This window comes from Indicator indicator, chromosome 23, assembly GCF_027791375.1.
Source record: "Indicator indicator isolate 239-I01 chromosome 23, UM_Iind_1.1, whole genome shotgun sequence".
Taxonomy (NCBI): Eukaryota; Metazoa; Chordata; class Aves; order Piciformes; family Indicatoridae; genus Indicator; species Indicator indicator.
The window spans coordinates 7,465,783-7,597,420 of record NC_072032.1 but is presented as its reverse complement, the minus strand read 5'-3'; the positions used below and the strand labels follow the sequence as shown (position 1 = coordinate 7,597,420).

Genomic DNA, 131,638 nt, shown 5'->3' with positions numbered 1-131,638 from the left:
AGAAAGAAAGAAAGAAAGAAAGAAAGAAAGAAAGAAAGAAAGAAAGAAAGAAGAAAGAAAGAAAGAAAGAAAGAAAGAAAGAAAGAAAGAAAGAAAGAAAGAAAGAAAGAAAGAAAGAAAGAAAGAAAGAAAGAAAGAAAGAAAGAAAGAAAGAAAGAAAGAAAGAAAAAAAACTACTTTAATTAAACTGATCTGGATTGTTTGCTGCTCCCCTCCCTCCCCCCTCCCTCCTCCCTCCCTCCCCTCCCCCCTCCCCCCTCCCCCCTCCCTCCCCTCCCTCCCTCCCCCCTCCCTCCCCCCTCCCTCCCCTCCCCTCCCCTCCCTCTCCCCTCCCCCTCCCTCCCTCCCCCTCCCTCCCTCCCCTCCCTCCTCCTCCCCTCCCCTCCCCTCCCTCCCCTCCCCCTCCCCTCCTCCCCTCCCCCTCCCTCCCCTCCCTCCCCTCCCCTCCCCCCTCCCTCCCCCTCCCTCCTCCCTCCCTCCCTCCCCTCCCTCCCTCCTCCCCTCCCTCCCTCCCCCCTCCCTCCCTCCCCTCCCCCTCCCCTCCCTCCCTCCCTCCCTCCCTCCCTCCCCCCTCCCCTCCCCCTCCCTCCCCTCCCCTCCCCCCTCCCTCCCTCCCCCTCCCTCCCCTCCCCCCCTCCCCTCCCTCCCCCTCCCTCCCCTCCCCTCCCTCCCTCCCCTCCCCTCCCTCCCGTCCCTCCCTCCCTCCCTCAAGCCTCTCTGGCCACATTCTTTAATGCACTTGAAATTGCTCATTTGCATCACTGGGTGTTAGCTGAATTTATTCCCATTCAAATGGATTCCCTTGATGTTGCTACAGAAGGTGGTAGGGTTGGAAATACATGTATGGCAAGTTTGGGCTCCTAGGGTGCCCCCATTCAAACCCATCCTCAAGATCCTGCACTTTAAAGGGACCCCTTAGCTAAAGGAAAACACTCCCTGCTTTGGGGTGGGTGGGTTTGGGTTTTGTTTTCATTGCATTGACATCTCCAAGGCAGCATCCCCAGTAACTTTACTTGGGAAGAAGCTGTCTGCTTGCAAGCTCTGGGCAGTTATTTCCCATGGTGTCATTTCAATTAATTTTGATTTATTTGTTTACTGTCTTCCAGTCCCTGTCAGTGCACAATGGGCCACGTCTCACCCCTCCAAGGGCACACAGGAGGGGTGCCTGAGGGGTTTGTGGGATGCTGCAGAGCTCTGTAGGAGCCACCAACATCTGCCTGGCCCTCTCACACTTGAGGGGCTTGGGCAGACAGAACAGGCAAGGGGAGAGGGCAGGTCGGGGGTGAGACATTCTCCCTGCTCAGGGACACCAGTGTTGACCTTCACACAGAGACATGAAAGAGCTGCAGAGGCTCCTGCTCCTGGCTGGAGGAGCAGCTGTGGAGCTGCTCTCCTGAGGCTTTGCAGCAAAGGAGATTTTTTTTCCCCGGCTGGTCTCAGAGGAGAAACCTGTCACTCAGCCCACTTGGCTCAGGCAAGTCCCCTGGAGAGCAGTGCCTCAAGAGGCTCCCAGTGCCATCAGGCTGCCTTCACAGCCCCAGCTCCTTGGAGAAAAACCAGTTCTGCCCTTCCCATGCTCTGGCAGAGTCTGCCCATGGTTCCTCAGGCTACAAAACCAGCCAAGGGCCCTTTCTTCACACCCTGGGGAGATGCTGTGCCCTGTGTCTGCCTGTGTCTGCCTGTAGGGACTCCCCAGAAGCCAACAAGTTGATTCACAAAGCATAGGGTGGAGGAACCAAAACGCCAGAAACTCTACTGCAAAAAGAACCCCAAACAAAAACAGCTGGGAAAAAACCCTAAACAAGAGCAAATGCATTCAAAACTCCAATGACCAGAAGCAGGGAGGGAGATGTTCATACCCAAAAAATTCAGCTCCTAGTCTTGAGTCCTGTAGAAGGAACACATATCTCTATCCAAGTGGATCACATTCCTCCCTTCCTTCTGCCCCTTCTTTTCCTCTTTCTTTCTTTTTCTTTATCTCTTACTTCTTGCATCTTCTCCCCTCCTCCCCCCCCCCCCCTCATGTTTTTTACCTCTACTGAGCTGGTCAGAGAAGGGCAGCAAGCTCAAGTGTATCATGAAATGCAGGAGTTTCTGCTTGGCTTGCTCTGGAAAGCCAAGTTCTTTCTCTTCTCTCCTCCCTTCCTTTTCTTCCTTTCTTTTCCACTTATTTTTTGCCCTGCAGCACACACCTCCAGCCACATGGCAACTCCCTGTTGGGTCAAATCACTGCCAGAGCTGCTGAATCCCTCTAAGAGAGACATCTAAACACTGTCACCAGTATGGCCTTTGGAGGATGATCATGGGCTGTCCTGGCAGCATGTTCAGCCCCTGGCAGAGTGAATCCCACACCCCACACCCCCCCATCTCCAGCCATCTTACATGCTTCATGGGTCCTGGACAACCTTTCACTGGTCCCAACACCTTTCACTGGCATCAGCACAAACCCTACGAGGAGAGGCTGAGGGAGCTGGGGTTGTTTAGCCTGGAGAAGAGGAGGCTCAGGGGTGACCTCATTGCTGTCTACAACTACCTGAAGGGAGGTTGCAGCCAGCAGGGGGTTGGTCTCTTCTCCCAGGCAACCAGCACCAGAACAAGAGGACACAGTCTCAAGCTGTGCCAGGGGAGGTTTAGGCTTGAGGTAAGGAGAAAGTTCTTCACAGAGAGAGTGGTTGGCCATTGGAATGGGCTGCCCAGGGAGGTGGTGGAGTCACCATCCCTGGAGGTGTTCAAGAGGGGATTGGATGTGGCACTTGGTGACATGGTTTAGCAGTCATGAGGTGCTGGGTGACAGGTTGGACTTGATGATCCTTGAGGTCTTTTCCAACCTTATTGATTCTGTGATTCTGTGATTCTGTGATCACTCTCAGGGGTTGTGTGTGTAGATGTGTCTTCTGCCTTTTCAAGACAAAGCCCTCCATCATCTATATTTATAGAGGATCAGCAGATGGCCAGCAAGCTGTGAAAAAAGAAATAAAAATTCTATTTGCCAGGCTTATAATTCTGTGAGGGGACTTTAAGCACCATTTGATGAAATTAATTTCTGCAATGGGCTCTGCAAGTTTATCCCAGATTGTCACTACAGAGGGGGAAAGGAAGGACATGGGGACCTTAACAGCAGCATCCAAGTGCTCCTGTGGTCAGCTCTCAGTCCCCATGGGAGGCATGGCACTGCTGTCCTTCTGGAGCAGAGGGGGAAGAACTCCTGCTCAAGGATCCCACAGCAAAGAGGGGAACAGAACATGGGCCAGAGTTTAGGTTCATCAAAAGATGATCACAGGGCTGGAGCAGCTCTGCTATGAGGACAGGCTGAGAGAGTTGGGGTTGTTCAACCTGGAGAAGAGAAGGCTCCAGGAGACCTTGGAGCATTTGAAGGGGCTTCCAGCATTTGAAGAGGCTACAGAAGAGCTGGAGAAGGACTTTGTACAAAGGCATGGAGTGACAGGACAAGTGGTGATGGATTCAGACTGGAAGAAGCTGGATTTAGATGAGACTTGAGGAAGAAATTCTTGCCCATGAGGGTGGTGAGGCACCAGAAGTTGCCCAGAGAAGTTGTGGAGGCTCCAAGCCTGGCAGTGTTCAAGGCCAGATTGGATGGGGCCTTGAGCAAGCTGCTCTAGCAGGAGGTGTCCCTTCCCGTGGCAGGGGGTTGGAACTAGATGATCTTGAAGGTCTCTTCCAACCCAAACCACTCCAGGATTCTATGATTTGAACACAGCAGGTGCAAAAATAGAACTTGTCCTCTCCAGGGGAGCCTTCAGGATGCATTAGCTGCAATGTTTTTAAAATACATTTTTCTTCTGATTTAAAGCAGCTTGCTGCAGCAAATTGCTTTGGAGTCAAAGTTTTTACAGGCAGAGGGTCCAAGATGCTGTTTCAAGAAGGGATTTAATTCACCAAGAGAGCATAGGACCAGGGATCTTTGACTGTTGGAGGTGGGAGAGCACCACTGTGCCAGGGGGGTGCACCCATTGCTCCTTCCCTGCAATAACTCTCTTTCCACTGAGGAAGAAGAGTGAGTGCATGGCCAAACCCCTCTAGTCATTGCAGGTCGTTACTCTTAATTAGACTATGCCTTGATTCAAGGCTACCACAAAGTGATGCTGGTTTGTCACTGCCTTCCACTGACTTTCAAGACCCATGAGGATGTGTTCCTGTGTGACCTGCCCTGGGTGATGCTGCTTTGGCAGGGGGGTTGTACTCGATAGTCTCCAGAGATCCCTTCCAATCCCCACCATGCTGGGAGATTCTGTGATTCCCTTGACGTTTCTACCAGCACAAATTGAATATTAAGTGGGTTGTTAAATCAGCACCAGGCCCTTGAGCAGCTTTCTGGTGTGGCAGCATTTTACCTTCACCTTTTGTAGCTGTACAGGGTTCTATGTACCAAAGTGGAAACCATCTTCTCCTTCTTTTTACCTGCAAGACCTCTAAGATGGGGGGCAGCCCCCACTTGCCAGACCATTCCCAACAGTGAGCCTCATATCCCCACATCCAGTTTTCCATGGAGATCCTTGCTACTCCACTTCTTTTTCATCCTCAGCCCTCACATTTCCACCAGTGACAGCTCTGCATCTCCCAGGTCGTTTGGCTCCCACAAGCATTGGCAAGCCTCCCTGCCTCATTGAAGAGCCTTCTTGCAACAGCCAGAGTTTTGCTCTGCATAAATAAATACAGCTCCTGCCCCCAGCCCTTGGAGAAAACCCCTCCCCAAACCCAGGGAGAATCAAAGACAAACTGCCCAAGAAAGCTTCGCCCTTAAAAAAAGAGCAGTGAAGTTATTTTGGAAGACAACTGCCAGAGGTACTGTGAGAACACTGATATCCAAAGCTGTCATAATATTTGACCCTCAGAAAATAGGAATGTCCATCCCTTGGGTAAAGTGGGATAACATTAAGGGAGGCAGAGGGGAAGAAAACACTTGTTGACTTTCGGAAGAGGGCTGCAGGGCTGCAGCAGAGCTCCTTGGCCAAGCATGCAGCCAACACGGAGATCAAAAGCTGAGCTTCAAGTGCTTCCAGTCAGGAGCCTTTCATCTGCAGCTCTGCAAGCCTTTAGAGATGAAAGCCCTAGAGTTTCACTGGGAGTGACAGAAAACATTCCTTAGGACCTCACTTGAAAACATGGCAGTCTGCAGAAGGGATTTTACCTCTGGGCTTTCTGCTCTTTTGCTTTTTCATTCCCCATCCCCAGAACTCAAATAATTTTATGCACATTGGGCCAAATGAAAGAATCACAGAAAACAAGAATCACAGAATCATGGAGTCATGGAATCACAGAATTACTGAATTGTGGAATCATTTGTCTGGAAAAGACGTTTAAGGTCACCCCAACCAACCATGGTCTATCTCTACCAAGGTTGGTGCTAAACCACATCCCTCAGCACCCTATGTCTGCTTCTTTTCAACACCTCAAGGGATGGGGATTCAGCCACCTGCCTGGGCAGCCTGTTCCAGCGTTTGAGAACCCTCTCAGTGAAGAATTTCCTCCTAATGTCCAACCTAAACCACCCCTGCTGCAACTTGAGGCCATTTCCTGTCCTAAAGAGGCAAACCAGCTGCAGACAAGGGAGATGGTGGTGGGATGCCAGGCAACCTCAGCTCCTTCAGCCAGACATGTGCAGGTAGAGTGTTCTGATTTCCCTCAGGAAGATGGTCTTGGATTTAATCTTCTCCTTTCACTGCTGCTCTACACAGACACGTGGCTGTCTCCAGGAAAACAGCTGGGGAAGAAGGTGACCAAACCACAGAAAGCATCAGGTATGCAACTATTCAGTGAATTCTGGCAAACCAGGGCTGTGTTCTCAGAACTCAGGATCCCTCAGCATATGCTTCACAAACAGGGGGGGGAGGAGGCTGGAAAAAAGGCAGGAGGGGGATAAATTCATGGGATAATTTATTCACGATGAATAATTCAACCCACAGAAGTGACTACTCCAAAGATGGGGTCAAAAGTTGAGCACTTGAATAAATGAATTGCCCTTTCACAAATATATATTAAATAAAGGGGAAGAAAAAAAGGAAAAAAAAAAGGAAAAAAAGAAGCAGGAATCTCAATATTTATCATTTGCAGACACACAAGTATTCCAGAACAACATTTTCTAATGAAGAGGGGAAAGGGTGCTAATAATAAATTCTATTGATAAGGGGAGTTAGAAAAGCAAATTATAACTGCCTGGGAGATGTTTATGTATGAAAAGTCACTTTTCAAACAAACTGTCAACAGTGGGCTGCATTATAAGGCCATTAGGAAATAGGAGCCCTGTGAAGAACTTGCTTACCCCAGCAACTACTGAACCTACTGCCAGTAAATAAGCCTTACCTTGGAGCACCAAGCAAGCTGTTGCAAGCTCAGAGCCATATGGTGAAAGGCACAAGCAAAGAGGCTGGAGATCTACAGCTCAGCCCAGACACACAGTCAGCCAAGGAGAAAAAGGGAAACCTTGCCTGTTCTTGCAGCCCTGAAGGAGTCAAGTCCTCCCCATGGTGTTGCAACAGGCTGCCCAGGGAGGTGGTGGAGTCACCATCCCTGGAAGTGTTGGAAGAAAGTGTAGACATGGCAGTTTGGGACACAGATTAATGGGCATGGTGGTGTTGGGTTGGTGGTTGGACTTGATGCTGTTAAAGCACTTTTGCAACCAAGAGGATTCTATGATTCTCTGAGTATGAAGCTTTGCCTGCTATGATGAGTCATGGGCCAGGCAGCATCTTGCTGATCACAGCAGGATTCTCATCCTACTGCTTTGGAGTCCCCATCTTCTCACTGCAACCCATGTTCACTCTCTCCATCCATCCCAGAATCACAAACCTGTTGAGGTTGGAAGAGACCTTTGAGCTCATCGAGTCCAACTGCCTTTCTGGAGCTCACAATCCTACCACTACCACAAGCCACTACCACTAAACCCCATCCCTCAGCACCACATCCATGCTTCTCTTAAACACCTCCATGGATGGTGACTCCACTACCTCCCTGGGCAGCCTGTTCCAAAGCCTGAGAACCCTTTCTGTGAAGAAATTTTCCTTAATATCCCACCTGAACCTCCCATGGTATATTTCCCCTGGCCTTTTCCTCTTGTCCTGTCACTTAACTTTGGCTTGATTGGATTTTTCTTTTTTTTTTCAATTTTAATTTTCTTTCTGGAGGGAAGAAGAATAAAAAGGGGGGGGGGGGAGGGAAGCAGGCAAGCAAAAGCTGCTTTCAGCTTGGCAAGAGGAACAGCAATCTCACGAGCACGAGAGCTGACAGCCTCAATTTGTGGCTACATTTCCACAGCTTCATCTCAACAAAGATTCTAGATGCAGGGGAGGTCAATCATGCTCCTACCCTATAAAAGAGGGTACAGGGGAGAGGAATGTGGTGGAGTAATTACAGCACTGGTCTGCAGTCAGAGGGACTCCACTACCAGCCATTAAAAGGCAAATTAAACATAAGAAAAGTTTTCTTTGGGTTTTATAGCTAAAGCCACAAAGAGAAGAAACACTGCTCAGCTGAACTGGCCCCAAACAAGCAGGCCTGCTTTAATGAGCCAAGGGAAGGGCTTGCTTTATGGCATATGAAATAGAATAGTCCTATGGGAAGGGAGCCCATTTCTCCACTGCTCTGGACCTCAGGCAGCCATGCCAAATGCTGCAAAGTGGGTGTAAAATGCTACTGAAACTGGATTTCTTCCTTGTGTCCTCCCCTCAAGTCTACAACTCTCTACAGCTCCCTAAAAGGAGGTTGGACTGAGGTGAGGGTTGGGCTCTTCTCCCTAGTAGCAAGTGATAGGATGAGATGAAATGGTCCAAGTTGCACCAGGGGAGATTTAGGTTGGATATTAGAAGGAACTTCTTCCCTGAAAGGGTTCTCAAAGACTGCCCAGGGACGTGGTGGGGTCACCATCTCTGGAGGTAATCAATAGACATGTGGCTATGTCACTCTGGGACATGGTGGTGTGAGGCTGACAGGTGGACTCGATGACCTTAGAGGGCTTTTCCAAGCAAAACAAGTCTATGATTCTGGGACTGCACACCACCCTTTCATTAAAGGAGTTTTTCCTAATCTCAAACCTAAACCTCCCCTGGCACAATTGCAGGTCATTTTCTTTCATTCTATCACCTGCTAGTAGGGAGCAGAGACCAACCCCCACCTCACTCCAACCTTATTTCAGGAAGTTGTAGAGGGCCAGAAGGTCTCTCCTCAGCCTCCTTTTCTCCAGACTAAACAGCCCCAGGTCCTTCAGCTGCTCCTCACCAGACCTGTTTCCCAGAACCTTCCCCAGCTTTGTTGCCCATCCTGCTCCAGCACCTCAATGTCTTCCTTGGAGTGAGTGGCCCAAAACTGAACCCAGTACTCAAGGTGTGGCCTCACCAGTGCTGAGTACAGGAGGACAATCCCTTCCCTGGTCCTGCTGGCCCCACTATTGCTGATCCAAGCCAGGATGCTGGTGGCCTTCCTGGTCACCTGGGCACTCTGCTGGCTTCTGTTCAGCTGCTGTCAACCAACACCCCCAGAGAATGTTCTGCTGGGCAACTTTCCAGCCACTCTTCCCCAAGCCAGGAGCATTCATGGGGTTGTTGTGACCCACCAGCAAGTCCATCTCAGTGCCATCCAGCTGTTGTTCCCTCCTTCATCCACACCACAGCAGCATCCAGAACTGGTTCTCACAGTACCACAGGGCACTTTTTGTTTGGGGTTTTATTTACTAACAGCAACCACTGCAGAAAGCAAAGATTTTGGAAGTTGAAAATTCAGGGTGATCTCAGCTGATAATTGCAGCCAGAGGGAAGGAAGGGGGAGGGGAGGGGGAGAGGAGCAGGGAATCAAAAAGGCAAGAAAGAGCAAAGAGTGGGAGGGCAATTCTGAATAAAATGTTGAAACACATTGTTTCAACATCATCTAAACAAAATGGGTCGGGTTTGGGGGTTTGGATTGTTTGGTTTGGGTTTTTTTTTAAGCACCAAAATGTTTCATTTCAACATTTTCACATTCGTGCCTCCAAACAGCCTCTTTGTGTGTGTGTGTAACAAACAAATGTAAATTAAAAGAAAACAAAGCCAAACAAAAAGGTTAATAAATTAAAGAAGTTGGTTTGGGTTTGGACTGAAAAAAAAAAAAAGTATTTGGGGTTGATCCTAGAGGAATATTTTCCCTTTATTTATCTTCCCCCCTCCCCAGTTTGCCAAGAAAATGCAAATAATTTGTTTTGGTTTGACCTGAAACAATTTATTTATGGTTCTTAGAGCTGGGAATGTCATTGTTTACCTTGAGCAACTCATCAGCTCCCTGGCGTCCCTTTTCTGGGGGAAATTAGGAAGATCAAGGGGATTAAGAGAGACCACATTGAGATGGCTTCCAGGAGGGTTGCTGTGGGGTCCAGGCTTTTTGATCCCAGGCAGGGTGCTGAGGTACCCACCAGCACCCTCAGAATATCAATCAAATGGGGGTGAGATCTTTATTAGACCAAAATGAAAGCTCTAATAAAATCATAGAACCCTGGAATGGTTTGGGTTGGAAGGGACCTTAAAGATCATCTACTTCCAACCTCTGTCCCCACAAAACTCACCTTGCCTGGAGAGTGAGGCATGGTCAGTGCTTTTGTGCTGGGTACAGCACAGCTCTGTCCCAAAAGCCACTATGGCATCTGGACTGATAGGGTTTAAGGGATTGGGGAAGAAAACCAGGAGGGTTAGGTGTCATGGTTTGGCCTCTCTCTGGGACAAGAAGCAGCAAATGCCACTTTTGTCCATACCCATGAGAGATCCAGTGGGGGCTGGAACTAGAGGATCTTTAAGGTCCTTTCCCATCAAGCCATTCTGTGATGCTGTGATTCATGCTGTGATTCTGTGATTCTATGATTCCATGATGTGAAGGCCCCCAGCACTGGGACTGGCCTCAGGTTGTCCTCCTCACTGTGCCATGCCTGGGGCTGCTGCACACAAGCAGTTGGTGTCAGTTGCGTAATGCTGGGCTGCAAGACCTCCTCAGCTGCTACTCATTACACAGGCACAGCCCTTCTTGAATAGAAACCATGGTAGAAAATAGATCTGGGGATGTAAAACCTGACATCTTGAATTCATAACTCCAGCGACAGCATTCTTGTGCAGAGTCTGAGGGTGGCCTGTTCTGAACTCGCCTTCTCTCATGCCAGATGGGTCTAACCTCAGAGCCAGGATGACTCCACCAAGTATGATTACCCCAAAGCTAAGCACAGAACATGACTCAAGTCTAGCAGTGCTAGAGTCACTACAAAGCACCCAAGCAAGGGACACCAAGTCTGTTCCTACCATCTCTCCAGACCCATTCATTCTGAAGATCTCCTCAGTCCTAACAGCAGCAGCAACAAAGGTGCTGCTCTGGGCTGCAGCCAGACTCCTTTTTAACTGGTGATTGCCTAAGTGGGAAAATGTCTCAGGAAATCCCCACCACCAGAAAGAGACAGAAGGTAAACCAAGAAACCACCCTCCTTCAAACACCCTGCTATAGAACCACTTCTGAAAGCAGGAACGAACTCGTCCCATGGGATGTTCTCCCCTCTGTTAACATCAGGCTAAAGCAAGGCATGGTCTAAAGTGGTTTTCACCCAAAGGGCCAACCTAAAGATGCAAAAGCTCTTGAAGCACCAGCATCTCAGTGAGGCTGTGACAAAACACCAGCTGCACAACAGGAGACCTCACCTGGAGTTCGGTGTCCAGCTCTGGATGCCCCCAATACAATAAAGACATGGAATGGTCAGAGCAGGTCCAGAGGAAGCCACAAAGATGATCAGAGAGCTGGAGCAGCTTTGCTGTGAAGACAGGCTGAGAGAGTTGGGGTTGTTGGAAAAGAGAAGGCTCCAGGGACACCTTAGAGTATCCTTTCGGGATTTGAAGGAGGCTACAGGAGAGCTGGAGGGGGACTTTGTACAAAGGCATAGAGTGACAGGCTGAGGGGTGATGGCTTCAAACTGGAAGAAGATGGATTTAAATGAGACTTGAGGAAGAAAGTCTTCCTCATGAGGGTGGTGAGGCACTGGAACAGGTTGCCCAGAGAAGCTGTGGAGGCTGCAAGCCTGGCAGTGTTCAAAGGCAGGTTGGTTTGGTCCTTGTTGCCATGGCAGGCAGCCATGGCTGCAAGCATGGTGCTGACACCAGGCCCTTCTTGGCTGCAGCTCCAGGGCTTTTCACCGGATATCTGCCTCTGTTTAAATTAAGTAAATCAGGATGTTTCCTAAACACCAGAAGGACAGAAGTTTAGATTTCTGCAGAAGCAACTTTTTGACTTAAAGCCAGCAATGTTTCACTCAAGGACATTCCCTGAATGTATCCAAGGAATCTGAAAATCCCCTCCTCCAGATCCCAGCAGCTTCTGCGACTCACCCCATGGGGACACCGCTCCGGCTCCCTTTGCACCCCTATAAAGTGACTGCTAGAAGTTACTCAAAAATGAGAGAGAGAGGTTCCACCAAATGTTAGAAGCCGTGGATGAGATGCTCAGAGACACAGAGCCATAAACTGAGAGACTTGCACATCCTAGCCTGGAGAAGAGCAGGTTGAGCAGGGACCTCATCAATGCTCACCAGCACCCGAGGGATGAGTGTCAGAAGGGTGGAGCCAGACTCTTCTCAGTGGTGTCCAGTGGCAGGACAACAGGCACTGGGCACAAACTGGAACACAGGAGGTTCCACATAAACATAAAGAAAAATTTCTTCACGTTGAGGGTGCCAGCACTGGAGAGGTTGTGAAGTCTTCTTCTCTGGAGGCATTCCAAACCCAGCTGGACAAGTTCCTGGGTGATTTATTCCAGGTGATCTTGAACTAGCAGGAGGGTTGGGCTATGATCTCCAGAGGTCCCTTCCAACCTCCAGCATTCTGTGACTCTGTGAACAGGTTCCCATTTGAGGCTTTGAGGTGCTCAATTCAGGTGCTTCCATGGGAGAGGCATTCACAGAGTCATAGAATCCTGGAATGGTTTGGATTGGAAGGGACCTGAAAGATCATCTTGTTCCAACCTGCTGCCATGGGTAGGAACACCTTGCATTAGCCCAGCTTGATCAAGGCATCATCCAACCTGGTCTTGAACACCTCCAGGGAGGAGACATCCACGACCTCCCTTGGCAACCTGTTCCAGTGTCTCACCACCCTCACTGGAAAGAATTTCTTCCTAATCTCCAGTCTAGATCTCCCCCCTTGCAGCTTACAGCCTTCAAACCATCACCTGGGCTTTACTCTTTCCCTAATTTAAGGTCTATTTAAGGAAAGAGAGACTTCTCTGTGTGTATGATGCCAGTAAAACATGACCTGTCAGAGGACTGTGGCACCTCTACAGAGGTCACTGGCACTGAGGGCCTCGTTAAATGCTCTTTATTCGTCTCATCTCATGTCACAGTGGTGATTCACCCTGCTTCTCCATGCCAGCACAATGAATGAGCACCACTAATGTTTTACAGCAAGGTGCAGAGCTTCTAGTTAAATGCCTTCACACAGGCACTGATGTCACACGAGGATGTTTTCTTTCACCTCTCCTCCTGGCATTGCCCAGGACTTCAGCAGGAGAAAAAGCAGATGGAGAGACAAGCCAGACCTGATGTGGCTCAACAGCAGTACACTTAGCTTTTATTAGCAGTGCAGTTTTCTAGATGAAAACTGCCCTGACATAGAAGCAGAGCTCAAAATGTTACCCAGATCAGGAAGAGGGAACAAAAAAAAAGGTTAAATAATTAGGAAAAAAACAAAAAGGAAAAAAAAACCCAAACAACCAAGAAAAGCAAACTCAAGAAGAAGCCAGGTAACATCTGACCTGATGTGATACTAGAAAGCAAAGGAATCTAAGTGAGGCAATTTACATATCTTGGCAGCAAAGTGCAGCTCAGTAGGAATGTCTGGAAGGAAATCACATCCACAGTCAGCACAGCAGTGTTAACCAACAGCTGAGCCCCAGAAATCCACAGCTTCAAGTCCCACCACTCTGGCTCCAGCTCATTTATTATTCCATGTTAACAAATGGGTAGAAAACCAGAAAAACCCTCTGAAGGTCCAGTGAGCCAGCCAAGCAGCTTTGGATGCAAACTCTTTGGGAAGAATAATGCATCAAATTAAATAAACTTGCTGCAGACAGTGCAGAACTTGATCCAAGGCTTCTCTGCGGTGGAGGTAACCTGCTGACATATCTTGAACTGTTGGAGCAGGTCCAGAGAAGGTCACAAAGATGATCAGAGGGCTGGAGCACCTCTCCTACGGGGACAGGCTGAAAGAGAGTTGGGGCTGTTCAGCCTGGAGAAGAGAAGGCTCCCAGGAGACCTTAGAGCAGCCTCCCAGTGTTTGAAGGAAGCCTACAAGAAAACTGGGGAGAAACTTTGTAAAAGGGCTTGTAGTGATGGGATAAGGGGTAATGGCTTTGAGCTTGACAAGGGAGGATTTAGAATGGAGATTAGGAAGAAATTCTTTCCAGTGAGGGTGGTGAGACACTTGGAACAGGTTGCCCAGGGATGTGGTGGATGCCTCCTCCATGGAGGTGTTCAAGACCAGGTTGGATGGGACTTTGAGCAACCTGCTCTAGTGGGAAGTGTCCCTACCCATGGCAGGGGTTTTGGAACTAGATGATCTGGAAGGTCCCATCCAACCCAAACCATTTTAGGAGCCTATGATTCTATGAAGCAGCTTTCAATGTTGCACCAGCAGCAGTTCAACCCAGCAGCACCCTGGAGTAACTACTCCCTACGTACCCTCTTCTTTGGGTGGGTTTTGTCACTGTGTTGAGCTTGTACCTGCTTCTAAAAATACAGGATTTGGATCCATCTGCTCTGTAATGGAAGAGGGGACTCTGAGAGTTCATCAGGTCTGAGTCTCCAGCACCAAGGGAGAGGCACACAGCAGATACGTGCTAAAAATGAAAGCAGAGCATCTGCAGAGGCTGTTCTGCCACCAGACAGCTGGAAGAAAACACAGAAAAGGGATGGCTACAAGCCACTCATCAAAGAAAGTTGGGAGGGGACATTCATGGGCTTTAAGGAACTCAGAGGACATGCGAAGAGCAGCTCAAGCTAGACAGGGAAGACCAAGCAAGTTGCTTTAAGCTCCTGCTGGGGAGGGAAAGATCCAAATTCAGATTCTTCAAAATCTTGTAAGTGGGTGAGCAGAAGTGCTGAAGACAAAAGGAAATAATTCATTTTTCAGTTTGTTTCCTTCAGTGCTTTCAGAGCTTCAGCTAAGTGACTTCAGCTTGGCTGGGCAAACACAAACCAAACCAAACCAAACCCCAGCCTGCTCTCTGGAAATGCCACCACCAGCTGCTCAGCTACAACTAGTTTGATGCCTGAGCCAACTTTGCAAGAGTTTAAAACCCACTGGACTGCCCAAGGACATGTCTGCATGGATGCAGCCATGCTCCCAGCTGCTCCACCAACCTGCCTGGTCATGCTCACCACAACCCTTGAGGTAGACACAACAGCCCAGGCACAGAATTGGGAGCAAAGGGCTTCCCCAGCACCATGTGGCTTGAGCAAACTGCTTTCAAGGGCAAATGCCCTATCTTTTCTTTCACCTCTTTAATCTTATCAGTGCTGCCTAAACCTGGCCTAACAGGCCATCCAAGGGACAACGATTGCCTCAGGAGTGGACATGCAATTGGAGAGACACTGCCAAGTATGCAGATGGTTGTTATCTGCAACAGCATTGCTGTGCAACAGGCTGAGCCAGGACTCTCCAGCCATCTCCTAAAGAAGAGCAGAGCATGGCCCAAGAGCGTGGTGCTTCCATCCTTCAGCACTTTGAATCTGGCTTCCTCAGAGGCTGCCTTGGATCAGAGCATCACCAAAGCCTCGCCAGATTAAATTCCAGCAAGCAGATCCTCAGCTGTGGTAAATCAGCCCAGCTCCCCCGGGGTGGATGGAGCTGTGGCGCAACCCTCCTGCAGAGCATCCAGCCCTGTCCTTCATCCAGCTCCAGCCCCAGTGATAAATGCAGCTGGTTTCCAATGCCTTTGTCTGTCTTTGCTGGAAGAATGCTGATTGTGAAATGTGAATTTGCAATGCTAACAAAATCCTGAGGAAAGGCTGCACAGAAAAATAACTGTGAAGAAGGAGGATCAAACCTTCTCCTCGTTTAGAAGACTCACAGCATCCCAAGGAAGTCATAGCAGGGGATGGAGAACCACAGGTTTTGAGCCTCCCCTCCATTGGAGCATCTCTTATGAGGAAAGGCTGAGAGACCTGGGTCTCTGGCCTGGAAAACAGCAGATTGAGATGGGATCTTCTCAGTGCTGACCAATAGCTGAGGGGTATGATGATGTACCTCATGAGGATGTATTTCATATCTTTACAGCAGTTGCTCACACAGAGCAGGGTGGCCTCAGGCCAGCAGCCAACTTCCAGATGCATCCACCTGCAGGGACAACCCTCCACAGATGGAGATGGGGCTCCAGGATTTCAGTGTCCCTGGATCAAACACTACTCTCTGTGGGTATAGCCTGTGTGATCAGTTGCAGGGAGGCTTTTCTTCTGCTCTCAGCTGAGCAGTTCATTGTGATAAGCCCCACCACTTTTGTTTAAATTGTCTTCATTACCAATTTGACACATTGACACTGATATTTATTTTCCAAACCATTCCATAAAACACTTTACTGATACAATTCAAGCTGATATTAACTTAGTATTTGGCCTTATCAGGACAAATATTCACCAGGTTTCTATAACCTGTCCAAGAGTTGCTTACAAAAGGAATATTTTTTCAAAGCTGCAGGGTGAAGAACTAAAGATATTTCATACACTGGGAGAGACTGACAGAACACAAATTTGGAGTTAGCATGAGTCCATGTCATTGAATCATAGAATGTTAGGGGTTGGAAGGGACCTCTGAAGATCATCCAGTCCAACCTTCCTGCTAAAGCAGGGTCACCTAGAGCAGGTCACACAGAAATGCATCCAGATGGGTCTTGAAAGTCTGCAGAGAAGGAGACACCACAACCTCTCTGGGGAGCCTGCTTCAGGGCTCCTTCACCCTTACGGTAAAGAACACATTTCCTAACACCAAACCCACAGATGCTCTGTCTTTTCTCCACACACAATATTCCTCCTGCAAAATGTTCCATAACCAACCATTTGTCTGACTTCAGACCATCCAGTCATGCTCACCAGTTCCTGAAAAGTCAACACTGATTTGCAAGTGGCTGAGTCAAGCCACAGGTAATTTATTGGCTGCAATCAAACTACCAAGTGAGGCATTTTGGAAGCTAAGTGGATAACAAGGCTTATGAGAACAACCAAGGGAACTGAAGTTGTTTAGCCTTCAGTAAGAGGAGGTTGAAAGGAGACCTCATCCTCTGCAATTCCCTGAAAGGAGGTTGGAGCCAGGTGGGGGTTGGTCTCTTGTCACATGGAACAAGTGACAGGACAAGAGGAAAAAGCCTCAAGTTGTGCCAGGAGAGGTTCAGGTTGGATATTAGGAAAACTTTATTCACAGAAAGGATTCTCAGGCACTGGAACAGGCTGCCCAAGGAGGTGGTGGAGTCACCATACCTATAGGTGTCTCAAAGATGTGTGGATGTGGTGCTGAGGGACGTAGTTTAGTGGCAGTGGCTTAGCAGCAGCGGGACAGTGAGCTCTGAGACTTTATTATCTCCAAGGTCTCTTCCAAACTCAACAGTTCTATGATTCTAGGATTCTGTTCTAATGCTGCATGAAATCCACACTGCCATGATGTGGTTTAGATAGCAGCAATATTGAGGACCACTGACTGTCATTGCTTGTGTCTGTGCCACAATAACAGTTACATGACACAGTCCTCTGTTTTAATTTTGGAAACATCTCACTGCATGCCACCAAAAAAAAAGATGTATGAAATAGAAGTAGCATACCTGAGTCATTCAGCATGTCTCTCCATCAGCCTTATCTTCCTTATCTTTAAAGAAAACTATAATTGGATAATCTTTACTTAATGTAAACTTCTAAAAGCTGGAAGCCATTTGAAGATTACACAGATTAACTGGGGCTACCTGTGAGAACATGCTCCAACATTTCAGTGAATTCAGCTGGATAAAATCAAGTGTCTCCAGTATTTATGCAACTATTTTGGCAAAAGAAGTGATTGGAAATTTGTCACACAGCCTTCAAGGAAAAAAAAATAAAGAAAAGATAAACTTCTGTAGCCTCCTTTTCTTTCCCCTCGCCCTCTGAGCCAGTCAGAGCTGGGAGCACACAGTGGGTTTGACTTTCAGCTGGGTTGCAGGCTCCCAGGTTAACTGCAGCACTATCAGCTACAGAAAGGAGCAGCTTTTCAGGCTGAAATCCTTTGATTTGGGGCTATTTTTCACACCTACAGCTGCTCCTTGCTGCCTAGCTGCGCAGCTGCCTGCAGAGCACCCAGCCTGACAGTGGATTATCCCCCTTCCACCCTGTAGTAAGATACAAACTATTGCAAATATTTTCATATTTCTATGGTTTGAGGCATCAACAGCCACAGAGAAAATATGCCCTTTTCAACCAAGTTCCTACTTGTGTTCTCAATTGAAAGAGGAGCTAATAGATTCCTGGCAACGGGCGAGCCTTTTGTCTCCCCACGGCGTACGATGAATACTACGCCTCGAGTCTGGAGAAGGACACAAATCTGCTGTCACAATCAAGTGAGCCAGAGTGGATCCTGCAGCTGCCTCCTTCTTCTTGTCTCTGAAACACCCAGCTTTTCACCATCAGAAGCATGGTCTGGAGGCATCTGCCTCTCTCTCCTTTGACCACAGGGACGTCCCAGGTCCATCAGGTTCCTAACTCAGGTGCTTCCCTCACTTCACTTGAAGTTATGTAGGCTTTTCAACCTGAACAGACATGGGTGAGGAGACAGGCACCATCAGAAGCAATTTAAGGTCAAAAAGTCCTATTTTGGAGGCATCTAGCTTTCTCTCTGTTGATCACAGGTACAGCCCAGGTTCCTAATTCAGGTACTTTTCTAACATCACTTGAAGTTCTGCAGGCTTTCAACCTAAACAGACACGGGTGACAAAGCATTGCAGAGGCAGGAGATGCTCAAAGAGGGTGGGAAGTTTCTGGACTCACACAGTTAATGACAAATCTGGGGGTAAACCTTGGGTCTTCTCCATAAATAAAAACCTTTGACCAGTAGGTGAATCTTTTACAAGGTGCTCCAAACCAGCAGTACCTGGCATCCAAAGTTTCCAAATGCTTATTAATGATTCATCTGATCTATTGACCTAGAGCAAAATTAGCTGTGAAAAGAATGGCAAAGCCATGCAGGAACTGCAGAGCTGACCCTCAACAATGCATCCATCCCCCAGCACGTTTCTGGTCACGTTTTGGATGACTCAGGGATTCTTTTCAGAACAGATAAAGCTGACCTGGGTTAAAAGTATATCCAAAAAAACTCTGTGGTGAAATGCAACAGAGGAGAGGGCAGACAACACTAAGTTCTGGAAAAGTGCTTTGTGAGCAATTTCTTCACATAAAAGGATAATGAAGAAGAGAATTTCTGTCCCAGGAAGAGCTTCCAGCATTGAACTGACTTCTCTTCTAAGAAGCCTGTGGGAGAATTCTCTAAGGAGAACTTAAAGCAGCCTTCCAGGATTTGAAGGGGGCTACAGGTGAGCTGAAGAGGGACTTTGGACAAAGGCATGGAGTGACAAGACTGAGAGCTTCAAACTAGAAGCTTGACTTAGGTGAGACATGAGGAAGAAATTCTTCCCCATGAGGGCAGGGAGGCACTGAAACAGATTGCCCAGAGAAGCTGTGGAGGCTCCAAGCCTGGCAGTGTTCAAAGGCAGGTTGGATGGGGCCTGAAGCAAGCTGCTCTGGTAGGAGGTGTCCCTGCCCATGGCAGGACAGTTGGAACTAGATGATCTTGAAGGTCCCTTCCAAGCAAAACCATTCTAGGTTTCTGTGTTACCCAGTTTAGGAAGAAAGCACTCTTGTTTACCCAAGATACTCATTTGCCCATCACCACCACTGCTGCCAGGACCACCTCCCACCGCTGCCTACCACAGCATCCCGGTTTGCCAGGCACTGGCAAGGCTGTTGGGACATTACAAACTGTGCTGTAACTGGAATGATCAATCCCCTTCCTGGGAAGGAGGCTGCTGGAGCATTGCAGTGTTCCTGGAATGTTTGGAAGTGCTTGTCAAAACATGACTCTGGTTTCATCGTTAGCTCCATTAACATTCAAACATTTCCCTTGTTGATTAAAGGCTTTGGCTCCACGCAATGTCTCACAGTCAGTATCTACCTGCCTCTCATCCAGTCCCTTATGCAACTCTTGCTCTCCATACCACAAAGCTTTTTCTCTTAATGACGGGTGAAATGATTTACACCACAATGACTATGCTGGCAACTTTCGAGGATGATGGAGGCCAAACCTCCCTGACCACAGGTTACATTCTTCACGATGTTTGATCTGGACACCCAGCACGCTCCATGGGGGAATCACATTTCTGCAAAAGCACAAGATCCCTCAGGTGGTTATCACTTTAGCATGACAGAGCTGGTCCCACAAGCCAAGCTGTAGACCAGGACTTCGCATTTGGGAAGGCTTCTTGGGCTTTGGGCTGACTGATTGTATCGTGGGGATAGCAACCCTTAACGATCCCCATGGTGAACATCCTGCGTGGTGGATGTCCTATGTGGGAACTCTTCTAGGTGGTGAATATCCCACATGGTGAATGTCCTACGTGGCAAATGTCCTGCTTGGCAAACGTGCTCTGTGGTGGATGTCCTACTTGGCAAATGTCCTACATGAAGAATGTCCTACGTGGTGAACGTCCTACATGGAGAATGTCCTGCCCGGTGAATGTCCTATGTGGTGAATGTCCTACACAGTGAATGTGCTACATGCTGACAGCATGTGTAAGTCTGGCAGTCAGAAGTGACCTCTGTCTCCTCCCCAGGCGCCAGAGCATTGTCTTGGTTTACTCCAAGCCTGGGGAATCCCTGGCCTGCACTGACGGTCAATGACACCTCCGAGAGCCAGACGTGACCCTGCTGCAGTCCCCTGGCTGTGCACACAGCTGCTGAGCTGAGCCAGCTTTATTTCAAGGTCTGATGTTAAACCCCTGCTTCTCACACCCTCCTCAGACTCTCTCCATTTTTTTTCCCTCTCTTTGCTTTCTCCAGTCATTTGCTTTCCTCTCCAGCCTGCCAGATTATTTCACCCCTGCCAGTATCTCCCCATACGCAGCTCTAGCAGAAGACACTTAGTGTGTCCCTCCAGCTCACTTATTTCTCCTTATTTCACCTCAAATCAAACAACTCATCCTGCAGAGCCTTCTGCTCCTCATCTCACTGGGAAACAAATCCTTTGGGATGAGGTTGTGTCACAACCAGCTCGAACAGGCTGCAGGCACTGGGAGACCCTTCACAGGGTCGTTTAATCTCTTGTGGTGTTTGCTCTGACAAGTATTTGGAGCCTTCATCTTAGCAGGAGGGCTTTTGGGTCAAATACAATAAAGCTACCCAGAATTATCATCCTTTGGGCTGGCTAGCCCAAAAAAATGTGTTAGCCATCCCAGTGATAGATATAAATGGATAGTGGCATGGAAGGGCTCTGAGGAGACCTTAGAGCAGCCTTCCAGGACTCAAAGGGGGCTAAGGGAGAGCTGCAGAGGGACTTTTTACAAGGGCTTGTACTGATAGGATAAGAGTGAATGGATTGAAGCTGGAAGAGGGGAGCTTCAGACTGGAGATGAGGAAGAAATCCTTTACAGCAAGGGTGGTGAGACACTGGAACAGGTTGCCCAGGGAGGTCATGGATGCCCCCTCCCTGGAGGTGTTCAAGGCCAGGTGGGATGAGGCTTTGAGCAACCTGGTCTAGTGGGGGGGGGTGTCACTGCCTGTGGCAGGGGGACTAGAACTAGATGATCTTAAAGGTCCTTTTCAACCCAAACCATTCTGTGATTCTATGATTTTGTTGCTGTTGAACCTCTGGAAGCTCAGGGTGGGCTTCCTCCTCACACACCCTGACACTGATCTCTGAATCAATACCTCCCTCTCAGATGAGCTCATAGTGGTCGGTTGGGTTGCAGAAGCACTCAGAATTTGGCCCTGCTGTTGCAAGAAGTCATCTTCAAACTGATGACGCCAACAATTCACATGGTGCTATAATTGTGCTGCCTGTGCTGCTGTTGTTTTTGTTTTAATTGATTTTCTGGCACCTCCAGCACAGCAGCTGTGGGAGCAAACGCCACGCAAGTCATCTTGGCGATGGTGACACAACCACATTTTATTTCTCTGCCTGCTTGTCCCACTCATTGTTGCCACCAGCACCGGTGGTGTCACAGGCGAGGGGCTCGGCTGACATGCAGGATTTCCTGCCTGCAGCCCTGTCTCAATGCTTCCTCACACAATGCCACGCTATTGAGATGTCAGAGGCTCTGTGCCTGATGAAGGTGTCAAGGCAGATTCTGGTCACAGCCACAACAGCGTCGGCTCCGAGCCCTCTGCACCAGCCATGAGCGATCCCCACCATACAGCCTCGCTGGGAGCCAGACCCCCCTGCTGGCTTCTTCCACGTTTCTCCTCATTTTAGAGAATCACAGAATTGTTTTGATTTGATCAAAATGATCTAAGATCATTAGGTCCAAATAGCAGCACAATGCCACCATGGCCATTAAATGATGTCCCTGAGTGCCATGTCCACAGGTTTCTTGACAACCTGCAGGGATGGTGGCTCCAGCACCTCCCTGGGCAGCCTCTTCCAATGCCTCACCACTCTTACAGCAAATAAATTTTTCTTAGTATCCAACCTAAACCTCGTCTACAACTCCCCAAGAGGAAGCTGGAGCCAGGGAGGGGTTGGTGTCCTCTTAGTGAGAAAGGATAGCACCAGAGGAAGCTGTGTGGAGTTGCACCAGGGGAGGTTCACGTCGGGCGTTAGAAGAAACTTCTTCCCTGAAAGGGTTCTCAAAGGCTGGAGCAGGCTGCCCAGGGTGGTGGTTGAATCCCCATCCCTGGAGGTGTTGAAAAGAGACAGAGATGTGGTGCTGAGGGCCATGGGTTAAGCATCATCCTCGGCTGAATTAAAGCATGGTTGGACTCGCTGATCTTGGACGTCTCTTCCAGCCGAAGCCGTTCCACGCTTCTCTGAGTCTCTCCGAGAGGACGGTGCCCGCCTCCCCCCGGGACACTCCGGCAGCGCCCAACCGCAGCCCCCCTTCTCCTCCTCCCAAGCTCTCCTCCCCCCTACCTCCCAGCCTAGCCCTTAAGCCCCAACTCCCACCCTTCCCCATCCCCCGCACCCCGGGGGCCGGGCGCGGAGCAGCCGCGGGGGCGGTGGCAGCAGAGGCAGCGGGGAGGGGACAGCGCGGCGGGGCGGGGTTAGCGCGGCCGCCCCGTTCCGCTCCCGAGGCTGTGCCGAGCAGACGCAGGAGAAGCGGCGGAGGCGGCGGCTGGAAGAACGAACGGCGGCGGCTCCGCGGGCGCTCTCGCTGCCTCCCTCCATGCGCGGTGCGCGCCCGGCCGCGGGGCTTGCGCAGGTACGGGCACTGCCGCTGCGCTGCCTACCCCCCGGCTGCTTTCTGACTCTCCGCAGCACTTTTTTCCCCCCATTTTTTGCTACTTTCCTCCTCCTTTTCAGTATTGTTATTGCTTAATTTTTTATTTTTAGGATTTTAGTATTTTAATACTTTTGGTTTAGCATTTTCATGATTTAACTTATTTTAGGTTTTATTTTTGTTCCTTTTTTAATTGTTTTTTCTTCTTTTTATTCTCATTTTTAGTCTTATTTTTACTTTTTTATTCTTTTAATCTTATTTTTATTCTTGTTTTCATTCTTATTTTTACTCTTGTTTTCATTCTTATTTTTGCTCTTCTTGTTTTCATTCTTATTTTTACTTTTGTTTTTACCCTTATTTTTATTACTGTTTTTTCTTCCTCTGCCCCATCTCGGCACCCAGGGCTGAGGGGAGGAAGAGTTCCACCTCCATACACACACACATACACACACACACACACACATCCCCCCCCCCTCCCCCAGACTCTGAGCTCCTCTCTCCCTCTCCCGGCAGCAGCGCGGCGGAGCGGAGCCGGAGCGGTGAGCGGAGAGCGGCGGCAGGATGCGGCTGAGGGATGTCTGAGGCGGGCGGTGCGGCGGCGGCAGCCGGGCTGCCCCGGTGCCGTGCTGGAGGAGTTATGCGGGCGGCCTGGGGCTCCGTTTGGTGGTGCCTATGGCTGGCGGCGGCCGTCGGCGGGTTGCCGTCGGGGCGACGGGGCGGCGGGACGGCGGAGAGGAGCGGCGGACAGCCGGCAGGTAAGGGCTGAGCGGCCGTGCACATGGTGCTCCGCGGGTCGGGACGGCGGTTCGGATAGAGGGATTGGTGGGGAACGGTACGAACCCTCACGCCCATCCCTCTCAGAGGGTTGAAAGGGGTAGGATGGAGGCTGTTGGAAGCGTCCGCGGGGCGGGAGATACAAATGCGGCACCGAGAAGGTTGCTTCAGGACCGGGGGGATGCGGCGTCCCTGCGGCTGGGGCGAGGCGCTGAGGCACCCAGCAGGGGCGGGGGGGGAAGGGAGTTTAAAGTGATCCCTATCTCCCAGAAGACAAAAAGGATTTTTAAGGATCCCGGTCTCCTAGGAGGAAAAGAGAGGTTTTAAGGTGGTTTCGGTCTCGCAGGAGTGAAAAAGAGGTTTTAAGGAGTTGCCGGTTTCCCAAGACAGAAAAGAAAAAAAGGAGGGGGGAGGGGAATTTAAGGTGATCTTGCCCTCCCAGAAGGCAAAAAAAGGAGTTTAAGGTGATCTCGGTTTCCCAAGAAGGGAAAGAAGGGGGGAAAAAAAAAAAAAAAAGAAAAAAAAAAAGGTGTTTTAAGGGGATCCCGGTTTCCGCGGAGAAAAAGAGGGTTTTAAGGAGATCCCAGTCTTACAGGAGACAGAAAGGGGTTTAAGGGCTCCCGGGCTCCTGTAGCTCTCTCCCCGCGGCGCCGAACGGGCAGCTCCCGGGGTTGAGCCGCGGCTGCCTCTCGGTCTGCGGCTGGGAGCAGGAACGGTGCCTCTCCAACGCCTGCAGCCGCCTTTGGAGATGCCTGGGGCAGTAGCCGCATCTTCGGCGCAGGGCTGAGGGCTCCGGGCGTGTGTCTTGGGCTGGGAAAAGTCAGAAAGGGTTGACAGCCGCACTTTGGGAGCAAAACTGGACTTGCGACAGCTCAGGATAGGCACAAGCTGGATCGGGGCTCAGGAACCGCAGCTGGGCTGGAGCATCAGCGTTTGGTCTGGTCATACGGTGGGTTTGGGTTGGAAAAAACCTTTCAGATCAAGTCTAACGAGCCTGGTGCTAAACATTTTCCTCAGCACCATATCTCTGTCTCTTTGAAACCCCTCCAGGGATGGGGATTCAACCACCTCCCTGAGCAGCCTGTGCCAGTCTTTGAGGACTCTTTTATAGAATGATGAAATTGTTTTGGGTGGAAGAGGCCTCTAAGATCATCAAGTCCAACCATCAACCTAAGACCACCATGGCCATTAAACCATGTCCCCAGGTACCATGACCACAGGTTTCTTGAACACCTCCAGGGATGGGGACTCCACCACCTCCCTGGGCAGCCTCTTCCAATGCCTGACCACTCTTGCAGCAAATTTTTTTTTTCTTAATATGCAACCTAAACCTTCCCTGGTGCACTCTTGGGTCATTCCTCCTAACTTCAGCCCACTGATCCAGCCTGTCCAGATCTCTCTGCAGAGCCTTCCTACCTTCCAGCAGGTCAACATTCTCACCCAGTTTAGTGTCATCTACAAATTTACTGACAGTGCCCTCAATCCCCTCACCCAGATAATTGAGAAAGATATTAAAGACAACTGACCCCAGTGCTGAGCCCTGGGGAACACCACCTCAGGGGGCAAGTTTTCTAATGACCTAACCCTAACCCTTCCTATGTGCAACTTTTGGGGTGAGGCAGTGAAGATCTCCCCCCGAGTGGCAGCACTCCAGTTACAAGTGGAAAAAAGAAGTTAATAGGTCAGACGAAAGCTGCTGGCTTTGGAGTTTTCTTGTTATTTTTTAAATCACACCCAGCGGGTTTGGAACTTGGTGTCCCCCCGTCCCCCTGACACGCCTCAGCTGCTACCTGAGTCCCTGTTTATTTTGCAAAGCTCTTTAATGGAAGGAACTTCCCCCCCCCCCAACACACACAGAACTCTGAGTCTTTTAGGTTTGCATGTACGCAGCAGAAAGTTTCCATTGTTCAGGAAAGGGTTTGAAGCCTGTTTGCCAAAAAAAAGTGACAGGGGAATAAATGGGCTTGGTGGAGGCTGGAGGTGAGGCGGGGGGTGGGGGGGGGCATTACTTTCATACCCCTTTTGGTTAAAGCTATAAATCACTCCGGGGCTTGGGTTTGTTTTCAAGAAAGTCCTAATAAAACACCAGATTCTTAGTGTAGCTCGTTTGGCTCATTTTTCACAGCCAAAAGAATTGATTTATGGGGCCAACATCTCGGCGACTTGGTCGGAGCAGATGAGGTCGGTGTGCAGGAGGAAGCGAGCAGCCCGTGCTGGGCTCAGGGGTGGGAAGTGGCAGAAGCAAAGTGTCCCCAGATCTCCCAGTTGTAGTCTGGATTATGTTTTGGTGCTGTCACTCGGTGGTGGGGAGCAACCTCGCTGGCTGCCTCAGTGGTCCTCTGAGTTTCCACCCACCCCTTAGGGTTGGTGGTTTGGGTGCTCCAAGACACCTTTGCAAGTGCAGGCTTAAGGATACTGTTTGTGCTGTGAGAAGTGGCATCCTTAGAGGTCACACTGAGGGAGGTGTCCCTCTGGTGATGTCCCTGAGCTGAGCGTCGGGATTTCCAGGGGCTCCAGTGGAGATCCTCAAGACAGATTCTCCTGCTGCTCTGTCAGCTCACTCCAAAGCAAATCTGTGAGCTGAGCGCTGGGCTTGAATTTCAAGGGGCTCTGGTGGAAATCATAGAATCGCAGAGTCATAGGATCACCCGGTTGGAAAAGACCTTAAGATCAAGTCCAACCATAACATCTTCCTGTACACAACTGTTAGACCATGTCCCTGAGCTCCTCATCCAAGCTGCTTTTAAACACCTCCAGGTTTTAAGTGTGCCTGTCCATCTCATGAGCAGCCAGTTTGTCCAAGGGAATCCTCAGGACAGGCTCTCCTGCTGCTTGGTCATCCTGTTCCAAAGCAAACCTGTCACTGTCAAACCTCCTTGGTACTCCCTGGGAGCACAATTCGGCCCCAAGTGGAGAGCTGCTCTTAAATCCGGCGCCCAGGGATGTCTCCTGGGGTTGCCTCATCACCATGAGCTGCTGGAGGCTCCTATGGGCGGGGGGCTGTGAGAACAGGGGGCTTTGTGATGCCGGAGGCTCTTCCACCACCAACCACGTGTGTGGGGAAGCATGAAGCCAGTGCTGCTCACCGAGCTCCACACCAGAGCCAGGAGTCCCACCAGCACAAGGATACCCATCCAACCTGGGAGAAGTGGGAGGGGAAAAAAGGTTGTGCAAAAGAAACAGTAAAGAATCTAAACCTTTGGAGCCGAGTTAAAGACATTTTTACTTTTTCAGTCTTTTTTGGAATGGAAGGGTCAAAAGCAAATTCTTTCTCCTCATCAAATGGACCATGGGGTATTGGCTCATTACTGAGGGTTGTTGTTCACTGGGCTTTGCGTTTACAGTCCAAGGTCTTATTTTCCATAAAGGGGCTTGGAAGGATTTTTCCCCAGTGATCTAATTCTCCACACGGGGCTGTGAAGGCTGTAACAGCTACTGCTTTGTGCCTGTGCTCAGCTACATAAAACACACATTGAGGGCAGGCGTGCTGGAGGTATGTGTGTGTTTGCTAATATCAATACTCGCTATTAGCAGAGGTGTGGGGGGGGTGGGGGGATGTAGGTTTTAACATCTCCGCAGGGAGGTGTTGGGCTGTTGGCAGGAAGGAGGCAGATGGTGGGGCTGGTGCTGAATAGAAGCTAAAACTCAAAACACCAGGGGCCTCATCTGGGCTGAGTTTCGCTCCTCTCCCTTTCTCAGGGCTGCTGCAGGAAGAACAATGTCAAATTTCTTTCCTTCCTCTCCCTCTACCCTTCTCTTTTTTTTCTTCCCCCCCCCCCTTTTTTTTTTTCTTTCTTTTTTTTTTTATGAATGAAAGTAGAGAGGGGAGGCAGGATTGAATGTGTTTGTCATTCAGGGGCTATGACAGAGATGATTAGGGAGGTCAGTGAACTCCTTTGCAGCCCTGAGCATGCGGTCACTCTATTCAGCAGGCACAGAATAGACAGCGATATAAAAAAGCCCGTCCAATTTGCATTAGTATGCAGATAAAGATATTACTTGGTACGATTGGTGAATGTCAAGTAACACTGCCTGGTTTCTTAGAGAGCAGACTGACTGAAACACCAGCATTTTGCTTTTCAAAACTCCTGATAACCAGCCTGACTCCTGTGGCTGCTCTCCGTGTGTCTGGCCGCTCCTGGTATACGTGAGAAAGGGGAATTTCGCAGCTTCCTAGGATTTCTTTTGGCACTGGTTGGCTGCTGAAGCTGTCTCTGTGTGTTGAAGGAGTTGTATAGAAATCATAGAACTGTTGAGGTTGGAAGAGACTTTTGACATCATCAAGTCTAACTGTTCACCTTGAACTCACAATCCCACCACTGCTGCTAAAAACCACATCCTTCAGCACCATATCCACACATCTTTTAAATACCTCCAGGGATGGTGACTCCACCACCTCCCTGGGCAGCCTGAGAATCCTTTCTGCAGAGAAACTTTTCCTAATATCCAGCCTGAACCTTTCTTTGCACAACTTGAGGCCATTTGGTCTTGTCCTATCAAGATGGGTCAGATGGAACCTCCTGAGTTCCAGCTGGTGCCCCAAGACAGCTGTTAAGGTTTGAGCAGGTTTGCGTGGGAAGGGGAGAGCTCCCCCAGTCTGTCAGAAGCAGGCAACCAAATTTGGCTGGTATGACACTGTAGTCCAATTGTCACCCAGAGTTGCTGCACAAGCAGTTTTCCAGCCAAAACAATGGAAAAGGGCCATTTCAGGAATTTTCATAAGTTATATGAGAGGGCATATCCCAATTGCTGTTACTTTTTGGCTTGGAGGGAACTGGTGATGAGCTGGTTCAGACATTTTTCTTCATACCTGAAAGGAGGTTGGAGTGAGGTGGGGGTTGATCTCTTCTCCTTAGGAGTGATAGAGTGAGAGGAAATGGCCTGAAGTTGTGCCAGGGAGGTTTAGGTTGGAGACTGGGGAAAATTCCTCTGCTGCAAGAGTGGTCAGGGATTGGAAGAGGCTGCCCAGGGAGGTGGTGGAGTCCCCATCCCTGGAGGTGTTCAAGAAACCTGTGGACCTGGCGCTTGGGGATATGGTTTAGTGGCCATGGTGGTGTTGGGTTAATGGTTGGACTTGAAGATCTTGGAGGTATTTTCCAGCTGAAACAATTCTATGATTCTATGTAGCTGGTGGCAGCTGGGCTCTGAGAATCTTTCAGCATGCCCCAGTGAGGGGTCCAAGGTGCAGGGCAGGGCGGTCTGCGTCGCTGTGCTTTGTGTGTCTGAGTGTTTCAAAGTTCACCCTGAAATTCTATGATTCTATGATAAATTAGAAGGGTATTGAAGTGAGTGTCAAATTACACCAACCATCCCTGGAGCTGACCTCAAGGTTTATCCCTTAAAACCCTCTCAAAAGATTCCCTTAGATATTGATGGTTGCTTCCTACTTTGTGCTTGAGACCAGAAATGCTTTAGATTCAGTTTGGAAGTTTTGAGCTTAGAAGCTGATCCATTTGTTCTCATTAACAGCAAGCAGCTAAAAAAAAAAAAAAATAGCTAATTAAGACTTTAATATTGAGAATAGCATCTCTTACTGAGCAATAAAAGAAGAGGACACACATGAAGGATGATGAAATGTGGGTTCTTTTCCTTTTTTTTAAATCTTATTTCTTAGTTAGTTAGCTGGCAAATAGCAAACTCCAAAGTCTGTTGCAGTGCAGAGATGGACTCATTAATGAATTTGATGCTAGCTGTGTGGCATCATGTCTTCTAGGCATATTGACAAGGGTCACTCCAATTAAATCTGAGGGGGTTTTGTAGGATTTTTTTTTTCCTTTTCCTTTAATTAAGACTTTATTAACAGCCACTGAGTAGGGAACGTGATGAAAGTAAATCTCAAAACTGTGCGGCCAAGTGTTGATCTGCTAATTAAATCAGGCAGTTAAATTAAGCCACTCTGACCAGCATGGTAACTTTTATGACTCCTTCCAACAAATCTGGGAAAAGTCTACCTGTCCCAGGACCGGCCTAAGCCCGGCTTTTGAAGTCAGTTACTAAAGAAGCCTTGATTGCTGCATCCCTGCTGCATCAGGACCATTTCCATCCAGTGGAACCCAGTCTGCTGCCTGGACAAAGCTGAATTTTTTTCAAAGGTGGAACTTTATCCCCATGAGAAGAGTCAGACATTGGAATCATCTCCCAAGGGAAGCAGTGGATTCCTCTGCATGGGACAGCTTTAAGACTCAGCTTGACAGGGTGCTGGGCCAGCTCATTTCAACTGCACCATCACCTAGAAGGGTTGGACCAGGTGATCCTTGAGTTCCCTTCCAACTCTGTGATTCTGTGGAATTTCAGATGAAGCTGGAACAGGACTTTTTTTCCTTCTTCTTTATAAGGCTGGGGAGCAAAATTATTATTCTTAAAATATGGTTAGTAAAAGCAAACTTGAATATCCAACTAAATGCTTAGAAAGCTGCCTTTCCTGAAAACTTGGTGCATGCATCTGCTGCATCACTTGGAGACCCTAAAAGATGGGAAATCAGCCCAGTTTCTGAGCACTTAATAAAATCTCCAGTGCACAGAAGTGGTTGACCAAGATGTTCTTGCCCTGTCAGCTGGCACACAGAGCATTAGCTGAACCTCTATTTCAGCTGAGATTAGGGCATGCAGGGTATTTTTGGCTGGTCATTGAGGTGTGTGGGGTCCTAGGCAGGAGCCCTCAGGCTTCTCAATAGTTGGAGAAGTGCCTGTGTTCCTTTCACAGTTTAGGTTTTTTTTTTTTTGCACTTCTCAGTGGATGTGGAGTAAAACTTAACAGGAATGTTACAAATTTAGGTATTTCTACTAAAAATGCAGGTGGAATTCCCTCCCCAGCTGGGTGACTTTTACCCAGCGAGGCTGTGCCTGATGGACACAATCAGTCAAACCACCTTTAATTTTAGTCTGTTTTCCTTGTTTGAATAGACTCATCTCTTTCTCCTAGTGTGCTACATTCAGTGGTTTGGGTTGGAAGGGACTGTTAAGATCATCTAGTTCTCACCCCACTGCCATGGGCAGGGATACCTCCTGCTAGACCATGTTGCTCAAGGCATCCCACCTGTCTTTGAACACCTCCAGGGAGGGAGCATCCATAACCTCCCCAGGCAACCTGTTCCAGTGTCTCACCACCCTCACTGTAATGCTTGTCATTTCTGTGTCTTGGGAGTTTGCCTGGCTCTGCATGCCCATTTTTTTTTTTCTTTCTTTCTTTCTTTCTTTCTCTTTCTTTCTTTCTTTCTTTCTTTCTTTCTTTCTTTCTTTCTTTCTTTCTTTCTTTCTTTCTTTCTTTCTTTCTTTCTTTCTTTCTTTCTTTCTGTCTGTCTTTCTGTCTGTCTTTCTGTCTGTCTTTCTGTCTGTCTTTCTGTCTGTCTTTCTGTCTGTCTTTCTGTCTGTCTTTCTGTCTGTCTTCTTTTCCTGACCCTTAAAAAAAAAAATAAATACCCAAACCAGCTCAAAATTACCTGCTGACTCAGCCCCCTCCAAGCCATCCAACAGTGTGGTTTGATGGAGCTGTTTCAGTGGGTGCCATTTCATCTCTTTTCACCCTGGTTAGTTAATAAACTTTATATTCTCCTGCAAGTATCAGGCTGGATGCCAGGAAGGATGATGACTTGGTAAAGATTTGCTTTACATCTTCTGGGTTGGGTTTTTTTTGTTGGGGTTTTTTGTTTGTTTGCTTGTTTTTGCAGCAGATGGGACTGTGGTTGAGCAAAGCCATCCATGGTATGAAAGTAGGCAGTTCTGGCTGGGAGGAATAAATCTGATAGCAGCACCTGTGCAAACTTGGGGTTAAATCCACGTCTAAAGACCTCTACAATGCTGGAAGTGCCTTAAAATACCTTCTTGTACCCTGACACTTTTTTTTTTTTTCCCCCTTTGGCTTCCTACATTTACCAGCTTACTCTTTTGCCACTTTTTTGGCCATTTTAGTGGTCACCTGACAGTGCTAGCTTGACATTTGGACCCAGTGATCTTAAAAGATCTCCTTTAATGAAAGCACTTCTGTGATTTCTAAATATTCTCAGCAACTGTTTTCAGCTGCTAACCCCTGTTTTCCAGTAGTTATGACTCCAGTCTACTAAATCAAGCATTGGAACAGGCTGCCCAGGGAGGTGGTGGAGTCACCATCCCTGGAGGCGTCCAACAAATGTGTGGACATGGCACCTGGGGACATGGTTTAGTGGCCACAGTGGTGTTAGTGACAGTTCCACTTGATCTTAGAGATCTTTTCTAACCTTAATGATTCTATGATTCTGTCTGAAAACATCTACTTTGTTGTACCCTGCCTTTATTTTCCTTGGCTTCCTACACTTACCAATTTACTGGTTTGCCCCATTTCATAGAATCATAGAATCAACCAGGTTGGAAAAGACCCCAAGGATCATCAAGTCCAAACTTATCACCCAGCACCTCATGACTAACTAAACCATGGCTTTAAGTGCCATGTCCAATCCTTTTTTGAACACCTCCAGGGATGGTGACTCCACCACCTCCCTGGGCAGCACATTCCGATGGCAGATCACTCTTTCTGTGAAGAACTTTCTCCTCACCTCCAGCCTGAACTTCCCCTGGTGCAGCTTGAGACTGTGTCCTCCTGGTGCTGGTTACCTGGGAGAAGAGACCAACCCCCACCTGTCTACCACCTCCTTTCAAGTAGTTGTAGAGGTCTCCCCTGAGCCTCCTCTTCTCCAGGCTAAACACCCCCAGCTCCTTCAGCCTCTCCTCATAGGGTTTGTGCTCAAGACCTCTCCCCAGCCTCGTTGCCCTTCTCTGGATGTGTTCAAGTCTCTCAATATCCTTCTTAAATTGAGAAGCCCAGAACTGGACACAGTTCTGGCCATTTAGCTGGTGATCTTAATAAGAACAAAACAAAAACCAAAAAAAAAAAAAAAAAAAAAAGACCAAAAAAAACAAACCCAAAAAGAACCTTTTGTCTGAAAAAAAGAGCCTTTTCTCCTAAGTGGAGCTGGCTGCCCACTGCCCCCTTTCCACAGCTCCCAATCTGGGCTGCCAAGTGCCATGGGGAATAATGTAAAGCCCTGGATATGTGAGGAAGAGCTTTCTTCCTGCAGTGAAGGCAGTATTCCTGGTGTGCTTACTCCTAAAGCGTCTTGCTCCTTGGCTTGAATGACCAGGAAGTTTCTGTAATATCAAAAGCAAACAAAAGCTGTGAGATATGAGCTGAGTAAAACCTTTGGTAAACTTAGTAGTTAAAATGTGAAAGGTAATCAGATGTAAACCTGCCCTATTATTCTGATAGGATATCTGGGAGGGAGGGAGGAAGGGGGGTTGTCTCCTTCAGGTCAGCAGGGACTAGCCAGGTTGCTAAATGAGTTGTGGGTTTGCTTTTTGCTCTGGCAGTCGAGTTACACAACAGAGCAAAGCTTTTTCTCGGAAGAATAGCAGCACAATCCAGTGAGAAAACATTTCTCCAGAAACTGCTTGGGTTTCAGATGGATTCATCTAAAAAAGGTGTGGTATTTCTGGTGGAGTCGGGGTAGGGCTGGTGTGCTGGCCTGGCTCTCTCGTATCCAGAAAGCTGGGGAGGAGAAAGAGTTGGTTAAACAAAGAAAAAGGTTAGATTAGAACTTGGAAGGAGGCTTCCTTATCACAGGGAACTGTGTGCAAAACAATCACCATGTGCTCACACGTTCAGCATCTGTGAGAGTCTGGGGCTGTGCCATCTCTGTGGGTTGCGAGGGGTTAAACGTCTTGGGTGACTCAGAAGGGAGAGAGGCTTCCAAGTTCTCGGGTGAGGAAAGGACGCAGCTTAGAGTTGCTCTCTGCCAGCAAGTGAAGCTGGCACCCAGGGACTGCACTGTGAGCAGGGCAGCTACCTGCAGATGTGCAGCTGGCTCCAGATGTGGAATTACCTGCAGATGTCAACCTTGGCAGCCTGTTGGTTTGGGTTGTTTTCTTCCCTCCCTCTTTTCACCCAAGGAACCAAGCCATCACTGTGTCTCTTAGTTTGAGTATAAAGTTGGTAGGGAAAGGAAGCAACAGGTGATCATGGAATTGTTTTGTTGGGAACTACCTCTAAGATCATCAACTCCATTGACCCAACCAACACCACCATGGCTATTAAACCATGTCCCCAAGAGCCATGACCACAGGTTTCTTGAACACCTCCAGGGATGGGGACTCCACCACCTCCCTGGGCAGCCTCTTCCAATCCTTGACCACTCTGTCAGGAAAGAAATTTTTCCTAACCTCCAACCTAAACCTCCCTGACACAATTTCAGGCCATTTCCTCTCATTCTATTGCTTGATACTAGGGAGAAGAGACCCACCTGTCTCCAACCTCCTTTCAGGGAGTTATAGAGAGCAATGAGGTCTCCCCTCAGCCTCCTTTCTTCCAGGTTGAACAACCCCAAGTCCCTCAGCTGCTCCACATAAGACCTCCACTGCAGACCCTTCACCCATCATGGTGCACCAAGGAATGGCAGAGACCTGCCAAAGTGACAGCCCTGGTCAGCTTACCTTGGTTTAAGGCTTTTGCCTTTGTAGTTCTGCTTTTATTGCTCTGAACTACCTGGTCCTGCTGCTCAGAAGGAATCTTCTGGTGTATTTCAGCTGGTGGAGTTAAATCAATAAGGTTTTGGAGACCAAATCACTTCTAGATTCTAAGGACTGGGCTAGTACCCAGAAGTAATAGAGTGGGAGGATTTTGCAGTTGACCTAGGGAGTCAGCAAAGTATCTGTGGAATGCTTAGGGGGCAAATGGTGGTGGTTCTGTGGTGAGTGGGTGAATTCTCACTGATGCCAGGAGAGAGGAGCAATGCAAAATAATAGGCAAGAAGCTGAGAACCTGACATAGAAAGGTGCTAAGGATGAGAGCATCCCAGAGGTCCCTGCCATAAAAAGCAGGTGGCCCCTGGCCTCAGTGGAAGTGGATGCAGACATGGTCCCTGTAGCAGGACCCAAGTCCCAGGAGCTGTCTGGCCTCCTGTGCTGCTCGTGGTGACTGAGGGACTTTGTTTGAGGGGGTTCATCATGGTGTGGGGCAGAGAAGATTATGTGAAGCCTTGAAGCTGTGGGCACCCCTGGGCTGACAACTCCTCCTCCCTTATTCACTCCCCCTGGAGAAGGCAAAATACTCATCTATGAAGGTTTTGATTTTGAGGACAAGGAAGCTGTGGGAGATGTTCCTGGATGCAAATGACAAGACCAGCCTTTATCAGCTTCACACTTTTCCTGTCAAAAAGCTGAAAAGCTCCTAAGAATTGGATTTTTAATTTTACTTGGATGCTTGGCAGAGCTTGTAAAGATCCTTCATGGTGAGTTTGGCTCCCGGTTCGGAGGGTTGTTGCTCTTTGTTTGGGGGGTTTTGCTGTTCTCTGCTGCTTGTGGTCCTGTAAAAATAATAATGAGGTCCTGATCTTGTGCCTATTGAATCCCAAGCTAAAAAGCCCCCATTGATTTCCAAGAGAGCAGGCTGAAGCCCTTCACAGATCGTGGTGGGAGCAGCTATTTAGCATAAGCAGGGATTGTTTGGGAAGTCCTCTAATGACCCAAACATTTTAACAAGCAGAGAAAACTTCAGCTAGTAAAAGGGGCTCCCTGGTTTGGGGGGTGGGGAGATGCCCAGTGCTGCTTCATGGGGGAGATCCCTGGAGCTGGCTCTCTGTGGCCTCCTGTTCCTTTCAACCTGCTCTAACACAGAGACCTTCACTTCCCATCTTGGTTTTTATACTCTGCGCTCTCCTGGTCCTCTCACCCTGCTGTAACATGGACCTTTTGCTTCCCACCTGGGTTTTTATACCCTCTGTGGACTCCTGTTCTTCTCAATCTGCTGTTACACTAACCTTCACCTTCATGGAATCCCAGCATTGTGGAGGTTGGACAGGGTCTCTGGAGATCGTCTGGTCCAACCCCCCTGCTAGAGTAAGTTCTCCTGGATCTGGATGAGATTGCACAGGAATGCATCCAGGATTTGAAAGTCTCCAGAGGAGGAGACTCCACAACTTCTCTTTGCTTCCCAGCTTGGCTTTTATATCTCCAGCTTTGATACAAGCAGGCAGCAGCATCACAGCCCAAACACAAGCACCAGAAGTGCCAGTGATGGCCACCCCCAGGCTTCCTGGGACTCTGCTGCCAGTCCTGTGTGGAGCCTGTGGGAGAAATTCCCTCCCAGCAAAATATTGCAGTGGCCAGTTCAGAGGCCCTAGGTGTGGAACTAACTGGTGATTTGGTTTGGGCTCAGAATTTTTTAGCTTCTCTTTATAGAGGGTCTACAGGCAGGCTGGGGGCACCAAGTTCCAAGATCTGGAGCCAAGATCCCACAGAAGAGCTTTCCCAGCACTGCTTGGGCAGGCAGAGCAGGAGAAGAGTTTGCTTAGAGGATTTGGATTTTTTTTTTCTCCATATCTATCTCTTTCATGTGCAAGACTCTAACAAATTCCCTCCCAGCCAAATATTTCAGCAGGCACAAAAAATTCCCTCCCAGCAAAGTATTTCAGTGGCCTGTCTAAAGACCCTAGGTCTTGAGCTAATTGGTTATTTCATTTTGTTTTAAAATATTTTAACTTCTCTAGATAGTTCCTCCCAGGCAAGTGGTGGTTGTGGGGCGTTTTTTTTTATGGTTTGGGGTTTTTTGTGTGTGTTTCTACCTGGTGGCAGGATCTGTGCTAGATGACCATGCTGGTGGTCGTGGCCAGATGACCATACTGATTGCCCAAGCTGTGCTTTGGGAGATGAGGGTATCAGAGCTGCAAGTGAAGAGGAAGAAGCAGTTGCAATGGGAAGATTAGGGGGTTAGGTGTGTGCCCTGACAACAGCATGTGCAACCAGAGATAAATCCTCTGTGAGGCTGTCTTTAATTGAAAGAATGATTGGAATTAGGCATAGTAGCATTTCTCCTGATCTGTATCATCTGCATCTCTACAAGTAAAGCATTTTTGGGGGTGGGAGAAGAGAAACCCCCCAGATTTTAATCTTCTTTCAGTAGCCACTGTGTCTACTTTTTGAAAGGGCATATTCCTCCTTGTCTCAGAGGACCCAGCCTTGTTGACAGTAAACAACTGTCACTTGGCAGCTTATGAAAGTAGAAAAATGTTTAAGAAAACATGGTCAGTTTAAGTAGTTCTGTTAATAGGCTGGGGATTGATGGAGAAGGTAGTGGGGAGGGGGTGCTGGTAAAGGGAGGTGCATAAATTAGGTGGGATTTGGTGCACTGAGAGGTGGAACTGTGAGGGAATGCAGCTGGAGAAGAGGCAAAAAAAAAAGCTGGAGTGGTTTGCAGAGCTGGTGTGCTATGCATGATTGCACAGCTTGCTGTGAAGGCACTGTTATTATTTGCTCAGGCATTGGAACAGGCTGGCCAGGGTGGTGGTGGAGTCCCCATCCCTGGAGGTGTTCAAGAAATGTGTGGCCATGGCACTTCAGGACGTGGTTTAGTGTTGTGCTGATGGTTGGACTTTCCACCCTTCATGATTCTATGATTTTGTTGTTCTAGAGAAAGCTCAGAAAGCCCTCCCTCTTGCATTGTGAGGTGGGTTGAGTCCCAAGGGTGGGATAAGCCTCAGGACTGGGAGCCCACTGCTCCCACTGACCAGCCCTTATGGTGCTTCATGCTCTGTAGGCAGCACTTAGACTTCACAGCCACCCTGCTGCATCCTCCATCCTTCACAGGGGTGATGGGAAGAGATGGCTGCAAGTTGGACTCAATGATCTTGGAGATCTTCTCCAACCAAAACAATTCTGTGATTCTATGATTCAAGGTAATTCCAGGAGTACTGGGTCCAGTTCTGGACACCTCAGCTCAAGAAGGACAAAATACTGGAGAGGGTCCAGCACAGGGCCATGAAGATGCTGAGGGGACTGAAACATCTCTCATGTGGGGAAAGGCTGAGTGAGCTGGGGCTGTTTAGCCTGGAGAGGAGGAGGCTGAGGGGGTTGCTTGCAAATATCTAAGGGTGGCAGAGCCTTGGAGCAGGCTTGCCAGAGAGGTTTTGGAGTCTTCATCTCTGGAGACTTCAAGGCCCACCTGGACATGTTCCTCTGTCATCTGCTCTAGCAGGGGGCTGGACTTAATGATCTTCTGTGGTCCCTTCCAACCCCCTACCATTCTATGGTCTATGATTCAAGGAAACTCTGCCTCCCAGTTTGAGAGTTGATTAACTACAGAAAGGGGGGGAAAACAACAACAAAAAAGTTTGAAACAGCAGATGGTGGCCTCTCTGCATCCCTGCCCAAAGTTGCTACAAATCCATCATCCAGCTCCTTCTGAGCTAAAGACTCATGAGCCTAGTGAGTGATGAGCAAGAGCAAAGCATTTATTCCAGCTTGGGCCAAAGACAGCAGTGTTGAGAGCAGAATGAGGGAGGTCCTGGTGTCAGGCACTTCAAATCTCTAATTAAGCAGAAAAATGTGTTTCAGGCTTTCCAGGCTGCTGGGCTCCTGGCTTAGGGACAAGAGGGTATGGTGCTGGTGTGGGGTGCTGGTGTAAGCCTTGGAGCTCCAGGGTCAAGCCACCTTCCTGCACCCCTAGCTCCCATCCAAGCTGGGATACAATGCCAGTACAGTAAACACTCTAGAGCTGTAGTAAATACAGTGTAGGTACTCTGGTACAGATCCTCACCCTTCAGACTGGGTTGTCTCAGAGGGGGCACCTTGACAGCAGCACCTTTACAATGATAGAATTGTCTGGTTGGAAAAGACCTTAAGAGCATCAAGCTCAACCATAACCTAACATTAAGCTCAGTGCCTGACTTTCAGGCAAATCCAGTCCATGGGTGGATGCTGGGCTGAATTTGTATCATGAACATTTTCCATCTGCTGAAGAGAAGAGGCTGTTTGCTTTCTCCCTTGGCTTGCCTGTCACCATGACCATCCCTCCTGTCACCACCATCTCCACCTCACTTGGATGCTTGGGTGCTCATTCACAGAGAGAAGGAGGTTTTAGAAGTGTTTGTGGTGGGGGAAGGAAGGGAAAAGCTGGGAAAATCAGATTTTAGAGGATGAGGCAGGTGTCCAAAAGTGCTGTTGGAAGTTCCTTGGCTTGTAGGTAGGACCAGCCATGTCCTGCTGCTGGTCACTGGAAGCAACCCTCTGTAGAGGGCCTGCATTTCTTTATGGTAGCATCAAAATACCTGCTTGGAGAGGTGTCCAACCTGCTTCTGCTGGAGCCTAACAGCGTTGCTAGAAGATGATGATTCTGGGAGCATTAAAACTGCTTGAAGGGAGTGGGACACGCATGACTTCCCTGAACTCTCCCTTAATTTGTGACATGCAGTCCCAAACCTGCTGTAATAGATATGGTTGAGGAGACCATTAAAAGGTCTGCTGTGGTGAACCTGATGCCCTGCTGTTGCTGCTGGAAATGATAACCCACCCTGTTTGGATCAGGTGGTGTGATGCCCTCAGTGTGTGTGTGTGCATGGAAGCCAGTAAGTCCTGCTCATTTCGGGCTTGTTTTCCAAGTCTGTTTCCTATCACTCTGTAGACTTAATCCAAATAAAGAATGGCCCAAGTTTCCTGTGAGGAGCACAGGACCCAGCACTGAGCGTGGGAGCTGAATGCAGCAAGGTGAAAACACAAACCTAGGGAGAAACAGCAAGTCAAACAAGCTGAAAAAATATTGTGAGGTTGATTTAACCAGAGCAGTGAACTCAAAGCTGTCTAATCCCTTTAGCAGCCTTCTTGAAAGAGGGGAAATAAAAGAATTTTTGACATCTCCTTTTCTTTTGCCATCTCTCCCAACTCTATAATCATGCTGAAGGATAAGAGGTGAGCTTAGCACGAGGGCAGGGTGTTACAGCTTTAGTTGGATCTGCTTTCTGCAGAACAAGATCTCCATTTGTCATTCCCAACATGAGATTAAAGTGGATCAGACTTCCCAAAGGAGATTACTGTTAAACTTCTCTTACTTGGGTACCTGGCACATAAATCTGGCTGGAGGCACTGAAATTGCAGCCTGGCTTTTGAAAGATGTGGAGCCAGCTTGGGCTGTGCATTGGAATCACTTAAGCGCTCTCAGAATCTGGCTCTGTGCATTTTGATGCCCAGATGTGGATTTCTGGCCTTAATCATAGAATTGTTTGGGTTGGAAAAGCCCTCTAAGATCATTGGCCAGCCATCAACCTAACACCACCATGGCCATTAAAACATGTCCCCAAGTGCCATGGCCACACATTTCTTGAACACCTCCAGGGATGGGGACTCCACCACCTCCCTGGGCAGCCTCTTCCAATCCTTGCAGCAAAGAAATTTTTCCTAATCTCCAACCTAAATCTTCCTTGGCACTGACCTTTGCATTTCAAGGTTGTACCTCAAATACTGGGTTCAGTTTTGGGCCCCTCATTCCAAAAAAGGACATTGAGGTACTGGAGTGGGTACAGAGAAGGACAATGAAGCTGGTGAAGAGTCTGGAGAACAGGACTGGTGAGGAGCAGCTGAAGGACCTGGGGGTGTTCAGCCTGGAGAAAAAGAGACTGAGGAGAGACCTCATTGCTCTCTACAACTCCCTGAAAGGAGGTTGGAGTGAGGTGAGGATTGGTCTCCTCCCCATAGCATCCAGGTGATAGAATGAGAGGAAATGGCCTGAAATTGTGCCGGGGAGGTTTGGGTTGGAGATAAGAAAAAAATTATTTGCTGCCAGAGTGGTCAGGGATTGGCACAGGCTGCCCAGGGAGGTGGTGGAGTCCCCATCCCTGCAGGTGTTCAAGAAATGTGTGGCCATGGCACTTGGGGAGAGGGTTTAATGGCCATGGTGGTGTTGAGCAGATGGTTGGACCTGATGAACTTAGAGGTCGCTTCCAACCAAAACAATTCTGTGATTCACTGATTCGATTTCAAATGCTTGACCTTTGTTTTCTCTCCTAAGCATGCAGACAGAGGGGCCCCTCAATCACTGTTTGATCTTATTTTTTTGCTCCTTTTACCCATTTGAGAACAGCTGGCAGGGAAGAGCTGAAGTTCTGTGAGAAAGAGGGATCTTTGAAAAATGCCATTTTCTGTAACTCCAGGGCACCTTTCAAGCAGGAGACTATTTACTTGTTTGCCTCAACATGAACATGATCCCTCAGCTCTCCAGCCCCCACAATCAGATTGAAGAAAACCCCCACCCAAACTACCCTAAACCTTTGCCCTTCCTTAATCCATGTACAAGAAGGTTGTTTTTGTTTGTTTTTTTTTTTTACCTTTTTAGATGTGTTTCCCCCCCTTCCTAAAATAGAAGCAATTGATAGGCTCATAAACAAATACCAAACATTAAGTCCTAATCTCCATCTAGAGGAGCCCTGACCCTTTTTATGGGGGAGAGAGGGTGGAGGGAGGAAACACAGAGCCAGGAGTTGGAGGTTTAATGCTTATTAAAGTTTTAGTGGGTGGGAAAATGCAATCAATAAATTTTGTTTTAATGCCTGGAAACTGGTGTTGGTTTTCACTGGCTGCACTGGAGAGAGGAGTTTTCATTTGGAAACTAGGACACTCGTAGTTGGAATGACAATTAATGTGGACTGAATATGGTCCCAGTTGGAAGCTGGGTTGGTTTGGGTTGGTTTGGGGTTTTGTTTTTTTTTGAATAGAATGAAAACTCCCTCCCCTCCCCAACCTCCCCACCCTGGCTCCAGACTGGGGGAGCTTCCGTTTTTAATTAGCAAACGAGGCAAAATTTAGCTCCTTGTGTCTTTCTGCTCCTTTGGCCCACTGGATGGCTTGGATTGCTCCAGCTCCCTGTCATGAGGGCTGTGCTTTTTATTTGTTTTCTTCTTCTTCTTTTTTTTTTTTTTTTTGATGTGGGGAGGGAGGTGGGGGGTGGAATTCAGGATACTTAGGATTAAAGTCATTGTTCAGGGGTATTTGCTGCCAGCTGCCTGCATTAAGTGAAGATTAGAGGAGCACACACCAGAAGTGCAAGGGAAATACAGAGGAGCTGGGATTTGGGAGCTGCATAGCTGTGAACCCAAGGGGAAAGGCTGGGGCTCCATGGCAAATTTTTTTCTGGTGCCATGTGATCTCAAAGCCCACAGGACGAGGGCTGATGGCTTCAAACTGCCAGAAGCTCCATCTAGATGAGATGTTGGGAAGCAATTCTTCCCCACAAGGGTGGTGAGGCACTTTGGACTTCCTCAGGCCTGAAGAGCAGAGATGTAAACCCTCAGCTGTTTTGTGGTGGGATCTGTCTGTTGAGATGAAGCTGGGATGCCCTTGCTGTGCTAAGCACAAGCTGGGGCCAAGTTGGCCACCTCTCTTCAGAGGCACCAAGAGGCAGACACCAACAGGATGACACATCAGAAGTGCCTTGGGTCTCACCTCAGGTCAGCCCCATGGGTGTCTCATCACTCTGCCTCGAGTAGGGAGCAGTTTGGGTTGACCACATTTGGCCACCACACTTAGGTGAGGTGCGCACAGCAGCTTCAGAGCTGCGCTCACCCACGTGCCAGGCTGGCACTGGTGTCATCCCCAGCTTGCGTGTAGGCTGCTGAGATCTGATACAGCTTATGTAAAGTAAAGGCTTCTGTGTCTGAGAGAGCAGGAACCATTGGCATGGGCATCCTTGAGGTGCTTCAGCAGGAGGCAGGAGCTCTCAGAGGAGATGGAGAATCATAGAATCTGCCTTAAGATCATCAAGTCCAACCATAACCTAGTATCTCCTGGTCCACAGCTGCTAGACCATGTCCCTAAACTCCTCATCTAAACATTTTCTGAACGTGGAACAGCACAGCTTGGGGACCTCAGCATCCACTGCTCCCTGTCTTTAGGGACCATTGATGAAGTGGAAGACCTTTCATGTCAGTCTTGTGTTTCTGCTGAAAACAGAGTGCAGAAGTGTGAGATGGTCAGATATGGGTGGTGGTTGCTTCCCTCTTTGGTGTTTTGAGTTGGGGGGAGCCAGGGAAAGTGTTTGAAGGCATGATCTGGCCAGATTTTAAGGACCCCACATCACTGCCTGTTCCTTTGAGCCAGCAAAGCCCCAGCTGAATGATGTCCTTGGAACAAATTCTGGGCTCTCAGCAGCACCCAGAGCTTTGTGTCTCTTGGGGTTTACATTCCCAAGGTTTTTTAGGTATAGCCAGGACACCCCTTGGATTTGTTCTCTTTTTTTTTTTTTTAATTCTTCTCCTAGTCAGAGCTTTCCAAGTGCTACAGGGAAATCCTCCTGGCCAAAGTGTGGGGTTTTTTCGTAGCTATTTGAGCTTTGTGACAATTTATTTCTCTTAACTCTCAGCAGCTGAATTGGGTGATCTGAGAAAAGAGTCCATTAAAAGAAGGATACTGTAGAGTCCTGATGAATCCTGTTTTCTACTTGGCCAGTGGAACAGAAAGCTAATTGCCAGTAGTAAATCCATTCAAAGGAGGGCTGGAGGGAGGGAGAAAAGCTAATATTCCTCCTTGAATGCCATTTAATCTCTGAAACCTTTCATGCAGATGTAAATTAGGATTTGCACAACAGAGTCAACAGTTGCTCCCTAGATAAGGCAGATTTGCAACATCTGCTTTTCCATTCCAGAAGCTCTTCCAAAGTCACGCTGCTGGGGAGAGCCAAGCTAAACATTGGAGATTTATTTTTTTTTCTCTTTCCATAATCTCTTGTTTATGATGAAAGCTGTATCTGACAGAACTGAACCTGGTGATTGTTCTGATAATTCTCTAGGAAAAAAGTTTGCTCCTCCTAAACCACCCCCCACTGAATGTATGAGGTTCAACAAAGCCAAGGGCTGGGTGCTGCACTTGGGCCACAACAACCCCATGAATGCTCCAGGTTTGGGGCAGAGTGGCTGGAAACTGCCCAACAGAGAAGGACCTGGGGGTGTTGGTTGACAGCCAGCTGAAGATGAGCCACTGTGTACCCAGGTGGCCAAGAAGGCCACCAGCATCCTGGCCTGGATCAGCAATGGTGTGGCCAGCAGGAGCAGGGAAGGGATTGTCTCCCTGTACTGGGCACTGATGAGGCTACACCTTGAGTACTGGCTTCAGTTTTGGGCTCCTCACTACAAAAAAAGACACTGAGGTGCTGGAGTGGGTCCAGAGAAGGGCAATGATTCCATAACTGCATGTCCTCCTGCAGTTCTTGAGGGCTGCCTGCATCAAACCCAAAATAAAACATTTCCAGGCTCAGCCAGAAAGCAGAGTTGATGTGTAAGAGGAGCAGACATCTGATGGAAATAGTGACACAGTTCAGCTCTTGGAGCTGTGAACCACCCAGAAAGTGAATTATTGCTGGGATGAGCCAAGCAGCTCTGGAGATGAAGTATCTTATCCTTATAAGTGAATGCATACAAAAGCATTTTGGCATTGCTGGGCCAGCTGCTCCTCGTTGTGGAAGGTGCTTCCCAGCTAGTTGCTGCCTTTTTTGCTCCTCTGAACAGCTCAAAAATTGTCTCTTTATCTCTAGAGTGTTTGCTAAGCAGCAGTGATGGTGCTGCAAGTGTTGATCTCCATCAGAAGTGTCTCTTGGTGATTCTTGGCTCTTTATGACAGCAGTGATGGTGCTGCAAGTGTTGATCTCCATCAGAAGTGTCTCTTGGTGATTCTTGGCTCTTTATGACAGCAGTGATGGTGCTGCAAGTGTTGATCTCCATCAGAAGTGTTCTCTTGGTGATTCTTGGCTCTTTATGACAGCAGTGATAGTGCTGCAGGTGTTGATCTCCATCAGAATGGGGATGCTTGGCTCATTACTGCTTTGGCTCAACTAACGAATGGTTGAGTTTTGGTCCTACCTTGGGAGCCCACCACCTAGATTACTTCCTCTCTTCAGAACCCATCAAAGCTGCAGGCACATCAATCCCAGCTCTGCAGGTGCTGGATTGGGCTCTTATAACCCCTTCAGGAGTTAAGTCCCCAGTAATTTAGACCTGTGTCTGCTGTGGATTTGAAGTGATGCTGCTGCTATCAGTTGGATCCCAACTGGGAGTTTCCTTTGGGAGCAGGGGGTCCTTTGGAGCCCAACTGGCAATAGAAACATGTTTGGAAGGGTTTAAAGGGCAGGTGGAAACAGCTGTTTGCCAGCAGTGAGAATGGGGTTCTTGGGAAACAGGACTCACATCCAGGAGATGAGTGTTCAGCCCCAGGAGATCCAAGAACCTGCCTCCCCACAGTGCTGCTTTGTAGGGGAAAGTTTTCTGACCACCTCAGTCAAAGGTGTGTGACCAGACAGAATCAGCAACTGTGTTGGGAGAGCTCAACACCTCCTCCCCTATACTGGTTTCCTTAGGATTTAGCAATGGAAAGGTGCAGGTTGAAGAAAGTGGCCAAGCCTTCACCCAGGCTCCTAGGAGGGTTCAGCCTATCTGCGTTTAAACCCTTCCCAAGCACAAGTTGCACACCCAGCTCCTGCCACTTTGCTCACACCACATGGTGGTTAGAGATGTAGACTTCTGCAAGTCAGTCTGATGGCTGGATGCTTGGCCTCAGTGAAGGCAAATTCATGTCTTCATCATGTCTTGGTATCTGTGGTTGGGAAGGTGTTGGAAACACCAGGCACTTGCAGCTGGAAGGCAGGAAGGAAGTGCTGGGCTCTGGGCACCCAGTGGGAGAAGTGAGTTCTGGTTGCCTGCTTCACAGAATCACAGAATCAATAAGGTTGGAAAAGACCTCAAGGATCATCAAGTCCAACCTGTCACCCAAGACCTCATGACTGCTAAACCATGTCACCAAGTGCCACGTCCAATCCCCTCTTGAACACCTCCAGGGTGGTGACTCCACCACCTCCCTGGGCAGCACATTCCAATGGCCAACCACTCTCTCTGTGAAGAACTTTCTCCTCACCTCCAGCCTAAACCTCCCCTGGCACAGCTTGAGACTGTGTCCTCTTGTTCTGGTGCTGGTTGCCTGGGAGAAGAGACCAACCCCCTCCTGGCTACAACCTCCCTTCAGGTAGTTGTAGACAGCAATGAGGTCAAAGAGGTCAAGAGGAATTCCTCCATTTCCAAGAAGAAATGGCCTCAAGTTGTGCCAGGGGGATTTCAGGTTGGATATTAGGAAAAATGCCCTCGCAGAAGGGGTTACCAAGGATTGGAACAGGCTGCCCAGGGAAGTGAAGGTGAAGTCACCATCCATGGAGGTGTTTAAGAGATGTGTGGATGTGGTGCTGAGGGACGTGGGTTCATGGTAGTGGTGGGATTGTGAGCTCTAGGTGAGCAGCTGGATTTGGTGATCTCAAAGGTCTCTTCCAAACTCACCAGTTCTATGATTCTAAACTGCAGCTGTTCTCAGCATGCCAATGAGACTGTCTCCACTTTGGAGCATTGGAGCCATTGTGTTTGAAAGCTGTGTGAGGAACGAGGAGTAAAAATTTGTTCTCTAAGATCATGTTTGGGCAAAGTCCTTAAGCACTGAAGTGTGCACTGAAGTACTTTGTGGAGGTCTCCAGTTTGGGTCCTGTTTATTTTTTAAGCCCTGAGCTTGTAAACTGAACTGTGACAAACTGTTGAAAGGAGTGAGGTTAAAACCATCAGTAATGGTCTTTTAATCCACCACTCCATCTTTCCAGGTATTCCTCCTAATGAGTGGGAGTAATGTCACACAGGCATCATGATAAAAAAAAGTGGAAAAGCAAAGTTCTCCAGCTCATGACAAGGTTCATTGTCACCACTCATGGAACAAACTGGTGCAGGTGGTAGATAGACTGAAGAAGGAGAGGTTTCAGCTTCCATGCTGAGTCTTTGGTTTTGCACTTTTTTTGTTGCACAGAGTATCTCCATCAGGGAGCTACTGGTGGGCTGATTTGTTTAGCTGTTCTAGCCTGAGTCTTCTGTCTGCCCTTCCCCCTGTTTTTCTTCAGCCCAAAGAGGTTGCTTTTGGGTCACTCAGAAGTCACTTGAGAAATTGGATTTATCCCCATTTCTGCTCCTTGTGTCTCCTCCTTGATGGGTCTCACAGGGGTTGTGGACAGGCTCATAGGAATAAAGATCATGGAGTCTTAGAATCATTAAGGTTGGAAAAGACCTCTAAGATCATCAAGTCCAGCCATCAACCCAACACCATCATGCTCACTAAATCATACCTGAAATTCCACGTCTGCATGTTCCTCGAATTCCTCCAGGGATGGTGACTTCACCACCTCCCTGGGCAGCCTGTTCCAATGCCTGACCACTCTTTCAGGGATGAAATTTTTCCTACCATCCAGTCTAGGTCCAGAGACTGCCCTGTGAACTTCTCAGCACGTGCTTATTTCTGCCAGATCACCTCCTCACACAACACTGGCTGTTGCAGTGACCCTGCACAGAAGTCTGTGCTGTTTGTTGTGATGCCCCTGGTGGGGTGGTCGTGTTTGGGTCTCTGTAGGGTTGGAGCCATCCTTGTAGATCAGCAGGAGACTTGGCTGCAGTGTGTGCAGCTGTCTTTCTGCCTTACTCCCTGTGCCTGGGTCAGGCAAGGCTGAGCTCTGGGCACATGGAAGCCTCAGTAGAGCAATTGTAAGATACATTTCCTTTCGGAAGTGCTCTTATTTACTCATTTCCATTGCTTTCTCCCTTTGCAGAATACTTGAGGAGCGAGACCACCTTTCTGGAAGAGTTGGTGTTTGGAAGTGGAGATACCATTGAACTTTCCTGCAACACCCAAGGCTCTTCTGTGTCTGTTTTCTGGTTTAAAGATGGTATTGGGATTGCACCTACCAACAGAACTCACATTGGACAAAAACTGTTGAGGATAATCAATGTGTCATATGATGACTCGGGGCTGTACAGTTGCAAGCCAAGGCATTCCAACGAGGTCCTGGGAAACTTCACAGTCAGAGTTACAGGTGGGTGCCATCATGGTGCTTTGGTGGTGGTGCTGGGTTTCATTTTTTGTTTCTTCACAAGTTCAGCACAGCTGGTGCTCTGTGTTGGTCATCTCTACTTGGTAGGGCTTCACCTCCCTGCTAACTCCTGGCAGTCCTTAGGCTGACAGTGGAAGAACTCTCGTGTCTCCACACCAACTGTTAAAGCTTGATGCAAGTACTGAGAGAGACATAGAAATGGTGCTGGTCAGATTCAGCACCAGATATCCTTTTCTACCCAAATTACATGTGCCTTTGGTGTCTTTGCTGAGGGAGCAAGCTGTGGGTCAGGGAGGCTAAATGACTTTTGCCACTTTCTGTGGTGAACCAGGAGCAAAAATTGCAAGAAAAAGCTGGAGGCTCCTGAAAAGTGTTTCCTTCTCATGGCTGATAAATCTCTTCCCTTTGCTCTGCTTATCACAAGTTTGTTTCATAGAATCCTAGAATGGTTTGGGTTGGAAGGGACCTGAAAGATCATCCAGTTCCAACCCCCCTGCCATGGGCAGGGACACCTCCCACTAGCCCAGCTTGCTCAAGGCCTCATCCAGCCTGACCTTGAACACCAGGGAGGGGAGGTAGGGAGGCATCCACAACCTCCCTGGGCAACCTGTTCCAGTGTCTCACCACCCTCACTGGAAAGAATTTCCTCCTAGTCTCCAGTCTAAATCTCCTCTCTTCCAGCTCAAAGCCATTGCCCCTCATCCTGTCACTACAAGCCCTTGTAAAAAGTCCCTTCCCAGCTTTCTTGTAACCCCCTTCAGGTACTGGAAGGCTGCTCTAAGGTCTTCTTGCAGCCCTCTCTTCTGCAGGCTGAACAGCCCCAGCTCTCAGGAGCAGCTTAGCTGTAAATCATGTCTGTCTCAAACAGGTACTTCATAGGTACTGGGATTCATATAGGATCACAGAATCACTAAGGTTGGAAAAGACCTCTAAGATGATCAAATCCAAACATCAACCCCACACCACCATGGCCACTAAACCATGTCCCCAAGTGCCATGGACACTCATTTCTTGAACACCTCCAGGAATGGTGACTCCACCACCTCCCTGGGCAGCCTGTTCCAATCCCTGAACACTCCTGCACCAAAGAAATTTTTCCTAATATGCAGCCTAAACCTCCCCTGGTGCAACTTGAGGCTATTTCCTCTTTTCCACACGTTGCAAACAAGTGCTGTGTTAGCAAAGCCCATGCTGTCATTTGTTTGGGCCATGTTCAGGACAGCTGGGCAAAATAGCCACAAAGTGTCCCACTCTGGATCACTAAACAGAGAGTGCTAGAAAAATCTGGTGTTCCCAGATAGCTAACCACTAACACTAAGATCATCTCCATCATTCCAGGCTGCTGCATTGGTAGATGGATACTCATCACTGTGAGCACATAAAAAGCCTCCTGAGCACACAGTTTAAAAGTCAGAATTTCCATAGAACTGTAGAATGCATAGAATGGTTTGGGTTGGAAGGGATCTTCAGAGGTCATCCAGTCCAACCCCCCTGCAGTCAGTAGGGACATCCTCCACTAGATCAGGTTGTCCAGAGCCCTGTCGAGCCTCACCTTGAGTATCTCCAGGGATGGGGCCTCAGCTACCTCCCTGGGCAACCTCTTCCAGTGTTCCACTACCCTCATGGTATAAAACTTGTTCCTAGTGTTCAATCTAAATCTGTTCTTCTCTATATTTAGATTGTATGTTAGGAACAATTTTCAGAAGGGTTAACCCCTCCTGGAACTAAGCTTTTCAAAACTTTCCTTTGCCTTTGCACTGTTGGGAGCATCTTCAAGCATCCCCACACAGCAGGTTCTTGCTTCCAGAAGTTGAGTCCCCTCAAAAAGTAAGGGCTTCTGCCTGAAAGCCAAGCTCAGAGATGTTTGTGATTGTAAATCACATCCACCCCATAAAGGGCTTTCTGGTGCCAGAAATAGGATTTTGTGTGAGTGAGAGAATCAAACCATCATGAGAATAAAAGCTTGTTTCAGGGAGCGTTCACCAACATCTGCTTTTCATTCAGCAGTACTGGAGATTGCTGTGAATACTTCAAGGTCAGAGCAATTAAATGGTTAAAGGAGTATTTGGCCCTTGAAAGACTTTCTTTAACTAGGTACGATTATTGGAGCCATCTAAGGTTGTTAGGAACCTTTCTCTCTCCCCCTCTTTATTTTTTTTTCCTCTTTTTTTTTTTTAAGTGACATTAAAATGCTTTTGAGTTCAAGGGGCAGCAGGGAGGCAGAAGAGGGCAGCTGGTGACACACTCAAATGAAACAGCTGCCAGCCCCCAAAAGTTGGGAAAGTGAGAAATTGTTTTTAATGGTGGAAAGGGCTGATAATCCTCCACTTTTGAGAAGCTCAAGCCCCTGTGTTTTTCTTCTTCTTCACTAATAATAGCTAATAACAGCTTAGGCACTGGCAAGTAACCTGAACCTGCTTTCTGACAGCATTATGAGGCTTTGATTCTATTAGCCCCAAGTGCTGGTAATGGGGGGAGGCTCCGTTTTAGCTGTCAGCAGCACTCGTTTTCCAGCTTTGAAGCCCTGCTTTAGGTGGCAAGAGTGGTGCTCAGATAGCTCTTTGTGGTGAGTCCTGATTGCTGGGCATGGCAGTGCCAAGATGAGGTTGTTGTCAGAGGTTGGGGAGTTGTGTTCCCACCTCTTAAAGGTGGCACCATGATTAGAGTCACAGAATCAGAGAATGCTTTGGCTTGGAAAGGACTTTTAAAGGTTATTTAGTCCAAACCCCCTGCAGTAAGCAGGGGCAGGAGGTTGGAGTGAGGCTGGTGTTGGTCTGTTCTCCCAAGAAACTACTGACAGGACAAGAGGAGATAGCCTCAAGCTGCACCAGAGGACGTTTAGTTTGGATATTAGGAAGAATTTCTTTGCTACAGGAGTGGTCAGGCATTGGAACAGACTACCCAGGGAGCTGGTGGAGTCACCATCCCTGGAGGTGTTCAAGAAACCAGTACATGTGGCATGGTCTAGTGGTCATGGAAGTGTTGGGTTTGATCTTGGAGGTCTTTTTCAACCTTTATGATTCCATGATTCTGTGGCCATAAAACTGAAGCTGCATCTCTAACCTGAAACACAAGCACGAGGGCAAAGACTCTTCCCTCAGTCTTGTGGAGCTGGTTTTGAATTGGTTTAAAAATGGATTCTGCCCCTCTGGTTGTGATCAGTTCGTTAGAAACCCAAAGTAAGCTCTAATCAGATGTTAATGTATGGGTAACCAAATCTGAGCATGCAGGGCTGGGAATGTGTTGGCTTCTTCATCGATGCTGGTGGGCATTTGGCTCAGGTTCTGCCTTCGCCAGGACTTGAGTGAACTTGCTGGTTCAGCCAAAACACCTAAATACCCCCCTCACTTTGAGCAAGCCCCATGGCATTTCCCTAGCTCTGCTGCCAGCAGGACCTCAGCTGTGGATTTGCAGTTAGATGCATGGCTTGGAGACTTCCTTGAGACTGTGCCAAAGAGAAGGTGCAAAGCACAACGTGCCACTGCACTGGAAAGCAGGGAGGGGGTTCCTGTGTTCCTTACTCCTGCAGTTGGTGGAAAATCCTTCCAGATTCTGCAGAGTTCTATTTGTTGTTCCTCTCCCTTTTCCTTCTGCTTGCCTTTGCCTTGTCTTTCTTTGCCTTTTTCCCCCATGCTAAGAGAAACAGTTTAGTTGCTTTGGGGAGATAGAGATGGAAAATTCGCACCTGGAGCCTGTGTTCAGTGACAGCCTGGAGGTGCCTCTGGAGGAGGAATGTAAAGGAGGGGATTGATTTGTGGAGCAGCCACGTTGATGGTCTGATTGCAAGAAGGAGTTTGAAAGCATTGGTCTGGGTGGTTGAGCCAGGAGTTCCCAAGGGCAGATGGGGCAGGGGTGTGTGGAGTTAAAAGGAAAACGGAATGAAGTGAGTTAGAAAAGCTAAGCTGTCCTGAGGCTTGGTGAAAGAAAAAGTCTTCAGAGTGAATGCTAGAGGAGAAAAATATCAGGGGTGAGCTTATTCTGCAAAGAGACCCTTCCCTGTTTGGAATTCTATTGTGTTTAAGAGAAGAGCACTTCACACAGGGAGAATCATTTGGCACTGGGGCCCACGTTCTGGTGGCAGAGCTCTGGCAAACTCACGACACCTCCCACTCAGTTCAGAAAGCTCCTGGGCTGTTGTCCCTGACACAGCAGCATGGCAGGGTTGGGCTGGTGGAGCTGCAGGGAAGGGTGCCCCATCACTTGGATGTCCTCCCTCACTGACACATCCTCCTACCATGGCACCCAAGAGCCTTGTCCAGCTTGGTATCCCTGTGTGCCATCCTCTTTCTTTCCTAATCTTCTTTCTCCTCCTTCTCCTAGATTCGCCTTCATCAGGTGATGATGAAGATGATGATGATGAGTCAGAAGATACAGGTAATTTGCTTTTGGGGGATACAGGGGAATTTTCTTTCAAAGAGATGTGGCTCCCAAGTGGAGCAGCTCGTCATTAGGATGAGGGGCAATGGTTTGAAACTGGAGCAGGGTAGGTTCAGGTTGGACATTAGGAGGAATTTCTTTACTACGAGAGTGATGGAACGCTGGAAGGGGTTGCCCAGGGATGTGGTTATGGCCCCATTCTTGGGATTTAGACTGGAGATTAGGAAGAAATTATTTCCAGTGAGGGTGGTAAGACACTAGAACAGGTTGCCCAGGGAAGTTTTGGATACCTCCTCCCTGTGGGTGTTCAAGGCCAGGTTGGATGGGACCTTGAGCAACCTGGGCTAGTGGGAGATGTCCCTGCCCATGGCAGGGGCTTGGAACTGGGTGATCTTGAAGGTTCTTTCCAATCCATACCATTCTGTGGTTCTATGAATTAAGGGCCAGATGCTGTGAAGCGACAAGGGCCTTTGCAGAGGTTCTGAGGGCTCCTGATGCTTGCTGAAGCCTAGTAGGGCTGGGTTTGGTCAGGATTTGTTCCTGCTGCAGAGCAGTTTCTGATGAGCACTTTAAATGATTCTGTACTTTCCTTTGTAGTGTGGTTTGTAGTAAACTCCATCTCTTAGCAACAGGTATCACAAACCATGAGCTGGGTTGTGGGACAGGACAAGTTTTCCCTTACTGGAAAGGCAAACAGAGGTTTCACTGAGTGTGTTTATTTATAGCCTGCACTCTGGGTCTTCTTGACTTCAAGGCTGCCTCTTTTTTTAGCCCTGAAGGTAAAGATTGGCTTTGCTGAAAGGTCTCCTTAGAACAAGCTGGCTTCTCTTCTGCTTTCAAATGGTTGATTAGCTTCACGTGGCACCCCGTGGTGTGGTGTGACATAGAGGTGCCTTACCTTGGTTTGTTTGATGTCAAACCCTCCACTTCACCTTCTCTTGAGTTTGAGGAGCTGTGTTGTTAACTCCAGCACCACCACAGCTGGGACATTCCACCAGGGACAAGGGCTGCAGGACCATCCTGGGCAGGTGGACACAGAGATGTAGCCAGTCCTGTGGACAGCCCAAAGAGCTGTGTCCTCCATCTCTTGGGGCAAAAAAGAATCACAGAATGGTATGGGTTGGAAGGGACCTCTGAAGAGGTCATTGTCACCATCTCTGGAGGGATTTAAGAGACTTGTGGATGTGGTGCTGAGGGACATGGTTTAGTGGCAGTGTTTTAGCAGTAGTGGTGGAGTTGTGAGCCCAAGCGAGTAGTTGGACTTGCTGATCTCAAAGGTCTCTTCCAGCCTCGACAGTTCTCTGATACTATGATCCAGTGCAACCCCCTTGCTGGAGCAGGATCACTTAGAGTAAAACTTCCAGGCAGGTTTTGAATGCCTTGAGACTCCACAACCCCTTTGGGCAGCCTGGAGGTGTCCAAAAAACATGTGGACGTGGCACTTGGGGACATGGTTCAGTGGCCATGGTGGTGTTGGGTTGGTGGTTGGACTCGATGATCTTAGAGGACTTTTCCAACCTTCATGGTTCTGTGATTCTCTCCCAAGGGCAGTGCAGAAACAGGGCAGCAGAAAAGACGAAAGAGGAGCTAGAGGCCCTCCAGATCATTTGCCCTTGTCACAAACCATGATCCTCCTTTGCAGAAAGAGGCTTTCCAGTCCCTCTGCTCCCCACAGCTGGTTTTCCTGGCCTTGAAACAAAACCCAAGCTCCCTTTTCTTCACACAAGGCTCTTCTGCCCCAGCACTCCCCATCCCTGGAGATCTGTTTGTTTGGAGCTCCTGCCGGGCAGCCCCAGCCCCTTCAAAGAGCCCCTGTAATCTCCAATTAAAGCTGGCTCTGTGCTGGGAGGTGTCAGCTGGGGAAATGACACAATTAGGGTTGATTCTGGCTGCTGCAGAATTTGGGGGCAGCTCCTAATTGCCAAATGAGTGCTTGGCAGTATTAATTATTCCAAGTCTCACCCCCTCGTTTGGGTTTTAATTGGCCCTTCCAGTCGGATGGGTGGCCGCTGTCTTTGAGGAGCAAAATGAACTGCTGGGTTAAGTGCTGGCTGGTGGGAAAGGGTGGGTGATAATGATTGTGGGTCCCTTGGTTTGTTGTTTTGTTGTGTGTTTGGTTGGTTGGTTGGTTGGTTGGTTGGTTTTTTTCACACCTGCAAATGCAAAACCAGGGCTCAGAATTCATTTAGAGAGAGGAGCTCCAGAAATTGTTCCTCTTTTCTGTCTTCTTCCTTTCTTGTTCCTGAAACTCTCTCTGGAGCTTGGCATGCTTTGCTTGAAACAAAGTCAGCAGTGTGTGCCCCCAACTCTGAAAGAGAGGGAATGGAAGGGCTCTGGGGACAGAGCAGCCCAAAAGCAGAGGGAGTTTGTTCACTGCTGCTGAGAGTGAGAACAAAGGCACTGTTTGCAACATGGAGACACTTTCCTCCAGTTCCAGTTTAACTTCAGCAAGTTTGATTGAATATTGACATGCTAATCCAAGGATGCCCAGTGCTGGTGAGCCCCAAATCTGCTGGAAGAGCACCCAAAATGAGGGAGGGCACTTGAGAATGAAGCCATTTCTAGTTGCAGGTGGGAGGAGTGGATCCTACCTGTGTGCTCAGTAGGTAGGAATATAGAGTTCAGTTTTGGGCCCCTCACTACAAGAAGGACTTTGAGGTGCTGGAGCATGTCCAGAGAAGAGCAACAAAGGTGTGGGGGGTTGGTCTCTTCTCACATGCAACAAGATGAGAGGAAATGGCCTCAAGTTATGCCAGAAGAGCTTTAGGTTGGGTATCAGGAAAAATTGCTTTGCAGAAAGGGTTCTCAGGCACAGGAACAGGCTGCCCAGGCTGGTGGTGCAGTCACCATCCCTGGAGGTATTTAAAAGGTGTGTGGATGTGGTGCTGAGGGATGTGGTTTAGTGGCAGTGGCTTAGCAGCAGTGGTGGGATTGTGAGCTGAAGGTGAATGGTTGGACTTGATCTCAAAGGCCTCTTCCAGTCTCAACAGTTCTGTGATTCTGTGGGACCTTTGCTCCATATGAAGAATATCCTCAGCTGGAAACTTTCCTGAGCCCTGTCTTGCTCCTCTCTGATGTCTGAAGTCTTCAAGACCAGGCTGGATGAGGCTCTGAGCAAGCTGGTCTAGTGGAAGGTGTCCCTGCCCATGGCAGGGGGGTTAGAACTAGATGATCTTTTCCAACCCAAGCCATTCTATGAATCTTTGAAGGCCTTAAGATAGGATCTGTTGTAGGGAGATAGGTTATTCTGCCCTTCTTAGCAGCAGTGAAGGAAACTCCAACCATCCCTGCCTGCCCTTTCCCTGAACTCTCTCCCCTGCAGCCCTCTTAACCTCCTGGACAGTCCCTGGGAAATCAGAGTGCATTGCCAAAAGGAAGTGTTCAGCCAGGAAATAGCCCCATGCTGCAGAAACCAAGGACCAGATCTCTCCCAACATGATCTCTGCAGCTCCTTCCTCTAAGGCCACCCCAACAGCCCTCCTCCAAACTCACCCTCCCTGCTGCTCCCTGGGCTTTTGCCCAGCCTTTGCTTGGCTTCTGCCTTCCCAACACAGAGAATCACAGAACTGTTTTGGTTGGAAAAGCTCTCTGAGATCAGGGAGACCAACCACCAACATGTGATAGCAGCATCTTCATTTTCCATGAAGACCTGAGTTTAGGGGCTGCAGCCCTTCTTAGAACAGTCCCCTTTTTTGTCTAGATCTAGCAGTTTTCTGAACTCAGGTGTTAGAAGGTAGGTGGTTACCCTGCTTCAGCCCACGTTTAGCCTCTTGAGCAAGCTGGTCTAGCAGGAGGTTAGAACTAGATGATCTTGAAGGTCCCTTCCAACTCAAACCATTGATTATCATGTAACATTTGAGGCCTCTCCTGGATGAGCCCTGAGTTTACAGCAAAGTTTTATAGCCAGGATTTTGCAAGAGCAAGGGAATTACAGGGATTCCTCCTGCTGCTTTTGTTTGTGCCAGCCATGCTCGGGCTCCTGGTGCCATCCTAGCAAGAAAAAGCCCTTCAGCAGTTTCGTTGTGTGAAAGGTGAGGTTCATGGGTGAGCACCAGATCCCTCTGAGAGGTGGAGCTGACTTTGACAGGCAATCACAGCACCTTGTGCAAGGCAGCTCGAGGGCAGATGAAAGTCCTCTCCGTGCTGGATTTCCCTCCCTGGGATGGCATCACTCAGGCACCTACATCTGGCTGCAGAAGTGTGAAAGCAGGTGAGGGCCACAAAGATGCTGAGGAGCCTGTGAGGAGGAAAGGCTGAGGGCCCTGGGGCTGTTGAGCCTGGAGAAGAGCAGCCTGAGAGGGGATCTGATCAGTGCTCAGCAAAAACTAAAGGATGGGAGGCAAGAGCATGGGGCCAAGCTCTTCTCATTGGTGCCCAGTGCCAGGACAAGGGGCAATGGGCACAAAGTAGAACAGGAGGTTTCACTTGAAATTAAGGAAAAACTTGTAAAGCCCACCTAGCCACGAGGAACTGGATATCAGAAGCCACATTCAGGAGGCTCTTCATTTGCTGGGGATGGTCCCACTGGGCACACTTGTCTCACAGAATCTCAGCATAGTGGGGGTTGGAAGGGATTTCTGGAAATCAGTCAGGCCAACAGCCCTGCTAAAGCAGTGTCACCCACAGCAGGTTGCCCAGAATCACAATGTCCAGGTGGGTTTGGAATATCTCCAGAGAAGGAGACTCCACAACCATTCTGGGCAGCCTGCTCCAGGGCTCCAACACCCACACAGCAAAAAATTATTTCCTCCTGTTGAGGTAGAACCTCCTGGATTCCAGTGTGTGTGCACTGCCCCTTGTTCTATCATATGACACCACTGAAAAGAATTTCATGTTCTCCAAGGCAGTTCTTGCAGGACCAGCACCTTAAGTTTGTCTTGGCCAGAAGCCCACAGGTGTCTGTGGTGGGTGGGTATGAGTTCTCAGAGTCTGTAGATGCTTCCTTCCCACCTGGAGGGGAGATGCTGGTTACACTCCTTGGTCTTCTTGGCTATTTTGCAGCCCAAATGCTTTGTGCTTCAATCTCCCTTGGGAGCAGAGAGCTGGTGGGGCTGGATGCACGGCAGAAGAAACACTCCATGTGCAGCTCTGCAGTTTCCTTAAGCAGAAAACCAAAGCTGAGGAGCATTTTTCCCCCCCCTCCCCAACTTTCTCTTCCTTTCTTCCCAGCATAATGAGTTTGCTGCTGCTGCCTTAATTTGGAGTTAATCTGTAATGGTTGTCAGGCAGCCAAGAGACTTCGCTGTCCTCCAGGCAGAGAAGAAAAAAATATCTCATGCTAGCACTGGTGTTTTCAAACTTAGGCCTGTTCAAAGGCAACATGAATCTTTCAAACTAAAATCACTTGTACTTAAAGAACATAAACATGATAAACCAGTTTGGCACTGGGGTTTGGCTTTTTTCTTCTTATTTTTTTTTTTTATTCCTTTCCCTTAAGGAGGCCACACTACATTTGTGCTCACCAAGAAGGAACCTTCCCAGCCCACTCAGCTCACACTTTTTCTTTGCTCCCTTGCTGGCCCATCAATGTTTTTTTTTTTTTACAGTTCCAACATCTTGCTGCTGTTGATGCTTCTTGGCTGCTCTTATTCCAAAGGTACATCTGTGTCTCTTCACAGGCTGAGGCCAGATTCTCAGCCAGATCTGGAAGAAATTCTTTACAGTGAAGAATTAGGAAGAAATTCTTTACCGTGAGGGTGGGGAGGCACTGGAGCAGGTTGCCCAGGGAGGTCGTGGATGAACCTTCTCTGGAGGTGTTCAAGGCCAGGCTGGATGGAAGGAACCCTGAGCAAGTTGGTCTAATGGGAGGTGTCCCTGCCCATGACAGACGGGGTTGGAACTACATTCATAGGTTCATAGTATGATTGGGGTTGGAAGGGGCCTTCAAGATCATCTAGTTCCACCCCCATGCCATGGGCAGGGACACCTTCCACTAGCCCAGCTTGCTCAAAGCCTCATCCAGCCTGGCCTTGAACACCTCCAGGGAGGGGGCATCCACAACCTCCCTGGGCAACCTGTTCCAGTGTCTCACCACCCTCACTGGAAAGAATTTCTTCCTAATCTCCAGTCTAAATCTGTGCTCCTCAAGCTCAAATCCATTGCCCCTCGTCCTATCACTACAAGCTCTTGTAAAAAGTCCCTTTCAACCCAAACTGTTCTATGATAACTCTGCCTGTTGCTTCCAAGCAGCTACTGTGTATCCATACTGGCATTACCAAGACAAGAACCTGGTCCTGGACCTTTCATCACAAACCCCAAATGCAAACACCCTCTCTACATGTAGCTGGGGAGCATTTCTGTGTCGTTTATCTGCAGTGCAGCAGGTAGCAATTTAACTGTCACTCCACACACACCAAAGCCTCCTCAAAGGCATCTGCTCCCCAGCTGATATCCTCCATGCCAGAAACAGGTCTGATCAACTTGGCCTTTTCTTTCCCAGGTGTCCCCTTCTGGACCCGGCCAGATAAGATGGAGAAGAAGCTGCTGGCAGTTCCTGCTGCCAACACCGTGCGCTTCCGCTGCCCGGCGGGGGGGAACCCAACTCCTTCCATCTACTGGCTGAAAAATGGCAAGGAGTTCAAGGGGGAGCATAGGATTGGGGGCATCAAGGTAAGGCTGGGGTTTGGAGCTCTGCTTCTACCTGGAGTTCTGCTTTGCTACCGACTGTACCAAGTTGGGTTTCGCTGGGACTACCCTGGGGATGTGTAACAGCACAGTCCTGGCTTCATGGGAATCAGAGAATCAGAGAATGGAAAGGAACTTGTGGAGATCATCTAGTCCAGCCCCACTGCTAACAAAGGTTCTCCTACATCAGGTTGCACAGTGACACATGCAAGCAGGATTCAAAAGTCTCCAGAGAAGGAGACTGCACAACCTCTCTGGGCAGCATGTTCCACAGCTCCAGCAGCTTCAAAGTGAAGAAGTTTTTCTTTACGTTTAAGTGAAACCTGGATTCCAATTTGTACCCATTGCCCCGTGTCCTATCACTGACCACCACTGAAAAGAGCCTGGCTCCATCTTCTTGCCCCCCACCCTTCAGCTCTTGCTGATCAGATCCCCTCTCAGGCTGCTCTTCTTCAGGCTCAACAGCCCCAGGGTTCTCAGCCGTTCCTCCTCACAGAGATGCTCCAGGCTCCTCAGCATCTTTGTAGCCTGCATTGGACTCTCTCCAGTAGTTCTGAACTGGAGACCCCAGAACAGAATATTCCATCTGTGGCCTCACCAGGGCAGAGTAGAGGGGGAGGAGAACCTCCTTCAACCTGCAGTGGGGGTGTTTCTTGTAGCCTTAGCAATTACTCAACACCAAAGTGTTTAAAATCGCTGCTGTCCCTTGGGATTGAGGGCCAGTGCCCCCTGGGTTTGTCTGCAGAGGTCTTCAGGTGAAAATGAGACTGGCTTTATGGTTGTGCTATGGATGGTGATGAGAAAGCAGGAGCAGAAACTTGTGTCTTAATTTCTGGAGATCAGCCCAGTGTGTTGAGATGTGGTAGACTGAGCTGAGGCTGCTCCCAGCATTCAAGGAAAACTGACTCAGCATCCTTTGAAGGTGTGGGAAGGGCCTCACCAGAGAGCTGGACCGTGGTGCTGGTGTCCATTAACATTCTTGTGGTATAAATCACTGACCCTTGGTCAAGTGTTGGATTCCCTTGTAGCCAGAGTCATAGCATCTGCTTCTTAGCTGCTTTCTTCTCCCTCCTTCCTTTCTGCCATGAGGTGTTCTGGAAAATGCTCTGGCTTGTGTTTATGGAAGGAGCTGAGGGACCCAAAACCCCTACTGCACTCAGTACTGATTTAATTAGCCAGAAGTTTCTGTGCTACTGTCTGTGATGAATTATGGCAGGACTTCAACAGGAAAAGCAGCTCTTCTCTGCTGTTGTTGGTTTTCTTCTTACTTTGTCCCCTTGAGGTCATAGTCAGGCTCTTTTCAGATTTTATTTGGGGAGAATAAAGCTGGCAGCAGCTGCTTATAACAAAATCAGTGTGGCAGGAGGGAATTCTGAGCAGCGATCTGTGCTCTGCCAGCCCTGGCATAGCCCTGAGCTGCTGCTCAGGAGAGAAGGGGATTTTGAGGAAGGCACCATCATCAGTACTCTGAATAAGCTGTGTGCTGGTGCCTACCACACTGGGAGTGTTTTCAAAGGGCATGCAAAGCATGCTGTGCTCCAGAAACCAGAAAATTATTCAAAAAAAGTCTTCCCTCCCTGCAGTTTTGGGCTGTTTCTTTCCTGTTAGCTCAGCCCCACTCCTGAAAGAGCCTTTTGTGGTTGCTTCAGTGAAGCTTTTGAAGCTCCCTCAGTCCTGTCCCTGCTCCAGCCTGGATGAGGCTGAGGAAATTCTCAGGTTTGGATCTTCTGAAAAGTTAGGGAAGAAGGTTGAGGGGAGACCTTATTGCTCTCTACAGCTCCCTGAAAGGAGGTTGCAGTGAAGTGGGGGTTGGTCTCATCTCCCTACTATCAGGTGATAGAAGGAGATGAAATGACCTGAAATGGCACCAGGGCAGGTTTAGGTTGGACATTAGAAGAAACTTCTTGAGTGGAAGGGTTGTCAAATACTGAAACAGACTGCCCAGGAAGGTGGTTGAATCCCTATCCCTGGAAGTGTTCAAGAAACATGGCACCAGGGGACATTTGTTAATGGCCATTTTGGTGTTGTGTTGATGATTGGGCTTGATGGTCTTAGAGGTCTTTTCCATCCAAAACAATTCTATGAAAAAAAGAGACAAGGATGGAAAAGAAGTATGGAAGCAGCTCCTGTGGGTAAGCAGCCTTTTGAGAGGTAATGTTCACCCAGCACCAGCATCCTTGACTGACTGCAGACCATCTCAAAGCGTTTCCAGGCTCACACACACCATTGGGGTTGCTTTTCACAAAGCTATGTGCCAGCAGCTGCACTAAGTTATGCTTGCAGAAGCCAATCTAAAGCTGAAAGCAATTCTCCAGCTCTCTTCCCAGTGCTTTTAATCTCTCCTTGAGTTTAAATTGACGTTTCATCCTCTGCAACAGGGCAGTGAGTCTTTGGCATCGCTCTGCTTTGTTTCTCTAGGGTACCTTCCAGCAACAAGCCAATGCTCAAAAGAGCTATTGAAGGCAATGTCAGGCCAATTACAGCAAGATTGGGTTAAGCTCTCTATCTGTCTAGGTGTGGTTCTTTGTCCCTTCTTTGATATAAAGACATCTTTCCCTCTCTGTTCTTCTTGCCTTGGTTGCTTGCTTTTGCTGATGGGCCATGGCTGGAGGCAGGGAGTCTAATGGCAGTATGAATACACTCATAGCTACCAGCTGAGATTTGAACCAGAAAAGGAGCTTGAAAACCTGCTTGGTATCTCATGTATTTAAGATTTAAATTCCCTGTTACAACTTAACTTCATAACAGGATTAAGGCAGCTTGAAAAGAATGGGCAAGACTCAAGGTCTGGCAGAGCCTGGCTGGCTTACTTCATCTCGAGATCTGGTCTTAACCCAGAAATCCTTGAGCTGGGAATGTTCTCATTTGTTTTCAGTGCATGGCAGAGTTTCTGTGTTGATTGTGAAAGGTCTGTGGCCAGCAGATGAAAGCTGACCGCTCTTCCACTTCTGCCTCTTGGAAGTGGTGTGGAGATTGCATGGGATTGCACGGTGTGAAGAGAAGGATGAGTGCAAGAGAGAGGGGTGCAGGCTAACCTAGTTTTGTTACAGTTCACCCTTAACTAGCAAAGAGAAGACATTCATATGACTTCTCATATGAAATTTCCCAAAGAGCATTAATGGTTAAATCCCTGTTGGAATCTCTAATAGTGTAAGCCTCTGTGTGTTAAATGACCCTAGAAGGGAAGATGGAGGGGGAGGGGAGGGAGAGGATTATCCCTTCCCCAGACCATTGCACTGACTTGCATACCAGTCTGGCAAACAGGGACTGAGCTTCCAAGAGTGTCTGCAAATGTTTGTTTCACAAGGAGCCAAGAATGACAACACCAAATAAACCAGAGGGATTTCCAGTATCTCACCCCCTTGATTAATGCCTGCACTAAGTCACTTCATGTTTCCAGTGCTTTATGGAGTGTGGTAGCTATCTTCACTCAGGAACAGCCCTTCTTACTCTGCTTTAAATCTAGACATCAGTCTCAAGCTAAAAAAATAAAAATTAAAAAGTAATCTGATTGCTTCTAGAAGAGTTTCCAAACAAGTTCTGCCCCAGGGGTCTGTGCCCAGCAGGTTCTCCTCTCTGTTCTGAGTCCAAAGTCTCCATCTCAAATCTGACAAAATGAAATTCTTTGGAAGTGCCATAAAAGTGTCTTTGAAAGTGCCTCCTGAGTTAGAGCACCTAATTTGGACCTGGTTTTGTAATGCAGCTCGAACTAGGGACTCATCCATGTGTCTGGAGCCCCATTTCCTTGTAGTAGCTCCTAAGGGTTCCAGACACAAATGCTTTGCAATGCTGAAAAGTGGATTAAAAGAAGTCTTCAGACATAACTGTGAGACAAACCTGTATGGAAATGAACCCCTGAGCAGCCACACATTTGCATTGAAACTTCCTTGAGACTCTGGTATATTCAGCTGTGACCTCCAGGTCCAAGCTTTCTGTTCTCAGAGCTCCTCTGACCCTGCAATTGCTGCGTGGTTTCAGGGATGCTCCAAGCAGGATGTTGCTTTACAAAAGGTGCAATGATGATTCTGCATGGAGGTCCATCTGGGTGGGGTGAAGGTGCTGTCCTACCTGGCCTGACATCAGCAGCAACCCAAATTTCAGTTTAGACTTGCTTAGCCTCCTATGACCTAGCCCCTGAAATGGCAGGAAATGTATTCAGTGGTCCCTGAAAAGTGGGGTGCTCAGCAGTGCCATTCTCAGGGCTGCAGAGACTGTCAGAGCTTTAAGATGTTTTTTTTTCTTGCTCGTCTTGCAATTGATTTGTTTGCTTCTATGACTTGAAGTCTTCTCTTTGCAAAATTCTGGCTTTAATTGCAACATGGTCCTTTAAAGGGAAGCATGTGGATGCAGTCTCTCTCTAGCAAAACAGGTTAACTGACTTCATATTTGAATTCCCCTGCTGCAGCAAGAAACCTCAGGAGCAATTACACCCTGGACTCCTCCATCAGCTCTTAACATTCTGTAGTACAGTGTTATTGCCATCTCCTGCTTCTGTGTCCTTGGAGTCACCTTCAAAGTGTTTAATAAAGTTGAAATGTTCTGCTTTGGGCAGCAGAAGGCATCAAATTAATATGCAGAAAAAAATTGGAGAGCTGTCATATTCCATGTGTCCTGAAGGCATCTTTGATACCATTTGCTTTCTCTGTTAACTCAAGATTTGCTTTCCATGTCCATTATTTCCTTTGTTCTCATTAGAAGCAAACTAGAACACAGGGAGTTTCACTTGAATTTAAGGGAAAACTTGCTGCTGTGAGGGTGCTGGAGCCCTGGACCAGGATGCCCAGAGAGGTTGTGGTGTCTCCTTTCTTCTGGAGACTTTCAGATCCCAGCTGGATGTGTTCCTGTGTGACCTGATCTAAGTGAACCTGCCCCAGCAGTGAGGCTGGACTCAATGATCCCCAGAGGTCCCTTCCAACCTCCACCATTCTGTGATTCCATGAAACAATCATTCTAGCTGGGCTCACAGGGCAGCAGGTCAGGGTGGAAACATGGGTTGTGCTTTCCCTTCTGCTGCTCTGGACATGAGCCACATCTAGAAACCCAACTACTATAAAATTTGGTGCCAAGAGAGAAGGGCTGATCCTAGGGAGCAGCTTTGAGGCTGGGCATGTTTTCTCCTGGTTTTTACAGGGAATTATGGGGACTGACTCAATGGTAGACACCCATTTCTGTTCAAACAGATGCCACAGCCTGTTGCCTCCATAGCACACATCTTCAAAACATGCTACAGCTAGGGTAAGAAGTAGGAGTTTTATTGTTTAGAGTCATCTTAGGGATTAGATGTAGCAGGTGGTGAAGGTTTACAGATGAGAGGACAATATTTTTGAGCTGACAGAGCCTCTGGACCAGAGTGGTGTGACAGAGGGGACCAGCAGATCAGGGTTAGCTGATGCCTTCTGAAGCTGGTGCTCTAATGAGAGGTGGCACATTGTGCTGTCAGCTGGGTTCATTATTGCTGTCAGTGTGGAAGCATCTACCAGTCCCTGTTGGATCCTCAGTGTGCTACTGTGTGCTGTGCTGCTCCTCCATTGGGCTGAAGTCCTTCTCGCCTTTAAGCCTCTAATAACCCTTGAAATGACTCCTTGTGGTGTTCAGGCCAACTCTGGGGGTCATTCATGCTGGCCAAGCGTGTAGAAGCTCACTGATTTTTTTTTAGTGATTTGAATGAGCTGGTGGTGATGGTGCTTGACCACGAGCTTGATGGCTTGATTTCTTCTTCTAGTTGCGACACCAACAGTGGAGTTTGGTGATGGAGAGTGTGGTGCCATCAGACCGAGGGAATTACACCTGCGTGGTAGAGAACAAGTATGGCAACATCAGACACACCTACCAGCTTGATGTCTTAGGTGAGATTTCACTGTTCTCCCTCAGTAGGTGATGGGTGGTGATGCCCAAGAGGCGTGGGATGGGCTAGGGAGAGCAGGAGCTTGGTTTCTTTCGCACTGTGCTGGATCGTGGCTCTTCTCCAGCAAACAAGTTTGCTTTTGGCCAGTAATTCAGCCTCAGATCTGTGATCAATAAATTTATTGGTTTGCAATAGATTTATTGGTTTGGGCCTGCAGAGGGGCCAGAGAAGGAATGTCAGAGCTGAGATGTCTCTTCCATTCCCAGATGGTTCTTGTCTGCTTTGAGAAGCAGACTGGGTAAAAGCAGTGGCCAGGATTCCTGAGTGGGGGCAATCCCAGACCACGCCCTTTCTGCTGCAAAGGCAGGAGATGAAGGGCTGAGGGGAGAATCCTTGCTGGAGGAGGGACAAGTCAGTTAGGATTTCCCTCTCTTTTGTTTTTCAGAAAGGTCACCCCACCGACCCATCCTGCAGGCAGGGCTTCCTGCCAACCAGACCGTGGTGGTAGGGAGCAATGTGGAGTTTCACTGCAAGGTCTACAGCGATGCCCAGCCTCACATCCAGTGGCTGAAACACGTGGAAGTCAACGGCAGCAAGTACGGACCCGACGGGACTCCCTATGTCACGGTGCTGAAGGTTGGTACTTGCTCCTTCTTCTCACCCTCAGGGCAGTCCTTTCCGTGCCTTGGTCTTGGTGGGCAGCTCCACTGTGGGGATGCTCCTCAAGAGAAAGCCAACCCACTGCCCTACTGAGGGCAGGGGGAGATCAGCACTGAATGAAGGTGCTGCCAGTGCAGGTCATAAACTTCATTTAGGTGTTTAGAGATAAGCCCTCCATTAGCTGTGCCACGTGAACCAGGAACTCCCAGCAGAAGATGTTCAATGCCACATCTCTTACAAGACTAATAATGATTTAAACCAGATAAAGGTTGGACCAGATGATTCTTAGGATCCCTTCCAACCTGGCATTCTGAGGAACTCAAGGTTTTGGTTTGTGTCATTGCTTTGCTTCTGTAAGGAGACAAAAGAAAAAAAAGCCATGAGGATAAGGCCAGGGCAGCTATTGGGTTTGTCCTTTCCTTGAAGCACAGTGGAATACTCTGCTTTTTTGGACTGGGTGCAGCAAAAATGTCCCAAAGTTGGTGTTCCAGACTCTGCTGTTTGCCAGAGATAACACAACTACTGCAGTGGCAGCGATAAGTGAAGTCGTTGTAAGAGTTGAGGCACCTCTGAGAACACAGCCATAAGAAAAGAGAAGCTGTCAGATTGCATCTGACCCAAAAAATTGGTTAGAATAACCTCTTAAATTCTACTTTTTAACATTTTTTTTTGACAGCTTCGTTAGAGATATTTTCAGGGCTTATGAAAACAAAAGGCTCCCAACTCAAACACATTCTTTCCTTTTCCCAAGTAAACACGTTGCAACCTGCACCTACCAAATCACCCTGAGCTACCAGCACCTGAGAGCCAAGATGGTCTTGTTCCAGCTGCTAACATTTCTGAACATTGCTGTTCTCCATGCTCAGAAAAGCCGGGGTTGATTTTTTTATTATTATTTTTTTTTCTCCTATATCAAGCAAAAAACTCACTTAGTAAGATTTTACTTTGCTAAAATGATTCTTCAAAGGGAACTTCCAAACTTGAACAAAGCCAGCAGATGTAGTTTCCCCTCAACCTCTGTAGATAACCTTACAGTGAGGGTGGTGAGACACTGGAACAGGTTGCTCAGGCAGGTTGTGGATGCCCCCTCCCTGGAGGTGTTCAAGGCCAGATTGGATGAGGCCTTGAGCAATCTGGACTGGTGGGAGGTGTCCCTGTCCATGGCAGGGGGTTGGAACTGGATGATCTTGAAGGTCCCTTCCAACCTAAACCATCCTATGAACCTATGAATATAAAAACTGGAGAACAGAGAGTGAAAAACACATTGGACTTTTAAAATTCCTGAGTTGTTTTTTATCTTTTACTAATTAAAGGCATCCTGTGTTGGTGATTATTACAATAAATAGGGCCAAATGGGATTTTTTTTTTCCTTTTTTTTTTTCCTGGCTCTGCAATTAAAACTGAAAGCAGATTTTGCCCTTGCAGCTTCAAGCTGAGGTTGTCCTCTGTGTGGACATTCCCCGTGCACATCCTGCTGCACACAGCCTCCTGCTCTTTGTATGAAGCCTTAAACAAAACCCAACAAAACCCCACTTACCAGACAGCATCTACAAAACTGTAAGCCAGCCAGATACATGATAATAAAAGCCAGAGACCCTGGAAATAATTAACACAGATTGAAATAACAGATTGCTTGGAAGAAATGGTTGGAGCCAGTTCCTCAGGATTGGCAACACGCGCTCCTGGCGACTCGATAAAACTCCCTGTTTTCTCCCAGCCTCTCCAAAACGTGTCTGAATTATGCATATTTGAATTTCCCCCACACACAATCCCTCCCCTGGTTTCACAGCCCAGCACCAAGCTCTGAATAGCTGGCTGTGTCACATGCCATCCAGTAGAGTCTCCCAGCTCCGTGTGTGGTCCCCGTGGGATAAAGTGCTACCTTTTGGGAAGCTCGGGGAGCCGCCGCGAGCAGCGCCTTGTGTCCAAAGCACAAGTTCCCATTTTGCTGTGGCAAAGAACATATAAATAGTCCCTCTAAAGAGTGGTTTGAAAATGAAGTTGGAGCAGCACTGGGGTGGCTGGGTCATTAGAATTGCCAAATACCTTCTCTTCTGTGGACAGCAAAAAGCTCCGCATTCCTCGAAGGGGAGCGCGGGCAGGCGTTTGAAAGCCCAAGTTTTGTTTGGTGTGATTATTTTGGGGGGGGATGAATAGGAGCAGCACACGTCTATTTACTGCTGCTGGTTAATCAGGAGTGCTTGGAATTGTGGTAACACCAGCATCAGCACTGGGGCACCCAGCCCTTGCCATTTGGGGATGCATCTTTTGTGCTCCAGAATGGGCTCTCAGTGGAGCTGCGTCAGGTCCAGCTTTGCAGGGGTTGTTGGGTTTGGGTTTGGTATTTTTTTTAGTGTTGTTTTTAAAATGGTTTTAAACTGAAAGAGGGGAGATTTAGACTAGATAGAAGAAAGAAATTTTTGTTTTTATAATGAGGGTGGTGAAATACTGGCACAGATTGCCCAGAGAAAAATTCAAGATCAGGTTGGATGGGGCTCTGAGCAACCTCATGTAGTTAAAGATGTCTCTGCTTATTGCAGAAAGATGTCTCTGCTTATTGCAGGGGGATTGGGCTAGATGACCTCTAAAGGTCCCTTCTAACCCAAACCATTCTATGTTTCTATGATTTATGGATGTGTTTTGGTTTTTAAACATAAAGATGTGATAAAATGATCTCACTGTCTGGCCATGGTGGTGTTGGGTTGATGGTTGGACTCGATGATCTTAAAGGTCTTTTCCAACCCACATGAGTCTATGATTCTTTGTTTCTTTGATTCTTTGTTATTCTGTGATCTATTGGCTTTATGGACTTGTTGGACTTGTTCCCCTCATGCCGCAGGCTGGCCAGGGAAGTGGTGGAGTCACCATCCCTGGAGGTGTTTGAAAAGCACGTAGGCATGGCACTTCAGGACATGGTTTAAAGGCCATGGTGGTGTTGGGTCAGTGGTTGGATATGATATCTTTAGAGGTTTTTTTTTCCAACCTTAAGGATTCTCTAATTCTATGCTGTTGCTTTGACCCAGCATCCTGGCCATGCTGGTGGAGCTGCTCACAGCCCTTGCTGCCCACAGCTGCAAAGGCTCTCTCCTGCCCAGTGCTCTGGTGCCTGCAAGGAGATAAGGCTTTTTTATCAACTCATCCTTCTCTCCTGCTTCCAGGAGATTCTGTGGAGTGTAGAAGCTGCCACAGGGTGATTTACCTATGAGGAGTATTATCCCAGTCTCCATCATAGCAAGAGAGACAGAGAGGTGCCCAGCACATAGACGTCCCTCCTCCCATCTAAATGTGGGGGGCAAACCCCACCCCAGTCCAGATGGATGAATTGAATGCTCTACTTTCAACCCATTTTTCCATCAGCCTAACAAAACCAAGCCATCACCTGCATCAGTTCCTGAAAGCCTGGGCTAATTTGTGATCAAAGGAGACCTCTTTTTTCTTTGCAGAAGAGCACTAAATGCATTCCAGTTGGGGGGGGGGGGGGGAGAGGAGAGGGGGGCTGGCAACACTGTGCCCAAGCTTTGTCAAAGCCTAAATTGTGTTTTCTGCATTGAAATGTGCCCAGATTCGTTATAAACAAGGCAGCAACAGCAGGCAGGCACGTTCCCCACTAGCCAGAGCAGACAAACTTGCCAGGATGTAAGCTTTAGAGATGAGATCAGGTCAAAACCAGTGGTGTTTGTCATCAGCCACGGACACTGAGACTCCTTTCTGATGCCACTTCTGGGTTCAGTTGCTGGTAACCCATCACGTCTGTCAGCCCTGATGGTTTAATGGGCTGCAAGTTACATTGGCAGGATCAGACCTGGAAATCAAAGGTGTCCAAACTGAGCTGGGGTGTGTAAGACCAAAAATGAGTAGAGCAATTGTTTCATTTTTGTTTCCAGAACTGAAACTCTTGGTGTTTTTTGTTTTTTTTTCCTAGCCTTTCTCTAGGCTACTTCTGAGGCCACCCAAAAGATTTGTGTGTTTTCAACCCAAATCAAACCAACTGTTTAGGGATCAAACTGATGTGCTGTTGTGGAATAAGAGATATAAAATCCCTTGCTTAAGAGTCTGAAGTTTGTTTGATTTGTGTGCACCACTTTATTTAGTAAAGAAGAGGCTCCTATAAGCAGTGGAAAAAATTACAGCTAATTTCTGAAAGGCAAAGTCAGCAGCGAGTCTCAAACCGCCGCTGCTTGTATTTTGTTTCCAAATTCTATTTTGGAATCTGATAATTGAAACAGCATTTGCTGAGCAGGGCTGCAAACACAAATCCCTGCTCCAGCCCTTTCCCTGCTGCTCCTGTCTGCAGAGTTCTGAAGAAGCTGTAGAGCCTGCGCCTGCTGTCAGATGGAGAAATAGGATGGGCTTGTAGTGACAGGATGAGGGGGGATGGATTTGAGCTGGAAGAGAGGAGGTTTAGACTGGAGATTAAGAAGAAATTCTTTACAGTGAGGGTGCTGAGACACTGGAACAGGTTGCCCAGGGAGGTTGTAGATGCCTCCTCCCTGGAGGTGTTCAAGGCCAGGTTAGAAAAGGCCTTGGAGAGGTTCAAGAAACATGTGGTCATGGCACTTGGGGACATGGTTTAATGGCCATAGTGGTCTTAAGGTTGAATAATCTGTAAGGTCTCTTCCAGCTAAAACAATTCTATGATTGTGTGCTTCTATATATGTAACACAAAAGGTTTTGAAGTGGGGCAGATGCCCACATCTAAGGGGGAAGATGAAGAAGATGGGTCTGTTTTAAAGGACAAACGGTGTGTGTGAAGGGAAGGGAGTTCACCTGCATGCGGTTTGGGGGCCGAATGCAACTTCTCTTCTTCAGCCAGCTCCTGGGTTAGGTCTCACCACAGGGTGAGCTGGGGGATGTTGGCACAGCCCACAAGCCAAGAGCCGTGAGCGGTCAATCCTAGGGGATGTAGGTGCATGGAGGTATTGTTTGGTTTACTGAAGTTCAGGTTTCTGTCTATTCCTGCAGTCTTGGATCAGTAAAAACGCTGAAGCCGATGCTAACCTAAATCTGTTCAATGTGACAGAACAAGATGAAGGAGAATATCTGTGTAGAGCCAACAATTTCGTAGGCATAGCCGAAAAACCATTTTGGCTCCACATTCGCAAACCAAAACCAGGTAAACCACAGACTCTGTCCCAAGGCCCTGGCAACTGCAAGAATGAGCTATATATAACATTTTTAAGCAGCTTAGTGATTAAAATGACTATTCATTTTGTATTATATGCTGTCAACTGACATGGCTGAATGGCTTTACTCTATTTTCTGGCTAATTTCGTTTTTTTTAATTATTATTATTATTAATTTATAATACTTTTTTTTTTTTTTTTACCTCCACAAGAATGTAATGCCTTTACAGCAATTGCCATGGAAAAATTCCCACAATAAAATGACTGTCAAAATTTTGCTCCCAACCTCTTCCTGCTTTTATTCCTTTCCTTTCCAATTGAGTGCTGAGAACAGAACTGCACCTTAATGACCTGCTGACGTTCAACCAAACTGGTTCAGCATTTTTACCCCAAAAACTGATATGATCAGTGCATAGATATCTGTCCCTTGGAGGAGTGGTGGAGAAATAAATATCAGCATTGCAAAAGTGTCGAACGGCAACAGCAATCTCCTGGGCCCTGGGGTTTGACCCTAGTGTGGAGGATTTGGCTGCTGTGCTGCTCGATGTCACTGCAGGAAGGCTCCTTCTGGGCACCTTCTTGTAATCAATGTGTGGTACACTGAAAAAAGGGTTCTCAGATTCTCTTCTTATTTGAAGAATTAATGAACCAAAATGTTTGTATCCATTCCTCTGGTCAGCACTTGACTCCTTCCCCACTACCTCTCCCTCCTTTCTCCTTTCTCACTGTCTTCCCTCTCCTTCCTTTCCCCACCTTTCTTTCCCCCACCCCTTTACTCACCCTACTAACCTGAAGTCAGTCATATTGTGGGGGCAATTTTTCAGCTGGATGCTTTTGCTTGCATGCTTCTCTAGTGGGACAGAGTAAGAACCTGGTGAAGGGACCTTTTTTTTTTTTTCTTTTTCTTTTTTTTTTTTACCTCTTTTGTGTGCTTTTGACTACAGGTTGCAGAGGGGAATTGAATAAATCAATGCGGACGCTGGGCCATTGGAAAACAAAACAAAACAAACCACTTTTTAATCTGCTTTGAGAAATTTGCCTCTGGTGTCTTCACCCTTGCTGGGAATGTGGCTTATTCTCTGTTTTTCCCCTCTTTCTATATGTGTTTTTTTCTCCCCCTAGACGGCAGGTGTTAACACCACGGATAAGGAGCTAGAGATTCTGTACTTGCGCAATGTAACTTTTGAGGATGCTGGGGAATATACTTGTCTCGCAGGGAATTCTATTGGGTTCTCCCATCACTCTGCTTGGCTGACGGTGCTACCAGGTATTTCCTTCTCTGCTGGCCTCTTCCTTCCTTCCTGCCTTCTCTCCTTCTCCACGGTGTCTCCATGTTTTGCTTTAGAAATGCCAAGTTAGTTCCTGCAGGCCGCCCTTCGTTTTGGAAGGGAGCCCGTTCTGCAAGGAGGGTTCCCCTCTGAAGAGTGCTGTGCTGGTGGTAAATCCACCCAGCAGAAGACCTCTGGTGCATATTCACAGCTGAGACTTTTTGCACTGCATCTCCAGATTTAAATGGTTTGTGCAGTGATGGGACAAAATGCCCAGTGTCTTTCTGCAGCAAGCAGGGCAAGGGAGGTTCTCCTTCCTCCTCTACTCTACCCTGCTGAGGCCACATCTCAAGTGTTCTGTCCAGGTCTGGGGTCCTCAGTTCAAGAAGGACAGGGACTTGCTGGAGAGGGTACAGCCAAGGGCTACAAGGAAGCTGAGGGGGACTGGAACATCTTTGTGATGAGGAAAGGCTGAGAGAATTGGAGCTTTTTATCCTGGAGAATAGCAGACTCAGGGGGGATCTGATCAATGCTGCTCAATACTTAAAGGATGGGTGGCAGGAGGATGGGACCAGGCTCTGTTCAGTGGTGCCCAGTGACAGGACAAGGGGCAATGGGCACAAACTGGAACATAAGAAGTTCCATCTGAACATGAGGAGGAGCTTCTTTAACTGAAGGGTGACAGAGCCCTGGAACAGGCTGACCAGGGAGGCTGTGGAGTCTCCATCTCTGGAGACTTTCCAAACCCACCTGGATACATTCCTGTGTGATCTGCTCTAGGTGAACCTGCCTTGGCAGGGGGGTTGGACTCAATGATCTACAGTGGTCCCTTCCAACCCCTAACATTCTGTGATCTAGATAACAAGGAGATGTTCACAGCCTCTTTGTAGGGAGACTGTTAAGTGACAAGATTAGGACTTTTTCTTCTTAAACAGCCAGAGGGAGAAGGAAAAAGCATCAGGGGCAACGTTTTTAAAGTAGAGCAGGCTAGATTTAGATTGGACATTAGGAAGAAGTTCTTTACTATGAGAGTGGTGAGGCACTGGAGCAGGTTGCCCCCAAAAGCTGTGAAAATCTCATCCCTGGAATTGTATTAAGACCAGGCTGGATGAGGTTGTGAGCAAGCTGGTCTAGTGGGAGGTGTCCCTGCCTATGGCAGGGGGTTGAAACTGGATGATCTTTAAAGTCCCTTCCAACTCAAGCCTTTCTAAGATTCTCTGAAACCTCCCCATCAGATGGTACAGGGCATCTAAACTGGCCATGGACTTTGGATCATCTTATGGAGGAACCTTTCTGTCTAGCCTCATATCTTAACCTAAAATTAGATGCACAAGTGGTTGGTGTCAACACACCCCTCCCTGCCTGGAGCATTATTTCCACTTCATGCATGAGCAGGTCAAGATAGCCATCTCCAACAGAAGGTTAAGGAGAGTCATCTGCAGAGAGAGCCCAAGAGCTCTGGCTCCCAGGGGCGTTGCATGCTGCCTGCTCCAGCTGGAATCCATGAAAGCTGCAGTGGGCTTGAAACCAGAGGCCAGAGTGACCTCAATTTTGTAGTTATTTCATGTGCAAAGCTCTGCTAATGAAGCCAGCTCAGAATATGCAACAGAGGGATCTGCTTTCCAAAGGAGGACAATGAGGCTGTGCTGGCCCTTAACCTGCAGCATCTATCTCCAGCTGTGGGGCAAGCTTAAGCACGGTGCAGGAAAGCACCAGCAATGTTTACACTGAGCCTCCTGGGTGCTGTGCCTTGCAGAGGGTGCAGGAACAAGCTGGAGTATGTTCAGTAGACCCTCACTGACAGGACACACAAAATCTGACCCACTCCTCTTGGCATCACTCAGTCCCAGGCCACGTTTGGGTCCATCTCACAACACATCCACCTCAGGATGTGTTCAGGAACTGGAAACTTTGGCATTTCTAATCTTGACTTTCTCTGGTGGGGTGTTATGGGGGTCATTGCTTCTCCTGGGGCTCAAGAAGGTCTCCTCCATGCCTGACCCTGCTGCTGGTGGGATCTGCTGGTCTTTTCTCTGTTTGTTTGCCAGCTCTGTAATAGCTGATCTGACCCTGTTTCTGCTTCTGCCATCCACTGGATGAGAAACGGTTGGCTTTGGTTAGAAGATGAGCATTTCTGTGGTTTTGAGAGTCTCCTGATGCTGTCTCATCTGAGGCTTGTGCTGTTTTCACAATGTATGAACTCACCTCACCTTACTCAAACAAAGGATAAGCAGGAGAAAACCCTCCAGAAAAAAAAAAAATAACTGATGTGGAACTTTATCTTGAAGTCAGGCGCAGTGAAGGACAACCACCTGTGCAGCAGCAGGTCTCCAAACCCTCCCCACAGAGAGGCTGCAGGACACAGCACACCTGGGGAACCTCTGCTTGTAGAGCCCTGTCCACACCATGGGAGGAGGGACATGGAGCAGAGGGCAGGACGGTGTGAGCCAAAGCAGCAGAGCTGTGCCACCAACCATAGTGCTTGATCCTGGGAGATCTGGTAACCCCTCCTCCTCACAGGAGGAGACTGGGAGTCTCCCAGTGTCACCCTTGCCCCATGTCCCGCTGGAAATAGCCACCAAAGACCTGATGTGGAGCCTGCTGCTGCCAGGGGGAAGCTCCTGCTGCTGGCTGGAGGTGCTGCTTTGGGGCAGCAGTGACAGACACGAGCCATCAGTGAGTCACCATGCCAGCATGACTTCATTATAAAGTTGCCCACTGCTGACTGTTCCTCTGATGCCAGCACACCTCTAGGGTACAGAAAATCAGTCCCACCATGGTTCCTTCCACAGGTTTATGTGCCTGTCCTGAAAGGAACAAGGGGAGAAACACAGCTGGTCCCAAAAGCATCTTGCTAGCAGGTAGCCACTGCTGATGGTCTCATGCCATCACCCTCCTGGCTGAGTCGCCTCTCTGGGCCAGACTTTCCAGCCCTTTCCCAGCAAAACTACGTTTCCATAAAATAATTGCACAAATTGCTCTCATGAGGCTTTTCCTCTGACTGATGTCTTACCCCTGGGTGCCCTTCAAGCCCCTTGGTCCCTCAAGGCAGGCACTGGTCTGGTGGAATTCTTTGCTGGAGAAGCCAAATCAGCCAAGTGCAGCAAACCCCAGTCCTGCAGCCTTTGCACATCTGAGACATCCACCTATGTGGTGAGGGTGTGCGTGGAAAGCAAGATCTGGGTCAGAGGAACATCACAGACAGGTGAAGATGCCTTCAGCCTAGAGCAGTGATTTTTAACCTGTGAGCTGAAGGCTGTTAGAAAGCCCATGGTTCAACCAGGGGCAGTAAAATTACCCCATCAAGGGCAAGCCAAATATTTTAGCTCCAACCACACGTGGAAAACCACTAGACTAGGAGAGTCCCCTCACTGAAGGTGGTGTAGATGAGCAAGTCCTCCCCAAATATTCATTGTGCTGCATTTGGGCAGCTGCCCACCCTGTCCTGACTGCTCCCTCTTGTCACCCTGCAGCAGAGGAGCTCCTGGAGATGGATGACTCGGGCTCAGTGTACGCTGGCATCCTCAGCTATGGCACTGGCTTTGTTCTCTTCGTCATGGTGGTGGCTGCTGTGTTTGTCTGCAGGATGAAAACACCAAACAAAAAAGCCATCAACACCCCCACTGTACAGAAAGTCTCCAAATTCCCACTCAAGAGACAGGTAACAGAAAGTAGATACAAGATTCCTACTCCCCTCTATGGGCATCCCTTTGGTTGGTTGGGGTTTTTTGCCCCTGCCTTGAAATTTTCTCTCCAGGTGAGAAGCTCTGCCAGAAAAAGCATTGTCCAAGAGGGGACATAAGCTGGCTGCAGCCTGGGAGTTTAACTCCTTTTGTTCATTTCCATTCAAGTGGTGCAGTAGCTGGTGGCAGTTGACTCTGGTTCATGAGCAGCTCCCAGGCAGCCATGTTTCTATCACCCTTGTCCAAGAGGGGCTGGTAGTGCAGCCATGCACAGCAAGCACATCTTGCAGGGGGACAGATTAGTCCAGGCTGCCTGGTGGAGCAGGGATTCGTTTGGGAAGCAGGAACACATTTAGTTATGCCAGTTCCTGCTGTCACGGTGGTCGCTGGTGAACCCCAAACCAGCTCTCATGGAGATGGGAGAGGATCCTTTTTCTCAGTTGGAGCAGTTGGAGATGCTCTGCTGTGGGTAATTGCAGAGAACAAAAGACACTGTGTAGAACCATGTGGTGATGGATTTCATGGCTTTGGTGCAAGCTGATGGGAAGCATCTACAGTGCCAGGACAGGAGAAGTCACCCCATGGCCTCTACATTGTGTGGAGATGCACACAGAGTGAAAGAACAGATTGTACCTCCTGCCAGCTGGGGGACACTTGCTGACCTGTCCTACTTTTCCACCAGCTAAAAACCTGGTATGAGCCTAGATGAGTGCATTTTTGCAAGGATGGAGGGAGAGGTGAATGGTGAAGTGGGATTTAGACTAGACATTAGAAATAAATTCTTTTCAGTGAGGGTAGTGAGACACTGGAACAGGTTGCCCAGGGAGGTTGTGGATGCCCCCTCCCTAGAGGTGTTCAAGGCCAGGTTGGATGAGGCCTTGAGCAGCCTGGTCTAGTGGGAAGTGGCAAGGGGGTTGGAACTGGATGACCTTCAAGGTCCCTCCCAACCCAACTCATTCTAGGCTTCTATGATTCCCCATTCAGACATTTCCAGAAGGGTGTGGGTGGGCGCAGAGAGTCCAAACCCCTGCAGCGATCCGCCTCAGGCAGCACCTTCCTGAGGGATGCAGTTGGCAATAACTCTCCTTTTGCTCTACCCAAGCAGGTGTCGCTGGAGTCCAACTCTTCCATGAACTCCAACACGCCCCTGGTGCGGATCACGCGGCTCTCCTCCAGCGATGGGCCCATGCTGGCCAACGTCTCTGAGCTGGAGCTGCCTCCAGACCCCAAGTGGGAACTGGCACGCTCTCGGTCAGTCAGCCAGCGGGTTGGGGTCCCCCGTGCCTGCTGGTGCTGTCACCACCCCCAGTGCCCACTAACACGCCTCCTTGTTCCCTCCCTCCAGCCTGACCCTGGGGAAGCCGCTCGGCGAGGGCTGTTTTGGCCAAGTGGTGATGGCAGAAGCCATTGGGATTGATAAGGACAAGCCAAACAAGGCCATCACGGTGGCTGTCAAGATGTTAAAAGGTATGAGCAGTCCAGGGAAGGCAGAACAAGGTACTGCACTGGGGTTGCCCTCTCCTTCCCTCTCTTGTAAGTCTTTCAGACACACAAAAGAGAAGAAAGCAAGAGCAGCCTTCCTGCCCCTTGGCCTGCAGAGCCTGGGGCTGAGGGCTGGTTTCTTGGAGAGCACCTGAAAGTGCAGATCCCAGCAGGAAGAGGGCCTGGGAATTCACCAAGTTTTCTGCCAAAGAGTAATAACATCCCTGAGAAGAAGGGGAACCCCCTTCACGTTGAGCCAGCTCCATGAATCAGCTCACTCCTTGCTCCTCCCAAATCTGCTCAATCCTGCAGAAATGCAGTTCCCAGGCTCCTTCTTGAGGAGTTTCTTCATTGAAGAAACGTGATCCCAAACTCCTGAGAGGTTAAAGGGAGGCCAGCAATGGGCACCTCCAGATGAGTCTCCATTTCCCATCCTTCCACAGACAACTCACAGACAAAAATTCCTCTGAGGAGTCCAGCTGGAGCAAGTAGGGCAGATGCTCCAGCCACTAGCAGCCTTGGGGTTAGGTTACTTGGTGGGCTGACACCTTTACAACAAACAAAAAAATCACATTTCTTATCAGTAAAGGATTCACTTCAGTTCCCTTTCCTTCAGTCTGTTCTGAAGTTGGTTTTGGAAGCAGGACTATTTCCATCTCTCCAAACCGAAGCATTCATCTGGGGAGGTTTCCCCTCATTTTTCTACTTTTGGAGAAAAATATTTCTAATTTTGTAGAAAAATTGCAACTTTCCAGAAAAAAAAAAAAAAAAAGATTCCTTCCTTGTAGCCCCTCTCCAGCTCTGGCCTTAACTCCTTAACTCTTTGACCCTGGAGACAAGGGAAGGAAACAATCAGAAAACCAAAATGATCCCCAGTGTCAAAACTGACTTTTTTTCATTAATACTTCAGGGTTAAACAGAAGGTGAAAAGCTTTATTGATTTCCATACGAATATTTCTCTCCATTTATTTAATGTTTAAGTTTTTGGGTTTGTTTTGGTTGTTTTGGGGGAGGTTTTTTGGTGGTAATAGGCTTGGGTTCGATTCTTCTTTCCAAAGTAGACTAAACCCAAATCCTGCCAGATTTTAAGCAGTTCCCCCATTGAAGCCCCACATGGCTATGCAGCCAAACACTTCATTCTCTTCCTGACACTGGGTTTTTGCTTTCCTTTCTGTCTCTCTGCAGATGATGCCACGGACAAGGACCTTTCCGACCTGGTCTCTGAGATGGAAATGATGAAAATGATTGGGAAGCATAAAAACATCATTAACCTGCTGGGTGCCTGCACGCAGGATGGTAGGTAGCAAAGCCAGCCTGGTGCTCACAGAGCTTTGGGAGGAGCAGGTTTGACTGCTCCTTCTGTGTGGTCTCCCAGAGGAGATTTGAGTGGGGAGCTGTTCCCCCCCTGGATGCTGATGTTCTGCCCCTTGCAGGACCGCTCTACGTGTTGGTGGAATACGCGTCCAAGGGGAACTTGCGGGAATACCTCAGGGCACGCCGCCCACCCGGCATGGACTACTCCTTTGACACCTGCAAGCTGCCCGAGGAGCAGCTGACGTTTAAAGACCTGGTTTCCTGTGCCTACCAGGTGGCCCGTGGCATGGAGTACTTGGCATCTCAGAAAGTGAGTTGAGAAGGCTCATCTGGTAGAAGGGGTGGTTAGCCCCATGCGTGCCAAGGCGTGAAGTGCTGGGTGTGTGCAGGGCAACCTCAAGCAAAGTGTTTCAGGCAGAACCTTTCTACAGAGCACAGTTTTCAGTACAAAGTATCTTAGGTTCTCTGCAGGAGGCTTCGTGAAGAAGTTATCAAGTCATAAAATTGTTTTGCCTGGAAAAGACCTTTAAGATCATCAAGTCCAACCATCAACCCAACACCATCTGTAGTACCAGTGTCTCCCCACCCTCGCTGGAAAGAACTTCTTCCTAATCTGCAGTCTAAACCTCCTCTCCTCAGGCTTCAATCCATTCCCTCTCATCCTATCACTACAAGGCCTTGTAAAAAGTCCCTCTCTCCTACTGGAAGGCTGCTCTAAGGTCTCCCTGGAGTCTTCTCTTCTCCAGGCTGAACAGCCCCAACTCTCTGCCTGTCCCCATAGGGGAGGTGCTCCCTCTGATCAGCCCTCTGATCACCTTCATTCTCTATCACCTCTGATCATCAACTTCTGATCATCAGCCCACACTCCTCTTCTTGGAGAAAGCAGGGCAGAGGGATAGCTTCACACCCAGCAGGCACTGACAAAAGAGGAGGGTTGGCTTTCTGTCTGTGCCATCCCTTTAGGGGAGAAAAGAATCCGTGGCTGTGTCAGGGATGGGATGTTGCCTGCATGATGAGGCAGTGATACAGAACGACGTGAGGAGCTTTATGAGCGTGCGAGTCAGTGCAAGGGCAGCTCATAAACCCCCCAGTTCTGCTTGTCCCAGGCATGAGCAGCTAACAAGCTCTTCTTTCTTGCCTTGCTCACCTTCCACAGTGCATCCACCGTGACTTGGCAGCCAGGAACGTGTTGGTCACTGAGGACAACGTGATGAAAATCGCCGATTTTGGCCTCGCCAGGGACGTTCACAACATCGACTACTACAAGAAAACCACCAATGTGAGTATGGGGCTGCCAGGTGCTGCAGTTCTCCTCCTGGCAGGGAACTCAGTCATCCCTGCAGCAAGTGGCCCCTGTGCTACAGCTCCCTTTCTAGAAGGGTTTGGGAGGAAGAAATCTGGTAGCCTCACCTCATGAGGCACTGTAGATAGGCTGGTCCCAGGAATCCACCCACTACCCATTCTCCTCCTGAGGGATACTGTGGCTGCTCACAGCTGGTTGTGAGGTGTGTTCCAATGTCTCACCACTCTCACTGTAAAGAATTTCTTCTAAATCTCCAGTCTAAATCTCCTCTCTTCCAGCTTCAATGCATTCCCTCCCATCCTACCACAACAAATCTATCCCTTCAAATCTAAACCAGGTTTGGACCTAGGAATCAAACTTCTTCCAACCAAAGTGTTGTTTGCTGCATTTAGGAGCAGGGGATGCTGTTCCCATGCAGAGATTTAGATGCTCTGGGAGGTTAAAGCTGCCTTGGCAATGAAACAGAACCCTCTGCAGAGAAGCCTTCACTCCAGGGCTGTCAGTGAAGATCCAGGGATCAAATCCTCTAATCTGTTTATGTGTGGCCACTGCTGCTTTGGGCAGTGACCGGGAAGGCAGATGTGGTTGGTAATGAAAACTGGATTAGAAAAGAAGATTCAGATGGTGCCGTAGTGGCTGGGGGAATATGCTGATGGGATGTTCCCATTGTCTTCCTAATTACAGGGTCGGCTGCCTGTGAAATGGATGGCTCCAGAAGCCTTGTTTGACCGGGTCTATACTCACCAGAGCGATGTGTAAGCAAATCCCCTACCCACTCTTTGAACAGCCATAAAATGAGAGGCAAATCCATGCCTGCTGTAGCATCCTAAAGACAAAACATCTGGAGCTCCTGGGGATGCGAAAGTGAAGGAATTGGTTCCAAGCTGCAGCTTTGCACATCTGGTTTTTGTTTTACTGTTATCTTGGTGCTTTCATCTGAGGATCATAGAATCCTAGAGTGGGTTGGGTTGGAAGGGACCTTGAAGATCATTTAGTTCATCAGTTCCAAGCTGCAGCTTTGCACACGTGGCTTTGTTTTGCCATTATCTCATTGCTTTCATCCATGCATCATAAAATCATAGGATCCAAGAATGGTTTGGGTTGGAAGGAACCTTAGAGATCATCTAGCTCCAACTCCCCTGCCATGGGCAGGGACACCTCCTACTAACCAGCTTGCTCGAGGCCCCATCCAACCTGGCTTTTAACACTTGCAGGGAGGGGGCATCCACAACTTCCCTGGATTCCTAGTGAGCTGCTGAAAATTTTTGGAAGGTTATTTCTTATCCAGTTTATAGAGGAGGCAATTTCATCCTGCAGTCCCCCAGAAATGGTTAAAAAAAAAAAAAAGGCAAAAAAAAAAAATACCCTCAGCTTCCTCCACACTTTGCCCCAGACAGTTACACCTCAGCTGGGTAGGTGGAATGAGCTTGGGCATGTTCTGTGTGTTCTTAGTGGAGTTGATCAGAGACTATTCCACAAATATTTTCTCGGATTAATTTTTGCCACTTCCTTTATTTGCTTTTATTTATCATTTAATCTTGTCCATTTTAGTGCCTCTGCATAAGCAAGGAGCAGAGCAGAGTCAGTCTGAATCCCATCTCAGTAGCTCAGCAGAGTCAGTCTGAATCCCATCTCAGTAGCTCAGCATAAACCCTGCCTTTTTTTTTATTTCAATTTTGGGGTTGCTAATGGCATTTTGACAGCAGCTCAGCAGCCTGCTCCTCACAGCTTGCAGTTGGACAAAGGAATTTTGTCTATTTCTGTATTTTTGGTGGCATGCTTTGGCTTTTACTGCTCTGCAATCATCATTTCCACACTTAAGCATTGCTGCAGTGGGCACGAGAGACAACTCAGAGCTAGAAGGGAGAGCAAGAGCTGGAAGAGGGGAGAGCAGGCATGCATGGAAGAGGAGCAGAGACAGATAATCCCTGTTTTCAAACAGAAAAAGAAGGCAAAAAGATATTTTTGAAGAAGAGGACTTTTAAGCAGAGCACAGCTGCAGGGCTGGAGCCTGTAACATTAGTGCTCCACTGCTTTTTATTTTGTTGTTGTTGTTGGGGGTCTCTTTTTTTTTTTTTTCCTCCTCCCAGCTTGGCCAGTGAGATGAGTGTTGTAACAAGCAAGTTTTGGTATCAGCTTGCACAATTAGTGGCCTGTGGTTCCAAGCCTGCAATTCAGTGAAGCTGTGCATGAATAATTTGATTTGTTCCATTCAGTGGAGCTGGTGGATAGACCTAACAAAGAGCTGGGGGTGATAGATGGGCTGTCACCTATCTGATTAAATGCTCATTTCAATTTCAGACTTGGTGCCTGGGATTTCTTTGCTATTGAGTTGGATCAGCAGAGATCTCCAAGTAACTAGTAAAAATGGCCTAGGCAATTAGTCATGCTATTGATGACTTTGTTAGCTATGCATGGCTGCACAGAAAGAAAGCCAGGCAGGGTCCAAGGGGATATGGGGGGGGGGGGGCTTGGAAAAAAAAAAAAAAAAAAAAAACCAAACCAAACCTCATTGAATGTTAAAGATCTTTTCTTTGGTTTCCAGCTGGTCTTTTGGAGTGCTACTCTGGGAGATCTTCACTTTGGGAGGGTCTCCGTACCCGGGAATTCCTGTTGAGGAACTCTTCAAACTCTTGAAGGAAGGCCATCGGATGGACAAGCCTGCAAACTGCACCCATGATTTGTGAGTGTGCGGTGAGGGCAGCTCCTCAGCCTGCTCCCCCTTTCCTCTGTGGCCAAATGCCACCCCCAAGCCATGGTTTGGGTTGTTGGGGCATCCCTGCTGGGAGGCTGTGAGGCCAACACCACCAGGTGGACTCGCCCACCCCAGCTCATTGTGACTCAGCCCATGACTGCCGAGAGCCAGAAGGTGCCTGCTGTCATTTGGTGGCTGGTGGCTGGCGGTGTAGCTCTGGTGGGTCACCTTTAGGACAGGTTCTGCTCCTGCTTTGAGAACACAGGCATGGATGAGATGATCAGTAATGAGGAGCGTGGCTCCTCCAAACCCCTACAAACCCCTCCTCCTCCTCCTCCTCCTCCTCCTCCTCCCCCCAGCTGGCCATGCACCAAGGCCAGCGTGGCTCTTCCCCTGGGTGATGTGGGGGGGTGTGGGCACTGCTGAGCCCCACGTGTGACGGTGGCCTCTCACACAGGTACATGATCATGCGGGAGTGCTGGCACGCCGTCCCCTCGCAGCGCCCCACCTTCAAGCAGCTGGTGGAAGACCTGGACAGGGTCCTCACCGTGACGTCCACCGACGTGAGTGTGGGGTGGATGGCTGCAGGGAGGGGAGGGGGTTGCTCGGTCCCTGGTGGGTGGCATCCAGCACTGACGCCTCTGTTGCCCTGGCAGGAGTACCTGGACCTCTCAGTGCCCTTCGAGCAGTACTCCCCAGCCGGCCAGGACACCCACAGCACCTGCTCCTCGGGGGACGACTCAGTCTTTGCACATGACCTGCTGCCCGACGAGCCCTGCCTGCCCAAGCACCCCCCCTGCAACGGCGTCATCCGGACGTGAGGACCTCCCCTGGACAGACTGACGGACAGACAGGGACGGGCAGGGCGCCCACGGGAGGCACGGATGTGGGGCGCCCAGGGTGCGAAGCCCTAGTGAAGGATCTTCCAGTTGAACTGCGTGGTGTGCCCAGAGATTTGTGCTGTTGTCGAGCTGTTCAGGGTTAAAACAAAACACAACAGAGAAAAAAAAAAAAAACACAAAAAACCCCAAGCAAGAATAACAAACTTTTGGGGGTTGATTTTTTTTTTTTAATTATTTGTTTTCCCTCCCCTTGTTTTGGGTTTTCTTTTTCCTGTTGATTTTGCTGTATCAAAAGTCAAGAAGCACTGTTTGGCCTGAAGGAACTAATCTCTTGCCAAGATGATTTATCATAGACAATTCTAATTTTTTAGGGGGGGGTGTTTTTTTGTTGCTGTTGTTGTTGTGGGTTTTTTTTTTCTGTTTATTTTTCTTTATTTTTTTTTTTTTTTTTTTAGGGGAGGTTCCTTTTTATTTTTTAACTAAGCAGAATGTTGAACCTGGAAGGGGTTGATCCCTCCCAGCCTCCCCTCTTGCGTTTCGAGTGCCAGAGTCACCATTCTGTGCCTGCAATACGAAGAAGAGAGAAACAAAAACAAAACAAAACCACACATGGAAAAAAAAAAAAAAAAAAAAGAAGAAAAGTGTAAAGAATGTAGAAATTCTTTGCTTATGCAATCTGTACATGAACCTTTTTGGTGGAGCTGAAAAGCCACGTTGCCTGCAGGGATTCATATATTTATAAAGAGGAAAAAAAAAAAAAAGAAATATCTATATTTTTGTTGTCGTCGTTTTTATAGCTTCAGGATCGTGCTACCCAGCTGCATAGAAGGAATCCTTTTTTGGAAGAAGAAGAAGGAGGAGGAAAAGAAGAAGAGAAACAATTAAGTCAAATGCAAATTGGCATGGAGAAAGGAAAAAAAATATATTTAAATATATATAAGAAAAAGAGACAGTCAAGTCACCTGAAATCACAGTGTTGTGGCCAGGCTTGGTGGCCACCAGCCCCTTGCACTGGGCTGGGAGTGATGGGGCTGTGCCAACATGGGACCAGACCCTGGGAGACCTGCATCCTGCCCTGGAGAGGAAAACATCACCCATCTGAGAGCAGCAGGGGGACTTGGCTCCTGGTTGCCCACACAAACCACGTCCTGATGTTTGAGAAGAGTCATTTTGGAGGGGTTAAAAAAAAACCCAAATCTTGCCTTTTTTTGGGGGGGGGGGAAATACCCCAAAAATCTCACTTTTGGGGAAGTAAAAAAAAAGCCAAAATCTCACTTTTGAGGGGGGAAAAAAACCTCCAAAATCTTAACTTTTAGGGATTAACCCCCCCCAACAAATCTCACTTTCAGGGAGGAAAATCCCCAAAATCTTGCTTTTAGGGATTACAAAACCCTAAAGTCTTACTTTTGGGGATTAAACCCCCCTCCCCAAATCTCACTTTAGGGGAGGAAAATCCCCAAAATATTGCTTTTAGGGATTACAAAACCCTAAAGTCTTACTTTTGGGTATTAAACCCCGCCTCAAATCTCACTTTGGGGGAGGAAAATCCCCAAAATATTGCTTGTAGGGATTAAAAAAAACCCAAAAATCTTACTTTTGGGGATTAACCCCCCCCCCTTCAAATCTCACTTTGGGGATTAACACCCCTCCCCCCCGCCAAAAATCTCACTTTTGGGGATTAACCTCCCCCCCCTAAAAAAAATCTCAGTTTTTTAGGGGGGTCAGGGTGCTTTTATTTGCCAAGGGTGAGCAGGAGAGGAGCCAGCCCCCTCCAGCCCACCCCTCAACCCCCAGAGGTTTGGCTTCATCCACGTGGGAGTGACTTGGAGTAAGAAGTTACGGGTACCTGTAGGCAAGAGCCTTTAACTTATATCAAAAAGGTTTATTCCAGAGAATCTGTGTACATATCTATAAATATATCCTGTATATATATATATATATATATATAAAAATAAATCTATTAAAGAAACAGGAGGAAAAAGGAAAAAAAACCATGTATTATACTAATGCAACCTAAAGCAGAGAGAGAGAAAAAAAAAATAGTCTCAGACATAGGAGCATTGCAATCTAGGATATACTGATCTGGGTGACAGAGAAGAGTTTGTTTGGTTCTTTTTTGCTTTCCAATTTTTTTTTTTAATTTCTTTCTTTTTTTTTTTTTTTTTGACAGTTTTGTTTTAAAAATTGTACCTTTTTAACCTGTATATTTGTAAAGTTATTTATAGACCTTAACATATCTCGTTGGATGGCTGGAGAGTAGGCTTTACTGTAAACTTCAAATCTCACCGAGTTTTAAGGGTGGTTTGGGTTTGGTTGATCTTTTTGTTGTTGTTGGGGTTTTGTTGGTGTTTTTTTTTTTTTGTGGGGAGTGCTTGTTGTTTGGTTGTTTGTTTTTTTTTTTAACTTATTAAAATGGAGGCAAAAAAATATATTAATCAAGGTTTTTGTTGTTGCATTGATGGGAAATACTGAAAGAATGTATAGATTGTACAGTCTTTTAACAAATCACAGCTAATGTTATAAAAAAATTATATATATATATATATGTATTCATTAAAGAAAATATTAGTTTAGCCTGGGTTGCAGTCAGCAAAGGTAAGTTTATTTTTATTTTAATTTTTTTTTGGGGGCGGTGGGGGAGTTATAGGTTTGGTTTTTTTTTTTTTCTTTCACTATATCACCAGTGGTTAAACCAACAAAAAAAAAGATTTGGGTTTGTTTTTGTTTTGTTTTGTTTTGTTTTTAATACATACATATTTCAGATCAACCAGGGCCAAGAATTCTTTCCCCAGTTTAACCACTGTGCATTAAAGGTGGGGGAGGGCTGTTTATTTTTTGCTGTTTTCAAATGAAGGTCTTCTTTGTGGTCAGGTTAATACCAAGGCTGCAGCAAAAGACAAGTGTTGATTTTGGATGAGGTGGAGGTGATTTAAGTTTATTATTTTCCCTCCTTTTTTTTTTTTTTCCCTTTTTTTTTTTTCCCCTTCTTTTTGCCATTCCTCTTGGATTTTTGGCCTTCAGCAATGCCACGTGAGCTGAACAGCAAAGAGGGGGTGGCAGTGTTGGCAGAGGGGGTGCAGTGACCACAGGTTTCTGTTGCATCTAAGGTTGGAATATGCTGCTGGTGGGGGAATCTTCTGTGTTTGCAATGCTGCTCTGTTTTCCTCCATGCCAGGTAGCTCTTGAAAACTACAGGAGGGAAATAGGGAATTTTAGCAGGGATCAAAGGGGAGATGTGGGCTGGGGTTTTGGGTTTGGTCTTTTTTCTTTTTTTTTTTTTTCTTTTTTTTCTTTTTTCTTTTTTTTTTTTTTTTTTACTTTTTTCCCCCCTCGTTGTTTTGGGGGTTTTTGGTTTTTTCCCCCCTCTTTTTGTTTGTTTGGGGTTTCCCCCCCCCCCCCTTTTTTTTTTTTTTTTTTGTTTGTTTTGTTTTGGTTCATTTGAGTTTTTTGAGAGTTTTTTTGTTTGGGTTTTTTTGTTTGTTTGGTGTTGGGTTTTTGTTTCATTGTTTTGGGGATTTTTTTTTTTTTCTTTTGGCTTCTTTTTTTTTAGCCTTTTAATTTTTTTGTGAGTGTCTGTGTGGTGGTGTTCTTTATTTGCTTTAGGGTTTGGATTTTTTTTTTTTTTTTGTTCTTTTTTTTCCTTTTTATCCAGAAGTTTTTTTATCTACTACCACAGAGAAGAAAGGCAAACTGCATCCTGAATATCTTTCTTCCCATTATTTTATTTTGTTGTTGGTTGGTTGGTTGGGTTTTTCCCCCCTCCCTGGTACATATTTTATAACCTTTCAGAAGAACAGGATGACAGCATCTCATTTTCAGATTTTTTTTTATTTCTTTATCTTAGAGGCACAAAAATCCTTATCTTAAAAAGAAATAATTTATAGTTTTGAGATTACTTCAATGAAAGTCTTGAAAAGGTAGATTTCTATAGATTTTTGTCTTTGTTGTTGTTGGAATTAAACAAAAATGAAATTTTGGGGGTATTTTCTTACAAGATGTCTGCTAATTGTGTACATTCCAAGTACTCAAAGCATTGAGTTTTCCTGTACTGAGAAAAGAAAAATGAAATGTACAAAACTGTGCATGATTTCAAATGTTACTAGATATTATAAATATATATATATATATATATAATTTATTGAGTTTTTACAAGATGTATCTGGTGTAGACTTGTTGACTTTTAACATTTCTTATTCAATGCTTATATAGTTTTATAGCCTGGACTATTATCTTTAAAAGCTAAAAAAAAAAAAAAAAAAAGAAAGAAAAAGAAAGAAAAAAATATTAAAAATTCCAATTTTGTTACATTTTATACTGGTCCAACCCAGGTTTGTGGGTTTGTTGGGGTTTTTCTGGGGGGTGGGGGGATTGGTTTGGGGTTGGTTTTTGGGTTTTTTTCTTGTTGCTTTATTTGAATCCTGTATTTCTGTGCCTGCTGGCTGCAGCTGTTGAAGGTGTGAGGCGAAGGCTAAAGAATTCTGTTCTGCTTTTCTTAACGCAGCAAACTTTTACAGAAGGGGGAAAAATAATCCTAATAAACAAACAAATTGTTACTTTTTTTTTTTTTTTTGGGGGGGTGGGGGTGGTGTTCTGCCCACTTGAGGACAGGGGGATCCTTTGCAAAACCAAGTCTGGGAGGTAGGCTCTGGGGTTTGTAGTGCCAGGAGGGTTTATTTTTTTATGGTCCTGCTTTGCCAGTCCTGGCCAGCACAGGTTTTATACATGGAATAAATTGATAACAACTTTGGTTTAAAGGCAGTATTGTCATTTCTTTGCTGGTGGGGATGTTTATATCCACACAAGCTATTGTGGCCATGCAGCTCTGGAGGCACTGAACCCCTGCGCTCATGCAGGGTTAAGCAACAGAGCACAGGAGCAGGAATTAGAACTATAGAATCCTAGGATGGTTTGGGTGGGAAAGGACCTTCACTATCACCTGGTTCCAACCCCACTGTCATGGGCAGGGACACCTTCCACTGGACCAGCTTGCTCAAGGCTTCATCCCACCTGGCCTTGAATACCTCCCTCCAGGGAGGGGGCAGCCACAACCTCCCTGAGCAACCTGTTCCAGTGTCTCACCACCCTCCCTGTAAAGAATTTCTTTCTGATCTCTACTCTAAGTCCTCTCTTCCAGCTCAAAGCCCTTGCCCCTTGTCCTAGCATTCCAAGCCCCTGTAGAAAGTCCCTCCCCAGCTCTCCTGTAGCTCCCTTCAGGTACTGGAAGGCTGCTCTAAGGTCTCTTCGGAGCCTCTTCTCCAGGCTCAACAGCCCCAACCCTCTCAGCCTGTCCCCACAGATGCTTCAGCCTTCAGACCACCCTCTGGACCTGCTCCAGGTCCAGGTTTGATGTCCTTCTTATGCTGATTAAAGTTTGCTCATTGAACCTATGTTAGGGATTCCGTCCAGACCACAGTATCTCCCAGCATGGTGGTGGTTGATGCCCAGGACGTTGCATTCATCTTTATGGATGCTGGTGGAGGTGCAAGATCAAAGGAGAACATCACAAGGAAGGGGAAGACAGAGGGCATCCAGAGGACAGCCAGTGCCTGGTGGGATAGGTGTGAATGACATTCTGCCTGGCTGTCAAGGAACAAGGGGAGACCAAGTCTGAGTGGCTTTGTGGGGGTTGTGCAAGGGAGCTCCATAAATCCAGAGCAGGTGAGGGAACTGGGGTTGGTCAACCTGGAGAAAAGGAGGCTGAGGGGAGACCTCATTGCTTATACAACTCTCTGAAAGCAGGTTGGAGTGAGGTGGGTCTCTTCCCTCTAGCATCAAGTGATAAGAGAAGAGGAAATGGCCTCAAGTTGCACCAGGGCAGGTTTAGGTAGGACATTAGAAGAAACTTCTGGACTGAAAGGGTTCTCAAAGACTGCAACAGGCTGCCCATGGAGATTGGTTGAATGTCCCTCCCTGGAGGTGTTTCCAAGAGGCAGAGATGTGGTGCTGAGGGCCATGGTTTAGCACCAGCCTTGGTAGAGTGAGAGAATGGTTGGACTGGATGATCTGAAAGGTCTTTTCCAACCAAAGCAGTTTTGTGATTCCATGACCCTATGGCACAGTGCTGAGGATGTTGTGCAACATTTCCCATCAGGACTTGGGAAGCAGGAGCAGGAGGGATCCTTCTGCAGCCAGCTGCAGTCTGTAGCATACTGATGCTTCATAGCCACCCAAAACAAAGCTCTCCAAGAGATCAGAGATCACAGGAGTCAGTCTCAAAGAAGCAAGCCTCTGTCCTGCTGCAGTGGCTGCCCCCATGCTTGGAGCTGGTGTGAGGTTTGCTTTCCCTCTTGGGTTTCATGATGTCATTCTTCCCCTGCTGACCTTCACCCACTGCAATGTTTGCCTGTGGCTTGGGGAGGAGAGGATGCTGCTTGACTGGGAATGCCCTGCAGTGCAGCCAGCTCTCAGCTGAGGATGAAGCTTTGGCTGCAGCCTGCGATGCTCAGCAAGCAACGTGCAAAACCATCTCAAGGAAGCCCCTGAGCTGGGCTGCACCCCTGAGCAAACGTTCCCACTGCTGGGCATCCTCCCTTTTGGTGGCCACAGCCTTCCACCCACCCCTTCTGCCCTTTCCAGATGAAAGAGCTATTTTTCAAAGCAGAACAAATGTCCTCTTTCCTCTGTGGGTGACTACACAAACAGGACCTCGCACTGGCCCCCGTGACCTGTTCCATAGCAACCTTCAAACAAATTATGGAAGCTGTTGATTTGTTTTTCCTTCATGTGTTCCCATTGGTCATGGCTGTGTGGTGAGACAGGAAGGATTTGGCTAAAGGAAGACAAGTCTGAAGCCCTGCAGGTGTCAGTAAGGGATGGCAGCTACAAGCAAAACAGCAAAGCTTCCTGGCGGCCAGTGCCACCTAAAACTCTTGAAGGAGATGTCTCCTGCTGGGGGAGTCCTCTGAGCCAATTCATCCCTCCCAGAGGCCACTGCAAAAAGGGAATAAGGAGAGATGGGTCATGTTGACACGAAAAAGGAATAGAAAAGGTGAGTGATGGATCTGCTCAACACCAGAGAGCTGCTAGCAGCAGGAGGACATGAGGGAATGGCCAGAGGAGATGTCAGGAGTCATAGAAACATAGAATTGTTGGAAATTACCTCTAAGATCATCAATCCAACCACCAACCCAATACCACCATGGCCCCACGTGCCAAGTCCACACATTTCTTGAACACCTCTAGGGACAGTGACTCCACCACCTCCCTGGGCAGCCTGTTCCACGAAGTGCTTTCTAGGGCATCACAGCCAAGGCCCATGGGCTCACCAAGAGACAGGGATGGGATTTGTCTCTCTTGCCTGTACCTCTTCTTCCTCCACCTTCTCAGCCATGCTATCTCTAAGCATGGTTTCACTTTCTCATGCCTCTGATTTAGTTTCTCAGTTTCATCACCATCACATTGTTTTTCACAAGCAGCATCTTGGGTGTAGGCACCATGTCAAGCAGAAGCAACATCATGCCCTGCCCCAACAAGATCATTATCTAAAACCAGGAAAGACATCAGAGTCCCAGGAGCATGGTGATAGAATCAGCACTGAGCCCTGCAGGGACATCTGTGCCCACATGCACCCCTGCTGTGATCAGTTCTCCTGGCTGGTGCCCACCAAAGACCAGACCATAACCACTGCACCTACCCCAGGCCCTCTTGGGGAGGGTCTGGCAGCATGCAGGAGCAGGGGATGGGCAAGGAAAGTATGCAAGCAGAAGAGAGAGATCTTAGCAAACCTGCAAGTGGGATTGGCTCAGGAATGAATCCATAAAGCCCAAACTCTACATGCATCATCCCACCAGCCATGGCTTGCTCCAGGTTCCTCACCAGTGCAGACAGAAGTGGCTTTGCAATCAAGAAGAAAGGATCCCAACTGGAAGGGGAGAGCAGGGAGAAGGGAGCAGAGTCAGGAGCGTCTTGCAACCAAGGGCTACATTCAGATAGGCATTGACCATGCAACTTGAGCTATGAAGGCAAGAAGTTTAGCACCAGCAGCCCTAGGCACCCCCATGGCACTGGGCTGCACTGCCTATGGAACCAGCCAGAAAACCAGAACAAAACAGAAAACCAAAACCAAGCTAAGAGCATCACTGGGCAGAACAAGATGACACCAGAGATGACCACCACTCAGCCCCAAGGGTGGTAACACCCCTGCCCAGCTGTTAGGAGTGGCATTTAGCCACATGCCACCACAGTCACCTCTGGGGCTGCATCACCACCCTCAGAAAGGTTCTGGAGTCTCCACCTCTGGAGTCATTCCAAACCCACCTTGAAGTGTTGCTGTGTGACCTTCTCTAGGTGACCCTGCCTTGGCAAGGGGGTTGGACTGGATGATCTCCAAGAGGTCCCTTCCAACTCCTAACATTCTGTGATGCTGTAAGAAGCTTGAGCCAGCAGGAGCCAAATCCCTGTCCTCTGGATCCCCACACTCAGCTTTCACTCTGAGAGTGATTCTGATGACATTCTCAGGAATCAGGTTTGCAGAAGCAAGGCTGTCACTGGGTGTTCAGGAAGCAGAAAGGTGAGCACTCTGCTCATCACAGCTTTACAAGGCTGTGTGGTGCAGAAAGAGTAATGACTTCCCCATCAGCCTTGGCCTTAAATGCAGGATTGAAGACATTTTTACAAGGTAGAGAAAGGGCAAGAAGTTAGTGGCAAAAGGGGTGGTTCTGAGGTGACAGAACCCAAAATAATGTTGGTTGGCTGACTGAAAGGTAGTTAATTTTTCTGAAGGCACCACAATCCTCATGTAGGTGCTACCAGCTCCTGCTTGCCTTGCCCATACTGCTGCATCATGTAGATTTCATGAACTGGGAAGAACATAAGAGCCCAAAGAGGGTGGGCAGATCTCCACAAAGGGGACACTCACCTGGAATACTGTGCCTGGTCCTGGTGTCCCCAGCATAAAAGGGACATGGAGCTGCTGGAGTGGGTCCAGAGGATGCCACAAAGATGATCAGAGGGCTGAAGAACCTCCCCTATGGGGACAGGCTGAGAGAGTTTGGTATCTTCAGCCTGGAGAAGAGAAGGTTCCAGGGAGATCTTAAGGCAGCCTTCCAGTACCTGAAGGAGGTTACAAGAAAGCTGGTGAGGGGCTTTTCAGAAGGGCTGTAGTGACAGGATGAGGGGCAATGGCTTTGAGCTGGAAGAGGGGAGATTAAGACTGGAGACTAGGAAGAAATCCTTTCCAGTGAGGGTGGTGAGACACTGGAACAGGTTGCCCAGGGAGGTTGTTGATGGCCCCTCCCTGGAGGAGCCAGGTGAGATGAAGCCTTGAGCAACCTGGTCCAGTGGAGGATGTCTCTGCCCATGGCAGGGGGCTCGGAACTAGATGATCTTGAAGGTCTCTTCCAACCCAAACCATTCTATGAATCTTCATCACTACAGTCCATCTTAAGAAACCGTGCAACAGGCCATCATTCTAATTGCTGGGCAAAAGCTCCATCAAAGCCAGGGGAGGTTTGCTCGTGTGGGAGGGGCTGGAGAGGGAAGGAGTGTGTACATGTGTGAGCAGGCAGAAGAGGACACAAAGGCAGCAGCTGTTTATGCAACATTAACATTGAGAAATGAAGCCATGCAGCATTAGGGCTCAGCTTTGATGTTGCCTCCCAGCATTGAATTGCACCAGGGCAGGTTTAGGTTGGATATTAGAAGAAACTTTTCCCTGAAAGGGTTCTCAAAGACTGGAACAGGCTGCCCAGGGAGGTGGCTGAATCCCCATCCCTGGAGAGTCAGAGATGTGGTACTGGGGGACATAGTTTAGCACCAGGCTTGGTAGAGTTAGAGAATGATTGGACTTGATCTAAAAGATCTTTTCCAACCAAAACAACTCTATGATTCTATGAAGTGCCAGCAATGGTGAGTTTGCCCATCTCTAAGATATACCATAGCTGGGGGTGTTGAGGGCTGAGTCAACCTGTGGTCATCCTGCAAAGGGAAAACCAAAAAGCAGCACTTTCCTCTCAGATCTCACCTTCCTTATGGCCCCACTCTCTGCCATTGATATGCAGGTCTGCATGAGCTGTGCCTGGGTGCAGGGCTCATTCCACACCCTGAGCAGCAGAGCTGTGCCTAAAGTATGACTGTCACTTAGCTGAGAACAGAGGAGTCCAGTCTGGATCATGGAATCATTGAATGGTTTGGCTTAGAAGGGACCTTAGAGATCATCTAGTTTCAAGTCTCCTGCCATGGCCAGGGACTCCTCCTGTTAGCCCAGCTTGCTCAAGACCTCTTCCAGCCTGGCCTTGAACACCTCCAGGTCATCCACAATCTTCCTGGGCAACCTGTTCCAGTGTCTCACCACCCTCACTGGAAAGAATTTCTTCTTACTCTCCAATCTAAAATCTCCCCTCTTCCAGCTTCAATCCATTGCCTCTCATCCTATCACTGCAAGTCCTTGTAAAAAGTCCCTCCCCAGCTTTCTCTAGCCCCCTTCATGTACTGGATGCCAGCATTCAACTAAATCTCCAATTGTCTCTGCTGATGTCATCTCCTGCCAGCTCTACAGATGGGCAGCATGGAGCTGAGTGTCCCTCACTGCCTCTGCAGCCCTACAGAGAGACTATCTTAGAATCAGCAGGTTTGGAAACAACCTCAGAGATCATCAAGTCCAACCTATCACCCAGCACCTCATGGCTAACTAAACCTTGCTTCAAGTGCCACATCCAATCCTTTTTTGAACACCTCCAGGGACAGTGACCCCACCACCTCCCTGGGCAGCACATTCCAAGGGCAGATCACTCTTTCTGTGAAGAACTTTCTCCTCATCAAGCCAACTGCCCCTTCCTGCAAGCTCAGGAGCACCTAAAAATGGTGTTGGAGATAAAACCCACATCATCCCTCAGGATTCAGCTGTGCCAAGGTAAGCACAGCCCCATGGAGCTTTTTCCTCCCTTTGAGAAATGAGAAGCTGTGGCTACAAAGGGGCAGATCATCCACATCCCTATGCCTTTTGAACTTTCCATACAATTCCAAGCAATCCAATCCAATGCTGACCTGCCCTGTGTTTGTTTTTCTTTCTTGGATGTCTGAGTGTCTCCTTTGGCACAGAAAATGGATGGAAATCTCATTCCAAACAGCTGCTAATTACAGGGACTGAAACCTAATGCTTCATCCCAGCCTCAGAGGAGCCAGTGGCTGACAGGAAATCTCAGATGGGGTGAAGCATCTCAGCTCAGCCTGGCTGTACCTTTGGCAGGTTCCTCTGCAGAGTACACGCATGAGCAAGATGTGACCAGGACAGAGGAAACCAGATATCACCAAGCTCTCACTGACACTCAAGGAGTGTAACCTGCACCATGCCCCTTACCTTGAAGTTAAGGCACCACTGAAGTAGATTTCAAGTGGAACAACTCATGTGTAGAGAGTGAGAATATCAGAACTCTTTGAGAGTGCTGGAGCACTGGAACAGGCTGCCCAGAGAGGCTGTGAAGCTTCCTTCTCTTCAGACTTTGGCCTCCTTCTCTGGAGGCATTGCCATAGGATGCCCAGGGAGGTGGTGGAGTCACCATCCCTGGAGGCATTGCCATAGGATGCCCAGGGAGGTGGTGGAGTCACCATCCCTGGAGGGGTTCAAGAAACCTGTGGAAATGGCACTTGGGAACATGAGTCAATGGCCATGATGGCCTTAGGTTGATGGTTGGACTCAATGATCTTAGAAGTCTTTTCCAACCAAAACAATTCAATGATTCTATGACTTTCAAAACTCACCTGGATGTGTTCCTGTGCAACCTGATCTAGGAGCAACTGTGTTAGCAGGGGGGTTGGACTAAATGATCTCCAGAGGTCCATTCCAACCCCCACCATGCTTTGATTTAATGAAACAAACCATAAATCATCACCCTCTCTGGTTTTATATCTTAAAGTTGCTGGAGCAAGAAAGACCTTTGCAAATGCAGTGGAGAAAGAGAAATACAAGGTGAAGGAAGAGGGTGAGCTGGAAGCACACCTCCCAGCTCCACAGGAGTAAACAGGGTCCAGTGACAAGAGGAGATGGTCAGATCTCTGTGCCATCATTTAGGATGGTACCAAAGCTGCCAAACTTGAGGGATGAGTTTCTACAGATAATCACCACAGCTCACAGACACTGGAGCTAAGGTGAGTATGTCCAGGAGGGATGAGTGGCTCCCAGTGTGGTGCAAATTAAAGCAAGAGCTTCATTAACTATCTGATGAGACATGCAGCAGGAGCCCTAGGAGCCAGGGCATGGAGACCACACTGGCATACAGTGGAAGATTAGCTTCTAGGCTCCTCAACCTTACCTGGCTGAGGTGGCAGAGGTATTTCTCTCTCTCTCTCTTCTTTTTACCACTCCCTTAAAAGCTATAAGAATTACAAGCCAAGGAAAAAAAAAAAAAAAGTATTTTACTACTGCCAGCTAAAGGTGGATTTAGCTGGCCCACCTTCAAATGCTCAGGTTTGAAACTTCTTGCCTTTTGTTTTCTTGCAGGCATTTTTCTGCTTGCCATTAAAGCTCCCCTTGCTGGGGGTCTGCTTCAGAAAGCCAAACGCTGCTGTTTCAGCTACCAACTGGACACAGCTGATCCCAACAACCCCACATCCAACCATCCCAATCAGCTCCCTCAAGCAGGAAACCCCCAGAAGCAGCATTTCAAAGGTTTGGGCACATCCCAGAAGTTGTTGGGTTTTTTGGATTTTGTTTTTCCCTGCAGTTCTGCTTCATCTGTGACTCTTAGGCTGGAGTACTCCAAATGCATCCAGCTGCCCTGGAGCCAGGGCTTTACCTCTGCTGCTTGCCCATAAACCCTGTTGTTCTGTGGGAACATCTGCTCCTTTGTGCTCTGCCCAAGCACCCCACACATTCCTCAGAAATGTCTCTTTCTGCAGCCCTGGCTGCTTTTTGCCAGCAGCCGTGTGCATGCCTGACATGCTAAAAAAAAATTCCTATTTAACAGGAGGGTGAATGTGTGCCTCAGAAATGGTTCTGCCTGCAGGATGAAGGGGAGCAAAGCAGCACCCCTCTGCTGTAGGGACCCTTTTTTGTTAATGGCTTATTGTTTCATTTAGAGGGGACTTCCCGAGGGCCATTTGCAGCTTTTCTTCACCCCTGTAAAAATCTAAACACCGTTTAATATCCCAGAATGGGTTGGGTTGGGTTGGGCTGGGTTGGAAGGGACCTTCAAGATCAGCTAGTTGCAACACCCCTGCCATGGGCAGGGACACCTGCCACTAGAACACTTTGCTCAAGGCTCTGTCCAACCTGATCCCTTGACTTCACACTTGATCCCTTCACACTTGATCTTCATCCATAGAGAATCAGAGAATCACAGACATAAAGAATCATTTAGATTGGAAAAGTACTTTAAGACCATCCAGTCCAACCCTTCTCTAACTCTGCCTAGGCTGGTGCTAAACCATGGCCCTCAGTACCACAGCTCTGCCTCTTTCCAACACCTCCAAGGATGGGGATTCCACCAACTCACTGAGCAGCCTGTTCCAGTCTTTGAGAACCCTTTCAGGGAAGAAGTTTCTTCCCATCTCCAACCTAAACCTCCCCTGGTGCAGCCCGAAGCTGTTTCCTCTTGCCCTAAAACATGAAAGCGTGTGAGTAATGTTGTAACATTTTATGGCTAGTTGTCCTGGCTTTGTTGCTAGAACTTCTCTCAGATGACCCTGCACTCTTCTTTGGAGCTCCATTTTGGGTTTGCAGTCTCTGTGTGCTTTTCTTATCAGGATGCAAACAGTCTCTGTCTGACCAGCAGTGGGCAGAAGGTCTTTCCTGAGCTCCTTGGGTTTGTTCTCACTATTGTGTTTGAGTGTCACAGCACTGAGATCTCATGGCACTGTGCAGTGCACAAATGCATGGCACCCAGCCCCTGTCCTCCAAACAGCTGCTCTGGCAGGAGCTGAGATGGAAAACCAGGCTGTAGACAGCACCTGAGGCCATTTCTTCTCATCCTAAATAGTCTTGTCCTACCTAGTGTAACCCAAGTTGCAATCAGCCATCTCCCCTGGAGATATTCAAGGTGAGGCTCCACAAGGCTCTGAGCAACCTGATCTAGTTGGGGATGTCCCTGCTGACTGCAGAGGGGGTTGGACTAAATGACCTTTGGAGATCCCTTCCAGCCTGGACCATTCTATGATTCTATGATGATTAAAATGGTGAATGCCATCTTCACTACCCAGTGACCACCCAAAGACCTCCCCATCCATGAGCATGAAGTGAGGCATTGAGAAGTGTGTGCTCAGCCTCTCATTCCTTGCTTCTGCTGGCCCAACCTGGTGCAATGCAGGCACCTCTAAGGGACTGGATAAACCTTCCAGCTTGAGTCAGGAGAGTGGGGTTTGAAAATTGTTTTGCCAAACTCTTTCCCTAACCAAGGCAAACATGGTTGGACTTGATGATCTCAAAAGTCTTTTGCAGCCTAAGCAATTCTGTGGTTCTACAGACACAAGGGCCCCCACATGCATCTTCAGCCTGTACCTGGACAGAAGTCATCATCTGGTCATTCTAGTTCATGATTGAAATCCCAGCATTGCCACTCTGGTACCAGAGCATCCTGCATGACATAGAATCACAGGATCATTAAGGTTGGGAAAGACCTCCAGGATCATTGAGTCCAACCATCAACCTAAGGCTCCCTGGGAACAACCTGTTCCAGTGTTCCACCAACCTCATGGTGCAGAACTTGTTCCTCACACTCAATCTAAATCTCCTCTAGTTTGAAGCCATTGCCCCTTGTCCTGTCACTGCAGGTCTTTGCAAACAGTCTCTCTCCATCCTTCCTCCAGGCCCTCTCCAGGCACTGGAAGGCTTCTATCAAGTCTCCCTGGAGCCTCCTCCTCTCCAGGCTGAACAACCCCAGCTCCCTCAGCCTGTCCTCATAGCAGAGGTGCTCCAACCCCCTGATCATTTTTGTGTCCTGCATCCCACCTACCCTGATGCTGGGAGAAGATCTGAGGGAGCAGCAAGGTGTTGCCTCAGTTCCTCTGCTCTTCCCGCTAGCCAGGCTGTCGAGCTAAATGGGTGAATGCTCTCCTCTCCAACAAAGTTCTTAGTGAAAGAGGCTGACAACTGCAGCTCTAAGGAGCACAGACACCAGCTCCAGAGCAATCAGTTGTGCACATTTTACTTGTCTGGAGCTGCAGATTAAGTCTATGGTGGAAAAGTTCACCTTAGCAAATGTATTTGTTAGCCTGATTAGATCAACACCAGCACCACCACCACATTCAATCTTGCTATGCTTTTGGCAGCAGCAAGGACAGCTGGGCAAAGCCACCCTGAGCTTGGTGCTAGTTAAGGCATGCCAGATAATGAGCTTCCCAACACCAGGCACTCTCCCACAACAGACAAGCCATAGCAAAGCAGCCAGGTTTGGTGGTCACTACAGAAATCAAAGCCTTTCTGAGGTTGCATGTATGGGGTGGGTCAACACCCACCCATGAAGGAGCTTCTTGTAGCAGGGCCTTTGCTACATCATAGCATCTCACATGAACCATGTCTACAGCAACATGCCACTGGCATCAACAGGAGGTCTGCATGCTCCCAGTAAAGTTTGAAATATGGAATTGGGCATTGCTGGGAGCTCGAGCCTGTCTGGAGATCTCTTACAGGTTGGTTTCCAGCTAACTAGAAAGGGATTTCTGCTACAAAAGGCCTTTTGGACACCAGATCAGTCTGTGTCCATGCACTCCATAGAATCACAGAATGGTAGGGGCTGGAAGGGACCTCAGGACATCATGAAGTCCAACCCCCCTGCCAGAGCAGGGTCACCCAGGGCAGGTCACACAGGAACACATCTAGATGGGTCTTGAAAGTCTCCAGAGAAGGAGACTCCACAACCTCTCTGGGCAGCCTGTTCCAGGGCTCCAGCACCCCTCTTACCACAGCCACACTCCCAAGCACAGACCTCTTCTCTGTGAGCTTCTCCAGACCTGGAGGCAGCCCAGTTTCACAGGATGTCAGAGGTGGGAAGGGACCTCCAAAGATCATGGAGTCCAACCCCAGTTTCCATCAAACTGTTCTCCTTCCACTCTGCTCCTGCTTTGTTGAGGCTGAAGTTATGAAGATCCCAGTTGCAAATGCTGCCTTGCATTATCCCTGTAAAAAGCATTCTGACTTGCAACCCTCCACCTCCCCCTCTCTGGAGGTCACAGGCACTGTGTCTGTGCAAGCAGGTCACTGACAAGGTGCAAACGCTCTAGCTCAACATCCAAGCCATAGAGGACACCCAGAGAGGCATAAAACAACAGAGCATGAAACTGTTCTTCAGCCATGATCAGCACAGGCTGGCAACAGAGCAGCAGAACAGTGCTGGATGCCCAGCTGCTGAACATCACAAGCATTTGGGCTTCACCCAAGGAGCTACAGACTGTGCAAAGCCAACTCTGCCAAAGCACAGGCCAGCATCAGGGGTCTCTGAAGGCTGCTGGCACCATCTCAGCTACATCTATACAAGCTCAGTTATCATGCCTCAGGATATGGGCACCACTGGCACATTCTCCAGCTGTAATCCAGTGCAGGTGATGGCAGTTGGAACTGTCCTGCACTGTCTCTGTCCCACCAGAGGCTTCCTGAGTCCCTGGGAGCTCTTTGTTCAGCAGCTTAGCCAGTTTTTCTGGTTTGCTTTGCTTTGCCATGGTGGAACAGAGCAGCTGGCAGGGCTGCTTTTCAGTCTCTTTTCAGTGGTGCCCTGATCTCCAGGCATGCCTTCCAACCCCCACCATTCTAGAATTTTACTCCAGGTGCCTGACACTCACCCAGCTGCCTAGGAGAACTCCACCATGGGAGCAGACATGAAAGGCAACATGTCAGGAAGATTTGCCCTGGATTGAGCAAAAGCCAGGGAGCTTGTGGGGCAAAGAGCCTGGGCCAACAGACTTCATGAAAAGTCTGTGCAGCAGAAGTTACCTTTCCCTCAGGAGAGGTTTCTAACCAGCATTTCAACCTTGTCTGCCAGCCCAGGAGCTCCTCTGGGGCCCCTCAGCAGAAGATCTTCACACAGCATAGCTACATCTGGGCTAGTGCTCTCTGCTACCTTCACTGTAAAGATGGCTGATTGCAACTTGGGCTACACTAGACAGGACAAGGCTATTTAGGATGAGAAGAAGTGGCCTCAGGTTGCACCAGGGCAGGCTGTTTATTAGCAAAAACTTCTTCACTGAAAGGGTTCTCAAAGACTGGAGCAGGCTTCCCATGGAGGTGGTTGAATCCCCATGCCTGGAGGTGTTTCAAAGAGGCAGAGATGTGGTGCTGAGGGCCATGGGTTAGCACCAGCCTTGGTAGAGTTAGAGAATGGCTGGACTGGATGATCTTTAAGGTCTTCTCCAAGCAAACCCATTCTGTGATTATAAAGGACCAAAGATTCTAAAAGAGCCTGTAGAAGAGTGGAGCTGGGGGTTCAGCTGAGCTCTGCTTCAGGTCCATGCTCTACACTGGAGTGTTTGAACACAATGCCTAAACACCTACACACAGGATGTGCTGCTGCAGACCAGTAGCCCATCTGTGGACACAGAAGGAAAGAAAGTCCTCAGCAAACTTCTGTGAACTCTCTCTGCCTAGAAAACTCAGCAAACCCTGCTGCATTCCTTCCATCAAAGGACAAGACTTGGTTGGTTATCTGCATGGATACAGCCCCTGCAGGCAACCACCTCCCTTTGCTCTCCAAGATTAACTCTTGTTTACACCTGCAAGTCTTTTGCCCCATAACAAACCTTACCAAGAGGTCTGCACGGAGTTCTCAAGAAACCTGAGTTCCCAGGTTGCAATGCCAGAAGACAAAGCCAATTTAAATCATGATCTTTGAAACCCTGGGGCATCACATCAACCCCCTCCACCCCATCTCCTAGCCACACGCTCTTGCTCTGTTCCCTGTCAGACTCCTCCATGAGACAATTCAACACCCTTGACCAGCAGAAGACTGATATACCTCTTAAAGAAAAGGGCAGCTCAGTGGTGAACAGCTCAGGGATGGGGCTGGCAAGCCCCAGAGCTCAGGAGGGGCTGTGAGACCACACAGCCTGGGGTAGAGGTAGGAGGAAGAAGAGAGCCAGGGGGGTTATCCTAGGTGAGCTCCTAGGTTGTTCTTGGATAGTCTTTTGGATTCTCCTAGGAGGGAGCCTTGGGTTGTGGTAGGAGGGACTCTTCTTGCCCTTCAGCTGCTCTCCAGAGGAATAGATCAGCCAGGTTTGCCATCCTGTGCCACTATGACTGTGCCAGGGGCAAGGGTTTTCCCCTAGCTGGGAACACAAGCCCAGGAGGAGCCTGCAGCCTGAATCTGATATGCAAAGTGTCCCCAACAGAGCCATGAGCTGTACCAAGGCATCTCCCCTCAGCACCAGAAGCAGCAGCCCCACAAGAGACACATCTTTCCAGCTCCAAGTTTCAAAACTATTTCTATTTGCTTTGCAATGAATTTGCCCCTGGCAGGGGCTGAGACCCAGGAGTTAATGTGCAGCAGGTTTGTGGTAGATGAATGCTGCTGGAGCCATAAGTCAGGTTAATTGACAGAAGCTGTCTACAGCACCATGAAATATGCACATCAGAGCTGCAAAACAGGAATCCTCTGTGAAGGGCAAACAAACAGAGCCTTTTGCTTCCAAGCAGTGTGATTGCTTCTCTGCTTCACATCAAACACTACCAGTTATACCCATGTCTGAAATGAGGTGAGATCAGGCAAAGACACTTCTGCAACCAGCCAGCCAAATGCAGCAACTGGAGGAGGAATGTACCTGAGATACAGCTCACCAATCCCAACCACACTGTCAGAGAATGGTAGGGGCTGGAAAGGAGCTCAGGAGATCATCAAGTCCAATCCACCTACCCAGCTGGAGTCACCAAGCAAAGGTCACACATGAACCCAACCAGGAGGGTTTGGAATGTCTCCAGAGATGAAGATTCCACCACTCATCTCTGGGCAACCTGCTCCAGTGCTCTGTCACCCTTTAATTAAAGAAGTTCCTTCTCATGTACAGATGGAACTTCTTATGTTCAAGTTTGTGCCCATTGCCCCTTGTCCTGTCACTGGGCACCACTGAACAAAGCCTGGTCCCATCCTCCTGCCACCCATCCTTTAAGTATTGAGCAGCATTGATCAGATCCCCACTCAGGCTGCTCCTCTCCAGACTAAAAACCCCAATTCTCTCAGCCTTTCCTCGTCACACAGATGTTCCAGTCCCCTCATCTTTGTAACCCTTTGCTCTACCCTCTCCAGCAAGTCCCTACCCTTCTTGAGCATCACTATTGAGCCTTAATTTGTCCCTGTCATTAGCAGAACCATTCTGGTGCTTCCCTCTTAGTGAAGAGCCAACAGTGAAGAGAAACTGCAGAAAAAAAGAGTCAACAAAGATCCTTGAAACCTGCAAGCCCAGCCCAGCAATCACCACTCCCACATCCTCTTCCTTGACTCACACAAGCAGCTCCACGTGTGGATGAGTTGGAGGACTTTTGGGATGAGACCTCAGGTAATCCTGACCTGACCTGACTCATGAAGGGGGAGGAAGAAGCTCAATCCAACTGGCTTGGGAGGCAGCTCATCTTGCCAGAGGTACCTGATGCCAGTTCCTTTGGAAATAAGGAATTAATCACCTTTCTGATTAAGATTTGATACTCTTAGATGGGCAAGGAGAAACGAGTCAAAGCTGAAGACATCATCAGAAAAGGGTGGAAGAGGTGCTGGGTAGGTGTTGGGACAGAACTGTTCCCATTTGGAAGCTCAGCTGAGGAGTTAAGTTGCAGGAGGTTGGAGTCGGTGGCTAAGAGCCTGGTCTGTGAAGTTCTCCTCTCCCACCCCAGCCTGAGTGCTGAGTGAAAGCAAGAAGGGCTTTTTGCTCATTCTGGTGCTGCATCCTGCACCACCCAGATCAGCCAGGCTTTGTCACCAGCCCCACATTCAGAGGTGGGGAGGGAGCACAGCCCTGTGCCCTGCCTCTCCTGACAGCAGCTGAAAGAGCCTTTCTGAAACACCTCAGCTGAAAGGCTGGAAGGAGCAGGATGTGAGATCCCAGTGTGGGCAGAGGGAGCTGCCTTTCAGCAGGTGCTAGCAGGGCAAGAGAAAACTGCTCAGTGCAAAAGATGTCAGCTCTCATTTGGCAATGTGTCAGTGCAAGTGTGGTAGCACCTTCATGCCAAGTCTGGACAGGCCCTGCAGGAGGAGGACAGCTGAACAAGTGAGGAGAAGGGCTTGGAGCTTGCTCTGGGGGCAGCTGAGTGCTGCTCTGCTTTGGGTGAGGGAGAGAAAACAGCTGTCCTCTAAGGGGAAGGTTTGAAAGCCAAGGGGTCAGGAAAGGAGTCTGCAACTGCCAGCATTTCCCACCTGCTCCAAGCAGTCTGAGGATCCTGCTCGAGCTGGCTGTGGCCACGTGGAAGCCTTTTCTGCACTAAGATTCCTGAGGCTGATGTTATTGTGGGAGCTGAACTGTGTTCAGCAGCAATGGGACCACTACAGGAGCCAGGGCCAGATGGACAGAGCCAGAGAGGAAAGGGGCACCTCCCAACAACTCAAGCTCCTCTTTTCTCTTGTGCCAACCCCTGCTGCTTTGGCATCTGAGCTGGCATTCTGGATCCTACACACACAGGAAAAAACACACCCTAGGAATCTTCATGGAAGATGGGGAGTGGTGGAATCACCATCCCTGGAGGGGTTTCAAAGAGGCAGAGATGTGGTACTGAGGGACATGGTTCAACACCAGGCTTGTTAGAGTGGTTGGACAGGATATTAAAGGTCTTTTCCAGCCAAAACAATTCTATGGTTCTATGAGAATATTAATCTTGATGTTCCTCTAAATATTAACATCAGCAGTAATTACCATCACCACACTTTCACTCCCCTCTGTTCCTCCAGGTCTGCACATTAGCTCACAGGTCCCCAGGTGAAAGCCTTGCAGCCCTCCCTGCCCTGCCAGGTCTCCTGAGCCTCCTCTCCATGCTCTGTGCCATGGGTATCCGGATCCTGCCGTGCCAACCCCATGCTGGGGCAGCTGTAATTGTGTTGCCACAATATTGGATTAACAACTCTGAAGGTCCATCACCTTTTTAATCTCCTCTTTGCTGAAATCAACTCCATTTTCATCATATTTCAGTGGGTGATCAAAGTTCTGTTACAATGCATGACCAGAGCTACCTCCTCCTTGGAGGAAACAAGAAAAACCAATTTCCTGCTCAAATCCACTTGGGATACACAAGTCCCCTGAAGAGGAACTTCCACCATCAGGTAATGTCAGGGCCAACTGAACACAGCATGTTGGCATCATGCACAGCAGCCACTGGCACCTTCACCAAATACACATCCCAAGGGGAAGGTGGAAGCTCTCAACACCATGGCAGCCATGGAACCTGGCCAGGAAACAGCAAGCTTGGATTCAGCTCCTTCCTCAGGCTGAGGGGACTGGAAAACATTGCTCCCATGAGCCTACCTGAACCACCATCCAGAGGAAAACCCTAAAGGAGAAGACTCTAGCACAGGAGTCAAGACCTTTCTGCCATCAATAAGTCCTAACTGAAAGCAAAAATGAGAGCAGAAAAGGAAGAGCTTCCTTTAGCTTCCTGGCTGCAGCCCTCAGCCCTTTAGAGAGGGGAGACCAGAGCAACTTAAAAACCAGCCCTTTGGGAAACACGAGACAGCCTCAGCTGGGTATCAACTGACAGGACAAGAGGAAATGGCCTCAAGTTGCACCAGGACAGGTTTAGGTCAGATATTGGGGAAAATGTCTTCACTGCAAGAGTGGTCAGGCATTGGAACAGGCTGCCCAGGGAGGTGGTAGAGTCACCACCCCTGGAGGTGTTCAGGCAATGTGTGGACATGGCACTTGGGGGCATGGTTTAGCAGGCAGGCTGGTGTTGGGTCGGAGTCAATGATCTTAGAGATCTTTGCCAATCAAAGCAATTCAAAACCACTCTGGAAACAGCAACATTCAACCTAAATGTCACAGAATGGTTTGGGGTGGAGGGACCTTCAAGATCATGTAGTTCCAATCTAAGTGCCATGCTTGCTCAAGGCCTCATCCAACCTGGCCTTGAACACCTCCAGGGAGGGGGCATCCACAGCCTCCCTGGGCAACCTGCTCCAGTGTCTCACCACTCTCACTGGAAAGAATTTCTTCATAACATCCAGCCTGAAACTCCCGTCCTCAACCTTCAATCCTTTGCCCCTCATCCTGTTTCTACAAGCCCTTGGAAAAAGTCCTTCCCCAGCTCTTCTGTAGCCTCCTTCGGGCAGTGGAAGACTGCTCTAAGGTCTCCCCAGAGCCTTCTCCTCTCCAGGCTGAGCAGGCCCAAGTGAGGATGCATGTAACAACAAACAAACACCTCTGGTTTTGCTGACAGACTGAGGGCCTCATGGATCAGGAGGTTTATTGCAGTCTCCAAGCAAAAAGATCAAAAGGCAGATCAATGCCTCAGCTTTCGGCCGGTTTTCGATGGCACGCTAAGGGATTAAGAACTCAAAGGATTTCCCTTCAATCTTCCAGAGTTTGCAGAACATGGAAGAGTTTTAGGTCAAATTATAATAATTAACTTGAGACAGCCTGTTGAGTGGAGAGGAACTTTGCCAAAACCAATTTTGCACATCACTAAACCCTGACGTTCGAATTCCGAGGGGAAGCTTGCTCCAGCTCACCCACAAGTTTATACAGGTTGAGCCATTAGGAGGGAGCTTGGTCTTTGGTGAAAACAAGAGCTGAGAGTTGTAACTCTTCCCAGGTCAGATGGGAAGTAGTCCCAAGAGGATGGTGCATAGCGCAGCAGAAGGAACGTTCAAACATACCCAGGATCCTGCTGCCATGCAGGGAGATGTGGCCTCTTACAACTCGGATAATTAATCAGTGACAGGATCGTTAATCAGCACTTCTGTGTTCTTAAGAGATCCTCAGGAAACTGCTGAATGGAAATGCCAGGAATTATCTTCAGTAGGCAGCTCATCTTTGATAATGAGTGGATGGATGCTCGGTGAGGAAAGAAAAGACAATCCAAGCCCAAAGATGAGCTGCTGGAGCATATCCAGAGCAGGGCAATGAAGCTGGGGAAGGACCTGCAGAACAGGGCTGGGGAGGAGCAGCTGAGGGAACTGGGGGTGTGCAGTCTGGAGAAGAGGAGGCTGAGGGGAGACCTCATTGCTCTCTACAGCTACCTGGAAGGAGGTTGGAGTGAGGTGAGTGTTGGTTTCTTCTCCCAAGTATGAGGAGATAGAACAAGAGAAAATGGCCTGAAATTGTGCCAGGGAAGGTTTAGGTTGGAGATGAAGAAAAATTTCTTTCCTGCAAGAGTGTTCAGGATAGGAACAGGCTGCCCAGGGAGGTGGTGGAGTCACAACCCCTGAAGAGGTTCAGGAAACCTGTGGACATGGCACTTGGGGCTATGGTGGTGTTGGGCTGATGGTTGGGCATAATGACCTTGGAGGTCTCTTCCAACCAAAACAGTTCTGTGGCTTTATGACTACTGAAAAAAAATGTGCTGCAGCTTAGCTGGGTGGGATGTCCCTACTGCAGGTGACAGCCTGCATTAGAGAAAGGGCAAGGCTGCATTAAGAGCAGAAACAGACAGTTTTAAAGCCACAAGCAGCTGGTTTTTAAACAGAAAAGATCTATTCCCTATTGCTCCATATCCAAGGGAGCAAGCAGAAGGGAGCTCAAACAGCTGCACTGGCCAGACCTACATTATATTCACAGAAGCATAGAATCCTAGAAAGGTTTGGATTAGAAGGGACCTTAAAGATCACCTAGTTCCAACCCCTGCCATGGGCAGGGACACCTTCCACTAGACCAACTTTCTGAAGCCCTCCATTTTAGTTCATTCCAGACCATATATTCCTCAAACTTCAAACTGTTATTTGTTATCACTGCTTTGGAGGAGATGAGGCAGCTGGAGGGAGGAAGGAGAGGAGGGAGGAAGGAGAGGAGGGAGGAAGGAGAGGAGGGAGGAAGGAGAGGAGGGAGGAAGGAGAGGAGGGAGGAAGGAGAGGAGGGAGGAAGGAGAGGAGGGAGGAAGGAGAGGAGGGAGGAAGGAGAGGAGGGAGGAAGGAGAGGAGGGAGGAAGGAGAGGAGGGAGGAAGGAGAGGAGGGAGGAAGGAGAGGAGGGAGGAAGGAGAGGAGGGAGGAAGGAGAGGAGGGAGGAAGGAGAGGAGGGAGGAAGGAGAGGAGGGAGGAAGGAGAGGAGGGAGGAAGGAGAGGAGGGAGGAAGGAGAGGAGGGAAGGAGAGGAGGGAGGAAGGAGAGGAGGGAGGAAGGAGAGGAGGGAGGAAGGAGAGGAGGGAGGAAGGAGAGGAGGGAGGAAGGAGAGGAGGGAGGAAGGAGAGGAGGGAGGAAGGAGAGGAGGGAGGAAGGAGAGGAGGGAGGAAGGAGAGGAGGGAGGAAGGAGAGGAGGGAGGAAGGGAAAAAAATAAAAGAAACACCAAAAACAAAACAAAACAAAACAAAACAAAAAACTAGTCCAACAGGAAGCATCCAGGCTCTGGCTGCAGGAAAGAGCCAGCCCAACGATCACCGGGTCACCTCACGTCGAGATCAACAAAGGGCAGACGACAACGAGAAGATGAGCTAAAGGGCTCGGTGGCTGCTGCCTGGCCCTAACTCTCTCTTGACTTTCACCAGCTCCTTGTCAGAGGGGGTCTGAGGCGTTTGACCCTCCCCCCACCCCCGGTTTCCAGGCGCGGGCAGGGAGCTGGGGACACATGCGGCAGCGGTAAATAGGCGACGCCGTCCCCGCCTGCCCCGGCCCTGCCATGGGTGACTGCTCTCCCGAGTCAGCCTATCAGCAATTTATTGCCTCTTCTCCATCAGCCGGCAAAGAAAGTGTCACACAGATGTTGGCTTTGTAACTCATTCAGTGTCACCGTGGGGTTCTCCGCCATTGTGTCCCCGCACAATGGGCTGGCTTTCAGGGAAGGGCACGGTGGGGCTGCGAAGGTAGCCCAGGGGCTGGGGATGTGCTGATGGCTCTTTGTTGCAGCTCCTTGGCCCAGGGTAGCGCCTGCCTTTGCACTCCCCTGCGCTGGAGGCAAGGCCTGGAGAGGAGCTGGCAGGAAGGAAGGATTTTCTGCCTTTTGTGAGCTCTTTCTGTGCTATTTTTGTTCTCTGGGATGGCTTTTGTTGCCCAAGGTAATGATCCTTGGCCCTTATTCATATCTCTGCTTTTGTCCGGGGGGCCTTTGTAGGCAAGGCACTGGGGGTGGAACCACACCAGACGCAGCACCAGGGCCAGCCCCTGCTCCACATCCAACTATGAATAACTGGCTATGAGCTCTACAGCATGAAACCATCCCTGTCAGAGTGTGGACAGCAGGCTGAGCAAAAGATTTCACCAAAGATACAGCAGATGCATCCTGGCTCCACCAAGCATCCCAAAAACCATCCCGCCCTGCAGTGACCACAGAGGTGACAGTGTGCTGAGCAGTATCCCAAAGCCTGGTTAGGACAAACACCTTCACAAGTTGTCCCACAGCCATTGTAGTCACAAAATAGAATCACAGATCTGTTGAGGTGGGAAGAGTCCTTTGAGATGATCTCATCCAGCCACTCACCTTGAGCTGACATTCCCACCACTACTGCTGAGCCACTACTGCTAAACCAGTAGCAGAAGTCCTCTGGACTTCTTTAAGTGCATGCACACCCAAGTCCTTAGGGAAGGACAAGAAAAGCTGCTCCAGGAGTGATGTAAACCAAACCAAATCCCTTCCCCTGAACCTCTGCCAAACCTCCTGGGATGATGCTCTCACCCCTTCTGCCTTGGTGCCTGTGAGGGGACAAGACAGCAGCTGACAGCAGCTCTTTAGACATACAAGCACAAAAGAGTAAAAGCAGCTTCAGTCCTTACAAGAAGAGGAGCTCCAAGGCCATGTCTTTCCTGCCCACAGGTGATACAGGATCACAGAATTGTTGGGTTGGGAAAGACCTTTAAAGCTCGTTAGTCCAAACCCCCTGCAGTAAGCAGAGACATCCCCAACTAGATCAGGTTGCTCAGAGATGCATCAGACCTGACCTGAGTGTCTCCAGGGGGGAGGCCTCCACCATCCCCCTGGGCAATCTGTTGATATCATCACCACACTCAAGCCAGAAAAGCAAAACGCAGTGGGGACAGCCCAAGGTGACACCACTCCACACCGAAGCCTCCTCTGATGCCCAGCGTGGGCTTTGCTCTTGGCTCCCTCCACAGAGCTGCACGCTGGGCTCCAGATCCGCACAGAGCTCTGCAAGTTCTCACATGTGGACTATTAAGCAGATTTGTTTGTTTTTCCAGGTTCAAGGTCTCGGAGCGTAAGCTCCGCAGGGTAGGGAGGCTCTGCTCTTCAGACATCTAAAGCACCACACCCCAGAGCTGAGGAGGAGGGATTTTTCTTTTTAATATATTTAATTTTTTTTTTTTGTTAAACTCCCATCCATCAGCTCCACAGCAACAATGGTGCCAAACGAAGTCTTTCCACTCGTGCAATTTTTGTGGTCTAAGGCTTCACCACGTGTTTAACCACGGACTCCTTGGCTGCTGCCAGCCAGCACCCATGTTCCCAGGTGGTCCTGCAGCCCAGTACCAGCCAAGCCTGCAGCTGGTTAGTTCCTAAGCTCAGGGCAGTCAGGGCAGCTGTGGAGAAAGGCCAAATATAACAGAGACACACAGAGCCCTGCATGTATGTGCGTGGACAGCTGTGCAGAGAGGCACAGAAACTCACACACAAGGGGTGCCTGAAACAGAAAATGAGATCAATCTGTGCACAAAGTGTGCCTGGAAAACATGAAAACATATGAACACACACAAGGGGTGTGTAAAAATAAATAAGTAAATAAATGATGTTTTAAAACAATGAGAAGTTAAAAGGATAAACTCCTGCACAATGTGTGCATGTAAAAAAAAAAAAAGGGGGATGGGGGGAAGGGAAAAAAAGGTAAAAGGGGGGACAGGGAAAAATGAAAAAAGAAAAGAAAAAGGGAAAATGGGAAAAAAATAAAAAGAAAAAAGAAAGGGACAAAACAGTCAAAAAAAAAGAAAAAATACGTAAGTGGCAAAAAAGGGAAGGAAGAATAATAAGGAAAAAGAAGAAAGAAAAGGCCAAAAAAAGGGAAAAAGACATAAGGGCCAAAAAAAAAAAAATGGAGGAAAAATAAAAAGGAAAAGGAAAAAAGAAGAAAGAAGAAAAGGCCAAAAAAAGGGAAAAAGACATAAGGGCCAAAAAAAAAAAAAATGGAGGAAAAATAAAAAGGAAAAGGAAAAAAGAAGAAAGAAGAAAAGGCCAAAAAAAGGGAAAAAGACATAAGGGCCAAAAAAAAAAAAATGGAGGAAAAATAAAAAGGAAAAGGAAAAAAGAAGAAAGAAGAAAAGGCCAAAAAAAGGGAAAAAGACATAAGGGCCAAAAAAAAAATGGAGGAAAAATAAAAAGGAAAAGGAAAAAAGAAGAAAGAAGAAAAGGCCAAAAAAAGGGAAAAAAGAAAAGAGGAAGGGAAAAAGAAAGAAAGAGGAAGGGAAAAAGAAAGAAAGAGGAAGGGAAAAAGAAAGAAAGAGGAAGGGAAAAAGAAAGAAAGAGGAAGGGAAAAAGAAAGAAAGAGGAAGGGAAAAAGAAAGAAAGAGGAAGGGAAAAAGAAAGAAAGAGGAAGGGAAAAAGAAAGAAAGAGGAAGGGAAAAAGAAAGAAAGAGGAAGGGAAAAAGAAAGAAAGAGGAAGGGAAAAAGAAAGAAAGAGGAAGGGAAAAAGAAAGAAAGAGGAAGGGAAAAAGAAAGAAAGAGGAAGGGAAAAAGAAAGAAAGAGGAAGGGAAAAAGAAAGAAAGAGGAAGGGAAAAAGAAAGAAAGAGGAAGGGAAAAAGAAAGAAAGAGGAAGGGAAAAAGAAAGAAAGAGGAAGGGAAAAAGAAAGAAAGAGGAAGGGAAAAAGAAAGAGGAAGGGAAAAAGAAAGAGGAAGGAAAAAAGAAAGAGGAAGGAAAAAAGGAAGGAAAAAAGAAGAAAAGAAAAAAAGAAGAAAAAAAGGAAAAAAAATAAAAAGGGGGGATCAGGGGGGAAAGGGAAAAAGGAAAAAAAAAAGAAAAAAGGAAAAAGGGGAAAGGAGAAAAAAGGAGAAGAAAGGGGAAAAAAGAAAAAATAAGGAAAAGAAAAAAGGGGGAAAGGATAAAAATGAGAAAAAAAGGGGGAATGGAGGAAAGGGGGAAAGGTGGGGAAAGGGTAAAAAAAAAGGAAAAATAAAGTTTAAAAAATGTAAAAATGTACAAAAATTGTAAAAATGCAAAAAAGAATAGATAAAAATGTAATAAAAAAGGGTACACTGTCTGAGGCCATGCAGACTGTGTGTGTTTAGAATACAGCTCCCTCCTCCTAGCCAGACAATACAAACTTTTCAGTGCAAAGCAAGGGGAGTTTTGATTTCATGCTTGGGAAAATGTGGTCAGACCAAAGCAGCCCTTTGAATGAATCCCTGCTCAAATGACCTGACTGCACCAAAATTCCTGGACCTGTTTCTTTATCTCTCTGCTGACAGGAAAGTCTCATTAGGATGAAGTATTGGACTTGCAGAAGGGTCAAAGTCTTCATGGCCCACCAAGCTGTCCTCAGCAGCAAGCCTGTGATAAAGAAGGTCTGGGAAACTCACGTCCATGTTAAATGCAAGCTTGGAAATCACTGAAAAGCCACAGACTCATAGAATTGTTTGGGCTGGAGATGATCTCTAAGATCATCCAGTCCAACCATCAATCCAGCACCACCACGGCCATTAAACCCACAAGTCCCATGGCCACACATTTCTCGAACCCCTCCAGGGATGGTGACTCCACCACCTCCCTGGGCAGCCTGTGCCAATCCCTGACCACTCTTGCAGCAAAGAAATTGTTCCTCATACCCAACCTAAAACAAAAATCAAAATCCAATCAAAACTGAACAGACCCCTACCTTCCTAGTGGGGTCCCTTGGACCTCCAGGTCCTCCTGAGGCAGGTAATTTTCCCTTAGGCTGAGCTGAGGAGAAGCCTTCCCACCACATCAGCCCTTGCTTTTAAAGCTTTCTCCTGAAACAGGTGCTGTCCACTATGGAGAGCAGCCTGGTGGCCCCACTGCCAAGATGACTTCCCTGGAAAAAAAGTACTTCTCTGTAGGACCTAACCTACCATCCATGATGCTTACACTTGAGGAGGACCACCTCCACTTCACACACCCCTGATTGTTCAGTAGAAAGACCATGGTGGGGGTTGCTAAAGCCAGCCAGAGAGGGTTTCTTGATGGAGGTTGGCTTTGAGATCCCAGACCTTCAAACAGAAGCCACAAATTGTGTGGGCAGGTTTCCTCAGTCATTATGCTCTGTTATTAGGGCCTTCAGCTGTGAAGAGGAGAGATCTGGATGGTTCCAGTGGCAAATTTAATTTATTTTATACAAATGGGAACATCTTGAAAAGTTTTGGAGCCTGGGAGAGGCTTTGAAAGCTGTGTTTGGACATTTCTTTGGGGAAAGCAAGTTCAAGTCCCATCAAGCAGAGGAAAAATCACTCCTGGGACTCTTCCATATGCCAGATGAATACTTTAATTACTGGCCTGGGTGCAAGGAGGAGGCAGGGAAGCTCAGCATTCCTGCTTTCTCCAGTTCTTCATTTGACAGAAGTGGTTAACCCCTCTTGGGCACCAGACCATGTCCAAGCTTTGAGCTTGCAGTCATAACAGACACCTTGAGCAACATCCATAGGCAGAAGTAACCACTTCTGAGGTGGTGAGTGAGCAGAGCTGGGCACCTCCAGAAGGCAACCACAACCACTGAAGGTGCAAATGTTTCTCCAGAGGGGTCTTTCTCCTCTCACTGAAGGAAGAAGGATTCCTGGACACCAGAGTGCTAAGGCAAGGAACTTTCTCTGCTGCTGAAATAAGGTGAGATGAACTATAGAATAGTTTGGATTGGAAGGGACCTTAAAGGCAAGCTTGAACCAACCAGACATGGGCAATCTGGGCACCCAGCAGTGTTTCCTCAGCCTTCCCCCTTCCTGAAGTTCATGAATCCCATCTGTACAGTGCCCAGTGCACCCTGTGGATGCTGTTGCCCTGCATAAAGATTGTTCACACCACAACCCATGACTTTGGCCAGATGAGAGCACTAACCACACAATAAAGTTCCAGAAATCATCCAACATCAACAGGCTTCAGTTGGAGTGATTAACCCAAGCCCAGGAACCTGGGGAGCAAGCATACTAAATGTCTGCTGAGCACTAAATCTTTCTGGCCATGCAATAAAATAGCAAAAACAAAAAAAAAAGCAAAGCAAGGAGGAAGTGAGCACAATGATTCCTAGTCCCAAAGAGGGTTCACTGGTTGTTTACAAGGGACAGACTGCAAGGAAGGGGTGGTAGGAACAAAGGGGGGATGGAACAAAGCTGGAAGTGGGGAGATGCAGGCTGGACGTGAGGAAGAAGTTCTTCCCCATGAGAGTGGTGAGAGCCTGGAATGGGTTGTCCAGGGAGGTGGTTGGGGCCCCATCCCTGGAGGTGTTTAAGGCCAGGCTGGATGAGGCTCTGGCCAGCCTGATGTAGTGTGAGGTGTCCCTGCCCATGGCAGGGGGTTGGAACTGGGTGATCCTTGTGGTCCCTTCCAACCCTGACTGATTCTATGATGTCAGCTGCAGGATTTGATAGCAGCAAATATGTCTCAGAGAGGGGTGGAGTGGACTAGACTACAGAGAGAACAGCAGTCCTGGGAGCAGATGATTCATAGAATCCTAGGATGGTTTGGGTTGGAAGGGGCCCAATACAGATCAGGCTCTTCTGAGCTGCACCCTGTGATAGGACAAGGGGCAGTGGATACAAACTACAGCCCAGGAGGTTCCACCTCAACATGAGGAAGAACTTCTTTACTGGAAGGGTCACAGAGCCCTCGAGCAGGCTGCCCAGAGAGGTTGTGGAGTCTCCTTCTCTGGAGACTTTCAAGACCCATCTGGATGTGTTCCTGTGTGACCTTCATTAGATTCTATGGTTATGTGGTCCTGCTCTGGCAGGAGGGTTGGACTTGATGGTCTCTGGATCATCATCCTGTAACTCAGTCACTGCAAAGCCTACCTGGAGGTCAGGGGCTTGAAACTGTGTCCTACACCTTGAGACTTGTAGCTGTTGACAGCAGCTACATATGGACTCTCCAAAGGGAGGAAGGATATGGGTTGGTGTCCAGGTTTCATCCAAACCACAACAGTTGGAGTAAATACTGAGCCTCTGGGCACAGGTCTGTGAAGCCCTCTGCACCTCAGCCTGGCCAGCACAGCTTGTGTGCCCAAGAGGGGCTACCCAAACCAAGCCATCCCAGGCTCTCCAGTTCCACTGGCCAGCCAGAGACAAGGTTCTTTGCTCTGCTGTAGCTCCTTCAGACACACAGAGCTCATAGCTGGCACTGGGAATCTCTGCCAGGCACTTCAAAGAGGGCAGGATTCAACTCATCGTTGGAAGCCCAGCCCCATTCCCTGTCCTTAGGCAAGTGGAGGAGCCATGAGAACAGCTCAGAAACCTCAACTGCTTCAAAGTGCATCTGCCTGGCTTGGGAATCAAGAAGTGCCCTAAAAATACACCTGCAAAGCCCTGGTGACCTGTTTCTGTTGCCTGGGATGAGATGGACACCTGTGTCCTACTGAATGGTCCTCACATGCCTGAGCCTCCACTATTCCACATCACAACCCAGCTCTTCCTGCTTCCTACTGCCCCAAAAGCTGTGCCAGCTCCAAGGCTTTACCCAAATCAAAGCCTGATAAGCAGATGAGTAGAGGCATAGTCGTGCCTAGGGTGCAGGTTAACTCAGCATCCCCAGCAGCCATGGTGGAGAAACAGCACAGGAAGGTTTCTGCAGCATTAGGACAATCTCCCTAATGAATGCCTCACTGCACTAATTCATCCTGCTCTGCTGCTTGCAGGTCACCAGGATGAAGTCACTCACCCCCAAAGGGGCTCCTAATTCAGCTGTTTTCCCACGGTGTGGTGTCCCTCCCCCCATCCTGTCCCACCCGAGCCTGAGGTCAAGCAGAGTCCCCATCTCCCCAGGCAGTCCATGGGGACATTTTACAAATGGAGCCACATGAAGCCTAAAAGGCCAAACAAAACAGGGTGAGGGGCTGCTCCCCAGCCCTGGGCACACAAGAGAGCCTGGCTGACTGCATGCCCTCCACATGCCAAGAGAAGTTTTGGGAACAGCCCCATGCTCACGTCCCCTGGCTGATGCCAGGGTATCAGCTTGGGTAGTGCTGAGGTAACACAGGTCAGATCTGTGCCAGGGCACTTGGTAACACTGAAGAGGTGCAGATGGTCACAGACCAGGACACAAGACCACATCTTGGCCAAGGCATGTCTGCTAGCAGCCATGCAGCAGAGGAACCTGTCCACACTGACCTCACGCTGCCAGCTCAGTGCAGGGCTTGGTACAGAGTTCAGAAAAGCAAAGGCACCAAATTTTCTGCATGTAGAAGACCCAAAAGGAAGTTCTGAAGCAGGCTTGAGACACTTTGTGACTCTGGAGGAGCTGGTTCAGGCTGACACTGCATGAGGAAGCAGAGAGATGTGGGAAAGCTCTCTTTTGTCTCTGGACCTCCATCCCCCATCCACCCAAGGAGAGAAACACCAGGTGCCCTTCTCTCAGGGCTGCTGTTAGAGCTGGACATCAAAGACCACAGGGTGTCCAGCACTGTGGGGATGGGAACCAGAGGAGCACCCAGCACCAGATGGAAACACAAGGAAAGGTGGTTTCAAACAGAAGCAATCTAAGTGGGTTTTGTCATCTCCAACTTCAAAGATACAAGCTCTGTTATTTTGTCTGTTGAGGAAGTGGGGAAAACATTCTTCATGTCCAATAGACATTCATGCCAACAGCAAGCAAAATGTTGGCCTATTGAATTAATTAACATCATTTTTAATTGAGGTTCTACATTTCACCCAGCCTGGGTTAGGGCATGTCTACACACATGGGAGCAGGCTCATGTGGACTCCTCTGTCTGCTTTCCAAGCCAGCTTGGCTTCAGCTGGTTTCAGCATCTCCCCAGTGCTCTCATGAGCTGTCTGGAGAGGGGGTGTTACTTTAGTTCCCCTCAAGCAGCTGTCACAGTTACTTGACTCATAGTAGGGGTAGGAAGGGACCTTCAAGATCATCTAGTCCAACCCCCCTGCTACCTCAGGTTCTCCTGGATCAGTTTGCACAGGAACACATGCAGGTGGGTTTTGAAAGTCTCCAGAGAAAAAGAGTCCAGGACCTCTCTGAGTAGCCTGGTCCAGAGCTCCAGCCCCCTCAAAGTGGAGAATTTTCTCCTTAAGTTCAAGTGAAACCTTCTGGATTCCAGTTTGTGCCCATTGCCCCTTGTCCTATCTTTGGGCACCACCACAGAGGAGCCTGGATCCATGCTCACATCTTGCACCCTTTAGCTATTGCTCAGTATTGAGAAGATCTCCTCTCAGTCAAATTGCATCTGCAAACTGTTTGTGTTTCTGCTGAGCACTGGTGCTGTTTGCAGCACAGGTTTGATTTCACACCTGGCTGTGTGCAATGATCTGGGATTTCAGCAGGTTCTTCTAAGAAAGAGGACATCCAGCAGTCCTTGCTTCAAGAAAACACTCAACCAGAGCAAAAGCTGGAAGAGGGCAGATTTAGACTGGAGATTAGGATGAAATTCTTTACAGTGAGAGTGGTGAGACACTGGGACAGGCTGCCCAGGAAGATCATGGATGCCCCCTCCCTGGAGGTGTTCAAGGCCAAGGCTGGATGAGGCCATGAGCAGCCTGATCTAGTGGGAAGTGTCCTTGCCATGGTGGTAGGGCTGGAACTGGATGATTCTGACCCAAACCATTCTAGGATTCTGTGATACACTTCCAAAATGGGAATTTAGAAATGTATAGCTTATATCTCCAGAAGCTACCATTTCTTCCACTACACTGGCATCAGCCTGGTCCAGTTTAAGGCATCTCATACAACCAGTAAGGTTGGAAATGACCTCTAAGATCATCAAGTCCAAACCATCAACCCAACACTTCCTCCAGGAAAAGTCAGACACATTATTCCTTCCTGCCCAGGGCTCTGAAGCTTTCTTTTAGTACTCTTCTGTAAAAGGAGGCACTGAAACCACCTCACTGGGGGTGGGCACGAGGCCCTGCAAAGCTCCTGGGACACCTAACAACAGCTGCACTTCAGCCACACATGGTCCCTGTGGAAGGTGGGATTGCTCAGAAGGACGTGTACCAACACACAGGCAGCAGGACTCTTTCTTCCTCATTACCCACCCAGGGGAGGGAAGGCAGGGTGTGTATATCAGAACATCTCTGAGGGCTGCAGGAGAGGCAATGCCCAGGATTAAGACTCCTACAGACACGTTATTTCTTGCCATGCAGCCTGGAAACAGCAAAGTGCACACCCTGTTCTTTTGGGAGACCAAGCCAGCTGCAGATGGTAGAACCTGTCTGGCTGACAAAGAGCTCCTTTGGGCCTCTCAGTCACTACACTGAAAAGCCTGGATGGGTTTGGTTGGGTTTTTTTGTTTTGTTGTGGTTTTGGTTTTTTTTCCTTTCTTTTGCCCAATTTTTAATTACTCCAGATTATTTCAGTTGGAAAAGATCTCAAAGAGCAAGTTGAACCGTTGACCTGACACCACCATGCCCACCAAACCACGTCCTGAATTGCCATGTCCATACATCTTTGGAACACCTCCAGGGATGGGGACTCCACCACCTCTCTGGGCAGCCTGTTCCAATGCCTGACCACTTTTCTGGTATGTTTAGAACATGCCCGCAAACAAGAGAAACTGCAGGTATGCTGCATCAGAGTGAGGATGAGGATGATGGAGACACCCCTCTGACTGAGTGGTCAGTATTTTGGGACATGCCCCTCACAGCTCCTCATCCCTGGATGCTCCATTTCCAGCCCTGCTCCTCCTAAGTCCCACCTAAAGCCTGAGGAAAGCTGAACATCACACACAGCATTTCTGTATTGCACTTTGCAACCTTCCTCAAAGAGTTTTGTTGCCTCTTTAAAGGCTTTTCTTCCCCCCTGAGGAGCAGCTTGGCTTCCTCATCATTCCCTCATGGCTCAGCTGACTGAGGCCAGCCCCACTTGCCTCAGCTGCCCAACATTTCCCCTCTCCTAAGCAAACCCATCCTTTTCAACCCCCCGAGCCCATAGAATCACAGCATGGTGGGGGGAAGAGTCCTCCCTCTGGAGATCACCAGAACAACCACTCTGCTAAAGCAGGTTCTCCTAGATCAGCTTGCCCAGGATCACAGTGTCCAGGTGGGTTGGGAATCTCTCCAGAGAAGGACACTCCACAACCTTTCTGGGCAGCCTGCTCCAGGGCTCCAGCACCCTCACAGCACAGCCTCACAGCCCAAACCTTGGCCCAGGCAGGAGCCATGGATGGAGATCAAAGGTGCACATTTCAGACACAAGGTCAGGCAGCCCTTTTGCACCATTCCATGGAGGAACAGGCAGAGGCTGCAGGATCAACAACCACAACTTCGCTTTATACCCAAGCTCCCCATGACACAGGGACCTCCAAGGAGCACCAGCCTGAAACAGGGCAGGCTGGGGGCTGTTCTGGTTTGTGCTCTGTGCTGAAGAGCAAGTCAGGCTGCATCCACTTGCTTCTGCCCTCTGCCATTCTCCACATCTTTATAGGAAGCCACTTGGCCACTTCAGGAACAGAAGAGGAGCCCATGGAGGTGGCACCTCATTGCTGAGCCTGCTTTGAGCTGCAGATCAGACTGGAAACCTCCAGAGGTGTCTGCCAGCCTAAATCACCTCACAACCCTGTCAACTCCCCACTGCCCTTCCAGCCCACACTGTGATCCCCCAGAGGAAAAGGCCACCCAGGTGAGGATGGGGGTACTGGCAGCCTTCTTCCCCACAGCCTGGGCACACCAGGCAGAACTTTCATCTCAGCCCCTGGTGTTTCAAAAGCCACATGAATTTGTATCAAGCACTAATGGTTTCATTCCTGCTCACATAGGTAGAAACCTTGCCATGAGTCTGAGCTGGGATTTTTTTTTTTTTTTCCCTTTGGTGGAGGCTGTTTTGCTTCTTTTTTGACTTTATAACAACTTTAATTTTACAAGTTAATAAATCAGCTCTTCTCCCTTGCTCTGCCCCACACCTCCTGGCTGGGTGTGGAGCTAAGCAAATGAGACCATTGAATGAATATTAACTTCTTTCTCTTTCATTCTTTTTCTTTCTTATTCCTCCCAGAACTGCTGATGTCTCCTCTCAGCCTCAAATATTTCATGCAGGTTGTGCCATGTATTTCACAAGCTAAGCCAAGCAAAACAGCCCCTTCCATATACATGGAGGAAGGGGGGGGAAAGAAAATTAATAAAATCATGTTTTCCAGGGCTGAAAGCATTTCTCTCTTTGGCAGGATCTTTTCTCAAAGCACACTGAAGGAAAAGTATGGAAATGAAATACAAAAAAATAAAAAAAAAAAAGAAAGAAAAAAAAGAGTGGTTAAAATAATATTTTGGGTAGAGATGAGCCCAAACCAAACCTCAGATTAGAAAGCCAGATACCCCCCTTAGACAACATTCCCAAAATGAGGAAGTTTGTTGTGATACTTGGAGAACAACTGGGAAGCTTTGCAGGTCTCCCACTGAGTTTAATTTATTAATTGAAGTTATAAAGGACTTCCAGTCCTCACAGCTCACACAGAGTATGTTGGATTGATCTCATGGATTATAGAGGGGGGTGACAAGAAAGCTGGGGAGGGGCTTCTGACAAGGGCTTGTAGTGGCAAGGTGAGTGGCAATGGCTTTGGGCTGGAAGAGGGGAGATTGAGACTGGAGATTAGGAAGAAATTCTTTCCAGTGAGGGTAATAAGACACTGGAACAGATTGCCCAGGGAGGTCATGGCTGTCCCCTCCCTGAAGGTGTTCAAGGCCAGGCTGGATGAGGCCTTGGGCAAGCTGGGCTAGTGGGAGGTGTCCCTGCCCATGGCCCAAGCCATGTCCCAGCTTGGGTGCACACAGCACAAGCACCCAGCAGCAGTGCCAGCATCTCCTCACTGCCTTCCCCAGAACCTCACTGCATTTTAGGTAGGACATCACAAGAAACTTCTTCACTGAAAGGGTAATCAAAGACTGGCACAGGCTGCCCAGGGAGGTGGTGGAATCCCAATCCCTGGAGGTGTTTCAAAGAGGCAGAGATGTGGTGCTGAGGGCCATGGTTTAGCACCAGCCTTGGTAGAGTTAAAGAAGGGTTGGGCTGGATGATCTCAGAGGTCATTTCCAACCAGAAGAATTCCATGATTCTGTGCACAGGGAGGGACTCCAGCCCCTCTCATCCTCCCCAAGAAGTTTTGGGGAACAGAGGCATCCAGACTCAAAGCAAACACTGGAAGGCAGTCTTGTAGAAGACAATGTTCCTGGATTCTATCAGCAGCATCTTCAGACTCAGTCACCTTTGCAAAGAGGAGCAGTGCTCACAGATCCATCTGTGCACACACAAATACTCTTCTTAGCTTCACAGGCTGAGTACCCAAGTGCAGCAGTGAATTATCTGACATCTTTATTGCTCAGGATGACAGACTTCAACAAAGCTAACCCTTTAATTATGTTTGTATAATGTCATTTGGCAGCAGCCAGAAAGCACCCCTTTGGCAATGCCAGAGCAAACATTGCACGTGTGCTTGGGCAGCACACTGCAAGAGGCAAAGCAGAACCTCCTCCTGATGCTCCATGGATGGGACTCACAGAATCCCAGTCTGGTGAGAGCTGGAAGATCTGGAGATCATCCAGTGCAACCCCTCTGCTAAAGCAGGGCACCCACAGCAGCTTGCCCAGGATCACATCCAGGCAGGCTTGGAATCTCTCCAGAGAAAGAGACTCCACAATCTCTCTGGGCTGCCTGATCCAGGGCTCCAGCACCCTCACACCAAAGAAGTTTCTCCTTAGGTTCAGTTGAAGTCCCCCATTCTCCTTCGTGCCCACTGCTGCTTGTCCTGTCACTGGGCATCACTGACAGGAGTCTGGCCCCATTCTCTTGCCCCCACTGGTCCTTTAGCTCTCACTGAGCATTGATCAGATCCCCTCTCAGGCTGCTCTTCTCCAGGCTAAACAGTCCCAGGTTTGTCAGCCTTTCTTCCTCACAGAGATGCTCCAGGACCCACAGTATGTTCACAACCCTCTGCTGGACTCTCTCCAGTCTAGTTCTGAGAGCCCAGAAATGGACACAAAACTCCACAATCACTCTGAGCTCATGAGAACCCTACAATCACTCAGGCTCCCAGGGACCCTCAACCCCACTTTGCACAGCTTCCTTCACACCCTCTCACCCAAGAGACCAGCGCCACAAAACTCAAGGTCCTGCTGATGATCTCCATTCCTGCTGATGGGCTTTCCTGGGACAGTCCTCTTTTTGCCCAGTCAGGCTTCTCCAAGTCCTCCTTTTGGCACTGTGGGAGTTCCTCACATTACACCACAAAGCTTTTGGCTAATGGCCTTTGAGAAAGTTCATTCCTGAGGTTTCAGAGAAAGGATGAAGCATCCTCAGCTGTTCTGCAACAGGATGAGTCAAAGAGAGCTGTCTCAATGACCAGGATCTCAGCACCAACCACAAGCCCTATGAGGAGAGGTTGAGGGAGCTGGGCTTGTTTAGCCTGGAGAGGAGAAGGCTCAGGGGAGACCTCATTGCTCTCTGTAACTACCTGAAAGGAGGTTGTAGACAGGTGGAGGTTGGTCTCTTCTCCCAGGTAACCAGTGACAGAACAAGAGGACACAGTCTCAAGCTGCACCAAGGGAAGTTTAGGCTCAAGGTGAGGAGAAAGTTCTTCACAGAAAGAGTAATTGGCCATGGGAATGTGCTGCCCAGGGAGGTGGTGGAGTCACCATCCCTGGAGGTGTTCAAAAAAAAGCTTGGATGTGGCACTTGGAGCCATGGTTTAGTTGCCAGGAGGTGTTAGGTATGAGGTAATAGGTTGGACTTGATGATCTCTGAGGTTTTTTCCAACCTGGTTGATTCTGTGATTTCCATCTCTCCTAAATATCTTCCCAAGAAAAGAGAGTTCCCCACACCAGGCTTAGTGTCTCTGTTTCCCAAGGATCCCATATCCAAGCCCTGTGGCCCAGTTCTTCACTGGTGAACCAGAAATGTTTGTGATGCTCATTGCCCATTTCAGAGGGATTCCCTCACTCCCAGAAGAGGTCTCATGAAGCTACCCTCCACACACTGTCAGCACATAAGATAAGGAGATGTAGTTGAAATCAGAACAAAGCCCCTGGAGATGCAGGATAATCACATCTCTGGCAACAGGCTGGTAACACTTCCCATGAGCTATCACCACCACTCTGGGGACCTTTGCCCACTCTGAGCCCACAGAGATACACCTGCTCCCTCTAACCATACCCACCTCCCCCAACAGAATGCATCAATCTACCCAGACAAAGTCTGCTTGGGTTCTTCAAAGGCAACCTTGACTCTCGTGCCAAAGCACTTTCCCTTTTCACCTCCACAGAAATTACAGTGTGCAAAACCCCAAGCCAATTAAGAGAGAAAATGAGTTCTGAAACATTTCCCTGTGCAGAAGCAAACCTCAGAGGCTTGCAAACCTCATTCTGTAGAGGTTTGCAAACTTAGCAAAAACCACACAGAAGGTTTCCCACCCCACTGACTGCAGGAGCATTTTGGGGAGTGGGACACGTGTTGCTGTGCAGAAGGGGAAATGGGGACAGGAGTGAAGTTTGTGGAGGGGATGAAGCAGATTTCTTCACTGCAGGTGTGGTCAGGCTTTGGAACAGGCTGCCCAGGGAGGTGGTGGAGTCACCATCCCTGAGGGGTTCAAGAAATGTGTGGACACAGCACTTTGGGACATGGTTTGAGGGCCATAGCGCTGTTGAGTTGATGATCCTAGAGGTCTTCTCCAGCCTTTCTATGATTCTAAACTTTGCACTTGTTCCTTTAGTCCTGCAGAGCCATTGCTGTGCCACACATCACCATCAGCAGAGCTGGTGACAAGGGTTCCTACTGAAAGTTGCTAAATCCTGGAGATACTCGAGGTCAGGCTCCACAAGGCTCTGAGCAGCCTGATCTAGTGGAGGATGTCCCTGCTGACTGCAAGGGGGTTGGACTGGATTACCTTTGGTGGTCTCTTCCAACCCAAACCAGTCTAGGATTCTATGATATTTCCCAACCATGGTTAGTGGTAGTGCCTTAATTCATCACTTAAGGGCTTGATACACAAGCAACAGAGAGACCAAGCCCTAGAGACTGGCAGTGCCACTGACCTACCGAGCTCAACTCATCTGAAGACTCCAAAGGCTGCAGCAACCTTAGAAAAAACACAATATTAATCTGAATTCTGAGGCTTCTGATGTTTGCAACAAGCTTGGCCAAAAGCAACCTGATTATTTTCATAATCCCTTTTCCCTAGAGTTACCAACACTGCCTAATTACATGAGTAATGAGAGACAACAAAGCCTTCTTCTCTCACTTTGAGGGCTGGGGAAATGCTCTTCCATGCAGCAAGGAAGGGCTTACAGAAAATAATTGAGACGGACATCAATGAAAGCAAGAATGGGCATGAGCTGCAGCAAACGTGCCAAACCACTGGGGCTTCTGGCAGAACATCCTGAACATCTGGGACCTGCTCCCTCAAACAGGGGTGTCAGGCACTGGAACAGGCTGCCCAGGGAGGTGGTGGAGTCACCATCCCTGGAGGGGTTCAAGAAACCTGTGGCCATGGCACGCTGGGACATGGTTTAGTGGCCTTGGGTTGACAGTTGGGCCTGATGACCTTAGAGGTCTTTTCCAACCAAACCAGTCCTATGATTCTATGAACATGGTAGCAGAAACACCTCATGCAGGTCATCAACCATCATGCAAGACCCCAGGACAGCAGCTGCCTCCTGCTGCCCTTCCAGGCTAGCTGGGCAACTTCAGCTTGATGCCAGCAATGGCAGAGAAGCTGAAAAGAGGCAAGATAAATTCTGCAGCAAATAGCTCTGAGGAAAGCTACCAGAGAAGCCTATCTGTATGTCCCAGCAATTGTGATGGCTCTAGCTCTCTAGAAGAGCTCACAAACCATGCCTGAAGATACAGGCAGATAGAGATGCCACTAAAAATGGAGGTGTCCAAGAGTGTCTTGTTTGCCCCTACCTCCAAATATTCAGGTGAAATCAATGAGGAACAATCCAGCTTTACTCTACATGTACCCTGAGACCATCATGGCTGCAGCAGCTTCATGCTGCTCCACACCTTCACAACGCCAACACCCAAACTTTTCACTCCTCTTAAACCTACTGAAGGCAAATGATTGCCTTCTGCTCAGCAGGGAGGGCTGCAGGCCAGCTCCAAACCACTCCTTGTGCCTCCAAGAAATCCCAGCTTATCCCTGTTGAGGGTGGAAAGGGAAAGAGACAAACTGTTCAGTCTGGATCTTCGGTGGATTTCAGTGGGGTAGTGATGAGTTAAAAGAGGAGATAATGCCACCAACAGGTCAACTCAGGCTTGATTCATACCATGAAAGGAATGAAATTCACCAGCTGCAGGCAGATCATCAGGGTGTGGATGAGCCCTCCCCAGGTGCCTGGTGACCTCAGTGCACTGTGATTGTGAGTGGTTGTGTGTGCTGGGCATTGGGTCCAGCATCCCGAGATGTTTTGAGAAGAACAAGCATCCCTTCTGCAGGGAGAAAGCTCAGCTCCTTTCCCCAGGAGCAGAACTTGGGGCACAGCACCAAGCAGAAAGCACGCTGAAGCCTGCAGCTGAGCTCAGGAAGCAGCTGCTGGAGCACACAGGTCTCCCGTGCTTTCATCAGCCACATCCTCTCCCTTCCACAGCTCACATGAAGCCCCCACCCCAGGCTGCTCACTAAAAATGCAAGTCACAGAACAAGCAGTGGGGAAGGTACAGGAGGACTTCCCTCCAACAAACTGCAACTTTCCATGCCAGGACCATCCAGGAAACAACTGATACAAGATGTGCTCCTCAAAGCAGCTCCTCTAGGAAGCCCTCTTCAGCCAGACATGTCCTTTATCACCTGCTGCCACCTCACCCCCAGCATCTGCTGTGGGTCCACTCCTCCCCAGCTCTGCCACCAAACCCCTCTTTCACATCTTAGATTTCCCACACCAGTGTCACAATTCCCAGTACTTACTGGAATCCAGCAGTGCCAGCCCACGCTCCTCCTGGCCAGCTGCCCGAGGCTGCTGCCATCTCCCACACGCTTTTGATCCACATCTTCAGCTGCTTTAGATCCTTTCCAGCTTAGGGCTGCACCACAGAAGCAAACTGTCCTGAGTCACCCCTCAGGCCTCTGGAGTTTGGAGAGAAGCCTTCTCCAGGTGAGCCCAGTTGCAGTTACTGGATGAATAAGACATTTCAGCTGGGGAGTCCCCCACCTCTCTGCTGCTCAGAACACTACCTGGCACCTGTGCCCATTGCTCTGGGCTTTGCTCCAGCTCCACAGCACCGACCAGACCAGTTGGGCTGCACTGGAACCTCCACCTTGGCTCTGGACCATCAGTTGTAAACCACGGACTGTGTAGCCCATGTCCTGGTTTTGTTCAGGATGTCTAAATATGCAAAATCCTCACAAAGTGCTGAGTAACAACTACTGAAAGGGAAACGAAGCTGGTGAAGGGTCTGGAGAACAGGTCTGGTGAGGGGCAGCTGAGAAACCTGGGGAAAAGGAGGCTGAGGGGAAAACTAGATGGTTGGACTGGATGATCTTCAAAAGTCCCTTCCAAATCCTACCATTCTGTAATTCTGTGACCCAGACAGGCTGTGGCATCTCGTTCCACCACTCCATCCCTGAGCAACCTGCTTTATTTGGAGATGTCCCTGCTCACTGCAGGGCAGTTGGATAGGAAGACCTTTGAGGGTCCCTTCCAACCCAATGCATTCAGTGATGCTGTGAACTTCTAGATCTCTACAGCTCCCTGAAAGGAGCCACTACTCCAGCTGTGGCCTCACTAGGGCAGACTAAAGGGGAGGAGAACCTCCCTCAACCTGCTGGTCACACTCTTCGTCATGCAGCCCAGGAGCCCATTAGCCTTCTTGGCCATGCTCAGTGTCACCACTGAAGGGTTGATAAGCAAACACTGTGTGTCACCAGCCCACAGGGAAGGGCTCTGGGTAGGGCAGGACACAGGTCACCAAAGAGGGATTCAGGAAAGGTTTGCAGGAGCTGTGCAGCTCCAGGGGCATCCCCACATAGAAAACACTGCTGGGGGCTCTGCCACCAAGCCAGCCAAAATCAAATGAATAGAAACCAGCGTTGGAGAAACTCACTGGAGACAGCTTGCCTTCTCTTGCTGGGTTTTCCAAGGGTGGGGAGTTCATTTAGTTTTCTGTTTTTACAGAGTCTTTCCCCTTTCCCTTCCTCCACAATAAAACCCCCCACAAACCACAGAGTGACAGCAGTGAAGGAGTACAAGAGCTCACCAAAGGATTGCGGTGGATCCTCTTTCACTGTCAGATACAAATTGAGATCAGAGAACTTCCTAGAAATGAGGCTGAGTTTTGGGGTTTGGAGAAGAGAAGGCTCTGGGGAATTCTTTGAGCAGCCCAGCCTTCCAGTACTTAAAGGGGGTCTACAGGAAAGATGGGGAGGGACTCTGTCAGGGAGTACCGTGACAGGTCATGGCTTCAAACTGGAAGAAGCTCCATTTAGATGAGACATGAGGAGGAAATTCTTCCCCAGGAAGGTGGTGAGGCACTGAAATAGGTTGCCCAGAGAAGCTGTGCCTGGCAGTGTTCAAAGCCAGGTTGGATGAGGCCTTGAGCAAGCTGGTATGGTAGAAGGTGTCCCTGCCCACAGCAGGGCTTTGGATCTAGGTAATCTTGAGGGTCCCTTCCAACCCAACCCAATCTATGAGTCTATGATTTCATGATTCCATGATTCATCTGGGAAAGTCCAGGGGCTGATGCCACCCAGGTCATTGGGCTGAGTAGCAAAGGTTTGTCCTGGTTTGCAAGCAAAGGTTTTCTTCTTGACAAGCAGCGAGGAGATGGGACATGGGAAGAGATGAGTATGGGGGGTCAGAACACTGGGGGGAGACCTTGAACTGATAGCATCCTCCATGGAAGGAAAGAAAGGGTTGAGAACCAAGAGGCTGGGGAGCACAGCCTGTGAGTGCAGAGCAGGAAACTGGATGCAAAGAGCAGCTGAGGAAAGCCAGGAAGAGGTTGAAATGAGGGAAGAAATGGGCTTTGTCCCTGTCCCCGGTGCTTCCCGGCAGGAGAAGGGGCTGGCCCGGGAGCGTGGGGGTTGAGGCGGACTGTCGGGGCGGTCAGGACACGCCATCTAGTGAGGTGCCAGCAGCATCAATCTGCCCTGGGCTGCAGCTGCAGGGTTAGATGGACTGGGGGCAGACGGTTGGGGTTTCTTTGGGGGGGATGGAAGGGGGAAAGTGTTCTCTTTCACAGCTTGCACGTCGGTGCTTTCCTGCGGTGGGAACCCTGGGGGGATGCTGGTCCCTGTGGTCAGACAAGAAAATTCAGTCTCCCTCTAGACTTCTGCAGAAGGCAGGTGAGATGCAGCTGCTTTACCTGCCACTGTGACAGTGCTTGGTTAAAGGAGATACAGAGAGGGGAGAAAGAAGGTTTTCAAGATTTTACCACAGTTCCTTCAAGTGCCCGAGGTTCACCAAAAGCTTCAGCAGAACTACCAAGCTTGGTGGTACAATATCCCAGAATCCCAGCGTGGTGGAGCTTGGAGAGGACCTCTAGAGATGGTCCAGTCCAACCCCCCTGCTAAAGCAGCTCGCCCACAACAGCTTGCCCAGGATCACAACGTCCAGGTGGGTTTGGAGTCTCTGCAGAGAAGGAGACTCCACAACCTCTCTGGGAAGCCTGCTCCAGGGCTCCAGCACCCTCACAGTGAACTTTTTCCTTATGTTCAGATGGAATCTTTTGGGTTCCAGTATGTGTCCCTAGAATCTGGTGGCTTCTAGTCTGGAGCAGGCTGCAGAGATGCCCAGGTTGTCTGTGTACTGGGTTGTTAAGTCCCACCTTAATTTAATAAGCCTCTTAGAACTTTTCGAGTTACTCTCTTGGTTGCCCACCTCTCTGTTGGCCTCCAGCTTCGTGCAGAAGCTCTCCTTGGGATGGGCTCTGAAGATCTTGCTCAACCAAGGGTCTGAAAACCCTAAAGGATATGCTAAGGAAGGAATTGGGATGGTTCTGGGGCTGGAGCCAAGACAAAAGGAGGGGGAGAGACAATCTGCAGCCGCTCCCAACACACACAGGAGACCTGACATCTTGAACTGCTGCCTGCAGCATTTGCTGGGACATAAATCAGGCCAGGCACAGAGGGGTCTGCTCTGCCAACACCCATAAAGAGAAACACTAGAAGGAAAGAGGCAAAGCTGAATTAGATCCATCCCTTGCAGAGCAGAAATCCTTCACACCACTCAGACGAGAGAAACTGCTGTTGGAAAACCACAGAAGGTTTGGCCAAGGGTAAAATCTTACATGCTAATGAGCCCCTGAAGAATTCTGACCTGTGAAGGATATTGAACTACTGAGAAAGGTTTATATCCAATAATACACAGAAATGGAAGTTAGCACAGAGCAGAGGGGGCTGGAAACACACTGCAGACATCCTCCTGCTCACTGCAGAGCTGGGGAAGAGCTCCAGAGAACAGCAGAAGTGTTTTTCCCTCTGTAAGCAGTGGGAGAAGTCAGCTTCCTTGGGCAGGGAAACTGCTTGGTGTGGTCTGTCACTGCCTGCTGCAGCATGGAGAAGCCTCATCACTGCAAAATGCTGTCACACAGTCACAGAGTGCCAGGGTGGAAGGGAAGGGACCCCAAGGACCACCTGCTCCAACCTTTTTAGATGATGGTGTGGGTGAAATGAGCTGTCAAGCTCACCCAGCACCCTGTCAAGATGAGTCTTAAAACTTCCTGACATAGGGGACTCCACTGCTTCCCCTGGGAGTTGATTCCAATGTCCAAGTGTTCTCATGGGGAAACATTTCCTTCTGGAGCCCAATGGGAATACTACACCAGGGCGGTGGTGGAGTCCCCATCCCTGGAGGGATTTCAAAGCTGTGGTGCTGAGGGACCTGGTTCAGTGGTGACCTGGCAGTGTTGGGCTAGTGGTTGGACTCCATGACCTGAAAGGTCTTTTCCAGCCAAAACGATCCCGTGGTTCCTGTTTGGACTGGACCTCAACCTTTCCATTAGCTCCTGCCAGTGAAGAGCACACAGCTCTCCACTTGCACACTAGAAAGGATGGTTGAGCACAATTGACTGGACCAGCCAAGCACTCTCACACTTGCTCTAAGCATTAACACCCCTCTAGATCCCACACCACCCACCGTGGTTTGAAGATTTGTCCTTCACTTGTCGCCTTTTACCCCACAGCATTTCAGTGGCAACACTCAGCTCACCAGTGCCCAGCTCTGTGCCTGGCATCTCCTCCGGACAGCAATAAATCAACCCTTAAAGAGTCACAACTAACAGAGAACTGGCAGAGAGATGAGGTTTCAAAATGACACTTTTATTAGGACTAAACAAAGGACACAAAGCTCCAATTAACTTAAAAATTTGATACTGGGTGATGGCAAACACAGGACCAGTATGCTCAGAGCACAGACACGGGATTTTCAACTGAAATTTTACCACCTGGGCTGAAATTCTTTCAAGTGAAAAAGCAAAACCTGGGATCCATACAAAGGATTTTTATTTTTAATTAAATGTACCAAATCATTTGATATAAACAATTCAACAGTATTGAAATGCATTCTCAAGTAGCTCAGGGTCCAATGCTTAGCAAGGTTTGCAGATAGAAAGTTACAAGGATTTTGGAGTTGTAGAAAAGATGTTAACTTTTTTTGCCCCCAGACCAAGCCCAAGTGGAAGGTACTCTCCTGCCAAGGGAAGGTTCTCCACCTGCCTGCAGCCCTGTTGACAAACCACCTCTGAAATCAGCATCCTGGTTCTTAATTTGCAGGCAGCTTTCTTGTCAGTGACAGGAATCTCAGTAAAAACAAAACAACTCTTTCTTTGAGCTAGGAGGAAATGGAAGCAAGATTTTTTTCCCAACCAAATACATCCTACAACCTGCTTGTTTTGAAGGGGTGAAAGAAATGACATCCTGCTTTACTTCTCTTCCCTGTTGCTAAAAGGATTTTGTTAAAAGCTTGTGACATTTTCCCCTCTTGACTAGTTTAGAATCATCAGCCTGCTCTGATTGGAATCTACAACAACCCCACCTGCACATGACCTGACTCTGAGCTTAGAGGCTTTGCCTGTGTAAGTCACCAGCTCGCCAAAGTCTCTCATGTCCTCTGAATTATTTAAACAAATATTTACATCTCCTGCTGCAATCCTCACTCAGCAACAAGTTCTGAGCAGTTACTGTACACTCCAAGCCATCCCTCCTCTGAAAGTTCTGCAGCTTCTGGGGTTTTTGGTCAACACAAAAGACAGCAAAGCATTATCTGAAGCCAGCCTCGAGTCACCTACTTGCTGGAGCTGCATCTATCACCTGAGAGAGCTGCTCAGGAAGGCTCAAAAGGAAATGGGAATCACTGAGGGCTTCCAAAGCTTTTTAAGCTTGGAAAATAGGTGTTGAAGGTTCAAGTCTAACTGTCATGGGTTTGGCCTGCTTTCAACATCAGAAGGAGAACTTTCCTTCATTGCTGTGGTTGATGCTACATCCTCAGAATGCTTGACATCTGTGACTGATAGTTCATGGAGCAGTTTGGGTTGGAAAAGACCCTCAAGATCATCCAGCTCTAACCCCCCTGCCATGGGTAGGGACACCTTCCACTAGCCCAGCTTGCTCAAGGCCTCATCCAACCTGGCCTTGAACGCCTCCAGGGAGGGGGCAGCCACAACCTCCCTGGGCAACCTGTTCCAGTGTCTCCCCACCCCCACTGGAAAGAATTTCTTCCTAATCTCCAGTCTGTGTTCATGAAATGTTTCATGTCACCTGGTGCCATTTCACAACACTCCAAATTTCAGACAAATCCAAAAGCCTAAAAATGCTCAATAAAAGGTATTGCAATCATTTTATTCAGGACATTCTTCATTTAAATAAAAAAAAAAACAGTAAAAAAAATCAGCTGCTTTGCCTCCCTTTTGTTTAATCCACAGAAAAATTAAGTGGAGAGAAAACACAGAAAAGGAACAGCAGCAAAGTTCAGAGTTTAGTTTGAGATGAGCCATGAGGAAGAAATTCTTCCCCATGAGAGTGGTGAGGCACTGGAACAGGTTGCCCAGAGAAGCTGTGGAGGTTCCAAGCCTGGCAGTGTTGGTTGGATGGGGCCTTGAGGAAGCTGCTCTAGTAGCAAGTGTCCCTGCAGGAGGGTTAGAACTAAATGGTCTTGAAGGTCCCTTCCAGCCCAAACCATTCTAGGATTCCATGGGGATGTCTTAAAGTCTCCAATACTACAAATCAGATAATTTATTGTAAGGAGAGGTAAAGCTCTGTAGAACTTTAATTAACAAATCTTCAAGAACAGCTTTTTCTGCTCCCTCCCTGGTTTAAACTTGCATGCCCTCAAGTGCAGACAATTCTTGGGTTTTTCAGATTCCAGGACAGGCAGTAGACAATTTGAGTACCTTTAATTCAGTGGTGTCAAGGCTTTTTTTTTTTTCTTAACACCTTGTTTTCAAGTTGAAGACATGCAACTGCAAAATTCAGTCTACTTCAAAGCCCATTGGTTCTGAATTAGAAATTACATTTAACAATTGTGTTTTGGTCAAATGAGTTTTACTCTGCAATTTTTACCTAGGGTTTGAAGCAGCCAGTGAAGTCCTACCTTCAAAAAGCTACAAAGTGATTTCTGTGCTGAAATGTCTAAGTTAACCACAAGTAGAAGGAAGATAACAGGAAGGAAGAGAAGGAAGAACTTAATCTAAAAGGTTTTTTCCAACCTTCATGATTGGAGAGGGACTATTTCCAAAGGCCTGCAGTGATAGGACGAGGCTCAATGGTTTGAACTTAAGAGAAGAGCAGATTTAGACTGGACTTCAAGAACAAGTTCTGCACCATGAGGGTGGTGGAACACTGCAACAGGATGCCCAGGGAGGTAGTTGAGCTCCATCCCTGGAGATATTCAAGGTGAGGCTCGACAGAGCTCTGAGTAACCTGATCTAGTGGAGGATGTCCCTGCTGGCTGCAGGGGGGTTGGACTGGATGACCTGTGGAGGTCCCTTCCAAGCCAAACCATGATTCTATGAACAGCCCCCTCTTCAGGGATATGCCAGCTCCAAAGCTGGTGCTCCTGGGCAATTTCAGCTGTGTCACAGCAACTTCCCACCTCAGCTACAGGAGGATCTGACTCGCTGTCAACTGCTTGCTTTTTTATGCAAACTGTACAGAACAGGAACTCAACATTTGAACTAAACATTGACCCCTCCTCTAGAACTCATGGTACTGTACATCTTGCTTTTTAAACAACAACTAAGTACAATGGTCCATCATGCAAGCCATGAGACTATCAAAATGTTGAGTGAGGGGTTTGTTGTTTTTTTTTTTTTTCCTGTTGTTCCACTAAATTCAAATAAAAGTTTTTTGGTTTTGTTTTTTTACAAATAATTTAACCAATCTAGATAAATACTGACCATGGAATTCTGCTGAAATATGCTTGGGAGTCAACATGTTCTACCAAAACAAGCAACTGTGACTAAAAGCATCAAGTACTGACTGCCCACTTCAGGATCACTGTGTACAGTGCCATTGTTTGTGCAC

The 131,638-nt window shown here is 48.4% G+C and overlaps 1 protein-coding gene across 1 annotated transcript; it reads left to right on the top strand.

Moving 5' to 3' along the window:
- The first annotated feature begins 23,014 nt into the window (after nt 1-23,014).
- Nucleotides 23,015-82,092, top strand: FGFR3 (fibroblast growth factor receptor 3). The gene is made up of 17 exons (XM_054391562.1): nt 23,015-23,195; nt 46,616-46,879; nt 51,218-51,271; nt 57,714-57,883; nt 63,621-63,744; nt 64,189-64,379; nt 70,649-70,793; nt 74,268-74,455; nt 75,580-75,728; nt 75,823-75,944; nt 77,145-77,255; nt 77,393-77,583; nt 78,430-78,552; nt 79,261-79,331; nt 81,122-81,259; nt 81,729-81,834; nt 81,928-82,092. The coding sequence occupies exons 1-17, from the start codon at nt 23,015-23,017 to the stop codon at nt 82,090-82,092; spliced, it is 2,493 nt and encodes an 830-aa protein (XP_054247537.1).
- Nucleotides 82,093-131,638: the final 49,546 nt, after the last annotated feature.

Bases quoted from the DNA above. Each gene is read 5' to 3' on its own strand.
- FGFR3 (XM_054391562.1), top strand. From the start codon at position 23,015: ATGTCTGAGGCGGGCGGTGCGGCGGCGGCAGCCGGGCTGCCCCGGTGC. The intron at 46,880-51,217 runs GTGGGTGCCATC...TCCTTCTCCTAG, and splicing joins CTTCACAGTCAGAGTTACAG to ATTCGCCTTCATCAGGTGAT. The intron at 75,729-75,822 runs GTCAGTCAGCCA...CCCTCCCTCCAG, and splicing joins TGGGAACTGGCACGCTCTCG to CCTGACCCTGGGGAAGCCGC.